This window comes from Chiroxiphia lanceolata, chromosome 8, assembly GCF_009829145.1.
Source record: "Chiroxiphia lanceolata isolate bChiLan1 chromosome 8, bChiLan1.pri, whole genome shotgun sequence".
NCBI lineage: Eukaryota > Metazoa > Chordata > Aves > Passeriformes > Pipridae > Chiroxiphia > Chiroxiphia lanceolata.
In genome coordinates this window covers 15,574,849-15,719,027 of record NC_045644.1, presented here as the reverse complement: position 1 = coordinate 15,719,027, position 144,179 = coordinate 15,574,849, and the positions used below count along the sequence as shown (strand labels likewise).

Genomic DNA, 144,179 nt, shown 5'->3' with positions numbered 1-144,179 from the left:
GCATTTAGTGCTGTTTACTCATCAGAATACCATCAATATTCATTTTGGAAGCCACAGGATACTGCTCCCATTTAGTAATCAATGGTCATTACCTCAGAAAAAAACCTATTTTCACAAAATCTTAGGTGCTTATACTGAACTGTCATTATTTAAATGAAAATATTTTCTTTGAAGAACTATTACTGTCATGGTTGTTAATATCTTAAGCAAGACAACAATTTCAGGTCCTAAATGTTATTGGCTGATCTCATCTGATGATACACATAGATGTTTTATTAGTTATAAAGACAGGCAAAAAGATGTGTTATAATTTCCACATCATGTGAAAGCAATCAGACAAAATCATTTTATTTCACCACAAAGGGTTCAATTCCCTACTCCCTTCAATTTCATCACAATAATTTACATCTCCTTAGAGGGTATGCAGTTTGTTACCAAACTGGACTGGTTTCATTTAACACCTAATTTTGCTCTGCATATGTGCAAATTAATACATGAGGTGCAAACCAATGGAGAATTAGGATTCAAGACAGAAAGTTATTGTCTGGTGACTAGAATTCCATAGTACACTTATAGAATGGAAGGTGATCTGGGGCAACTCTGTAGTACAACTAAAGATATTTGAAACTCTTAGTTCTGTAACCTGGCAAGAGGACAGAGGTTTGGGTTAACCCCAAGATGTAAACTAGATAGGAGTTATTCACAGGTGAGTGTTTAGAAATAGCTGTTCCTAGCTGTCTCCAGCTCTGTACTTCTGGGATGTCCTAGGCAAACTAGGCAGAAAAGCCAAAGTATAGCAGAACTTATGAGCACATGTTTCCTTGTGGACTTTGACTCAAGGTCTGAAGGAATTAAATACTATCAGAGGAAAACCAGTCTTAACAATGAGGGAATTTATTTTAACTTAATTTAATTTAGTGCCAGTTAACACAAACTTATAACAACTGACTCAGGTATGTGGAAAAAGAAAGCATAAATAATTAAAGAAACACTTACGGAAGTGTTTGTTTGCTCAGTCTCAGCTCAGGCCAAACTCACACCCTCTCCCACTTGCAAGTCTCAACTTCCTTTATTTTCACCATGACTTATGTCCTGTCCATCCTAATTTCCCCAGTGAGGTGATGGACAGTGCAGGAGGTTGGCATCAAGTGTGTAGTGGTTTCTTTCTGCAACCTGCACCAGGGAAATGAGCTACACAAACAATGAAAGAAGATAACAGGAAAAAGAAATCTGAGTTACAGGAACATCCAATCATAAGCATTTGGAGGAAATAAGAAAACTTTCTTCTGGGAAAACTAAATTGGACCAAGGCATCTCAATATTTTTAGCCTTCCTTAAAGTACCAAGAGAAATCATGAAGTCCTTAGGGAAAAAAGTTGTCATGCAAATTTGCTGCAAGCACAGTATGAGCCCTAGCAGGCAGATTCCAAGGTAACAGGGTGATAAAGGACTTGACAGCAAACTTAAAAGCTGGAAGGAAGAGCCTGTAGGATGCTGAACCAGAGCTGAAAGGCTAACCTTCAGCTGGATTGATTTAAAGACATTTTAGCCTCCTTCAGCTAGATTGATTTAAAGACATTTCAGCCTCAGAAAAAGTGAAGGTCTTTCTATAAAGGGAAAGAACATTTTACATAGTCTAGAAGGCAGCATAAAGAAACAGAATAGATAATGAATAGCTGCTATGTGTAATCATCAGGTCAGGAAAAAGCTAAACAGACATAAAATTAATTTTCGGTGTCCACACTAACAGGAGTTATTATATGCTTTGGTATTCAACATTTAATTTGGGTGCCTAAACTCAGAAGTTTCTATGCAGAGATACAGAGGTTTTGCATTAATACACAAGCATTAATTTCGTCTGTGCTCCTCTGCTAAGAAAACTCAAAGCTGTGCCTTTGACCCCACCTCTACTTTAAAAGGCATTCACCTGACATCATTTTGTTTTTTCTCACTAACATAATGCAACTGGCATCTAGTGGCAACACCCCGACAGAAACGACCTCCAGGATTTTTGGTATTGATTTCTTTGTTGCCAGAATTTCACTCATTCATGGCACAATAACATGCAAAATGTCAGTTGTTGTTTCCACATCAGGAGAGTCAGCTTACACACAGGAATGCAAGATTGTGCTGATACTCACGCTAAATCAGGTTCCAAATGTGATAGTGATGAATTACTGCATTGTTCTGCTTTGAACAACTTACTCTGCTTTATCAGCAAAGCCAGTAGCCTAAGAACATTGATATTCTAAGTTATACTGCTTCTGAGATCTAAGCAAGTACATGGTATTTCATTGTGCCATGTCAACACTTGCCAACAGCTGAATTTATGTGAAAATGTGGAGGTCAGTCTTCTAGGTTGACTTCTCTGATTTGGACAAAAATATAAGGGAGAAGTGACTGGTTGAACAGATACCAGAAATGACTAAGGAGAAAAAGGAATTGAAATGGGAAGATTACAATAATTAATATCTTATTTATGTTTGTACATATGCCTATGAATAGTTGCAGTGAGTAGCAATGGATGGGGAGATTTTACACTTTGCTATTTCTTCATCCTTTATCACAAACTGCATGCTGCACAGGACCAAGTGAGGCGAAAGCCTGTACAATCCAATTTTACTGCAAATGGAACTTACACTTTGAATGGCCATTTTTGTTTGTTTTTTGGTTTAGTTTGTCTTTATTATGACTGCAAAACATATGACTGTATCCAGAAAACTCCCCTGGAGGAAAGAATGAGTTTTGTACTCTGAAATTCAGCACCCAGACAAATAGTCCATGTCTTTTGAACCCTGAAGTTCATTGCTTTGATATTTTGGGCCTTTGAGCAATGCAAAAAACCCATCTCCTGTTATCAGTAGATGTAAAGAGTAAAGTCTCAACATTTTATTTTGACTGTATGCTAGATACCAGTTTTGTCTAATACTTCAAAAAGCCAGTGCTTAGAGGAAAATAATATGTTTCAATTTCTCTAATTAATACAGTATATAAGTAACCTCTATTACATAGATAACAAAAGATATTACAAAAGATAATTCTTCCTCTCTGGACAATATACACTGACAGTGCATACACTGTCCATTTCAGGTGGGTACAAATAATTCATGAGAATAGGTCAGCGACTAGAACCAATCACACAGTGTTGATGGTGAAAATATTCACCAAAATATTCACAAAAATAATCTCTTCAACAGCTTCTCTGGAACTAATGCACATCTAGATTGATATTTTCTACATAAGAGGTAATGTACACTGGCTTTATTTTAATAATTACAGTTTGCAGTATGAGACCCATGCCAGTGAGGAATTCAACAATTGAATAAATAGTACAAAACTCTTCATATCACTGTTATGAGAAAGCAAAAGATAGTGCAACCTATAACTCAAATCAGGGTAGACATGAAACAAAAAGTTCACCTTTAAGTAAGAATCTTTAAATTTACTACAAAGGTCATGGTAAAAAGCAAAAGAAGTTAAGACCCCATGGTGATAGATGCATGGCAAGTTTATAGTATTTTAAGTCTGCAATATTTAAATATGAACAAAAATTATCACTTCCTCAAAGTAAATTGCAGTGTCATAATTATAAAACATAATTACAGTTCAGTTTCTGGGCCTTAGACATCCAGCTTCTTGGGTAACAAGGATTTTGTTTATATATTTTAAATATCCAAAGCAAATTATCCTCTCCCTCTAGTCTGTTTTTTATTCTCACTTATCTCTTGCTGTTTTAATTCATAGAGACCTCAAGATATCCTAAATTTGTTCTCTTTTTTCATTGTTTTAATTCAGTTCACCTTAATGACAGCAAAAGGAATAGCAAAACCCCTTTTTAAAGCAAACTAACCTAGGAGTTTGCTGAGATGGCAGATCTTCCTGAGCTCTCACAGCTTTAATTTTAACATTGAAAGCCTAATTAAGTTGCATTTTGAAACTGAAATGTTTTTTCCTGCTGCTAGATTCAGTGCTGGTAATGACATACTGTTTTTATAGGGGGAGGGAAAAATTATCTGCCTAGAGCCTTCTTACTTAAACTTGGCAGAATGCCTTTCTGCTACTAAAAGTCCACTCAACAGCTGCACTTTCCGTTTTGTTAGATCACTATGGAAGCAGGTTCATCGGCTGAGTTCAGCTCTTCTCAAGAAGCTGAGCTTAGATCTGGGAAGGTACATAAAGCAGACATCTAACAATAGATCTATTAAAAAAAATATTAGTTTAATGTTCCAAAGATCCTACCAAAAACTTTGCACACTATTTAACATTAATGTAAAACATGGGGTTTTTTTTACCCTAATCTTCGTTCGCGAAGCCCAGCCATGATGAAAACATGTTTTAGAGCAAAATCCAATTAAACTGTCACAAGTATTGCAAGATTTGAATAAGACAGCTACTCAGATGGTCTAAATCAATTGATTCCTCTATATGCCAGGAAAGCTTTGTTCTTTGACTTTAATGTCCATAATGATTTTTAAATATGGACATCAAATACAAAAGACCTATCTGGTTTGACTACAAAATTCTCAAACAAGAACAACTGAAGTGATGAATGTGATTATGAACAGTACTTGCATTCTCCCACTAAATTTATTCAAATTAAGAGAAACAGAACAATCTCAAATTTGTGTATGCATATATGACACTTTCCAGCAGAACTGGTTAGTGTATATCTGACTTCTTTTGAATTGGTGTGGAGAGGAAGGAAAAAAAAAATCAATAACTCCCTCAGCTCTCTATGTTGTAAAGAGAAAACACAGAGGAAAGCCCAGAATTTGTCTTTGTTGAATCTAGATTTACTTGGAACTGAATCTCAGCCCTGTCCTGCTTGGCTATTATAACAGCTCTTACTTATCTGCTCCTGGTGCAGTCACTGGAGGCAGCGAAACAGTCATTGTCTTAAATTCAAGGGCTGATTTTACTACCTATACTCAGGCTGGTTGATTCCTTTCAAATTGTTGCTTGTGGAAGAGAGCCCTATTCAAATACAAGAAAGAAAGGCCAAAGCTAAGTCTTATCTAATCTTAACTGCTCCTAAAGTACATAAGAAAAGAATAGTGGTAATATTATTTCAGCCTTCACACACACAGAGATACTGTGTATAGGACCTAAGGTCTAGGAAGAAAGGGTGTGATGTCAGTGTTAATTCATTGTGAATAATACAAAACCAGATGTTTAGCATGACTGAACACATAGAGAATTTATTCTATAGGAGATTGGAAATGAAGCATTTGCTTTACAAATTGTCCAGCCTGTAGGCTATCCAATTAAAAATTCCTTATATATCAGGATGTTGATTTAGATTCAGTGTCTTCTTGGGTTTGAAATCTTTCAAACCACCACATTGCCTCAGAACAGCTAAAATAATTTTGAAATTTTTTTTCTTTTCCAAATAAAGACATGTAGCTATTCCGTTTTCTGATACAGGTGATAGGGTTTCTATTCATTGGAAGAAAAATTAGTTTAGTGGACAAAGTAGGGAAGATGAGGGAAGCTTTGAGGGGCGGGCAGGTGTGAGAACAAAAGCAAAGCAGAAGAGACCAAAGAACATTAGAAAAGAGCTCCAGAATGTGTATGGGATAGCATTTTACACAGAGAAAATTAGACACAAATAAACAAGTAAGTATGGCAAATTTTTAACAATATTAAGTTCCAATAGCTTTTGAACTATTTTAGATATCCTACTTTAGGATATCAACTGCTATTCAGTTTATTGCCATAGTGTGGTAGTGTGCCTTCTCTCACCTTGTTTCATTCCCTGTTCATAAACCTGCACCTGGCTGGTTAATATCAGATTTTAGGGTAATTTATGTTGGAAAGCTTCTCAGGAGGTCTCTAGGTAAATCTCTGGTTTAAAGCAAGGCAAGCTTTGAACAGCTGAGGCTGTCAGACCAGGTTAGTCAGGGCTTTATCCCATTCGGCTCTTAAAACCTTCAAGGATGAAGCTGTAAAATCTCACAACATTTGTCAGTTCTCACGGTCAAAAGTTTTTCCTTGTATCAAGTCAGAATCTCTCTTCTTTCAGCTCATATCCATTGTCTCTCTTCCACCTACCATGGACCACTGTGAAGGGCGTGGGACCAGCTTGGAAACCTTGTATTGGGAAGCTGTTATTAGGTCCCCACGAATCTTTCTCTTCCCCAAAGCCAAGAAGTTCCCTCAGTATGTCCTCAAAGGGAATGAACTTCAACCCTCTTCTGACTGTCTGATGTCTTAGTGACCATCCACTGAACTTGCTCCAGTTTATCAATGCATTTCTTGTACTGGGGCTCCAAAAACTGGACACTCACAAAGGAGCTATATTTGTGATGGATTATTTTCCTTTTCCAGTGGCTATATGGCATATCTGTACTGTGTCACAGTAGTGACATAGCACAGTCATTGATTAATAAATACACAGAAAACCAGACTTGCTGTTAAATCAGTTACTTAAGTTACTATCTTGATTTCATAATTACTGTACTTGTTTCCTCCATGCCATCAAATTTTTTTCTAAAATTTTCTTGCTTTAAGCTAGTTTGAATCCTACAAATGGACACTATTTTAGATGCTTTGGTTTGTGTATCTTCCAATAAGATTCTGGAATTGCACCAGCCCCCTGCTTATAACAGTTTATATTCACTAGTTCATTACCTGTCTTCTAGGCTCTGAGTCTTAATATGTAAGAAACATCCACTTTGGACATTGGGCACCTGACTTCCCAGCTGTTTTGTTGCTGTTGTTGTTGGTTTGGCTTGTTTTTAAACATCAAACAAATAGAACAAATTGAAGATTCTATTAGGACCCCTAAAGTCCTAGAAAGCATTGCAAATGGCCTTTTGTAGTACCTTATATCCTGTTAACAGACCTACAGATTATCATAATAATTATATGACCTGGGTTTGGACATAGCAGTATGTCATGCCAAACATTTATATCTAGATTTGATATTTGATATTAAGAGTTCAATTCAAAATAAAACCCTGAGATGATTTACATGGTTGTTTCATTTCACTTGGTTATTACTGCCATCTAGCGATACAATTTAAAATACTCAAAACTTTCTATTTAGAAATCATATTGCATTTGGAAATGTGCAGGACATATTCTATACTCTGTGTTTCATTCACTTGCTAATGTAATGCCCCATGCTGGCATGCAATTACATATATATTTAGTTTTGAAAGGCAGTATTTTTAATGTCTTCCCTGTAAGCATGCACTTGAAGACCCAGATAAGAAGAAAACATTTCAGAGCCAAAGGAGTAGCTTATAATGTATTCAACTTCTCTTCTGACAAATTTCCCTTGAAATAGCCATATTATTTGTTACTGTAGAGGTTGTTAATAAATTATTTATAATTATTTATATGAATATAAATTATGAAAATAATTAGGTCAGTAAAGGGAGCTAATCTCTTCCTCTTTTCAAAAAACAGAAAATGTCCCATCTCTATTAACCTTTTCTTCACAAGTTGAGGGATTTGTTTCCCCAAGTACTTCTACAGTCCTCTAGGACATGTTTTTATACTCCTTTAGATGTCTTTCCTTGGTATGTCCCCCAGCTTTGGCATTCTAAAGAATGTTGACATAGTTTCAATTAAGTAATGCTTGGGTCCTTTATTCTAGTTGAAACTTGTATAATAAGCACTTTGACTAACATTATCATTGTGAGCTGATGAATATTCTGTTTTAATATTTCCAATTACCAAATCTCTTCTTGTATTTTCCAGTTCTCAATGTTAAACAAGTGTGTTTAATTCTGATTTTGGACTTAACTCTCTATACAAAATAAAACCTCACAATTTAGCACAAAAGTGTGCTATTGTCACATATAGCAGCAACCTCAGTTCTAGATCACTTAATTAAAATCATCTCCAAAATCCCAAACAGCTTCATTCTCACATTTTCTAGTTTTTGATCCTAGACAAATCTCATTGTAACAATACAACCAGGCAAAAGTGATAATATTAATATGCAAATTGGAAAGAAGAAAATGCAATTCAGACAGTGTATTCCGTACAGTGGATTTTCATTCTTCCTGGAATCTCTTCAGATTTAGATACTATTAATAAATATACACTCTACTATGTTACAGTCAGATATTCAAAACATGTATTTCTAACCACTCAAGTAAACTGAAAGAAAATGCTGCTTCTGAAAACAGAGATGTCTCAGCACTGTTAATTAAATACACAGATCATGTGGCTTAGAAAATGTATGACTTCTTACATTCACTGGATCATTGTCAAATTAACTAAGTTGATGAACTACTAGCCATCCTAATTTACACTATTTTATGAACCACCAAGTTAAACAACATACCTAATGCAAGAGGTGACTTCAAGTGATGGAAAAGCATGCATTACAAAATATCTTTTAAAGAAGCCATTTGCTAGTGTCAAAAATCAAAGTTAGGAAAAAGCAGAAACCCTGCTCATACTGAGAATTCTGTAACTTGCCAGAGATAGCAAAGTGGATCAGAGAGGTGCTTTCAAATCACTGTGTTACCCAGAACTAGTCCAGGAAATATGGACACTGAGTATTTAATTTTGAAATTAAATAGAGGTAATAAATAACAATTTTTTTTTTCTCTGAAAACTGTTGGGTTGTTGCACAAACTAGCAGCATGGGATTAATTTTAAGGTTAGATCTTGAAAGAGAAGGTCACTCTATACAAACCTACGTCCTGAGGACCTCTGCCACCGTCCAAGCTTGCTCGGCCCCGGCAGATGAACCTCAGGATTAAAGGGTGGGCTCAGCTCAGCGCACACTGTGTCTCACCTAAAAAATCCACTGCGCAGGCTCGAAGGGTAAAGACCCTTCCCAAATCTTCGTTCGCGAAGACTGGCCATACATACAGATCTTGAATTGATCTACTAGCTCACCATGACCAAAAGGGGGGGATCTTGTTTCTCCTCCTTCAGACTATAGACACTGTTCTTTCTCCTACTTTCACATTCTGGCTCTCCCATACATCATGCCCTGAACTGAGTCAATTAAACTTCCTGAACTAGAAGAAAACAAACCTAAGAAAGAAAGGAAAATTAATAGTTTGTTTGTGGTTTAAATACTTGAATCAATTTATCACACAATCAGTGAATTGCTAGAGCTGGTGTGAAGGAAAAGGTGGAGTCATGCAGCTGGGTACATCTGAAGAATAATTTACCTGTTCTCACAAAAACAAGTCATTAGACTGCATCAGTCATGAAGTGCAACTTTGTCCTCAAGCTGCGCTTCCAAATTGTTCATATCAGGGTCATCTGTACAGTGTTGCTTCCTCCTATGCCCCGGTTCTGGTGCTTGTTCAACCAGTGTACTGTCAGGAATAAAAGACAACAAATTTGTTCATTGTCACTGACATACATTAGAGACTTTGAGTGCTTAAAAAAAAAAAAAAAGGTCAAACAAGCCGTGCTGAAACTGATCTAGTAAAGTGGCAGAGATGTTTAATCAAGGCACAGGAAGAAGTCAGGCTAGTTGACAGAAATCACAGTGGTTTAGTTTGCCACTGAATTGCAGTCTCCCTCAGAATTAGAAATAGCTTTTTCCACCTCATAAGTAACAAAAAATAAATCCACACAGTATTGTCACTTTTCATTTAATTTCTTTCTTCATTTATGAACAAAAAAGCAGAAAACAGCCACTGGAAGGTAGAACTGGGCCATCATTTGGTAGAAGGACAACTATAAGGTAAGTGGGAAATATTAGCCCACCCTACTCCTAATCTTTATTGCAACTGGGAAATTATCTGAGACTCACAGCTTGAATTTTTCAATAGTAGATTTCAGCAGCATATAAAATTGTTTCATTCTAATGATAATTGAAGAAACTTAGCTGAAAAAGATTATCATATTTTGATTAATTGAAAAACCAAGACTGAGCTAAATGTCAAGTTTAAAAATAGTATAATCTCATTAAACTGATTCATTATATGCTGTAATAAAGGCAAATCTATTATAACTAAGCCCCTATAAAGACAATATGCCAGAAATTATAAAATAACAACATATGAAATTATAAAATTCAGCAATAGCATACCCACTATAATCATAGTCTCTATAATATCTCATAAAAATTAATTAAAAACACAACAACAACTTTATTTTATCACAGTCAGCTATGTATCTTCATATATTGAAAAAGTAACACAAGGTATATGGAAATTTTTTTTCTGTGATAAATGTGATTTTTTAAAGCAAATATCTACATAACAATTGCAAAATGAGAAAGGGTTAAATGTTGTGAGTTTTGTTCCAGTTTGGGAGTAAAATGTTCAAAGATAAAACACAGGGAAAGTCATGTTTGCTTTCTTCAGTTTATTCAGTATAACACTTAGGAAAACTTTCGAGCTTGCAACCTTAGAGCTGCAGTTTCACTGTTCAGCTGCTAAGTTCAGGCCATGCAGCAATCAGTTATTGAACTAAGCCACAGACACATCAGCTCTGCACTGATCATCTCTAAGTCAATTCACAGTTCACACTTCTTCAAACATTTACCAGTTCTCGCTGTTATGTCAAAAAAGATTTGTCTGACTCAAATCATTGAGATCATTGTGGTAGAACAATCTCAAGACTGTTCCCTTTTACTCCTCCAGACACAGTTCAGTGTTACAGCCCTATCACATAAAACATATCAACTAACACCACTCCCACAAAGATCAACTTCCAGATGGAACAGATGTAACGAGGTCTGTAGGTGCAGCTTTCTTCTCAAAGCAGCTTTCTTCTCAGCTTTGAGATCAGATGAAATTACTTGGACTTTTATCCATTTAGTTATTGAGACTGCCCAAGTTCTCTATGCAGCCTGCTCCAACGTTAAAGCAAATCTGTCCTGAAACAGGATGACTAAACTATTTCCTTTGATATGGTCAGACACTATTGGGCAGCAAAAACACTAAAGGACTATGGTGAATTTGGCTGTACAAAAGATCCTGAAGTCTGATTTCTGGCAAAACCAAAAATGAAATAAATTGAACAGTTGATACATGTTCAGCAGAGCAGCCTCTTCCTCTCTTATAGTGGCCATGAGGGATATAACAAGAGAAGTATTCCCTTATAATGCTCTTTGAAATACTGATCAATTCTTTACCTATATTCCTAAGAGCCAGATCATCCAAAAAAGCGGGGGCTTTTCTTGTTTACTTTTTTTTTTCTCTGATCTACTCCTTCTTGATGAGAGGTGAACTAAGAAACTGAGAAATTGTGGACAGCTGCTAGTTCAGCTAACATCCATAAAGGCAGTTTTCTCTTAAAATTCAGATGGTTGTACATCTAAATGAAACAGCAGGTCGTAATTATTTCACTGAGCAAAGTCGTCTGACAGACTGTCTGAAAAAAAATATGTGGAAAAAATATAAAATGAAATGGCAGGATCAAAAGCTTAGAACACTGAACTGAATGATGAAATCACTACCTTTGTATTTAACTATACACAAATGCTCCTGGTCAACACTGGAAAACAGATTAAAGCCCAAACAAAAATCAAGACCAAAGCACTCAGAGAATAATCTATCTATATTCAAATAAGTTCTTATCTAAATAACTGTTTAAAAAGAGCTATACATTATCACCTTCCAGAAGTGTCCATTTTATCCTCTTGGGCAGTAATTACAAGAAATGAATATTCAGAATTAATTCCTTAATCTTTTCTGAAGTCATAATTTTGCTTTTACCAGGAGAAAAAATTACATAAGACAATTGCCAGAAATAGACAATCAAACTTTTGATCACTTAAATAGGATTAAATACTGAAATCTTTGTGCTTTCAGTGAAAAGAAATCTACTGTGAAATGAGAAAAACAAGTTTTATACCGAAAAGTTTGGAACTAAATATTGATACTGGTTTGTATTTCTACCTTTGCAGCTACCAGAGATCAACAGGGATGCACGTGTTTTCTCTCTTAACTCAGCTGCAGAGGAGCTGTTTGGGCTTCAGTCTCAGAGAGCGATACAAAGTATCTTTATTTGGAGGAAATACTAGATAATAGAGAATTACCTCATGCCTCAGGAATAGCCTAACAAGAACCAATAATGAGAAGCTGAAAAAAGGGAAATGCGAGGTGATTAATCACGGTGGAGGGTAAGGGGGGAGGGATTACCAAGAAAAATAAGGGTCCCATCTTTTGATATTTCAGTAAAAATGAGGTAATCTTTTGAAAGACAAAGATTCTTGGATTGACAAGAAGCTGAACATGAGCCAGCAGTGTGCCCAGGTGGCCAAGAAGGCCAATGGCATCCTGGCCTGGATCAGGAGCAGTGTGGCCAGCAGGACCAGGGAAGTGATTCTTCCCCTGCACTCAGCGCTGGTGAGGCCACACCTCGAGTTCTGTGTCCAGTTCTGGGCCCCTCAGTTCAGGAAGGATATTGAGGTGCTGGAGCAGGTCCAGGGAAGAGCAACACGGCTGGTGAAGGGACTCAAGCACAAGTCCTATGAGGAGAGGCTGAGGGAGCTGGGGCTGTTCAGCCTGGAGAAGAGGAGGCTCAGGGGAGACCTCATCACTATCTACAACTACCTGAAAGGAGGTTGTAGCCAGGTGGGCATTGGTCTCTTCTCCCAGGCAACTATCAGCAAGACAAGAGGGCATGGTCTCAAGTTGTGCTAGGGGAGGTTTAGGTTAGATATCAGAAAGAATTTCTTTACAGAGAGGGTAATTAGACACTGGAATGGGCTGCCCAGGGAAGTGGTGGATTCTCCGTCCCTGGAGGTTTTTTAAGATGAGACTGGATGTGGCACTTAGTGCCATGGCCTAGCAACTGCAGCGTTAGTGCATCAAGGGTTGGACTTGATGATCTCAGAGGTCCCTTCCAACCCAGCTGATTCTATGATTCTATGATTCTGTGAATATTGGTAGGCTTAACAGAAGAGGTAACAAGGTAAAACTTAAGAGCTTGTTAAGTGATCACCTCATATTAAACGTTCTAAAGTTTCTTGTTGCCTCAAGTTTCATGAATTCCAGCTCATTTGCAACGTTTTGCTTCAAAACAAAAATATTACTTTATAAGTTTCAGGACAGTTTCTAACGTAATCATAATAGGGGAGAGGGGATCAAATTAGTATTAGGCCAGATCTTAACTGAGGGTGAAAAGCAGATTAATTTCAAGAGGTTTTTTTCCTAAGGCTTAACATCTGCACAGAAAGTTCATTCTAATAAGAAGATACAGACCTATTCACTACATTATCTAGCAAGATGCATTTTCTGGCTATAAATTGGAAAATGAAAATATTGTTATTCCAATTTAAATGAGAAATTTTTAAACAGTGATTCTGGTCATTTTTATGTAGTCCTGCATTTCACCTGATTTCAGATCTGATTTTATAAGTGTTTTGCAATCACCTGGGAGGAAGGGCATAAAATAAATGGCTTTTGAGATTCTTTATGAGAATGTTTTCCATGTAAGAAGTCCTACCTGGAAAAAAAAAAGGAAAATTTTTCACCATTAAAAAAAAAAATCAGTGTTATCAAAGTTCTGGTTTATATATGCTTTAACAAGCTTCAAATTTTTGTTTTTATTGGAGTATTTTTAAAGAAACAAATACATATATATACTAAACAAAGAATTTCATTTTCTATTAATAAACCTTTTTCAAAATAAATTTGGTGAAAAGTTAGGCAGAAATAAAAAAAAGTAAGGAAGATATGAAATAATAAAAGGTCTTTAAATGCTGCACAGACTGACCAAAGTCTTATATTCAGGAAACCATTTTTAATAGTTACTCTGTCTTAATTTTACTAGGCAAAATAGTGTTCAATGTTTTTCTGATATGTTTATGACACACTCATATCACCCAACATACCTCAGAACTTGGCAAAAAGAGTTAAGATTTGAAGCCACTTTTAAAGAGTGAATGCTTACTGCATAAAAGAAAATATTTTTTTCTCTTTTTGCTGTTTATCAGTCTCTCAAAACAAAGTTGTTGCAGATGGTACAGAGGCTGCTTAGAGATATTCTCAGCTAAAGATACTGCTAGACATGGATTACATTTGTTCACAAACTGAAATAATTTTCTTGTTTTCTTCCTTTGTTTTAGGAGCTCACGATTCCACTGCAAAGGGGTAGAAGTCTGTTACAGTTCAACTAATGATAGAAAAATAGACCACTGTGTAAACCTGCACTGGATGAATCTTTTGGGACAGATGAGCCATTACCCAGTACTACTAATGGGAATCCCTCAAAGCAAAACTAAAAATTGTCTGTCTGTATAGCTACAGAAGTATCAGGAGAACCTTAGGTTCAGATGTGTGAAAGACAGTAAAAGAAGTGCTGAACAAACCTATTTGGACATCTGTAGAAAAACCTTGGCCTCCACAGATCTACTAGAGATATATAACTTTTACTTCGATTGAGCTATAACCTTTTCCTGTTGTCTCTCCATTTCCATCTATCTTTAATACATAACTACTTTCTTTCACATACACTGTACATATAAAAAAGTGATCAATTTTTCATATGTATAAAGCCAGTTTTTGTCTTGTCAAAAGGGCAAGTTACCACATTACTCTCTCATTAAGTGAGGAAATATTTAAATGGGATTATTATTTTCTGTAATTCCTCAGCAAGCCAAGACTAAATCTTGAAAACCTAAATAAGGTAAATTTTATACTTCATGCCACTGTAGTAGTCATGCTGATACAATATAAAGTAACTTTTAGTTAATCTAATATTTACCTGATTAAATATAAGAACCAGTCATTTTCACTTTTCTTTATGTTGTCCTTTTCTCTCTTTCTACTTGCACACTCTTGACTATGATTTTTTCATAGTAAAGGCTATTTAAGTCATAGAATTATAGAACAGTTTGAGCTGGAAGGGGCCTTTGAAAGGCCATCTAGTCCAGAACCCCTGCAATGAGCAGTGACATCTTCATTCAGATCAGTTTGCTCAGAGCCCTTTCCAATTTGACTTTGAATATTTCCAGGAGTGGGGCATCTAACACCTCTCTGGGCAACATGTGCCAGTGTTTTAACACCTTCATTGTAAAATACTTATTTCTTATACCTAGTCTAAAATGACCCTCCTTCAGTTTAAAACCATCATCCCTTGTCCTATCACAACAGACCCTGCTACAAAGTTTGTCCCCTTCTTTCTTGTAGGCCTCCCTTCAACTACTGAATCACAGAATCAACTGGGTTGGAAAAGATCCTTGAGATCATCGAGTCCAGCCTTTGATCTAACACTGCCTTGTCTACTAGACCATGGTACTAATTGCCACAACCACTCTCTTCTTAAAAACCTCCAGGGACGGTGACTCCACCACCTCTCTGGGCACCCCATTCCAATGCCCAATCACTCTTTCTGTAAAGAACTTCTTCCTAGTGGCTAAACTAAACCTACCCTGGTGCAGCTTCAGACTGTGCCCTCTAGTCCTACTGCTTGTTGCCTGGGAGAAGAGACCTGGCTACAACCTCCTTTCAGGTAGTTGTAGAGAGTGATGAGGTCTCCCCTGAGCCTCCTCTTCTCCAGGCTGAACAGCCCCAGCTCCCTCAGCTGCTCTGCATAGGACCTGCGCTCCAGTCCCTTCACCAGCCTTGTTGGCCTTCTTCTGACATGGCCCAGCATCTCCATATCCTTCCTGAACTGAGGGGCCCAGAACTGGACACAGAACTTGAGGTGTGGCCTCACCAGCGCTGAGTGCAGGGGAAGAATCACTTCCCTGGTCCTGCTGGCCACACTGTTCCTGATACAGGCCAGGATTCCATTGGCCTTCTTGGCCACCTGGGCACACTGCTGGCTCATGTTCAGCTTCTTGTCAATCAGAACCTCCAGGTCTCTTTCTGCCTGGCTGCTCTGTCCCCAGCCTTTAGTGCTCTATGGGGTTGTTGTGGTCGAAGTGCAGGATCTGGTGCTTGGCCTTCTTGGACACATCCACAGCCTTCCTCTCATCCACCAGGTGGGTCACCTGATCATAAAAGGAGATCAGGTTGGTCAGGCAGGACCTGGCCCTTCTAAATCCATGCTGTCTGAGTCTGATCCCTCGTCTGGCATGTAGGTGCCGTGTGACTACACCCAAGATGATCTGCTCCATAACCTTGCCAGGCACTGAGATTAGGCTGACAGGCCTGTAGTTTCCTGGATCTTCCTTCTGGTTCTTCTTGTGGATGGGCCTCACACTGGCCAACTTTCTGTCACCTGGTACCTCCCCGGTGAGCCAGGACTGTTGATAAATAATGGAGAGCTGCTTGGTGAGCTCTTCCACCAGCTCCTTCATCACCCTAGGATGGATCCCATCTGATCCTGTAGATTTATGAGTATCTAAGTGGCTCAGCAGGTTGCTAACTGCTTCCTCCTGAATTACGTGGGGGCTATTCAGCTCCTCGTTCCTGTCTACCACCTTGGGAGGCCAATTGTCCTGAGGCAAAGAAGGTGTAAAGTACCTCAGCTTTTCCACCTCTTTGATAACTATGTTCCAACTCCCCATCTACCCCCCTACACACATACACCTTCATGTCAAACAAAGAATGGAGCTTTTTCTTGCCCCTCCTTTTCCTGTTGATGTATTGAAAGAATGCAAAATTTCTCCAGTGCCTTCGCTTCTCCAGGCTGAACAATTCCAGCTCTCTCAGTCGTTCCTGATAGGAATGTTCCAGCCCTCTAATACTCTTTGTGGCCTCCTCTGGACTTGCTCCAGCAGATCCACATCTTTCCTGTGTTGGAGGACTCAGAGTTGAAAGCAGCACTCCGGGTAGGGTCTTACCAGAGCAGAGCAGAGGGACAGGACCCTCTCCCTTGACCTGCTGGTCACACTGCTTTGGATGCAGCTCAGGATACAATTGGCTTTCTGAGCTGCAAGCGCACATTGCGGGGTCATCAACAGCCTGTGTTGATACTGGGGGTTGCCCTGACCCAGGTGCAGCACCTTGCATCTGGTCTTTTTAAACCTCATAAGATTCCCACTTTTCAAGCTTGTCCGGGTCAGTGGTTCCCAGGGTCCTCCTTTCTACCCTTTTTGAAGATGGGTACAATATTTCCCTTTTCCCAGTCACCTGGGACTTCACTTGCCTGTCATGACTTTTCAAGTATCATAGAGAATGTCTTGGCAGCTACATCAGCCACATCCCTCAGGACTCTGGGATGCATCTCATTGCATCCCATAGACTTATGTACATTGAGGTTCCTCAGGTGGCCATAAACTTCAACTTTATTTACAGTGGGAAACACTTTGCTCCCCCAGTCCCCATCCTGCTGTCCATCCACTAGAGAGGTGTGGGAAGAGAGGCTGTCACTGAAGGCTGAGGCAATTCTGAGATTTAGATAGTACTTGTAAAAATTCACAATTTTGAAAGCTGAAATGCAGTCCTTCATGGTTTATTTTAGTTTTGGTTTTAGTATAACAATTATCTCATGACATTATATATATGAATTATTGCATAACCTTATTTAAACTAAGATCTGAAAACATAGTGAAAGCACTAAAAGGCCACAGAGCACACTATTTTTGAAAGAACAGACATTAAAAAATAAAGTGTTCTTTAAAAGCAGGCTAGTAGACTGTTTATCACAACAATCAAATATCAGCAAGCAGTCTACCACAAATATGTCCAAGTTAGCATGCCCCAATGACCTAAACATCATATTAGCAAAATCTCATGTCCTGAAATATAATTCTAATCATCACAAATGGAATCCAGCAGGTTTCAGCTACAAGTAGAAAAAAGATCTTCAAATATATGGAACAAGTCTGAATTTTATTCTTACTCCACTTTATTGTTTAATTTGGCTGACAATGAGAAACTGAGCCTAAAGGATTTTAAGTCTGACTAAGAGTGGAATGCTGTGGTTTTGACGTGTTCAAATGAGATACCTGAATGAAGCTTGGCTTTTAAGAACAGGGGTGAACAATACAATAATTGAAAAAAATCCTTCTATCAGAGTACAGAAAATTTGAGTAAATGGTATTTTTACTCAGAAATTTTAGAACAAATAGGTCTGCTGTAGCATTACTTTAAAAACACAGTAAACAAAATGTAACTGCCCATAATCAGTTAAGAATTGTTGACCTCTTCATATCCGTAACTTCAACATTGTGTCATACTGTTTTCACAAGAATGCTCTCCAAACAGTTTTCAAGGTTAATTTTGCTGTTACTCCCTCTGGCAGAGTAAGAAGATAATTCTGTCTCCTCGCTAATTTCTTTCCCAGCTTCTTTGATATCTGTAACTTGTACTAATGCTAAATTAAGTTTTCATATTTTGTCAAGGTTGCTGTTTGAATTTGTCTGTCTGTTATATTTCTAAAGGTAATATTGATACTTCAAAGGACGTAGAAAAAACATTGTCTGCTCCTTGTTAGTGAGATTGGTGAGAATGTTTATCCCTTCAGTGACAGCACTGTGGGGCAAGCTGTTTTAGTCTTCATTTCTACTTCAGAGTAATTAAAATTGAAGAGGTTTTGCTTGAATCTGATCAAATGTATTTGCCCCTGTGACTCTATAACAGGTGGGGGAAAAATATGAATCTCTTGGTCACAATGTCAAACATTATGATATAAATTAACTGAAGTTTTACTTTTCAGATCATATCCATCAAAAAGTGTTCCATTCCTTGTATTACTCACATTAATAATTCTACTGAAATAAGACTATTCTTCTTATTCTTCTAAGTATAAATATGTAAATTTGTTTAATTTGGGGGATGTGATGCTTTGGGATACAGTCAGCTTGGTTGTTAACAAAATTAATAGATTCAGACTTAAACTAAGGACCAGACATAGCAGCAGTATTATATACTCAGAAATCCCTTGAGTAATGCACATTTTTGAAGTTTGAACAAGTTCATAAATACAAAAATACGAACTGTTCAATGAACAGCACAAAACCTTTAGGGCCTGCTGCTGTGAATCAACATAATTTCACCCCACAAATCTTTACTCATTCACATCAGCTGAGGATCTGATCTACACGAGGTGCATTACTTTGCATTTGAGGCTAACAGATTGTCCAGATGTGCTACTGTCATTTGCCCATCATTCAGGAAAATGCTTGAAGTACTTGAAATCTTGTGAGCCAATACACATATTTATGGGAGAAATAAATCCTCATATTTTATTAACATGTAGGTGTTTTTTCACACTCATCTGAAATGCATTCTTTTTACTAAATTTTATCCAATGATAATAATAATATGAAATCCATTTGAAACTATTATGCTATCTGTATTAAGAGCTCAGGCAGACAAATGAAACTGATCCACACTTGATAACATTTTGTATTAACACATGGCCTTTCAGCTTATAGTCTGGCAGAGAACTCCAACAACAATAGAGAAATAAAATAATAACGAAGGTTTTCATTTCACTATGCTGCTTAGAAGACATGCCCTACACCATTTTCAATTGGAACACAGACAAAACTGGGGTCTGTGGGGATGGCACACAGCAGTGACATGGTTCTGAGACAACACACAGAAAAATTACTTATTCTGGCTATTTGCACTTTGAAAGTGTGGTTTTGCAGTCAGGCCAGCAAATGTTGCTTTTATGAAAACGGAGAGTCTGTAATTCCCCTTCTTTTTATTTCTTTAAATAATCCGTTACTGAAAACTAACTAGTGAATTGAAAAGGGTTATGAAGGGGTACACGAAAAGCCAGAGTCAGCACAGAATAAGCAGCAGAGACATGTGGCTGGGACTAAGAGAAAAAGCAGAGGTAGCAGTGCTCTGTTAAGATTGTCTTAGCTGATCTTGAGAAAGATTCAGAACTGACTCAATTAAGGATTAACCCTAATTACCTTACCTTCCACCAGTATCTTCCAGTAGATTTCTGCAAAGATGAACAGTGAGGTTTATCTTTGAACATACTGGATTTCCCAATATTATACTGCATACATTAGTACTTCAATTAGTGTACTAATGAAGCACAATGAATGAAAACAGCAAAGTCACCTGCAAACAAAGTTAGTTTGAGAAGAATTTTAGAAACTGTTCACACATGCTCCTTCCTAACGAAATACAAGGTTAGAAATACATCGTATTTCTAACGAATACAATGGTTCAAATACTTCCACCAGTGTTAAACTTTAAATATGACTTTTTTTTTCCCTTGAAGTCAGTCAGTCTGCAGGGACTTAAAATGAAAATTATGTAAGAGTATACTACATTGCTGAATTAATTAGGGTGATCCACTCTGGTCATACAGGAAGACATAGCTCAGAGATGAGAAGGTAGAAATGCAAAGCCATTTTGTGGAGCGTTCATTATATTGTACATATTTGGTAGAGATAAAAGGCAGGAGGTAGCTTATCTCCCCAGTCATAATTACAATAAGCTCAACAATCTTTCCCAGGGAACTGTGAAACAAGTTGTTTGTCCTACTGAGGACAGGAGGGGATTGTCAGCTGCTCGGCTGTTTAGTCTGTTTCCTCACTGATAGTCTGGGAAAGGCACCTGCATGCAAAAACATCTTGCAACCTTTATCCTATGCTCAAGATGGATCACTTAGTAGATGCATAACAGAACATCACATTTTAGTTAAGAAATACCACTTTCAAGGGAGAGAGTGGACAGCATCAGCACATGAGTAACAGTTCAAATTTAGCTTGTCCCAATGTGCAAAATCGAAATAAATTATTTTTATTTTCCCTTTAAGGAATCTGACCTGATACCCTGGTAGCCCAGAGCAATCTGCAGTTTAAGACAACTCTGTACCACATCAGTGAAAAGTATAATTGTGTATGTTCAAGTTCTACCAATAGATCAGCCATACAAACACATAGCTAGCATGAGTTAACAGCATTTTGAATGAAAAAAAAAAAGAGTAAAAGCCACACTTGCAGGGAAGAAAAAAAATTGACCCCAAATAAAATATTTGAAATAATAGGAGCCTTTCTTACTTTAAAAATGCAGCAGGAGGGAATTGAGGGGTAGGAAAATTTTCTAGGGTAGTTTCAAAAGATGCTTGTATTGGTTAATATATATCAAGTGAAACTTAAAAATAATCAGATCTAATATCTTCATTTTAAAAAAATTCTATCAGTTGTGCTGAAATTCTAATGCATATTAAGTGGGGTTTCAGCTTTGATTTGTAAAATACTGGCACTTCATATATTCCTCAGAAAAACAGAGAAAAAAACTCCTCTGGAGTCCGGTGTTTTCACTGAGAATCTTTCACTGACTTCAGTGCACACTGAATTACATCTCTGAATATGAGTTTATTCCAGATGATTTTCATAAGCTGCTTTCTGCAGTTTGCATACAAACAACTTTGTTCACATAACTTGGCCCAGAAAAAAACACTTTTGAAGGCCAACAACTGTATCTTGCATTCCTTTAGCAGTCAAGATGCTTGCCAGCTTCGTTCTTTCAGACACAAAATATGCAAGCTTTCTTTCCAAGAGCTTTGACCATCACCACTCTTGTCAGTAGCATATTTTTTGTATTTATGCTTCAGTTATCTGGTCATATTTCATGGATCTTCACTTTAAGGCAATTTAATCAAAAAAAACGCAAAACCAAACAAAACCAACAGAAAATACAATGATGCATCTTGTTACAAAATAAGAACTTGTCATTGGCAAACAAGAATGCTCATTCTCTTTGCTTATATAACGCTTATATAAATTAATTTTATGCAAATGGACATTTTTTACAAGGGTCACTCACTAATGCTTTTATGCATTCACTACATTTTCCTGAAATGAACTTGCACTGGTCCTCCTTTTAAGCTAAGCCTCTAAAGACCTTAGGCACCAAACAGTGAAGTAATTTACATCCACAAAACAAACTGAACCTGGGCAGAACACTATTATATAAAACTTCAAAGCATTACATATAAATATTATGTCCATCTTCACTATTTTTTAATTATGCATGTTTACCACAAATGCTACATATAATAGCAATTTGATTATATGTTTGTCCAAGTAGTTATGCCATGTTACAGAATAAATTAAAAACTTAAAACCTGACTGATATAAATTCAACAGTTTTGTCTGCAAAGCCCTTGGCAGCTCTCCCAGGCATCTGTTAAGAGGCTGTGTGTTGATTTTTGTTTGGTGAATCACACAGGGCAATGCAGGGCTGTAGTTTCATTAAGAGGAATTCATCATTAAAGAGAGAGACCCTGAATGGATTCTATTAAACACATCACAGAAAAAAAAAAAAAATTAATTCTTGCTCCATGCAGTGAAGTACAAAACAGAAGATAGAGAGTAGCTTAAGACAATGAGACAATTAAGCTCATTAATTAGTGCTGACAACTTACTCAGTATGATGAGCAATATGATCAGTCCCACAGCAACTTATCTATCAAGATAGTTCTTGTAGGTACTGCGGCAAAAGGTGAATTTTAACAAAAGATTTCTAGAAAGCAAATCAAAAACCTTTGCAGATGTATGAGCAAATCCATGCTGTAGAGTGGAAAGACAAAGATTCTTGTTTGAAAAAGTAACAATGAATATTGTCACCCTTGATTAATCAGAGGCACAAATCAGCTTCTCAATAGTGAATGAAAGGAGACTGATACAGGTTACTGATTGTACACGGAAGGCGTGGAAAGCAAAAAAACATGTCTGCATCACAAAGTGCTTATGCCTTAGTCCTAAGAAAAAGCCCAACTCAAGCCACTGCAACCACTTTTAGAATATAGCAACATCACTTCTTCAGAATTATTTTATAGCTGTCTTCAGAATGTACATTTAACTGTGCTAAGCACTATAAAGTACAATAAAAAGACAAAAACCTACTGAACTCGCACATATAAACATGAAAACATACATGCACCAACCATACACTCATCAAAAATGTAAAATTCATTGTGGATACTAAACATCCTTACAAGTCAACTGTCTGAAATTGCACCTGTGATTGTCATCATGTTGCTACTTAGAGAAAGTTCACTGGTCCAAGAAAATAAACTTTAAAAAAAGTGTGGAACTTAAGATAGAGGTAAGAAACCATATATATGAGAGTGTGCATGTGTGTATGCACAGTTTTGAAAGCCAGCACTGTAAGCTGGTAGATCCCTTTTCAGTTAACATTTATCTTCAGTCTGTATTTATTATATATAGGATAAGTCATATAAAAACAGGTTTCCATTTCTGATCTTCCTCCTTTTGGTCATCATACAGAATGTGCAATTATGAATGAGCATTCTAGCTTTAATTCAGATGCTATGGGAGAAAGCCTAACAAATACCATTTCTACATTTAAGATGTGTGAGAAATTCAATAGAAAAGTCTTGACTCTTTCATATACAAAGCTTTTTGACAAAAGCTCTTCTAAAAATTTGAGCTTATTTTGATCATAAATAGTATCTTGAGCAAACCTCTCAAACTGCTACTACATCTTCAGTTTCTGAAAACTGTGCCTTCAGCCTAATCATACTTTTCCAAGCTGCTAGACAGACCAAATGAATTGCATTCCAATCTATTCTGTTTCAAAGCTACAATTCAAACATTATAAATCATGCAGCTGATGGTAGATAAATCTGGAGCTTTCACTCACCTCTCTGTGATACAGCCCAGTCAGCTTTTCCTTCTGGCTGCATCAAGTCTGCAACAATCATTCATGTAATAGGTTACAAGTGTTTTAGATGAGCAATTTGGAATAGCTTTTAACAGTAGAAAAGGACTGTTTAAACAAAGTGCTCAAAGATTGGCAGGTACATACAATTAAGTGTGTTTTTTACTTAGGCCATTAGATTTTAAATATCAATTTAAAAATGTCAAACTCTCTCTCTTCAAAAGTCAATGATCAGTAAACTAATAATACCAAAAGCACTAAGATAGTGGGAGGGTTATGAGTCTGTGTTGATATTCTCTTTTTTTTAAGAAACTTTGTTTAATCCTTCCTGGTCACTGTTTAAATATTTGAGCCGAATATTGACAGGACAGAAATCACATACACAGAACACATGAGCCAGGAATCTGTATTCCACTGTCCTGGAATATAGAACTCTTCCTATCCTATTAGTTGCTCAGTGAAAAAGCATGTATCCCACCATTTTACTAAAAAATCAGCATGAAGGAAAATTACATCATTTTCTTCAACCTTCACTTGCACGCTTCACTGATAGTTTATGTGGCAATTAGTGCCAGCCCTCAGCTTTAACAAAGCATGTACCTCCAAATATTCACATTAGAAGTTATGATCTGTCATAATAATACAGTGCTTCCTTATTTTAGGCAGCTCTATCAGCAACTTAAAGCTTAAAATCAGTCATGATCAACAAAAAACTTTTGATTGAAAAAGAAATACATCCATCAGTATGCAATTAAAGGTTGTAGCCAAACCCCCCCCCGCCAAATCTGGACTTTCTTTATTCTTGTGGGAAACATTCATGTGGTGTTTTAAGTGAGGCTTTTTCCAATACACTTCAACCACTGTCACAAGTTACATGGTTTAACTTGGTCACACATGAATTGACCAGGCAATAGGACTAGATGATCACTTTAGATCCCATCCACCTGAAATATAATATTCTATTCTAAATTTCTCACAAAGCCAGAAATACTGAAAAACGAAAAATCTACACAAGGCCATTGGTGTCGTAATAAAAAAAAATAAAAAATCACAAAGCAAAAACCAGCTCAAGGCCTTAAACAAACCCTTGCAAAAACATACATACACACACAGAGCTGCCCGTAAATAAAACTGCTTAAGACTTTCACTGGGTTTAACACACAAGCTAAGAGAGAGATCTGGTGTAATCTGATGAAAAACATGTTCCAGAGCTTCACAAGCACTACAATCTGTCCTTTTGAAAATGCATTACAAGATAATTGGGATTTCTAGTCTCACTGACTCTAACTGCTCAGAGGGTGCTGAAACAGTAAATAAGCTCTAAGATACATCGGTGCTCCATAATTCATTCAAATGTTTCTTTTTCTTTTCTTTTTTTTTTTTTTTCTTTTAGCAGTAGTTAACAGCCACAGTCCACAGGTCTACATGTATGCATGAAATGAAGTTTGCATGGATCTTTATATAGGAAGTGGTTGTTAAATATTTGTTATACCAAATTACACGTATAGCACATCAAATATTGGAGACATCAATCTTTGTATGCATTAAAATTTTAGGCTATTTCTTTTACAGTAGCTACCAAATTAATGTGGCTTTCAGAGGAATGCCTGAATAGAGTACATTTCAGAAAACATACCTCAAGGTTAGGGTTTAGATCACCACTTTGTATTCAACATCAAAGGCAAAAGACTGACAAGTGTGTTCATTTAGAATTTTTTTTTCATTTCAAAGTCGCCTGTTCTATTTATACTTCTGAATAAAACAGAGTTTATTAAAGTTTTAATTCTGCAATCCAAATCAAAACCAGCTTTAGCTGTGCTCTTAAGAGAGACTGATACATTACAAATCAGGTGTACCAGGTATTTTCCCCATCCACAAATACGTAATACCAAATATAAACAACAAAAATCGAGGGACTACTACTAAGCAGTCTTATTAGTCTCAGTGAGAACCCTTATCAGAAGCCTCAGACCCCACACTAGATTTCATTATGGTCTTTTGTGGATATAACCCTTAACCAAAGCTTCACACACCATCTGATGGCATCAGATGGCCTATCTAGAACTCAGGATTAGAGCATTAATGGTATCTGTGTTCCAGCTGCTAATCCAGCAATTTACTGTTCAATTTCCAAAGAAAAAAAACCCAAAACCCAAACCTTTTCCTCTCTCTCTCTTTATCAGAACACCACATAGCAAAACTGACAATTCCTCCAGCACACCTGTTGTATGAAAAGCTGTTGAAAAGCGTTCACAGAAAGTGTTCAGAGCCCTGAACACTTTCTGGGATGTGTGGTATAGTTTTCTTCTTTCCAGGTGATATAACTGTCTGACCGAAGGCAGAAAGCCTGGCAGAGTTGAAGTAAGTATTGCATATATTAAATCACAAAACATAAGGTATTTGCTTCAGGCCACAACTAGGATGGCTTCAGGCCAGAAGCACAGAACCTCTCTGAAGAAAAACTGAGAGAATCAATTGCATATTTTGTAAAAATCTAAGGAAAGATTCACACTAAACTGAAAAACAAAAATATTTTTTGTATTCAAGGCAGTGTGTACAAATCAGAACGCAATGACAGTTTCTTATGACAGAAAGGAACAAACTAAACCTGAGGTTACAAAATGAAAATTAGGGAATTAAGGAAACCCACAAATCTTCTGATACTGAAAGAGCACATAACGAATTTCAGGAGTGTCCAAACTTATGAATAAACAGACAACGGCATGTAACAATTGGTATTGTGACTGCTTGTGACACTGTAATTCCAAACAATTTTGGCTGATCACTTCAGACTTCTAATATATAAAACAGAACATCTTTACATAGGAAATGCAGTTTAATAGTGTAGTACAGGTCCTAAAAAAAAAGACAGCAAATTGAAAGCAAATGGTTAAAGAATTTGTTAGCAAATAGGATTAAATATGGTGAAAGATGTTTCCCAGCCTTGGCATCCAGCAGGGAGCCTCACTGGGGCCTGGATAAGCAATGGAAAGCCTTGTACACAGACCTTGCTATCTCCCTAGTAAAGTCATATTTGCAAGTGAAGGACATTGATAGAGATTCTCAAAATAGTGTGCTAGGGAAAAAGGGGGGTGGGTTAGACTGAAAACACAGCACATGCTTTGAGAACAAAAAGTCCTCTCACAGATTTACATTTTCCAAACTCCATTGACGCACGTGAAAGAAAACACAGACGATAAATTCTCGTTCTCAGCGCACATTTCAAGACATCACTTTAATTATTCCTATCAGTTCCGTTGTCTGTTGCACTCCCATTTCTACCTCCCCCAACATATGAATGATACTTTCTATGTTTTCAGCAGCACTTTTTGTGTACCCAGTCTGCAGGTGCACCAAATACCTTGGCAAGGGGCAAACTGATTATCACTTAAGAAAACAGTAACACTGTATAGTTCATATTTCTTCAAGGTCCTGAGTGAGCATAAATTCTCTTGAAAACGAAGTTATTGCACTTCAAGCATCAAGACAGCGAACCAGGTAAGTCTTGTTGCTTCTTGTAGAGGTGATTTTACCATATTTTGTAATTTATACACTTTTTTTCTCAGGTAAGTCTTGTTGCTGCTTGTAGAGGTGATTTTACCATATTTTGTAATTTATACACTTTTTTTCTCTCTCTCATGCATTTGTTCAGTAAATCAAATAATTATTTTCTCAGGTCTTAAATATAAAAGCTTCAAATACTGTGCAATAGTGCAATATACTGAAAAGAGGATATTGTTACTAACTTATAATAATTTTCAGGTCAATTCTACAGAGCTGCTCTTCATTTTTTCTAAGAACTCTACACTTTCTTGTATGCATTTCAAAATATGCACTGACGAATTTTTAACATACTAAGTATTGTTACGTCTCTGCTGAATCCTAGGTAATAAAGTTGGCTATCTCATATTTTAACCTCTGTTCTAACCTGCACAGGTTTTTAACAGACTTACAGTTCAAAAGGAATTGTACTGTGTAAAGAATATAACTAATTTTTATTTTCCCTAATATCTACATTTATATTCCAGGTTTACTCTTGCCACAAGTGGAGTTCATCTTGATCTGGCTCGTTGTTCCTTTTTCCTATGCATATACTTCTTTGAGAATTGCTTCTAAAGAGGTATAGGGCATGGGAAAATGGGGCAATTGAGGTACTTCACCATTCATTTCAAACAGCTGTAGAAATGTATAGCGAAAACAGATGTATGAAGAAATTACAGGTAAATTTGTTAAACTCCCAATTCACCATCAAAACCTGCATAAAAAGATACTGGTATTATTTACTCTGTTGGTTTCATCTTAAAACATGATTTATTACAAGAGTAATATTTAAGCATTTATCCAACTACATTATATATATATATAATCTCACTTGGTTTAATGTTCTGTCTAAAACATACGCATTGCTAAGAAGTTACTCCTGTAGTCCTTACTCCCATAAACCTCCAACTGAAAATAATGGAAATGCAGTCTCACAAACTGCAAAAAATGCAGCTCTGTCTCCCTGTCTCACAGGTACTGGGAATCATTCTTCACTGAATCCAGTTAGTGCTGACTCAGGTATGTAAAGCCCAGTCATGCAAACACTACCTACCTAAGGGGGCTGTCTGCAATGTACCCTTTATTCTTAGGACTTGAACCTCTAAGATCATAAGTACCTTTTACATGCATGTTTGAAATTACAAATTCTTCTAAAAAACAGACAGTTAATAGTAAATCAAATAATAAATGTCCTATTTTTTTTCTTTCACCCACAGGTACTTCGGAAGTGGAAGTATAGAAGCTCTCTTGGCTTTTTTCATTCAGTAGAAAAACAGTCATTAAACACAATTTTTATGTTTCTGTCCAATTACTTTTATTTACTCTGAATAACAATGTATCATGTCAATTGGAGGGGGAATGCTGCTATTATGAAATAATGTAACAGTACATAACATATGTCAAATAAAAATCTTATGTTTCAGTCACAGGTCAAAAGTTTGTGTTACACTACATCACAGTTTCTAACAAGTCTTGTAAAGCTGTGGGCTTAGAAAAAAGCAAAACAAGGTGCATTACAAATCACTTTACCCAGTGGTTATCATTATGCTACATTATTCAATATTAAATAAACATTTTTAAAGTTACTTTTCATTTATCTCTAACATCTCTAACAGTGTTAGAGGACTATCTTACTTACATATCACTTTTTTCTTAAATTAAAAGGCAATTAAAATTACATCCACAACCATATCTTTACTCACTGATGTCACATCAAAGCTTGTGGTAAAGGGAAGCTTCTGAGAGAAGGGATTTTTATATATATATATATAGAAAAAGATATTAAATCTAATAACAGTCATTAAAATCAATAAGAACCTCCAGAATTATTGCACATAAAGGTGGAAAAAACCACATACAAAACAAACAAAAATATAAATAAACAAGAGACAACACCCCCATATAACTTATAGTTTCTCATATTTCACAAAATCTTACATTAATGTAAAACTACAAAAAAAGCAATTGTATCAAAAAAATGTGTTTTACCTCAAATACATCCCTTGTGTAACTTAGCCTAACACAAATCCCAGATCCCAATGCAACAGCACTACAACTGATGTGGTTTTTTTCCTTAAAACACAAAGTACGCAATTTAAATTAAAAGCTAATAGGAATAATAATGTCATATTGGTTATTACCAAAAAGAGGAAAAAAAAAAAAGCTGTTTTGAGCTTGCAGTGGTATCAATAAAAATATCAGGCCAAAGATCAATCATATCAAACACAGCAGTATCAAAGCAAGAATCCAGAATAATTTTTTCATTCCAAGCTTCTTAGAATAATTTTGCAAATTGAAAAATCCATATTTCATGATGCAGAACAGCCTTGAAATATTCCCCAAACAGAATACTATTTCATCAGTACTTAATCTGTATTATTTATATAATATTATGTTGCAGTTCCTACAGTTATTAAATGTAGCATTTTATCTCTAGGAACATCTCTTAAACACACATGAAAAAAATATTTCAGGTAATTCCTTAATATTTCTGGTGGGATTTTGGTTGGTTTTTGTAATGCTCTAAGGCATTCCAAGAATGAATACATATGCTTAAAGAAACCTATACTGAAAAAAAATACGTATTGCATATTAATGCAGTGAATATTATGAAACTAATCCACTGCCTCCCAAAAAAAGGCACATCACCAGAAGAAGCAGGAAAGTATTTATGTTAATCTAAATTATAAGGCCTACACTTTCAAAGATTTCTGGTCAACTAAAATGTCCTTTTTGTTATGGTGTTACACTGCGTTATCACTTACAACTTAAAAGCAGCTCTTCCTACCCTGATAGTCTCTTCCTGAATTTGCACTGCCAGTGGCAGTTTTCAAACCCTTCCGTAAATGCCTTTAACTTAGTCATGCAGCAGTTAAAAACAGATACGTATATATAAAACAAACCCACACTTTTCTGTTATGATGGTGGGTTACAGGTAAGTAAGACCTCCCCTGCTAAAGGAATCCAAAAAGTGTCAGTCCTAGCTAAAGCGAAGGAACGTGAGTGCACACCCAGAAGCTGAAAAAGTTAAGTGCATCAGCACTGTAAGCTATTATGTAAACTCACTTATAGCTGAGGAATATTTCTCTAAGGAGCACAAATAGTTCAGACAAATCAATGAGAGGCAGAAACTGTTTTTTGAAGAATTGCTGCAAGAAAAATTCAGTAGTGCTGATAACACCACCTCAAAACAAGTCTCTGGGATGTCACAGAGTTAGAACTCCCAACTAATCCTGTCAAGTTTTGAGCTGGTAGAGAAAAGCTAGCATTCAGCTGTTAGTATAGTTTGCCATTTAGAAAAAATATTTTCTTAATTGTCTCTTCTGTAGTTTGCATTTTGTGAGATACAGATAAACACTACAAGTTTCAACCAGATATGAAGCATTTTAATATATAAAAAACAACGCAGCAAAAGTCCTTTCAGAAGTCAGACTAAATTAACTTCATTGCAAATATTTTCATTATCACTGCAAGTCTTACAAGACACAGGGTATAATGTCTTTTTTCAGAAATCATGCCTTCATATTTGGTAACATTGTGCATTAAGTGAACAGTATCCTGCAGTTCCCATGACTCCCTATTCCTACTTTTGCTTCACTGTGTTTGAGCTCTAAACAAGATCAGAGAATCCACATGCCCAGGAAAAAAAAAGTATCAGACACAAAGTTCTGCTTCCCCCCTCCCAGTGGAACTATTTCTCTGATCTGATTCCTTTTGTACCTGCAAAACCAGCTGCATCAGAAAAAAGAGACGCAGAAGTTGCTTAAGCTGGAAGGACAATTACGTACATCTTTGAAACTGCAGTTTGAAGAAAGAGTTTTTACACTTCCTCTGTACTCACTTTCTCTAACATACAAAATACCCATGACAGATTTGACCTAGAGAAAAATCTTCATCTCCACCTATTTCAAAGACTCACAGACACTTGTAAATTTATTTCATTTCTAAACACCACCTGTCAGCACTGGCATAAGTGACAGTGGAAAAACAATAAGTAATCATGATCTGTACATCCAAATACAGTTTTTTGCTACAAAAACCACACAGCAGCAACATACTATACTATAAAACTTACATTCATTATTGAAACTAATGCTAAATCTTCAAATACTATTCCAGCATCTACTTTACACTTTTTTTTTTTAAGATGCCAATAGATAGGTTTCATTATTCTCTGTGAACAGGAGAGGCGCAGTTCTATATGAAAAACTGAGCAGATTAAATAGCTCACTGACACTGAAAAGGAACAGTCCTTCATACCTTTCTCCTTTTGATTAGCTTGGACCAATTCAGGCTAATTTTCTGACCCTCAGCTAATTCTCACCAAAGACATCCAGAAACAGGAAAATTCTTGGGTTTGGGTTACAAAAAAAACAAACAAGCAGCAACCAACGGGAAAAAAATAAACCAACACATCAAAACAACTTCATATATTTCTCTTGGTAACTTTGTGGGGGTCTTTTTCACTGCAGAACTGCAGTTTAATGATAATTTACACACCATGGACGTGTGCATAGAGAAGGGAAGGAAAATATAAAGAAAAGCCTGACTCAATACCTGACCTCAAATAGCTCAGCCTGGGATTAACATAGGGTTTTCTTACTATAGCAAACAAATTATAAAGTAAGTTCCAACTTTTAACAAGTCCTAGATTTACTGCCCCTCTGACCCTCAGCAAGCCAACTGAACCCCATTAGATTTCAGACAGCGCCCAGAGAGGACCCTTTGGGATTCAGCATTCTCCGAGGCTTTGCCCTCAGCTCGCTTCAGCCGGGCTGGGCAGAGCCGCTCCCGGGGCCGCTCCCGAGCCCTCGGCGCTCCCCCTGCTGACACGGCCCGGCACAGGGACGAGAGATGGAGAGACAGACAGCAGATACGGCGTGGCAAATGCAAGCAGGCTGGGTTTACGAAAGCAGAGATGAAGGAAAGAAAGGACTGGATGTTTATGGAGCATATGGGCAGACAAGAGCTATTGCTATGATGGAAGAATTTTGAGCCTTTAGGGTCTTATTTCTGTGGTCTTCTGTTTCTGCAAGGTGTCTTTCAACAATACAACACCCTTCAGAACTTGGGGTTACAATGCTTATTTCTGCATCTTTTACTATTTTTGATAGTCAGCTTTGATACACATGCGCACTGTGGATTTATTTATTTTGAAAAGTTATCTTTGTAACTATTAGGCAAGCTACTAGGAGCTTAAAAGTAAAATATTGGCATTATTCATAAAATCTCAAATCTAATTAGGCAAGCTACTAGGAGCTTAAAAGTAAAATATTGGCATTATTCATAAAATCTCAAATCTAATTCATAAAACGTGCATTACAATGTGGTCTGAATTTAATCTTCTCAGACCAATAAATTACTGCTTCTTTTTCCCCCATAGTCCTTCTCCCTTCTACAAGATCAAAGCTTCACAGCTATAGACATAAGAAGCTGTAGATCAAGTGAAAAAGGGAAAGCACAAATTAAAAAGAAGAAATATTACAAAGAAGAAAGGTTAAACAACTTATTTCTTCTGTGAGGGACAGATTTCCCACGAGATGGGTCAAATTTTTAAAACAAAATATCTTTGCCTTGTTTTTAAATTGTGTGTTATAATGTGTCAAGAGGGTTAAACTAAATTAAACTAAACTAAACTAAACTAAATTAAGTAGCATTTGAATTTTAATTCAAACAGAGCCTCCCCCGGTACAGTCCCGCGCCACCAGGTGGAGTCACCGGCACAGAAAGAGCGACGTGAGGGGATAGAAATGCAGGGGCAGAGGGCAGGGTCAGACACCCAGAGAAGAGGGCAAAAAGGAAGTCCTGAAAGTAAAAGCCATGTTCAAAAATCATTATTTATTTGCTGGTGTGTTACTTATGCATCTGTACATCAATCCAGTTCTTACCTTGTTCTTCTTCTCTGTGGTGACCAGTAACAGGACCCAAGGGAACGGCCTGAAGTTGTGTCAGGGGAGATTTATGTTGGATATTAGAGAAAGAATCTTTACCCAGAGGGTGATTGGCCACTAGAACAGGCTCCCCCGGGAAGTGGTCACAGTACCAAGCCTGGCAGGGTTCGAGACATGTTTGGACAATGCTCTTGGGCACATGTTGTGACTCTCAAGGATGGTCCTGTGCAGGGCCAGGAGTTGGACTCCATGATCCTTGAGGGTCCCTTCCAACTCTGCATATTCTGTGATACCTTAGTCTCTCTATCTGGAAAGAGTGAGCAATTACACTGACCATAAAGACACTTATATAAATTAATCTAAAGGATTCCTTCATACTACTAAAAGGAATCATCCCGTTTCTTCCTCTTTCCTTCCATGCTTCAAACGTTGCCCTGTGGAAGTTAGAGAGCTCATCTAACTTTTCAGTGAGTGGGTTTATCGCTTAGTTGTTAAAAAAGCCATTTGCTTTTCTTTTCCTTTTCTTTTTTTTTTCCCTGTTTCCTGCTAGCTTGGAAACCTAAATGGACTCCCTGATACATCAGGGGGTTACCTAAACTGTGAACAAGGGAAAAGCATTGCCCAGAAAGAGGGAGGGAAGAGGAGTGAATCAGTTCCTTCCACCAGCTGAGCTGACAGCTCTACTCAACATGTTTCATTTATATCTAAATGTGTCTCCTTTGTATAAGTAGAAATTAGTGTAGTACATAACATTTTTATCTGATGAATGTCCTTAATATTTGTTAAAATTACTGAATTAACCTGTCTCTAGTGTTTTTTGATTACTAGCATACTGACAAATCCTAGTACAGTTTCCACACACTAATATCTTCCATAATTAAACCAACACCAGAAGAATAATTGCTGCTTTGCAGGAAATTATCTTCACAACTGATGGAATGACTAAAAATATTAACAACTATGAGACGCTTCATAGAGTTATTTCAACAAGAGACTTTTTTTCTTCATGGCTGGGCTTCACAAAGGAAGATATGGGAAAGGCTCCATCCACATTTGTTACAAGCACGCTGGTGGCTAATGAGGCCAATACGAGATAGACATGTCCGATTGCAAAAGGCACAGCAGAAAGACTCCTTAGCTGGTATTAAAGAGACAACAAAGCACAACTGTAAGTGATACCAAACATTTTCACTGAGGGTTCTGTCAAGAAAGGCTGTAATTAAATAGCAGCAGTAAAATGTGAGTCAGTTACACCTCCACTACACTTATCTAGCTTACTATTGACATTCAAAATTTTGGTCATTATGAGGTTTGTAGTTCATGTGTTCATAAAAACTGACAATAATCAATGGAAAATGGGATATATGTTTCATCACAGGACGCTCGGAATGTTAATTGCTAACTAGAAACACTGGGCAATTACCTTTTAAACTGTAATTGCTCTCATGTGATGGTCGCTTATGATGTTACAATCACTCGATCAAAGTCTTTTGAATGGGAGCTTTGCCTCAGGCCATGTTCTGTGTGTTTAGTCATCGTAATAACACTTAAGGGCATGAACATTAGCATTTTAAAAATAATTCACTTCAAGTATACTTTTTCTAGTGTTTATCACCTTCATAGCCACTGATATTACCTCTTCTATTTTTGTTGAGTTCTCTGTTAAGTTTTGCTCTAACTTTGCAGGTTTCACAAAATGGTTCGGCAAATGGACAAAATTTGTCGACTGGTTTGACAAAAATAAAGTTTGTTATTAATTAGGATGATGCTTCCCCAGAATACATTAAATAAATAAATCATACCCCACAAAAACCTAAGTCGCTAAAGTTTAAATATCAACAGAAAGGAACATAGAAAGATCTTGCAGGGAAAAAAAATCACATTAAATAATACCAACGTCCTTTAATAAAAATAAAACACATATTGAGTTTCTTACGTAGGAGAACAGTATACACCTTTTTAGTGTAGTCACATGCCAACACAGGAAAGTTTAGTCACTATGTCATCTGCTCCTGTTTACAATAAACTCGAGTGTCTAAAACATAAGCATCCATCAGTCACGTTCATTTTGTCTGCATATGGTTTTCTGCTAACAGTTATGCCAAGACAAAAATGTCATTTCCAATACATTTTATTTCACCCAAAAAGCAGCAGAAGTTCTTAATGGTATGTCTGTGTTGTTTACTATTATAAATTAAAGCTACTAGCATTGTTTTCAAAGTGATTGTATTAAATGTAAAAACATCCTCAGCACAAGAATTCTCAATGCAATTCTGACACAAATCTATGAAAGTTTTCATCACCAGCACGTAAAGCCGAAGAGATTTACCAACACCACCCCCTTCAAAAAAAACACTTGATTTTCAAAAAGAGCTGAGCAATGTGGAAATCCTTACTCTTGGTCTCTTAAGTACAATTACAAAACCAAGCTACTTCAGAGGATGTAAAGAGAAATTCTAGAAAAGTTCTCTTTAATGAAATCAGGTGATTCAGTTCCATGAGTCTGAAAGATTGCTTTCAAAAAAAACAAAAAAAAATTGTGTTACCATCCTGTGTCTTTTGAAATTAAGGCTTTTCTCTTGAAACTTGGTAAATCGATTATTGCAATCTAGTCAGATAACAATGTGATCAATGATCACAGAACTAAAAGGAAAAAACCAAAATACCCACAAACCCACTGGTTTCATTATCACTAAAATACAAATTTAAAAAATGCCATAGTGGCAATAATCTTGTTGTTTAAAGATATTTGTTCCTCTATTAAAATAAGCACAATGCTGATTAATAACTAGAAACATTACTATAACAAAGCAATGATTTCTTGCTAATCCTTCTGATTAGATGTTACTTGTAACATCAAATAAATTACAATAATTCACTTCAGAAATTATCTATGATTTTATCATTTTTTCAGACCAAACTTTACTTTCTCCAGAATTAACTTGCAGGTTTTTAGGATTAGGAAACAAGCTAACTAAAAAATAATTGTCTGGTTTTCGTAACGGTCCATTTCAGACAAATTGTCCTGAACACTGAATTATTTCCCAGTAATTTTTGCCATAACGTAATGGGAACTAAGGGTTCGACACCATATTCCTTGATTAACGTCAAAACAGACCATTTAGAAACAGTGTCCTTCCTGGATTTTTTGTGATTTGCTGGTTTGCTTTGTTTTGTTTCATTTATTTATTCTGCAGATTTCTCTGTAGTCTTTTCTTTTTTTTTTTTTCTTTTTCTTTTTTTTTTTTTTTTAGGGATACTGGGCTTGGTTTGGTTTCTACTAAAAAGAAAGGTAGTAACTTCTAGCTTGCATTTAAATTATCTTTAAGAGCTGCAAATTGCTGTGGGTTGCATCAGAAGTGCAAGAAGGCAATACAACTGCCGTCCCTCTTAGCTTAGTCAGAAAAGGTTTTCTGTAAAACATAAGTGTCATCTCTGCGAGGTCATTACCTCAAAGCATATGTAGTGACTTACTAGAAGTGTCATGCTTATTAAAAGCAAAACAAAACAAAAAACTCCAAGCAAACAAAAAACCCCTAACAAAAAAAATCAGACTGCTCAGGTGGATATTCAAGAGAATTTTTTTCTTCTTTATTACAAGGAGAACAAAAGTCTTTGCAACACCAAATGTATGTATTAAGAATATTCAAAATCAGTCTAGAAAATTCTTACATATGTCATGCTTCAGCATAGTTAACAAAAGAGCATGTAAATTCCATTGCATTTTATAGGAGAAAATAATATTCCTACCTGAGAAAATATAGAAAATCTAAGAAGAAAGAGATCTGGAAGTGTAGCATTATCTTACTTCTGCCATCTCAATTCAAATATGTCACTCTTCATAAAAGATGACACGAATCTCTTTGAAGTTTAAGAATTAGCATGTTGTCTCAAGCATGTTCCGCTCTGCATGGAAGCTGGTTCATTATCTCTCACTGTATAAACTCAAGCAGTAGTGACTGTTTACTGAAACAACCTGTAAATGTGTTAGCCCATGTTTGCAGAGGATAAGGACTGTGCCATTCCAGGCCCACTTCAGACTGTAAAAGTGGTTCTTTTCTCACCCTTATCTGAATCATCCTTGAACAGACTGCCTCGGAACAGAGTTTACACTCCTCTTCTTTGATCTACTTCATAAGAACATCAGAACTGTTTACTTTGAAATGCACACATTTCTTTCTTGGTGCAGGGAAAGGAGATCACGTTTAAAGACATGAACAGATAAATTCAAGAGAACCAGTCATTTTCTCAGTGTTTCTTGTCCTGTCCAATATCCTGACACATAACTGCTCATTGCTTGATCTTATTCTTAAATAAATTCATAAGAATGAACTCAAATTATTCAAAACTCTACCTTACTTTCTGCAAATGGCCTAACAAATTGCCATGCTGCTGTGCTCTAGTTTCAACCTTTCTCTCCCTGAAGACTTCTTAAAAGTCTGATACTAAAGTCAACTGAAAACAAGTGTACCTCACACTTCAGAGGAAGATGAGAGTCCTAACTGAAGCACTCTGCCTCATGGGCAGCACCAAAATATTTAACCCTACATTTACAACTAACTCTGAGCTCAAACATCATCTACCCACTCCGACTTAATAAAGAGCAGTGTGTTCCTCACAGGCATATTGGCAAGATACTAGTATCAGTGTTTCTCCATCCATGATTTCTACCTGTCGAGGAGTGCTTACTTGTTCCTACCTCGAGCCCCTACCTCCTTTTGTTGATAGAAAAGCAAGGGGATTCTTTCAAACCTTGCATCAAACAAGCAAGAGGGGTTCAAAATTTGAGTGTAAGGCTCATAAAGAAGGCTTTTCCCCGTTCTTCTTTGTTATCAGTCCCTTCTGAATCCCTGTCCTTCATACCAGCAGATAAAGATTAAAAATCACGGGGCGGTTCGAGGGCCGAGGGCAGGTTGGGCAGCACGACGAGCACAAGCCGTGATGCAATTCCCAGCACCTACGTGGTCAGGAGACAACTCCGCGGTGAACTTGGCGCCAGGTCAGGCAGCCTTGGGTTCTGCTGACTACTGCGCTCGGAGATTAGGCGGATGTAACAATCACCTGAAAGGGGAGATTAAAGCGCCTCTCAATGAGGTCCTTTGTCCTCGGACTCATTTGATGCTTTGGGCCTTTTCAAACCACGCCGGGGGTTTAAATGTTTGCCCTGACAGTCGGGGCGGCTCCAGTGAGGGCCGGCAGCACTGGGGGGACATGGAGAAGGGGCCCTTCTCGGTGGACTGGTTGGCCCGGAGCAGCCGCAGCTGCACCGGGGAGAGCCCCGGGGTGCTCGATGGGTCCCGCTGTGCCCCTCGGTCACCGGGGCCGTCGGGTCGTGGCACCGCCCGCGGGGCCCGGGGCCCGCGGAGGGAAGGGTCGCCCCCCCAGACCTCCCGATCTGTCCCCGAAGAGGCGCCCCGGGACCGGGAGGCCGCGGAGCGCAGCAGCCCCGGGCACGAAGCGGAGGCGGCCGGCGGGGCCGTGCCCGGGCGGGCCCGCACCAAGTTCTCGGCCGCGCAGCTGCAGGAGCTGGAGCGCAGTTTCCGCGAGCAGCGCTACATCGGCGCCGGCGAGAAACGGCGTCTGGCGGCCGCGCTGAACCTCTCCCAGAGCCAGGTGAGCGCGGCCAGGGCCCACGGGACCGCCTCGCCCCCCGCCCGACGGGGGGAAACGGGTAGAGTTTGTTGGCATCTCACGGTCACCGCGGGGACGGGGGCAGTGACAGTGACAGTGACAACTCCTGCAGGTGCGGCAGGACGGGCCGTCCGTCAGTCTCGCCCCGCTGGCAGAAAACGGGGCTGACCCCCCTGTCTAGGCTGGCACTGCTGTGTCCGCCAGAGACAAGGTGCAAATGGAAACCCGTGAAACTTTCGTGGGGGGAAGGGGGTAAAAATACTTGCACAATCTCCAGAATTTCAGTTTGGAGGCTAATTCTTTCTCACTCAGAGTCGTGTATCTACTTGTTAGATACATTGCAGGATTTTCGAACAGAACTACCCCTGCCCAGCCCTTTTAGTCCAACTGCACTAGTCGAGTTACGGCCCCAGTCCAAACCTAGGTAGTTGGCTTGCCATGCATAATGGAGTGCTCACAGCTTGGTTTCTCCTCATGTCAAAACAATTACTCTGCACTGAATATAGACCAATGTTATTAGCCCTTAACTGTTAATATATTCTGCTACTCCGATACTAAATCTGCATTCAGGATGTATTGCTATATGGAAAAGGGGCAAGTGGATTGACTCTTTTTTCTTCTCCTCAGATAAAAACCTGGTTTCAGAATCGTCGCATGAAGTTTAAACGTCAGACCCAAGATGCCAGGATCGAAGCTCTTTTCTCAGGCTTATTTTTGCCCCATCGTTATTACCCAGATATGGCTACATCCAGCTATTCTCACGGGATGTGTGTCAACGTCTCCACCTCTGCTGTTACACTTCATCCAACTGTGCTGAATCCTGTTTTGTTACCTTCTGTTCTGGCTCAGTCTCATCAGCCATTTTTGCCAAATCCATCTTTACAGTTGCCTCCAAGCCCAGGATTGTCTTGTTACTCTTCTGTAATTCCAGCAGTGACTCTAACCACTGAACATAAAAGACTGACTTCCCAGTCATATCTTCCTTCCTGTTAAAAATGTCAAACATCATGTGTGATTTAAAAAAGAACTGCCAAGTATCTCTTAAGAGTAACTATTTAACTTATTTTGTTATATTAAATAGATTGATGGTTCTATTGTTTTCTTTAATATAAAACCCAAAGTTTGATTGGAGGAGAATATAATTCATCTCTATTAGAGAAGTAATACTGAAAGTGGAAGTGGAGGACATGAAATTTTCTTTTATTCCTACAGTTTTCGCTATGCTGTATGGCAATTTCTATATAAATTTTCCTATCCAAAAGTTTTCAGAAAACAACCTATAATCATGTAGGGATCTCCACTGAAAGAGTGGAGTACTGTTCACACTGAAATTTACATAGTAACTATATCATGTGATGGACAATGGGCTTAAAAACTTTGTCCATTCAACTTGAGTGTGGGTGTTTAACAGAAGAAACAGAAAATGCATTTAAATTAAAATGGTGCCAAATGTGGCAACTCTATGAACAAAACTGAACAAATTGCCAGGTATTGTCTTTTACATGTATATTCTGCACCATTCCTAAAGGGGTTTCACCTGTTTTTTGATGGACATATTCTATTTATGCATTTAAAAACAGGTGAGGCTAAGGAATTCATGGCAAGTATGTATGTTGATACCAATGTCAAGCATATTTGTAATTAAAAGCTGCTTATGAGAACATTAGAATTGTTCACAAGTTCAGATTTCCTGGGACACTCAAAAAGAAAGTATTTCGGTTTTAACTTCTAAAGTTTCAGCCTTACCTTGACAGCCTCTCTGATTTTAAACTGCAGGATTAATTTAGGCTTGCTATTAGGAACAGCCAGGGCTGTTCCTAAAAGTCCCAAAGCAATCTTTACGAAAAATGGCAAAGCCAAGCCTTTAGAGAATAATGAGGAACAAGAGACTCCACATCAGCACAAAGCAAGTGCAGCAGATGTGACTACATCTCCTTCCCTGATCCAGACCATTATACCTTGCTCACCAGGTGATGGATGGTCAGACCACTCTGTAATTGTAAAGAGAGAAAAAGTAATACACTCCTTCGCCTGCCAAAAAACCCACCAACAAAACAAACAAGTAAACCCCAAACCCCACCAAACGCTCCCTTCCTTTGCTCGTTGGGAAAAAAAAAGAAAAGCCTGCGACAGCCCTGTGCTATGCGTTACCTTTTCTCCTCTCTTCCTTCCTCCACTCTCATACCCGTCCCCACCCCCAACCCCGGCCGCGTTGTGCTGTGGGGCTTAAGGAGTGCAAAGTTGAAATCAGTCTTTGGTAGACAATACGGAGGAGAGGAGGCTGGGAGACACTTGAAGGAATTTCCCCCACCACACCCCTTCTCAGTGCGTCACTGATCCGAGACGCAGCTAGGCAGCTGAAGGGACAACCTGTGCATTTTCTGTCACTGTGAACGATTCCCTTTACCCCTTCCAAGTAACTTTTTCACAAATGAGGAGTCCCTGGGCTATTAAATCAAAACTCTTGATTACTCAGTGCATTACGGGGGGGGGGGGGGAATTTAGACTACAATGCAGCAATCAACTAATGTATTTAAAAGATTTTTCAGGTGAATTAGTGACACTTCATATAAAATCTAGAAGATCAAGAAATAAGAAATGTTAACTGAGCACTTTCAGGACAGTAGTGAAAACTGATCCCAGGAAGAACAAATTTCAAGATTGCTAAAATAAAAATTCGAACCCTTTACACATCCAAAGGGAGTAGCTCAATTTACTAAAAAATGTTTAAAATATGCAATTAGAATTGATATTTAGTGGTGAGACAAAAGGCCAAATTTGCAGGTTAAAATCCCGTTCAGATGATAAGGCTTTGAACTGAACATAATTACACTCTTAGATTTTTTGCCAAGTATTTGTTTTGGCAATTGTAAAACTTTAAAATTCCATAGGGAAGAACTGATCTCTTTAATTCCTGTTCAAAGACACACTGACTTAATACTGGTGATTAACACAGCTGTTGGCTTCACATGGAAGATGGAATTGGAATTGTAAAGCAATAATTGATTTATATTCAAAGAGAAACTCACCAACAGCTTATCCTTCCTCCTGGAGGATGCACTTAGCCAAAAGCACAGTGTAATGCAACTGGGCACAGTTGCCTCTGTCCAGGCTACCAAACATGCTTAACAACAGACTGTATCTCAGTGGGAGTGTAGGAAAGTCAGATAAGATTATTAAAACATCTAAAACAGTATTAAAACATCTAAATCCATTCCCCAAAAGAGGAGGACAAGTGACCATTGCTGTTTACATTGCCCAAGTGAAACCATTATGTAGTTGACGTGTAACTATTCAGATTTTACTCATAAATATATATTTATGGAAAACTGGGGATGTGCAATAAAAACCAGTTACTTAACACACTTCAGACTAAACTTAATAACTTTGCTCTACACCATGGGAAATTCAGCAAAAGCAAGTTTCTACTACTGCATCTCTCTCTCCAGTTTCATTTCAGCAGGTTCCTTTCAGTATACTGTTTATTGACTGGAGGGTAGACTACCAGGTTTTTAAAAATTAATAAACTATGAAACAAAAAAGTAGAAGTGGTAATACATCAAATAAATTTTAATATTAATTATAAAATATAAAATTATTCATTTTCACATTTAACTTAAAATAATAAAGACATATTCTTCCAAATCAGACTAGGGATTCTGAGCACAAAATACATTACAGCATATAACGCTTTTCCCCTCTGCTGCCCGCCCCTTTTCTTTTTCACTATAATGCGTATACAAGGTGGCACTGACTGTCCATTTTGTTCTGAATAACTGGATGGAAAGAGGGATGAGGAAGAAAGTGTTGATGATAGTACGGCAGCTCATTTCCTATGAAGTGGTAGGTGCTTTGCGATGCATCATATCTGGGAAAGGAGAAGCTGAACCGCACAGCAGGCACCGGGGTAAAAGGCAGGAGTCCCTGGTGCTGGGGAGCAAAGGGGTAGTGGAGACCATCCTGAAACAGAGCTGGTGAGGTCCCCGTGGGGTAGCTGTAGAGTGGAACAGGAGACACGAGGCTGTGCTGGTGGTCCTGTATCTGCCTCTTCAGTTTCATCCTCCGGTTCTGAAACCAGGTCTTGATCTGAGAAACAAAAAGAACGGGGTGAGGGGATGGAGAAAACAAATCAGGGTCTTTGCTTAATAAATAACATGCAAACTATGAACAACTGTATCTCAGCTGCTTTTGCCATTTTGCTTCAGTTGGAATTGACAAGAATAGGACTAATTCTCTTACCCTACTTAACCGACGACTGAGGACCTAAGGGATGTAGAGGGGAAGTGTGTCTGTGTTCAGCGATATTAGATTAATCACTTAGAGTCTTAAAGACCATATTATGACCTCTGCAAGGTCTAGGCGGATCGCTTACAGTTTACCTTACTAAGAAATTAAGAAACCTTAATGCCTTCCCGGTAGAAAGTGCCTCAAATTTCCTGGAGTGTAACTTGTTAATCCCCGAGGAATCCCACAGCCCCTGCTAAATTCAGCTGAAGACCGCTCTTCATCGTCTTTTCATCGCAGAGAGCACGGAAGCGAAACGGCCGACCCGGCCTGCTCCTGCCCGACGGGGCCGGGAAGGATCCTCTTCCTGCGGGACTCACCTGGATCTCCGAGAGCTGCAAGGCAGCCGCCAGCTTCCTCCGCTCCGTGGCCCCCAGGTACTTCTGACGCTGGAAGGTCTTCTCCAGCCGGCAGACCTGCTCTGAGGTGAAGGCGGTCCGCGCCCGCCGCTGCCGCCCGCGGGTCCCGCCCGCCGCCGCAGAGCGCTCCGCGCTCTCGCTCTCGTAGCCGGAGGACTCGTCGGCGCTCAACCAGCCGCTGTCGGGGGCTGCACAGGAGGAGGGAAGGCGCAGTAGTGAGGCCTCTTTCCCGGCCTGGGAAGTGTCTCCGCCTTCCCTCGGCCCTGACAGGCCGTTGCACCGACGGGGGTCGAGGTCCCGTGTGTGTCCCCGGCACGCCTCCCCCCCCCTATTTCTGTTCCCTCCTTACTCACCTGAGTCCGACGGGTCCGAGTCGGTGGTCTCTGCAGGATCGTCTGGGATGCGCTCCGCCGGGCAAGGCTCGCTGTCCGCGGGCTGGCTCGGCTGCGGGCCGCCTCGTCGGGGCTTGGCTCTGACCAGGAGGGGCGTGCTGCTCAGCGAGGTGGGGGCGCGGGGAGGGGGCACACAGCAGATGTGGGGCCTGACCCCGTGGGGCTTGGTCTCTGCCGAAGGAATTTGGGCCTGGTTCATGGCTGAGATGGGTTGGAGCACCGTAAGACTCGGCCCGCTCTTATATGGGCGCTCCGGTCCCGGGCGGGGTAGTTCTAAGTGTGAACACACATCAAAGTGGGAATCGAGCACAGATAACAGCTACCAGCGAGAAGGAAAGTTCACACGTCTGGCAAATGTCTACAGCCCCTGGCTCCAGCGTGTCTGCGGGGCCCTGGAGACCCCCTTGAAGTGCAAACCTGTCCCTCTCCCCTGGAGGGCAGGGCACGGGCAGGCTCAGCCCCGCAAACAGGCGTTTAAAGACGTCGTCCGGGTCGGTAACGGCGCGGTTTTGCCATTCCTTTTTCGATTACTGGGTCTCACATTGCACAGATGCCCGAAACCAGCCCCGAGACGGCCCGGTCCAACACCAACGGGGCCGGGATGAGGGATAACGAAACCCAGGCAGGGCCTGGCAGCCCCGCCGTCGGGCACTGCTCATCAAGGGAGCTGCAGAGACCGGCCTCCCTGGGAAAAGCCATTGGGGGGCGATATCAAGAAGTCCCTATCCTCGAGGCTAAGCCCTCACTCCCGGAGACCCCAGCCAGGCTACGGCTTAGCCGGGCTGCGGGCCTTCTCAGCTTGAACTTGGCGCCATCTGTCTAGCCAGAAAGAGCAACCCATCTCCCCAATCGTTTAGAGATCAAAGGACTAAGTGAGCAGCGGAGCTCGCACCTCATCAGCTTCGTACTATCCCAATCCACATGTCGCTTCCCGAGAAGGACGATGCCCTTGTAATGCAGGGAGAACACCAGGACACCGCCAGCAAAGCTTGGCTGGGGAAAGAGGCATAGCGACAACTTACATCCTCTTCGAGTTCTTCTTATGTTCAATTTTAATAGGGTTTTTAGCTACGCTGATGAAAAAACTGCACCGACCATGACCGTACTGGCCATAGCGATACTTAAATAACACATATTCTAACCCCTGATACTTCCTGAAGACAAGTGGAAGCGATCGCCATGCCTGTAACTGGGTAAATGCACTGACAGAATCCCAGTTTCAATGGGGATTCCAAAATCCTCGGAGTTCCTGCTGGGATGCACAACCAAAAGGAGTGGGCACCATAAACCTGGGTCTAACAGGGCAGGAGCTTGTTTCTTTCTAAAACATAGCAATAATCTAAGTCCCCACATCAAACCCCAACCAAACCAACTCCCTAGTTTATTATGAAAAATCATTTGGGAAAAAAAGTCATATTCGTGCCACACATTTTCATTGTCTCAAGTGTTGCAGTAAGTCCATGGCCGCAGGAATGGACAATGCAGTTATCGACCCCTCCCAACCTCACAAAGGTGGCTTATCCCCACACTGGCCCCGGGGGAGGGATACAACACAAGCACCAGAGCAATGCAAACACCTAACCAAGCCCACAGCCCAGGGGCTGGATTCCTCTTGGAGCTTTCCTTGCAACATCAGCCCCTAAGAGCAGGGATGGGGGAGGCTGTTCTTGCCCAGCACAGCCCCAACAGAGAGTTTGACTGGCTCCTTAAGGGTGTTGGGCATAGTCACTAAAGGAGGTTCACGTAATGCTGGCACAAGATTGTCGTTTTGGCTGATATGCACAAGCCAGTGCAAACGTCCAAGTAGTTGAATATAGCCGGAGACCAAACTCCCACACTGGGTCAGAACCGTGTACCTGTGAGTGCCACTGACCCAAACAAAACCACCGTAACAGGGGAACATATAAACCCTAGACACATTTCAGTCAAGCAGGGATAGTCACTCACTGTTCCCTAGAAGAACGAAGTGCCTGCACATTAATTTTAATAACTTCAGGATCGAATAACTGTTCCTGGACTATTCCACCTGTGTATGGTCCCTCTTTTTCTGAAGCAAATGCTCTATTATACTTACTCTCCATCTTATTTCAGAACAGCCATTTCTAAATAACCCCATGTGTGGACAATTCCAAGCAGCAGAACTGCCACATATAAACACATTCACAGCAAGTTGTCCTTTGTAAAGCATCGTGACTGCCTCATCAGAAGCAAGCTTAGAGGTAATACCTGAAAACCACTGAGACTCAGGAGCTCCTAAACTGAGCACACAGCTACCAGCAAGCAGCATGGCCCCCAGCGCTTCCACCAGGGCAGTCTTCCCCACCATTTCTCCAGCAGAAGAAAGCTATGACAAGCCAAGCAGTCTTGGGTCACCCATGCACTGCAGTCCCCTCACCTGGGCACACAGAGACATCCAGGTACTACCATCTAGGGAGAGACACTTCATCAACTGCCAAAATTAAACCAGACACGAGATGACCATTCAGTTCTGTGCCCAAAGAGACCAACGTTGGCATTCATATATTATATATTATGCATCTTATAGAAGGAAACTATTTTTAACCCTGCAGACCTGCTGCCATTTCCTCTTCTCACTTGGCTGAAAATGCAGGAAAGCAGCTGACCTGTCCCACCTTTTGCTGAAAGTCAATGAAAACTGATTTTTCGTTTTTATTAGGCTCCATTCCGAATTGCTTATTTAGCAAGACATTTATACCCAACTCTGGAATCCCCCCCACTCCAGATGAAAGCAGCTGCATCTGTGGACCACAAAACCCTGGAACAGATGGAAAGAGTATGGAAGGTGTTATGTGGCTATTGTAACTCCCATCACCAAGAGGTGGCAGCTTGAGAAACTTGAAAACTTTAATGACCCTGGACCCTGGGTGGATAGAGGCCCTGCAGCTGCAGTTAAATCTTCCCCTTACCTTGCAGAAGTTTGGTGCTCATAGGAGACACAAATTTATCTCAATTATTTTGTATTACTTGAAGTTTTTACAGCATTCAATTGATGTGATATATAACCATGATCAAAAATAAATCTAAGTTTTATGGGAAATTATGTCTTTTCACATGGAATTCTGTATACTCAGAACTTTGGAATACTGTATTATATTGCAAAATACACATATTTTTCTTACTCGTTTTATATCTAGGACATAGTGCGCACATTTCACCAAATCACATTTCAAAATATTTATTGTTCTGCATTTGTACGTAAGCCTTACAACCATAAGAAACGTGTTTGCTGCTTCAAGAAATTGACTGATATCTTCTGCACTCTTGTAACTCAGTATGACACCCTGAAATGTAGGTGCAGTGACTAATGCCATGTTGTGATAATTACAGCTGAGGCCATCAGGACAGAGTGCTCTTTTCATGCGAGCTCTACAAGTCTTGTAAGGACAAATGGTAGATTTATCTCACTGGTATGCATGGGAATATTTCATCTGGGGCTTTGTGCACACACAGAATATAAACCCATGAGAACAGGCAAAGCTGCAGCAGCTCTACAGCACAAAGGTCTTATGGTAGGGAAGGTCTAGCTTGTTGTCTAGGCTGCAGTGTCTCCCACACCAGGTACTAGAAGTTTGCCCTTTGCTAGAGGCTGAAGTACTTGTATTGCCCAGGAATGCCTCTGGAGTGCCCAGGCCTTCAACAAACCATCACAGTGATATTGCATGAAAACTTAAGAAAAAAGTGGTCACATTTTGGCAAACAGAAGAGTAGTCCTTCTCAAGAAAAATAATTGCTAGCATAATTGGGTGAATCTTCATGTTTCAAACTTTCCTTCTACCATAGCATTTATAATAGACTAAGAGCTGATGTACTAGGCCACCAGACCTGGGACCTTCTGGGCTGGAAACTTACTGGCTTCATCGTAGGCAAATCTCATTTGTCTTTCTGAAAAGCCTAGATTTTTACCATATCTTCTTGACAAAACTGGAGAAGTGGGAGTGATAGACGATGCAGTAAGAACTGCAATGGCACACGCCCCACCCAGGGGAGAGAAAGCTCCCAGCCAAACAAACTCAATCCTCCCCCCAAAATACGTTTAGCTGCACGAATGGGCAGGAGGAGAGAGCTTGGGGAAGTGTGGCAGCCCTTCAGAAGTAAGTTTAATTACTGTAGGGAGCGAGTTTTTAACATGGCTAAAAGTGCAGACAAGATATTTTGCCCTGCTCCAGACGGGACCATAGGAAACCTATGCCCATAGCCAACCGCAGGGCCCAGGCTGGGCTCCCGACCGATGGGATAGCTGATGGCTGTTTGTACCCTCCGCTGTTCTCCTTTGGAAATGCTAACTCGGTTATTCAGCTTCTCCTTTGATGTCCTGATAGGTGCTATTAGATAGTCAATTAGGCATCAACGAGATCGATTGTTTCGGAATAGATGCTTTTCTGTTTGAAGTACCTGTGAACACTAACAGTGCCATCACCCCGCCGCTCCTTTGCCCACGGGAACAATGCGGGCTAACACACAATAAATGACAAATGCTTCTGACTCACCCGGCAGCCTCTTCCCTCCCGGCTCACACGCTGCAAGCCCAGATACTCCTATTCAGCGACTGTGGGAGCAAACACTCACTTTGCATTAAAATAAAAAAAAATTATCGGGGAAATATTTCTGTGTTCTTTGCAGAACTAGTGGACAAAGAACCCAGATAAGTTAAGTTAGCTCGAAACAAACTAGTACTTGAATTTCTATGCACGCCATTGCTACCTTGCCTGAGGACTTGTGACACTTCCACAGTTGTTCAGAATTGTACAGGCAGAATAACTAAGAGCTGAAATAAGAACTAAAGCACTTAACCTGCCTGAATACCAAAGAGACGGTAGGATTAGCTCCCTACTAAGTACTGTTACAGGGTAACACCAGGTCGAAGCCTAGGAGTTTAAGAGACAGCTATAAAGGAAAAGTAGCAAAGTCTTCACAAGGAACACGCCGAGACCAAGAGGTCTCTCCTCTTTATTTCTCCCTCCGCTTCGGTGGGATTTATCAAGTTAATTGTCATCTAATTACGTATCAAAGAAAAAGATAATGGGCAGCAATTAGATGTAATGGCCTGACAGTGTGAGATCTCTCTCGATTAGCACACAACACCGAATAACTTCACCTGGTTTTTGAAGAGGTCCCTGGAGCGGCTCCACGGTGTCTGGGAGCTGCGGGGGGGGTGATATACCCCGATCCTATTCCCAGTCCCCTGATGGCTTCTCTAGCCAAATTGGGACGGGCGGTACCGTGCGCGGCTGCCGGCGGCTCCCCCACCCCGCGGTGCTAATTCAATCAGGTTGCTCCCCCTCCGCTCACGCACTGCAGGGGACAAAGGCTTTGAAGTTAGCGTGCTGGTGATTTCCCCCCCTCCCATTCTCTTTTCCTCCCGGGGGAGCCCAGTTTCCAGGTTATACAGCCTCTTCCTCGAGAACCGTCGGGCCGGGAGTTCCGGCAGTTTCACCCCCAGAAGCATTAAGCTGCTCCTTAAACTGCTCCTCCCCAGCTAATCGACTCGGCCTTTTTGGTTTTTGTTGTTGTGAGTTCCACCCCCATCCCCATTTGTAGCTGGCTTGCCCCCACCGCTTGGTCCTGCCAGAGAGCATTCCGATGCTGGGGTTTATTGTGGTGTGACACAAACTGGGGGGCTGCTCCCCACTGTGCTGGGGGGGCGGCCCGGAGGTTGCTGCGGGGGCGTTCGGTGTGTGCGGTGCGGGAGCAGGAGCCAGACTGTTCCGATCTCTTGCGAGGGGCTGCGCTGACATCAGTGCCCCTTTATTGCTGCCAGGAATAAAACAGAGTGGATGAGAAATTCAAACAAGCAGGAATAAAGCATGAAGTTTGAGTTTCTTTCTCCTAGATAAAAGGAAAATCTTGCATTCATGTTTTAGTGGGAGAACTGGACCACTTTAGCAAAAAATAAGTAATTTCACATATAGTTTTCTAGACCACTGGAATGTAGTAGTTACCTTCTAGAGAAAGCTGACTTTTGCAGGTGGAAGAGGAATTATCATGCGGATATTCGGAGGAATCCGCTAGTACTAGGCACTCAGCCAAGTGAGCATCATCTCTTGAATTCATTTGAGCAATTGCCGGGAAACGCAGCAATATTTGCAAGCTAGCGCTGCCAAAGCACTGGCAAGGCATTTCAAGTGCTTGCTAAGTATACATGTGGCCAAGGAGTCATTATGTTAAGTGACCATTAGCACTCTTTCAGAGACCGGCTTCTGCCTCTCCAGCCGTTCTGCAGCTCGTACGCCCAGAGATATAGGTCACCCCGTTAGTGCCACTAAGCAGCCCTCGCCCCTGGCACGAAACGCATCAGCCTCAGCCAGGACACGGGAAGCCGCATACACCCATCCCGCACGCAGAACCACCACCTCCGAGACTGCCCCGTGGTCCGTGCAGTTTGGCCGCACAGCCCCGCCTGTCCCGGCGTGGACCCCACCATCCCCGTGGCAAGGATCGCAGCACTACGTGTTGCTCCGAGCAGCTCCCGTTGTCTCTTGTCTTGCTCTAAACTTTCGCACGGAGGGGAAACTGTTCCCCCGCTCGGTCGAGCCGAGCTCGGGGGCGAGCGGGTGCAGCCCGGGGCCGGCTCCGCACCTCTGCCCCTTCGGACGGGCCAGACTGACCTGGGACTGCAGCGGCGCCGGGGGCCGGGAGGGCAGATCCGGAGGATGAGGGCCCAGACAGAGCTGCCCCAGAAGACGTCTTACTGGGAACACTTGGGGACTCGATAAAGTGTGCTCCTGCCTCTCCCTCATTACCCTTAGGTTGGGGAGACGGCGACACCCTCCTCCCCCGCACAAATCCTGTCCCCACGGAAACAGTTCCCCTCTGCAGGTGGGAGCACTTTGTTCTCCCCCTCTCCTCCTGAGTCCTTTCATCTGTCTCTCACTTTCCCCAGGCCCAGCTGAGGTGCTGCCCGTTCCCACTTCCCTTTCACCCTCTCTCCATTTGGTCCGGGGTTGCGGTGCTCCCACAACGCTGCGGGTAGTCCCGGTACTCGTCGGTCCCTTCAGAGCTTCCTCCCTTCGCCCCCCAGACAGCCGCTCTCGCCTCTGAGAGCACGAGGGACTATTACTGTTCCTCTTGTACGGGGTTAGCGGAGCATTTGGAGTAGAAGCGGGGTTCTCCACTGTGGCCATACAAGATTATAAAGGGAACACCTAACCCTTCATTTATCCTCTTGAAAACGGAATATCCACATCGAGTCTCACGCTTAACACTTTTTAAAAAGTAAATTATATATTTATTGGCCTTGACTATTTTGGTATTTTAAACGTCATTGCTTTAGAGCAAGAGGAAAATATTCACCATTTCAGAGCTTTCTGGAGACATTCCAGTTTCCTAATGACATTTGAAGGAGTCCGAGAGATTTCTTCGAATAAATAAGAGTTTAGTAATACCTGACTTCGAGAAATAAGCCTCCATTGAATGGGAATTTTAATCAATTGCAAACAAATAGTAGTATCTCAAAAGGCTAGAAAAATACAGCACGGATTACAAAATAATTAATGAGACTTCCAAATGTGTCTACAAAACCCGCTGCCCGAAGCGGCACATAATGTTGCTTTTTACTAGACGAATGTACTCAAGTGGCAGATTGGCCCCTGTACACAAAAGAAGAGAGGCGTTTTCAAGGATACTGACAGAGAACCTTCAGACCATTCATTACAGAAACCCAGATTACAAATGTGCCGGAAATCTTTCAATAATCCCTGAGATCACCTCTAAAGTGGAAATATTTATTGCTCTTTTCATGTTAGTTGACAATTGACTTTGAAAGATTTATGTCAACTTGCATGAGTCAAGGATCACTTACTTCTCAGAGCCCTTTCTCTGGCCTGAAATCAGGCCATTTTGACCATAAATTTACTAGAACATTATTCAAATTTTGAAAGTGCACAGCACAGTGGGAAGGAATTTTACTGCCACTTACAGAAAAACAGCACTGGAATGTTAAATTTCTTTTGATCATCACCCTCATACCCCATTTACCTGCATGTGAGATGATGAGATGCTATTTTGTAGATTAGAAATTTCAAGATCCTTTCCCTGATCTGTTTAGGCAAGATGTTCTTACTAATCTACTGAGGCTGCACGTGAAAGAATGAAGATATCATACTTATTTAGAAAGCAACTTTTTACATCTCAACATACTACAAATATGTTTTTGAAGGGTCTCCAACAAAAAACATCTGTTCCACTACTATAGCAAGCCCAATATTAAGTAACAGGTGTATCCACATATTTGGTTAAAGGCAGAGTCCCATGACAGAAAATCCCATCTAGGAAGTAGCTGAAGGGGTTGGATACTTATTTTAGAAGGCAGGGGGAAATTCACACTTTTTGCACTCGTGCTCAGTAAATTGCAGAGGGGCGGAACAGATCTAGATAATGAGGAGTCTATGCTTCCTTTAATGAAGAGGAGCTTTCTTTTGGGGCAGAGTGAACAGCTCTACAGTCCCTGTGGAAGGAATTCACATGAAAGCTGGAAAAAAAAATAGGTTTATTAAAGGATTCCATTTATACTAGTTTGTCCCACTCTGTTTCTATTTTATAGTTGCCTATAAATGCAGAGGCCTGAAGTCCGTAGTCCAGGTTGTCCAGCATGTCTTTGCAAAATGTTTTGTTCAGTGCTGCATCATAACTCCGCCAGGCAGTTACAGACAAGGGCAGCCCAAACATCTATCAGTAGTGCAAATCCTCTTTAGTCATAGTCCATATCAGAGGGTCAGACACCCAGCAAGAAAGCTCTGGGATCCCTGTACCCCACAAAGCAGGGTGCCGCCCAAAAGCCTACTGGCTGTGTTCTGCAGGCGCTGCTGAGGTCCAGGGCGGGTGCCGGCAGAGCCGCCAAGGTGAAGCCCTCAGAGGCGGCCCCTTGCCGGGGCAGAGGTGGTGGTCGGGCCACGTATGCGAGAGGCAAGGGCACCACACCGCCCTGAGGTCCGTAAGGGAGAGGGGGGCTGCAGAAAGGCTCCGTCCTCAATTCCTGCAGCTGCCGCTTGAGCTTCATCCGGCGGTTCTGAAACCAAGTCTTGATCTGGGGGAAAAGCAAGGGGGGGGGGAGGAAAAAAGGTGAGGTTACAACGGCACGCAGCTTGTTCTTTATCTTGTTATTTATCAGAACTACGCTGTCGTTGTTCACTAAGCCCACGGCACAGCCAGTGCCCCCCGCGCTCACCTGCACCTCGGAGAGGCGCATCCTGCCCGCCAGCTGCCGGCGCTCGGCGGCTCCCAGATACTGCTGCCGCTGGAAGGAGCTCTCCAGGGTGCTGATCTGCTCGGCACTGAACGCCGTGCGCAGCCGCCGCCCGCCGCGGCCGCCGGGCTCCTCGGGACCCTCCTCAGGCACGGGTTGCCCAGCTCCCGACGGCCGCCCGTCTGCTCCTGAGGACAGGGAAGAAGGAGGAAAGGGTCAGCCACGCCCGGGAACCGCGTAGGGAATCGCCCGACTCCTTTGCCACAGCGAAGTGGTGCCTTCCCGGGGCCCTGAGGGGCCCCAGGCCCGCCCGCCCACCCTCCTCTCCCGGCGCGGGAGCTCCAGGACGCCCCGACGGCCGCGGACACGCGGTTACCTGCAGCGGGAGTGGCCGCCACGCGCTCCCTGCTCCTGCCGCTTCTCCCGGCCCGCGGCCCGGCGGACTGCTCCCGGCTCCGCTCGCCGGAGCCGGGGCTGGAGCCAGAGCCAGGACTGGAGCCAGAGCCGGGCCGGTGGCCCGCGGAGGACGCTCGGTGCGGAGAGCCCTCGGTGGGGCTCTTGAGAGCCTGGCTGCTCTGGGACAACCATTCGACGGAGAAAGGGGCCTTGGTCATCCTGCCTTGTTTCAGAGATGCCGGGAAGGAGGGTGGCGGAGACCGCGAGCCCCTACTTTATACCTGAACTCCCGGAGGAAAACGTTGTTTGTGTAAATACACATCAAAGGGCCAGATAAGTATCATCTAATTGCGATCAGTCCTCTCCCCCAACAAAAGATATCGTTCACACATTGCCTCAGCTCGCGGAGGCTCGGCTCCGCCGTGTCTGCCCCTGAGGAGTTCACTCCGCCATCAGTGATTTACAGCTCTTGTTACATCCTATCCCCATGCAAATGGCATTTATGGGGCTGAGCGGCCTCAAATGGCACTGGGGAATGTACCCCCGGGGGAGCGCAAGGGGACCAGCATCCCCGGCCGCTGGCCGGAGAGTGGACGCTGCTGCTGCTTCCGATCTACCTTCCCCTGGGGTTCGCTTTTTCGTTCCTTTTCAAGCACCAGATCCACGGTTTAAAGGGTTCTTCTCAAGCCTGCTCCTCTCCAGGCCGAACACTGGGTTACCGAGACAGCCTGAGGCAGGCAACTGGAGAAACTCACTGCATCCTCCGGGACTGCAGCATCAGGTTATAAGAACAGGCACAGGCTGAGGGGATTGGAGGAGAAGGTTGTGAAACAGAAAAAGATAAAAGTCAAGGTCATTGGGTTCTATGAATAGACAAGCTTCCGGTGGATTATATAAAAGTATGGCTTCTGGACTAAAGATCAGAAAATGACAATTATTGCCTTAGAATTAACATTCTGCTGAGGTTACAGAATTCCTGTCTTTCCTCCAAGATCTCTTTCAGCTATGCAGATCACACAGGTATCTCTGCTCTCTTACTCTCCCTGTCTTTTCTCTTATTACCTACACATGTCTTTCAGAAGTGTCCCCGTTCATCTCTGTTTTTTGTGTGCAAGAGAAACACTTGGCTGCTGCGGTAATGCCTCTATAGTATATTGACAAAAGGTTCCTGGTGCTTTTGGGGCAGTTTTTTACTGCAGGGTAACCACAAATTCTCTCTCCTTTTCACCCTCTGCTCCCGTACAAGAATAGAATGGAACTTCCACACCATTGATAATTCCTATCATACCCCTACTTGATATCACTCTGCCTCCAGAAACCATGACTGATTTGTCTGTCCTTGTTCTTGCCTTTTGCTGTACACTCAGCTCTACCACCTGCACACAAACCCAGCGCTCTATTGTCCCTTTACCCTGGGACTGGCCCTGTTATTCTGCCACTCCTGCTGCATTTCTCATCGGTAACAGTTACTGTAACCATGCTTCTAGATATTTCTTAGACTGACAGACAGAGGTTTGGAGACTGAAACCATCATACCTGATATATGTCTAAATCTTCCAATTTATTCAGTTTTAATCTTATAAGAGATATATTTTTCCTTATATTAATCCAGTTTTATTCAAACCTCTTTGTCTATCTTTTCCTAAAACAAACATTTAAACCTCTTGTCCACTCCAGATGTAGTAGCTACATCCATTCATTGTGAAATCCTACAGGTTTTTGTTTACCAGAAAATTGTTTCATTGAATCATATTCAAGTTTGACTTCTGAACACGTTTTAAGCTCTGTCTTTCCTTGACTGTTCATCCTCATGGCATACTCTGAGTCCTGCTCTGCTCTACCAGTGATGACACTGTTCAAGAGTTTGTCTCTAACCAAATAAAAATATAAACATGATTGTCACCTTTATTTAAAGGTGCCTAATAACTGATTTAGAACCACAACCATGCATGACCAGAGCCCTCCCAGAGCCCTTCGTTTCTGGCCTGTGTAGGTAGGGATCGACATTGCACCATGCACTGCAGCAGCAGCCTGAGCCCACTAAACAAGCTTCCTGGAGGAAACTGAGGCAACTGGTATAAACATGTCTAAATAAACATTCAAACCTTAATATCTCCCATACATGTTATCTACTTAAAGAAGTCCACAAACATCTCTAGCATGGACAAAGCCCTGCAGGATATATATATATATTTGTGAGTTTTTTCACCATATGAAGGTGTTTGATATCTAATTACTTGAAATCTCATCCATATATCCTTCCCAAGCATTTTTGTATTAACAATCAAAACTTTAGAATGTTTACTTGACCAAATTGTTCAAGATTACTTTTAAATTTCCTCTATTTTATAACACATCCCCCCATACCCGTCTTCCCCCTCCACACCTCAAATATTCCAAGCACGGGTTATTTCTTAACTATTATTTTCATTAGGTAAATGTGAAGACTATCCCCACCACAAACCTGAGCAAATGTTTTAAAATACCAGAACTTCTGAGCATTAGACAATTCTGTTGGCAACACATTTCATAAAGCAGGCCAAGCAGGCATGCGATGGAGAGGAGACATACAGGAATCTGCTCTGTTCACTCAATTACTAAATGACAAGTCCCTTGAGTCAGCTGTACTTAACACGTGGCCTGGCAGCAACCTCTCCAGCCAGTACTGGGAATACCAGTGCCACTACCTGCTTGCAGAATCCTGGCAAGCCTTCCCAGCAGTCAGGCAAAATGCCATTATCAAGGACTAAACTCTCATGAACGTCAGAAAAAGGAAGTGTAACTTTTCTGCAAGCTTCCCGCTCAATATAAATCTTCCTGATTACTTTAACAGCATTCTGCATCACAGATGGGGCAAAATCCTGTCCTAATGAGATCAATACGTCCCATGTGCCTAGAATTATTTCCATTCTTAGTACCTACAGAATATTATACATAACTATAAATAATATACTTACATGCTACTTACATTCTTATGTATGTCATATATCTCTATACAAATATTTTTTTAAAGTATGAAAGAGTCTATCTCCATTTTGTCAACAAAGAAGGACACTTGGAAAGCTGTTGTATAGGACAAAAAGAATACATGACCTATGATGGAGCTCTAAAAAAGAGAAAATCTTGAGTTTTAGCATCCACTGATACATCTGCCTTTGCAGATTTTAAAACATTTTTATCATCTGAGCTGCAAATTACATCTTTATACACTGCTGGTTTATTAATTGCATTGTATTGAAGCAAATGGCACTGCAGAAAGATGGTGTCATATGTTGAGCTCCCAGAGCCACAAACTGATCACATTGTGACAAGGTTAAACCAATCTCATTTCCATTACAACATAAAATGTACAAATATCCTGGATAGATGGCAGATGACTTCTGAATGAAATGACTGCTACAACATTTAACAGATGCTAGTTTAATTTTATCTGAAATTCTTAAGCTGCCTTCTTTCTGTTTCTATTATTCATTAGATGCTTGTTTGAAAACCTTCTGCTAAACTGTGATTCAGAAATACCACGTTTAAAATCAAGTGACATTACCAAGGAGATGAAAACCTGCTCACACTAATGAAATTTGACAGAGTAGAGAGCAGGAACAGATAGCGTCTTTTACTCTGCAGCTATAGGGAGGCAGAGACAAAGAGCTCAGACATACCAACATGATTGCCACTAGCAGGAGTCTGAAGATCCATTTACCGTAGTAGATAATGGCAATACTTTATGCAGATGTTTGCAGAATCCACAGATGCCCTCTTTGTGGAGTCAGCACCTTCCCGTTCAGCTTTGAAGAAATGCGTACGCACAAGGCTTGTTTCGTGCTGAGGAGGTTCTGCAGAACTACCTAGTACTGCTTGGATGCCGACTAGGTAGTTGATAATAGAAATATTTTGGGATAACAGCTTGGCCTTTGAGAATTAATTGCTGCTCCACATCTTCCAGCCCAAAGCTCAGCTCTGCCCTAGTAAGCCAGTTCAGAGCCCTGCAGAGGGGCAGGATTGTGCTGAGATATTCCTTCTCTACTGAAGCTATGAGGGAACTGAAGAGAGAGTAGTCAAAGGTTGCCAAGTACCTTAAGTTCCCCACAGATACTGGAGAAAACTGCTACCACTTGGCTTTGCTGCAGTGGGGGTACATAAGATCAAAGGAAGGGACTGTCATTTTGTACCAGCAGATGACCCTTTACCGTAACAGTGGAGGGTCCTGGGAGACCAGAGTAGAGTGAATCTGTGGTCCTTTGGAGTAGCTAGATAGTGAAGCAACTCAAAGATTAAAAAAAAAAGGCAGTTTATGTCACACAGGAAGATGTGTGTTCACCTGTGGACATGCAGATTTCCTGGGAAGGCCTGCCAGGAGAAGCAAGGGCTGCTGGCATCTACTGTACAATAGAGTCTTTGCCTTAATGTGTTTATCCAACCATTCCATTGCTGAGTAATCACTATTTAGGACTTAAAAGCATTAAAAACAATGGTTAGAGGCCATTTGTATTATCAATTATTATAATCTTTCCTCTTTGACAAGAATAAGAACTATTTTTCCATGAGGAATTTAAAGACCATATGCACAGAAACACCACGAGGGCCTGAAATAAACATAGTGCCAATGCATAGATGAAAATTAAATGTTTCATCATGTTCAGAATTGATCTAAATCAACACAGCACTCAAAATGCCAAGAGCTCCCATGGCTCCTTAACACAAAGCTGCCACCAGCAGCTAAGCAGAATCAGTGAAATGTTTTAAAAAGATATGCATTCTGTAGAGATGCTGCAAATATTAATAAAACACTTGAGCATATGATGCTTTTAATGGTTCCTTACCCATATTTAAACTTATCAAAAAATTAAAATTCAATATGAATCAGGACTACATTTAAAACATGTACGGCTGTTGGTACAGAAGCAAGCTTCAGCACCAGATTTATTTATTTATTTATTATTAATTTATTATTAGACAAACTATTATAGTTTCAGGAATGTAAATCCTTCTTCAGCACTCATTGCTATCATATTGCCATTGAGAGAGATCTCTATGGACACTGCTCAAACAAAACTACTCAGAAGTCTGTAGTTGGTTTAATTCTGTCTAGAGTAGTAATTAGACTTTAAAAACTGTTATTTGAAAGGAAGCAGCATATAAATGGGCTTTAAAAGTGGTTTTATTTTCCAAAGTAGATAGGTATTAATTGTTAGATGCATAAATATGCTTTAGGATCTGGGTTGTTTTAAAAATATGAATTATCTAGAGATTTGAGATGCATTTACAAGGAATAATGTGCATATGCAAATTCACATAAATCCCACTGGTTTCAGTAACTGTTCAGAACATTCAAACTAACAATCTGATTAAGATCACAAAATGTCACACTTAGACACCTTGAAATCTTTTCGAAACCTAACAGGCTAATTTCACATTTTACATCAAGGCCTTTTTCTTTGTCAGTCTGCTGAAGGATATTTTTTTCATGATGGTTACTTCTAAAGTTACATTTAACAACATAGAAAAGTAAGAATGCATTAAATCAGAAGTTTTCCATTACATTCATGTTTCCCACAAATACTTTCTAAAGAAATTTAGCAATATTGACAAAAGCATTTATCATTCTTGAAAGTAATTTTTCACTTCCAGCTATTAAAGAATGAATCATTTTCCCCCTTGATTTCAGAGTTAGCATTTAAGCATGATGAGTCAGTCAGCAGGAGAATGAGCTATCACAGCGGGCAGCCTTGGATCATCTATCACCCTTTGTGCCCACCCTGGTTTATGCCATACAATGCAGCTTTGAAATGCACTGGTCCCAGCAGTGAAAATGTTTTACTGACTCTTCCTTCCCTTAACTTACACCTAATATAAATCAGGTCTTTGTACTGCTCCAAAACCAGTCTGTTCAAATTAAAGGGAAATAAATGTTACCTTTTTTTTTTTTCTCACTTCAAGGCTCTTCTCCATTTCTCATTTCTAGCTATTTTCCCCCTTCTGTATTCCTCACTATACACCATTTCTTCCTATTTTCTTTATTCCAGTCACTTTCATCAAGCACCCTGCAAATGTTGCTACTGGCTGAAGAAGAGAATAACTCTGGCAGGATATATAACTGTAGCAACAGAGCATAAACGACAGTAAGTCTGCCTTCACTGTATGCCAAACAGGGAGCACAGACATGTCCTGACATCCCCTCTCAGTTTACTGATAAGGGAAAACCTGGGCTTAGTGGGTGAGGACATGTAATTAGGTAAGATGCTTAACACTACCCCTGTAACCTGCGATTTGACGTCTAAGTTTCCTCCGAGCAATGCAGTGTACATCTTTTGCCAGGTTTTACAGTAATGAGTGCATTACACATGGATAGAGGGTAATTGAGATATAAAATTATGAAGCTGTGTTTGCGTGTTCTCTGAAAGATTAAAGGGAGCAGCTGAATGCCGAATGCAAATACATGCTCGTTTTAAAACACATTTAAAAAAATAACCAAACCCTGCCATTTTGTGTTTGGATGTTTCTAATGGGCAGATTTTAGGCAGACGCCCGGAAGACCGTTTTTCACGTTACCTTTGCTCACAGTGCGACAAGTACATCTAAAAGTCTGCAAAGGGTCTCTTGTGCCACCTCCTGGTTATATTGAGACTTCACATCCAGGAAATAACTACATAAAGGAAGGGAAAAGTTGTAGAAATTTAGCTGAGGCAGTGACAGCATTCGAGAACAATTTAGGTTGGAAAAAAACCTTTAAGATCATCGAGTTCAGCCATTAACCCAGCACTGCCAAGTCCACCACTAAACCACGTCCCTAAGTGCCACATATACACATGAACACTCCAGGGATGGTGACTCTGTTCTCAGCAGCTGACTCCCCCAACACATGGATGTGCACAGCAGGCTTGAGCTCTAACCCCTCTGCTGCTTTTAGCATGAATCATTTATGCAAATAAAATCTTGAAGATTAAAGTGACTGGAATACAATTAAATTAATAAGCAAATTAATAGCATTCCCTGATTGCAGCTAATTATTTGAATGTGTATCCAATTTACTTTACTGAGATACACAGAAGGACTGAAGATCTCTACTGAGTCCCTCTCCCTTCACAAGGACAGGAACAAGTGGGCCTGTGCACTTATGACAGTTTTATCTCATCTGTTCTTACAAACTTACAGGAAAAGGGATCCTACAAGTGCGTTACAGAAGGGTAACCTATTCCAGTGCTTCATGTGAAGCTTTCCAATGTAAAACCTGACATAGAATCACCTTTGCTTCAAATCTAATAGTGCTTAACTTAAACTTCACAGAACATGAAAAAAACCCTCACTCTGCAACTACTACAGCTTTTTACAGCAACATTTCATATTCACAGTTCTGCTCAATCTAATCTTGTCTATTTAAGTCCAATTCTTTCAGTCTTTCTCATTTTATGTTTCTAAACATATATTTTTTTTGTGGTCCTCTTTTCTTCCATTTTGCCTGTATGTATCTTAGGTGCAGTGCGTAAATGGTAAAGCATTCCTGCTGACGCTTCACTAGCGCCAAACAGAGCAAAATCTTCTGTCATCTATACCTCAGGTCTTCCACTGCTCCCCCGCATCCTTCATCTTTTTTTTCCTTTTTGAAAACTGTACACATGGGTTCATATTCAGCTTGTGAACTATTATGGTTCCCAGAGATTTCTTCTGAAGCTCTGTAGTTATTTTTCATTTAATATTTATCATTCAAAAATGTAAGACAAAGCTTAAATTGAAACCATTATAATGATTACTGTGAGTTCTAATCTTGTATATTGTGTAAGTGTGCTTTCCATCCCACCTTGTGTTTCAACAGTAAAATTCACAGACACAACTGATCCAGGTCCTACACATAATAATGCAGAGTAAAGTGTGAGAAGACTTTAGGGTAACCTCAGACAGGCTGCCTCCCTCATCAGAGTACGTACAGTCCCAAGCAGGTTTCATCTTGTTACTGTAACCTATGATAACTTGTTTCTGAGTGTGTTGAGAACCAAGTATGTTTTACCTCGTTACAGTAAGCCAGGATAGTTTACTTCCCCCATATCTGCATGGCTGCCAAGCTGTAGAACACCTGTGGGTCTCGGAATTCAGACAGCAGCACCTGCATTACACCAGTTAGCTAATGAGCAAAACAGGACATCGCATCTGTACGAAATGTCAATCAGTGCGGGTTTCATTACTCACTTCTGCAGGGCTTTCCCTTGAGCTTCACTCCTTAGCAGGACTGCAGTGCATTGGGCCCCCACTTGATTAGTGCTGGAGCCTCAGGATTCCCACTGTGGGAATGCTACACTTTTGATAAAGCCAAAGCTTTCACTTATTAGTATTGTGTCTTGTCCCTGAGGGATCTGCACCTGCTTTTCACTTGTAACATATGGGTAGTCCTACTCCCACTCAATTTACTTTCACAATTTAACAAACACTGGTAATTACCCCTTGAAATGATGTATTAAGTAGTTTGTGTATTTACCTTAGAATCTTAGCAACCTAATATATAATCAGCTCAGAAGGATCTGTTGTCAAGGCATTTATTGATTTTGACATACAATATACTGGTTTTATCTACTGGGACAGTTACCCTGACAAAGGGGACCATTAGGTTATTTAAAAATTACTTCGTGGACAAATGCATGTCAGCCTTTTAAATTAGTCTCTATGCTTGCAGATTTTTAGACAGCTTTTTCAGTAACTCTTCTAGTATTAAAGTTTGGCTGATTCTCTGTCATTCTCTTTATCTTGCCTTTCCACTCATTCTTGGGCTCTTGCCCACTTTTGAAAAACAGTATTATTTTCTGGTTCCCTGGAACTCACTCATTCTTCCTCAATCAAAAACACAATAATTCCAAGATTATTTCAATTTTCCTCCTTACTATTATAGAATAGATTTAACCAGAAGTTAATGTTCTAATACATCTAATTAGCTTGATAATCTCCCATTCTGACCTGTAGTCCTGGTTAACTTTGATCTTGATAGGCATTGTTCAGAGGGTAGGGCAGTGAAACAGCAGGCACTTCAGCCTTTTGCACTATCTGATACTTATTCACCTCCCCCGGTAAGCAGAGAGTTCTTATTGAATAACAGAAAAATATTTAAAAATTCATTTTAATTGTTTTGCTTTTCCCTTGCTGACAAAAGCTTTGTCTGTCCAGTTTTCTTCCTAACCTGCTGTGCTCTTCTTTTATATGTTCTTGACAATGCAGCCTTCTTGTTCCTACTTTTTTTCAGTATATTTTTTTAAGTGATTGATGAGTCCCTAATGCAGCCACAGTTTTCTTTCCTTTGCATGAGGATAGACAGTTGTTATACATAAATTATGGCCTGTTTTAGAGATATCTTTTTAGAAACTCTCATCTCTCTTTAATTTTTCTTTGCCATTCAGTTCCTTCCCCAGGACCTCATGTACCAATTCCTTGAGTTTGTTAAAGTTTGCTCTTTTGAAGCTCAGTGTTATTATTCTGCTTCTTTCATCCCTTTCTTTCCCTTTGAATCATGAACTCTTGTTGTCTCATGGTAACTTTCATCTTGGTTGCTTTCCACATTCAGATTTTCAACTAGTTTAACTATTAAACACTGTAAAATCTTAAATAGTAAGACTATTCCCCATGGTTCCAGCACTAGCTTATGTACACAGTTATATCTAAACTGTGCTCACACCAGGCTCAGAGTAAATCACATCCTGGTTGCCATCAGAGGGATAAGCAGGTGGTAGGGGTAGGGATGTGAGCACAGTGTATTCAGTATGTCCACTGGTCTGGAGAAACAAAGAATCAGGGACTATTTGTACACTTCAAAATACATCATCCTTGCAATTTTAAATGCAGCCTAAGATATTCAGTATTTCATCAGCTATCTCACCTTATGTGTTTGGCAATCTATTGAGTTCCCCACATCCTTCTCTAGATTTCAGTCTTTTGGTCAATTATCTTTTATTTAAATAAACTAATTCAGGGGATTTTGTATCCCAACGGATCATCTTTAACAGAATCATTCAACCTTTGACCTGCAGTTTACCTCTGTGGAGAAAAGTTACTTTGCTAATGTGTGTGGATCTATATACTCATCTCAGGAGTCATCTGTCCTTTTTCAGCCTTTTATTTTCAAGTCCTTTGCCCTTTCCCTTCCTTGCATCAGGAAACAGAGAATTAGGAGATACCTGAAGAGGATATCAAGACACTGCTTCTCCAGTATAAGTGACTTTATTCTTTACCCTCCCTTTTCCACAAAAAAACCGAGTAATCCTAGTCTATGTTTGTGCAGCTGATTATCCCAGAATTTTGTAGATATCTGTGTAACATGCCTTATTTTATTGTGTGTCATTATTCCAAGTTGTCGAGATAATTTGAAATTTTAATCACATTCTTAAGCTTGCCTGCAGAGGTCCACACAAACCAGAGCATGTTAATAAAGGCATGAAGTAATTCCAAATGCAGGCAGACCTCTTCAGGCCTTTACTGGACACAACCCTGCATTTTTGTAACAAGCCACTGTCAGCTATTCTGTTGTTATCCAAAAAAAGGTGGATGTCATTTAAGCACCTTCTTTTTTTTTCCTAGACCTGTTCTACTACCTTGTTTGCAGAAAAAAAAAAAAAAGTATTGAGTATCTGCTACTTAGGTGAATAATTTACTCCTGTTACTGTTTATGAGTTTTATCAGATATGACAACAAATAAACATCTATTTGCAGAGATTTTAATTATGACTGTGATGCTTAGGCTCACCCATGCCCAGTCAAGCTTTCCAAATTATGTCTCTCTGGTAACAGCAGCTCAAATTGTCCAGTACTCTGAACTGAATTCTACCAGTTTAAAACACAGTATCTATTTTAGTGTCTAAATCCACTATGTATGAAACCTACATAATGTCAACATCAGAATGAGACCAACCTTAGCACAGGAATAAGAATTAAATTAAATAATCTTACAGCTAAGACACAGGACAGGTTTACAAGACAATAATTAAACTCCTGCCTTTTAGGCAAGTTACAAAAGCATCATTTACATCAGACTAAAAAAGAATAAATAGAATGATGCAAAGACCAGATCCTAGACTAGATTACTGCAATGGCCTGATGTAACGTGGCAAGTGCCAATTCCACTTGCATGTGAGACACTGAACTATCACTATTATTTTAAGCTGCACACTAAAATAATGCCAGGCTGAAGCTGTCCTGCAATACTTTCAGATCGTTTACAAAGAACCTTCACATAATAGCTAAAAGCCGCCTTCAAACACAGAAGGAACTAAAGAGCTTCTCTCTCTGCAAAGGGAGAGGAGACAATTCTGCAAATTAAAGTTTCTAATCTTACAGGGGTTGTTGTCACTCACTGACAGATTAAAACCAGTCACATTAAAATGTTCTTCAAACTTTTTGCTGCAGGAATTTTTAAGTAGAAACTTGAAAGGTGAAATTGTTCATTCTCACATGTACTTTAGAGGGTTATCAGGATATGAAATCACATAAACCCCCCCAATGGAATATTCCACCACAAATTAGTAATTTATTGGTACTTAAAATTATTACAAGATCTCTTGGGGGAAAAAAAAACCAAACCACTTTTATAACGCAAATTGTAGTGGGAGGCAGTGTTAAAATGACTATCTGAAAATTTCTTGCATTTATAGTAAATTAATGAAGGCAAAAACATTTATAGGTGAAGAATATCTGTTAATAAGGCAAATCCCAAAGATGACCACTCAATTAAGCTTGATTTACAGGACTTTAGTTTTCAAATATTGTTCAAGTCTGAATTTCCAATGCTTTGAGGGTCCTTCAAAGCTCAACATCATTTAAAAGTAATTATTTATAAAGCAAGTTCTGAGAAAAAAAGACTTTCAGGAAAAAGAAAAAAGGAAAAGCTAGCTCTAAACAGAACACAACGTGGAATTTAAACAAGGTTATGCTTTGGATTGTATTTATGAGGGAGAAAAAACAGTCTATCTGCACTCTTTCCCTCATCAGAATATCAAGGATTGAAACAGTCAACCATATGTTTAACACTGAAAAATTGTTGGCTTCTCCTGCTTTCAAACTGTAGCTTATTTATTTATTTTTTTAATTAACAAAGAGATTTCCTTAAGTATTAAATCTTTGAAAATCACATACAGTACTCACAGAAGTGATGAGTCTCAGCAATGCTTATGAAACCAATCCAATACATAAAGCAAAGTCTAGAAGTGGTTGGAAGTTTTCCACAGAAAGAAATTTGTCAGAATCATGAACCCGAGTTGATTTCCCAGCTTCTTTGTTTGGGATTCAACAGAATAATTCATAGGATCCAAATTAATTCATCCCTGTTTCCTGGCAGGCTTCTGGAGGTGTTAGAGCTGGAAACCTGATTTCAAATGGAGCTAGTATAACTAGGACACACTTTCCAGCTCTCTGGCAGAAAACCCAAGGGATCCTGGGGACAGACACCTGCAAAGGGACACACAAAGAGCACCAATACACAGAACAACTGGGAAGATTCCCAAGGAGCAGACTTCATTTCAGAACTCCATGTGTCACTGTTCAAAAAATAAGCACAAAAACAGGATCAGGGAAATGTGGAAAAAATGAAGAAGAGCTAAGATAGGTGGTGGCAATTCTGGCTTAAAGAACAAATTCCATTTTTTTCCCCCAAAATTCTAGTTTTGTATTGGAATGGAAGCATGGGGCCAGACTGCATACAATTTATGCAATACAATTACTTGATGCCAATAATATTTTGCCAATTAGGTAGAACTGAACTTATTCTTTGACATGTTTTGTTGTGTTTTTTCTTTTAAAAGGACATTACCCACAAAGAGAGAAAACTTTAGTCCAACCCTTACTACTTGTTAGTCATAAATAAGCAGTACAGTTATATGCTAGATGTAACTTTATAACTTTAATCTGAAATCTGTGTCATACAAGATGTGCATACACCAGTGTTCATGGACAAAAATAAATGAGTTTCCTTGTAAAGGAGTGATTTTTTTTTTCCCCAATAGCTATTTATATTTGTTGCTGTTGTTGTTGTGGGGTGGTGCCTAAATACAAAATCTAAAACGTCTGATGGATGGGAATACCCCAAAGTAGTACCATAACTCAATACTATGCATTAATAGCAATATAAGGTCTGATACACCAAAGCGTTACATGGAAGATATGAGATGATTTTCAAATTCTTGTACAGCACCAGTTATTGTCATGGAACAAACATAATATTTTGTAGATATACAAATAGTATGCTTTATATCCTGATAAAAACTGTAAGAAATATATGAATTAATTCTCATGAGTGCAAAATGTAAATGGTAAGAAAATCCACAAAAGCAATTTCAACAGGCTGACTGGTAACTATATAAAATGCATTTATTAAGATCATGTGATGCAAGTTTTGTGGAGTTCTTTACATTAGTAAAGCTTACGCTACTTAAAATTTCACTGTCTTTCAAAGGCAAGGCGTGGCTTTAAGTGAGTAGTAATGTTTAATTCAGAGAAAACCAAGTAATTACTAATAAAAACAATTATTTAAAATAAATGCACATAGATAAAATATATGAAATATGTCTGGAAATAAGGTTATCATTGACATTCTTAAATCACTGTATTATATAAAGATAGGAGATAAAGATTAAATGATTGCACATTTGGCAATTTTTAGAGAAATAGTAACACAATTTACTTCCTTAAGGGTAAGTTAGAACACTGTTATTAATGACATGCTAAACCTACGTATGATAAATAACAAAATAAATCATATTAAAAGTAGAACAAACACAAGAAAACCCCGTTGAGGACTGAGATCTCCGGTATTTAAACAAATAAGAGACAAAAGTCAGTATTATTGTATTAGTATGGCAAAGTAACTGAGGTATCTAATGGAAAGTATTGGCATACTCAGAAAGATGAGAGAGGCCTGTGATGTATATATTGCTGTTATTGACAAGAGAAAAGGAGATGCTTTCCTCTTACACACTGAGAAAGCTACAATTTAACATGTGCACATGCACTTCTGTCAAATACAACAGTACAATTTGCAAAATACTAGACATGTGCACATTCCCATTTCTAATATTGTTATGCTTCTCCATCACTAACACATGACAAGACACTTAGTTCATATCTGCCCATCTCTGAAAACATTTTCTTTTTCAGTTTTTAAACACAGTTCTATGCAAATCACTCTCAGGACAGTGCTTATTTTGGAGGGTTTTTTGTTGTTTTTTGCCCTTCCCTACCTCTCTTTCAACATTACCATTGTTCCCTCTGGTAGAAATACTTGTATTTGCAACCAATTTGTAGCCTTAACATTTTGGCTCTGCAGAAACCTGGGTAGCTCAACAAATTTTTTTGCAATAGCAACCCATTTCATTGCCATTTAGAAGGTCTTACAAGCTCTATGACTAGGTTAGCACCAAAGTTTTACAAGTTGCAGATCCAAATTTCACACAGTTATCTTCTATTAAATGCTGCTGGAGTGCTGCAACTACAAAAGCAACCTCAGAAGCAAAAGCCATAGTCAAATGTGCACACATACAGACGTACACAAATTGGCAAAGTGACTCTTACGCCAAATACAGATTAAAAAAACAATTTCACATTTACTGTCTTCACAATGCCATGAGTGCAGAAGCAGAGCAACAAACTGGTATTACTTGGATTCAGATCTTACTTTCATTTGGAAATAGGTTAGTCTAATGACATTAAAGTCAAACAAACAAACGAAAAAAGTTGAAGGATAGCATTCTTCTCCTTCCTTAGTATGCTTCAAGAAATAGACAGTCAATTATTTAAGTCAGTAGTTTTCATAATACTCAACATAAAAGCAAGACACACCAACAGTCAATGAATAACAGAGGATCTGTGTCCATGAATTAAATGCACGCGGTGGCAGGATATAATTGTACTATGTCTATATAAAAATATATTCAACATTTAATGAACTATACTCTGAACTCTCCTGGTCCAACTTTGCAACAGAAGTGTAATTTTAACTTATTTTCACAGTATTTTTTAGATACTTGTTTTCAGGCTAATTATTTATTTATGCTAAAGAACAGTGACAAAAGTAATACTCCTTTTCACCTATACTCTCTCTTTACTTTTATGTCTATTTTTATTCTTCTGATCTGCCATCGTGGTGCCAGTGATTCAAATCTGATTAGTCAGCATTTCATAATTCCATGTTAAGAAATATAATAATTTCAACTTGAGACGGTATTTTAAGTCACTTCTCTTAAGCATTTTCTTGGGAATTGGTCCAGTAGATGAAGTCAACTTAATCCAGTTTTACAGTCAAGACTTGGAATAGAACAGACGAAACATAAATAATTACTGAAATGTTGCTTTCATCCTGCGCAGTGTGTCCTGAATTTTTCGAGAATGTTTTTCTGCTGGTATCTGGTGGAAGTTGGCACAGTTGTCAGCTGCCAAGGCAGAAATGTCTGCATCTTTAAAACGAGTTATTCTTTGTCTGAGGTAAGACTGCAGCTTGAAATCTGGTGTATATGTATAAGGATTCTCTTGAAACGCATGAACTTGGCTCACAACTTTTGCAATATTTCTTATAAGAGAATATGGTAAAAAAGATTAGTTTGTTTTGGTGATGATAAAAACAAAAGCATAAACCAAAAAAGCAAACTTTCAAAAGCTCTGAGCATTTTCTTCTATATTATAGGTACTTTTAGTTAGATGTTCAAATGACTGAACTTGTGAAACGCTGCATTAGCTCTCATTATCCCATTAGACAACACTCTAATAAAAAAAGTTAGGTGACCTACACATAATTAAAATAATTACCTAAGTTTAGTCCACTTGTGAGCTCCATTTGTCATTGTAAATCCTCCAGTTTCAAGCTGTTGGACGTGCATAGCCAAAACATGGGCTGATGGAATTGTTGGAAGAGTTTTGAATCTGTCTCCTTCCATCAAGCATAAGCTGTCACTTTTTAAAAACACCTAGTTTCAAAATGCACACAGATAAATCTCACATTAAGTATCAGTGAAAGCTTTACAGGTTCTCCATGTATTTAACACCTATTTATTTGTCTTGAACATTAACTTTTGGCATTGAAGACAACACCATAAATTAATCTGGTGGTAAACTTTTTGAAGTACACAAATAAAGAAAGCAACTTTAATCAAAAGATACTTCATACATTATTTTAATTGCTCTAAATTTCAGCCAAAATTGCATTTTAAAACTTCACTCCATGATTCAAAATTCTATAGGTCAATAAGAGAATGCCTGTGATAAAATAAACGTTTAAGACTTTTCAGAACAGATCACAGCCACAAAGCTCCTGCAGAAATCTTCTAATGCATATCTAGTGTATCTAATGTTTCAGTTTCCTTTGAAATGTCTTTGATTTTTAGTCCCACAGGACAAAGGTTACAGAAATCCTGAGATTAAAATTTATGTAAACCCTTGAATGAAGACTAAAAAAGACTTAAAGCAAGTTAAAATCTTCTTCATAATACAAAGTAATAATTGTGGTATTCATTCTGCAAAGGCACCCATTTAAGCAGATCTTGCATCTTCTCCAACCCCAAAGAAGTATTTTTACATTAAAGACTTTATACTATACCTCAACAGCTTTGAGTTCCTCCATTATCTCAGCTACTTTTGCAGGTAAAATTTTCCAGGCCTTACAATAAAAAAAAAATAAAATTTGTTTTTCACATTAATGTCCATATTGGAGTAAGATTATATTAAGCAAAGTAGTTACAGAACAGAGTCCCAGACTTACTGGTAACTGTCGTACAATAAGATTTTCCAAGCCTGCTAGGATTTGCATTGCAGTGGCAAAATTTCTTTGTTCGTAGCAGCATTTTGCTATAAGAAGAAATTTTGACAGCAAGTTCACCTGCCGCTGAAAAAAAAAATTAAAGTACACTATATACACATAAATATATACTAAATATACATAGTAAATCTACATAATAAAATTAAATGAGAAGGAAGAAGAGATGCATTTTCTTTTACAATTTATCAAAATTGTTGACTGTAGTAACAATTCCCTGCAACACAAAGTTTTTCCTTTTTTGTAACCCAGATGTCCTTGATAAAGTATGACATGTATTCTCCTAAGAAAACCCATTTCTTACATTCTATTAGTTTTTGACATCTGCTACTAGAAAACATCCAAGACCTTCTTTGTGACAACAATACAAATTGTTAAGTGCCCACTCACAGGTGTATTTCAGAGTATTTCTTGTAGCTTTGCTGCACAACAACACATATATAATAAAAAATAAATAACCATTTAAAAGTTAATAATAAACAATGACAAACCTTAGTTGTGTGACATGTTACAATTTCAGCAGCAACCCAGGTGCTGATATTGTCTGCATTTCTTAATAATTGCAGAAGATACTGGTCTTGTATGCACTTCGACAGAAACAGATTACAGACTTTAAGTGAAACTGCCTCAGTAGAAACTGCCCTATGGAGAATATGGGAAAAAAAAGCAAAAAGAATTCATGTTGATATTGGATTTTTAAAGAAAATCTTGATTGTGAAGAGGCCAACTTCTAACAATTTAAAATAAATTTGCATTGCTTGGAGTCTTTTTGTATTTTGTAATGTACATAGTAAGCCATGTTACTTTTTCTTCCTTATAATTACAAGATAATTAGATCTGATAAAAAAATAAGCACATGCAGTATACATTTTTATACATAAATACACCTTCGCCATTCCTTAGTGAATAAAAAAACCCATCCAATCTGACACAAAGTAACAGCCAGGAATCCAAACTCACTAAAAACTGCAGCCACATAAGAAATCAAGCCTGATCCCTAGTGGCATCACATTGTTTCCCATGGCTGAACCCCAAAATCTGTATAAACCAGTTGATTGAGCCTGGGCATCGAATAATCTGTAAAAGATGAGTTGCTTTAGAAGTTCATTCCCTCTCTTTAGACACAAAAGGCTACTACAGGTAGTCCAATTAACAAGTAATAATTAGAAGCTAGCTGAATCCACTGTGTATGAAAGAAGTAGATCATAATAAAAAATAATGAAGTCCATGTGGCTGGATGAAAACAATAATTACTGATGAGCAAGCAATTTAAATACGTTGGTAATCATTCTAGCAACTACAGGAAAATTCTTACTTATGTTTGAATACTGATAACTCATTTATGTAACAGTACATAATGAACACTGCACAGAGAAGCTGCAGTCTCCATTCACATTCCAGCTGCACACAATCCTGGGCAACTTGGTCTAGCTGACCTTGCAGGGTGGTTGAAATACATGATCTTGAGAGGTGTCTTTCAACCTCAGCTGTTCTATGAGACCATAACTGTCTTTTGAGATTTTATATACATACACACATGCATGATCAAGGATCCTATTTCAGAATCCATTACATTTTTCCCTGACAAAAAATGAAATCTTTGAAGCAACACCCCAACACAAGTCTTTAGAAGTATTTTGGGCTGAGCTGATTTAGATTTCAAAGAAATCACCTTGCAAATGTGACCTTCCACATACAAGTATTCTAAATACTAAGTATTTAAAATGGTTCTCTCTTTCTGGCTGAATTAAAAGTGTAGCATGGTAAGTTATTGTACAGCAACAGAATAGAAGGGCAGTTAAGCAACTTACTTTTGCACAGCAACACATTTGTCTTTAACACCAAGTGCTCTTGAATTTAGAAAGTGTACTGGATGACACTTAAGAAATACTTCCTAAAGAAAAAGTGCAAGATATATATGCTGTTAGGTCTTTCTTTTAAAATGCTCGGGGATAAACATGACAGACTGTGTCCCCCTCCCACCCCACCTTCATAAATTTTTGAGAGGGATCACAGCCTAAGAATAGCATTAGTCACTCTAAATTTTACTGTAGAGATTTCATGGGGAAAATGGATTATTTTAATTCAAAGTCTTATAAAATAGTATGAAATAAGCCTGAAACACAGTTGGGAAATGACAGAGAAAGAAAGCCGAGTGCAAAGTAAGAAGACAGGTATTATTTCCAAATAAACCTAGACCTCTGTACCTGCTGCAGTAATGTCAGCTGCCAACAAAGCTGTTGTGCACTGTACTCTGTTAAGAGATATGGTTCCACTGCATCCCCTTTAGCTTCTGTTAAATTGCAGGGCTTTGGCGAAACGGGTGAACTAGTGTGCAGTCGCTCTCTCTGATATTGTGCAATTGGTCCCACACCTTTGGATAGTTTCCAGTAAAAGTTCTGTAGAAAAAAAAAAAAATAAATGCAAGGATGCAACTTCTCTAAAACAAACACTATGTCTCCCCTTGATGTAACTTTCAGGAATGTTTTGTTAAGTGAAGCACCTCTGCAGATGCAGAACTCTTCAGCTAATCTTCAAGGTTAGATCAGCACTAAGTGGTTTACTCAACATTGCTATTTTAAGCTAATATAATATGCACAGTTGATGAGTCTGAGCAGGAGGTTGCCAGATCTCAATCAACAATCAGCATTTAAAACAAACCACTGTGTATTCAAGCTTGTTGTCATAAAATGTTTTATATTCTAAAGTTCTCTATATTTTACTTTTTATTATTTCTTGTATCCATTTTGCTTAGAATCAAACATTCCTTTGCAGGAAATACTTGGTTTTCCATTCTTTTCCCTTCTTCTGTCTTCCAGTATCATTATGATGTAGTGACAATAAGAAATGTCTATGTTTCTCTTGTTGCTTGCCCTTTTTTGGCTGAATCCACAGTATACCCAATGGAATTCTGCACTTTTATCAGGAGGCTGATTCTAAATTCAACTGGCACATTGTTGATACATTTGACTTCCACATGTTATTTTGGTCAGTCCATGAAGAGATCTGTTTTCAGGAAAAGCCTACAGTATATTCTGGCTTCTAGGACTCTAGCACACTGTATAAAATAGTAAATACAGACAGAAGTTCAGACAAGTTCTTGCTACAAGCTTTGAAATTCTAGCAGGAAACCTCTCAGCTCCTGATGCTTTCCTGCATTTATAATCTTACAAAGACCTATGTCTAATAAAAAACATTAATGTTTGACAAGGGGGTAAAGGTTTCCTAGTAACTATGTCACATGCTAGTGTCAAGAATGAAGAGTTCAATTCTCAAAATCTTGATTATCTGATTTACTATTGCTGAAATAGCTGTCAGTAATTAAGTCTTAAGATTATTTTCACAGTTACAAAACTGTTTGGGCCTTAGATATCTTCAAAAGAAAATTTAAAATACACATACATAATTTTTAGCGAATGCGTGGTCTGGACTCTAAGTTGGATACTTCTGGTTTTGTCACAACATAATATATGGAAATGTGCTCCATACACTGCAATCTGAAGAAAAGACATACCTTTCTGGAAACGTCTTCTGAGAGCTTTTTACATAGGGAATGTAATGTTTTTCTGCCCTCCTCACCTTCCTCTTCACATTTGTCCATGCTGGAGCACTGATCAGCACTGCCACTTTTCCTGGCAGAAGCATCCTCAAGCAATGACAACAATCTCTCACCATAGCCATTTAATGAAGCGACCTGGAAATGCCAAATAGGTTAACAGAATACTGAACTCGATTTCCCATAAATCATAAGCAAGCCACAACACTGAAGACACACTGAACATGACTGTCAAAGATAGCATTATTTTCTTTTATTTACTTTAATCGTACTTAGGACAGTTTGTTACTTACACATACCAAAACTGATATTAATTTTTTTTTTCTGAAAGCAACTACTGAAATTCTGACTTACCTTGGAAGAAATAAATTCTTTTAGGGTACACAGAAGACCAGTATTTGTTGCAAAGTCTACACTATAGCAGTCTTCAATCCAAGCCTGCAGGATGTAGAAACTGCGGTTACATATTTTGGTAAGTGATGTGGAAGGATCCAGGCTTGCACTGGTGAGAAGAAAAAAGCACTCAGTACACCAAAATTGATATCCAATTGCAATTTAAAAATAAGTGTTGAAAAACCCCACAAGTATTATTTGGTATTGACTGTACTATCTTAAATTCCTAGATTACATGTTTCTAGAATCCCTGGCTCTATAGAAACAAAGCTGTGGTTCCACTTACTACCCATTACTAAGTAACTGATAAAAGTAAGACTCAGAATTCAGAAGAAAATAGAAGTAAGCACATTGTCAAATGCAGCTCTTGCTCTAATTTCACTCTCACTTGTCAAGAGAGTCTTAAAAAAACAAACATAAAAATTCATTTTAAATAAGTAGGACTTTTGAGAAACAGCTATTTGTTATTGGTGGAAACTCAACTGTGCTTTGATAATATTTTTCATGGGAATTTACTGTACCTGGATAAAGTGCTGCTGATTCTATCAAGAAGAAACTGCAAAAACTCTTCTTGTGTGCAGAAATAGCGAAATGTGTAGAGAAACTGCTGTACATAACCTTCTAAAAAGGCATTTCTGTAAAGCACAAGAAAAACCTCAGACAAGCCAGAACACATTGTCTTTTTGCATTAGAGGACAGCAACAGCAAAAAATACTCAAAATATCAATAGGCATTTTAAATTTTCAAGTTTTTCATAAAACTTTGATCTTTCATTATTAATTTTTACACATCAAAGACTGTGATTGCCAACACTGAAAGCATAATTTGTTTTATAAAGAGTTTCTCTACTTTCAATTTTGTGAATAACCACTTTGACATTTCCATTATTAACAACAGTTACAATCTAAATATTATAAAAGAACATATTTAATTTTCTTTTTTCTATCATCTCACATGATGTTGCTTTAACATTTTTTATTATAATAACATCATAAAAAGTAGGTACATTAAGCAAGAAAATATTCCCAGTAGCTCTAATTAGAGGACTATTTACTTTAACAACAGAATATATTTATTAACATTAAAAATGAGGATATTTTTTTTAAATACACACACTCTCAAGGTCTTAACACAGGTTAATTGTCCTGTTTCTCTGCTGGCTTACAGCTCATCATGAAAGATGGGTTTGATGAATGTGAAAGCTCTGATTCCAAAGTATTTTCTTCACTTTGTGCAAAATATATGGAAATATACCAGGAAAAACTGCACTCAGGGTAAGTAACTGGATCTCAGAGTCAGGATGAGCTGGGATAAGTAGCTGAGAGGAATTTGGTCCCTCTACAGCAGCGCAAGTTTGATGGAGCCTCTGGCAATTTCCATCCTTCATACCATTACAGCTCAGGTACCTTAATACAACACTGCCCTTAGCCTGGTTGAAAGACAGCTTTGTCCCCATTTAAGCCCTGAGATAAGCCTCTGTCTTGATCAATGCCAAGGACTGATTATTGGCACAATCACCTGTGGAACAGAACCTAAACATTTTCACATTCAGACCCTATTAATAATAATTACCAAATTATATGATCTGAAGAATTGTACTGCTGGCAGTAGCATAAAGCCTTGATTCCATGGCAACTATCAGAGCAAAACCTCAAATAAGTAAAAGATAAAGTCTGAAGTTATTAGGTTTTTATTTATTATCAATATTTAGGGTTTTAATCAAACCCAGCCAATCTTTTGCCATTTTCTTGCCCATTCTTGTAAATAAGTGTTCAAAGAAATAACAGAAACTTGATACGAGAGGAGAATTTATTCAATGCTGAGTAAGTAGGATTTATCACAGAGACAAGTTTTTCCTGATTTAACAACTATGCTTCAACCCATCCCCAATTCAGGTGCAAAATATACTATACCTAGAATATAAATAAGCCATTAAACCAAGTGGTGTACCAGCCTGCAGAACTCTCACTCCATTTTGATTATTACATTGGTGTTTCTCTGTGTTATAGTAAAGAAGCAATGATGATTCATCCACAGGTGCCATGTCCATGGTGTCAGTTTTCCCGTTGCGAATGACTGTAGGCAGCACACAGGATTCCACACCCCACTGCTCTGCATACATCATCTGCTCAAAGAAACAATGCCATGATAAAATGTAAGAAAATAAAGAGGAAAATCCACACATTAATTTGGCACTGTTATACAAAACATTTCACATAGTGATTTGAGCTGCCAACTATACTGATGCAGTAATGAAACGGCAAATGAAGCACAAGCAAAATAAAAGTCTGACTTGCCTGAACATATTTCTTTACCAGTTCAAGAAACTGCACTTTTGATTTCATTTCCTGCAGCTGTCCTCTCAATTTGGGCAACATAGATTTAGTTTCAGGACCTTTAGATTTAAAACACACAATATAAGAACATCAATGATTCTGATTTACAGAACAAGTCCTTAAAAGTACTACATACCCGTTTTATTACTGGTAAGTTGCTATAATCTTACCTTTGCTTCTTCTTTCTTTCTGCAATAGTTTCTGGTAAAACTTTATAGTCTTTCTGTAATTTTTTGTTTCCATCATTAGCAATTGTTCTAGTTCCTATTTAAAAAGACCAGGATGGTAAATGCAAGGCAGTTTCAGTAAGAAACAGAAGTTTTAGAAGAGAATTATTTTGTATGAAAAAAAAGAACATCCAAACAGACAAGAATATGGTATTAACCATGAAAAATTACCTTTCACACCTGTGCTTACAGCCAAGTTCTAGCAGGCACTACCTGTCCCCAGAAAAGTATTAGTTATGTCACAGTTTTACAACTGGAGCTGGTTTGTGTATGATGAGACTGCATGGAAGTTTGTCTGAATCCATTTACACAAATATGCCTTTAGTTATAATTGCACTTATCTGGTTGTTTCCAAGAGCATTTTTAAAACTTACAATCAGAAGTCATCCAGAATTAAAAGTTATGGGTTGTGAATTTAGTGTGGGCCCCAGAAATGCTGCTAAACAGTTGACCTATATTTCCAGCAAGAACTGAATATCTGACTGAAATCCATGGTTTCCAAACAAGTATAATTACAAGTATATTATACAGCCAGGTCAGAAGGTAGACAGGAAAGCTGCTCTAGAACTAAAGGACATATCAATTTCAAAATTCAGCTTTCATATTCTACATTTATGCATTTCCCATAATTGAAAAAATTAAATTTCTATAGAATTATATAACTTAAACAATGGTTAGAAATGAAAGTATATTGGGCTTCTCACAATATATCCGATTTAATGTAAACATTTTTAATTGTTTGCATATCAAAGGTTTCATTATTTTACTAACTGATGAAAATGGGCCACCCATTTTGGGTTCAGTTTCTGATTCGTTATGAAACAATAAACATAATGTATGTTGTGCTTTATAAAAGTAGTGGCTTTTGCACTTGGGTCCTAAGCTGACTACCAGTGACCCAGTTACATGAAACAGCATTTTAAATGGAGAAAGTTCACAGAACGCAGCAGACAACTCCCACAAGCAGAGTGATCAGAAAACACGCAGCTCAGGGCTAACATATCAAACAACAGATTGGTAAATAGGTTAGCTTTAATGGGATGGACTTGCTAGAAATTAATTTGAGTTTAAGAAAAACCTGTCACTGTTTTTCAGAAAAGCTCAAAAGGTTTAACAACGTAGTTCATTAGCATCAAGAGTCACAAAAGCCCAGTGGATTTTTAAAAGATCTACTGCTGCACAGGAGTCACACAGAGAATAGGGAAAGCACAGAAAAGCTATTATCCACATTCTAATTGGAAGCTACTTGCTTTTACTTCAAGATCTGGTTTTGCTTTGTCAATTAAAGCAAAACCAAATTGATTAAGAGACTATGAAAACAAAGGGAATCAGAAAGAGTGGCCATGTGGAAACTGATGGACAAAAGTGGTTTGTACCCTAAAAAACTTGAGGTAAGTAGCAATGAAGTCAGAAGCAAATTTCCTTTCTATTCCACAACATTTTCCAATTCAGGTTGGTCTAGAATATAAAAACTTTTGATGAAGCTATACACTCAATTGTTCTGTTCCCTCTGAAGTACACTTAATTTGTCAGGACACATTTGTATAGAACGTCCCTTAGTCTAGGAAACAAAGTAATGATAGAATGACTTTGCTAACTTGGAAAAATTGCAAATTCCAATCGGTAAAAATTCTTCTAAAGCAGAATAATTATCTCAACTTTATAGCCAACCTTTTAAAAATCTGCCAGAGACTTGGAGCAAAAAAGTAGCTGATCTAATCCTAGACAGACAATGAAAACTAGACTTCTGTTAATCAAGGAACCAGTTTCTGAAATAAAACTCATTAACAGAGGATTTAAACAAGGAAAGACAGAGCGAAGACAAACTGTTGCTCTGAACTTCAAATATTAACAAAAAATTTTACAAACTGAAGCTTGTTATAGGTAGATGCCAAAATGTAAAAATTAAGTAAATGTGATCAATATGATCTTTAAGGAAATGAAAGACCTTGCTAATCTAAAACGACTCACCGCCCTACCCACGCTCCTCCAGCTACTTTAGAGGCTGCACTAATTATCATGATTATGATGTTTAGCCATCTCCAAGTGAAGATGGGAGCAAATAACCATCATTCTGTTGGCAAAGGGTGAGAAGCTGTGACAAAGGAAAAGGGCTCAGAGCCCATGACAGTGAGGACCTACTGTGGGCCTGAGATGTGCTCCAGTCATAGTCATTCTTAGGTCTTTTCTATAACATCACCACTATGGGGTTGGTGCATATAGCAGATGGTTCTTTCCCAGTCAACTTTAAGAACAGAAGATGGGTTGTAGGCTGGTGATTACACTTTTGTGTCAGTGCTCTTTATTTTGGAATACTACATCTACTGTGGCTTATTGCAAAGATGTGACAAATCTTGAGGATTTTAAACCAGTTAAGAGTCAGTATTTAAAAGAAGAAAGGGTGTTTTGACTCACTATAACACAACAAATATTATCATACTTTTAACCAGCAAGTAAAGAGGTATCTTGATTTAAAATCAATATACTCACCACTTTTTTAGCATCTATATTTTGTGACTCACTTGATTTCTGCTTTCCAAGGTTTTTCAAGTAACTATGAACTTCTGAATCAAAACATTCAGCTCCATAAAAGGCACTGCTCCAACCAGGACTACAGCCATTAAAGTCAGGTAGACTGGGAGATGCCAGGTAGCTGTTTCCAGCTATCTTTATCGTGGCCTCTTCCTCTGGCCTTGTATTTTCTTCTGCAAAGTCTGGACCAATATAACAGCTGTTGCTCTGTAGATGTTGTCCCTCTTTCTCTATGGGGATAGTACTCTGCAGTCTCAATTCTTTTTTGATATTGTCTGAAGGTGACTCATCGAAATCCATTTCAACTAAAGATGTATTTATCAGAGGCTCAGCCTTCACACCAAGATTTGCTTCCCCTTTTTCTAAAGAAGGTGTATGGGGGAAAAAGAAATAATGGTCACGTGCTGTGGTTCATGCTTTGCTGAACTTAAACACTACCCATACAAGATACTTATGACTATCTATGCACTTTAACAGGGGTGTCCAATGCTTATCTTGGCTCTGTACTTTCTTTTTCTCAACTACACATTGTAAAATGATAAAGGCTAAAGGCATTTCAGAACTATTAAGCAATAGTTAAACAATGTATTTTTGAAAATTACAAAATATTTTCCATGCAACAAGCATTTAAACAAAGCACAGCAGAGAAGCTTTAAAACAGAGGTAAAATATGTCAGACCTATGCACACATTTGTAAAATGCTTAGCTCTTAAGGTTTTTTTCCATCCATAAGTCTTGAAGCTTTTATTCCATACACAGAGGGCAAGAACATTTGATACAGCCAATGGGGACATAGATGTTAAACTTTCTACTCCTACAGGACTCAATCCCTTGAGCTATGACGGGACTTTTTTGCAGTTCTAACAGTTACTACCAACCTTCAGGGACTGATGTGACAGTCAAAAGTCAGTACAGTGCTGACAGGAGTTTTTATACCTGCCAAAAGTCTCTCTTTTTTACTTCAGCACCCTCCAGGGCTTAGATCTCTCATCTTGGAGTCAAATGAACCTAAATTACTGGTGCAAAGAAATCACATACTCCATGGTAAAGTCTGGCTCTACATTTGCAATCATTCTGAGCCAAAATAGAAAATTGTAGCATAGAACAATGGCAGCCAAACACAAAAATCACAAATTTATGTTTCACTATAAAAATTAACAATGTAAGTATGTAAGCCCTTCCATAAAGAACACATAGTTTATCTTTTCTCAAAACAGAGAAGTAACCAAATTTAAATGCTGCAACTGGGATGAACTTTCTTGAAAAAACACCTCACACTGGTACAACAACAACCAAATACAAGCTGTTCATCAATACATCAAGCCTAGAAAGAGTAAGGGTTTTGTTATAGTATTGAGATTCACCAGTCCCGGCTCAGTTTTTTTTTTCTATACAATTTTTTGTTTTTCTATACAATTCCCTTCACCAGAATTTGTAAATAAGATTGACAATACTTTTTAAAATTTTAGTGCATTTTATTTTTGTTGTTTTTGTTATACTCTCTAGTTTTGTTTTAATCCTGATAAGTGAACATTGAAGGACCAGATCTACTGCACAGCCATCCTTCAGTCAACTTCTTCAGTAAACTCTAATGAGTCATAAGCATTTTCTAAAGCTCTCCTCTCTGCCTAGCTAAGCTTGCTATGCTGTGTGGAGCTTATCCAACATGACTATCCCCCCTTCTTCTCCCTACTTTAAAGCATGCCACTAGAACATCTGCTAGAACACAGGAAAAATCACATACAGCAGTTATCATTTTGGGAGTTTTCAACAGACACATCCATGTAAACAGAAGTAACTAAATGACATCCCACTCAATGACACTGAGTCATATGTAAGCTTCATATAAAACACATTTATGTCCTCAAGACATTGATAATGTTCAGATGCAGTGATACTCTAAGTGTTAAGGCAAGTGTTTTCCTGAAGACACACCCAAAATGTCAATCTCTCAGAGCTTGTGTCATTGATAGATTCCTAGCACCCATAAAGATCTAGAAACATGAAGTCCTTTCTCACCCTCTGTCTGGTCACTGCTTGCCAAAAAGCTTTCGGATTTGTTCCTGCCACATTTTGCATCACTTGCCTCAGTTATGCTGAAAAACAAGAAGATTAAGAAAAATTAATGTTTCATATACTTTTGTATTTACATCACAGTACAACAAGATTTTACAAGTGACTCTACGGTGTACGTGAAGGCCTTCATAGCATTTATCTACTTCCTAAAGTCTGCATGTTCAGCTTTGGTTATTATTTTACAAGAAAAAAATCAAATGGATATTAAAGCCCATTGAGTAAGATACAGAGATTAACAGCATTTGACAGAATTCCAACAGACGTATCAGAGCACACACACACACAGAACGTGTAACTCCAGGCATAACTTTAGACTGCAAATTACTGTAGTGGGCTTTTCATTCAACATTCAACCTCTAGATAGCAGTCTGAATCTAAGTCATCCCTGGTGAGAATAATCATAATTTTAAGTCAAGGAAGCTAACAATTAAAAACTGCTATAGTCTTTGTCAAAGTAACGTTAAGTAAGCAGTGTCTCAGATACTTTAAGACAAGTCTTGCATGTGATCTAAAAGCCAGACCTGTATTTTTCACTGGGTAATAACTGACGACCTTTTCACTCTCACTTTCAAAATCTTCACTTTGTTACGAAAGTTCATACAGATGATGACCTCTTCGTACATTTCAGCAATTCAGCTGCAATAGCTCAAGTTTCTCCTACCATAACAGTCAACTCTGGGGAACTAACGCCCTAACCTCCAACCAATTTTCAATATCTTCTTAAAAATCCCAACCCAAATGGAAAATAGGCCAGCATGCCAAGGTCTGGTGCTTGGAGGTCATGATCTATTATATCTGAAACTTGCTGTAAGGGTTATCTTTCAACACTGAAATTTTTCTAAACCATATCACTGAGCTTCCTTCTCAAAACTTGAAATTTGTAGTTCCAAAAGCCCCCAAATTAACTATGACATAATGTGATTACAACAGTCTTCAGCAAGAAGCTTTTATAGAAGTGTTCTACATTTGGAGGCTGCAATGAAACAAGAATGTTTTTTATTATTTTTCAGGTAGATAGGTATGTCACTGCAGATAAAATAGGTAAAATGAGAAATTCCTTAAGCTGGTGTTTTCTCACTTAACAGGCTACTTACAAAAGACTGCCAGGAGGAACGCTGAGTAAAATTACACCAGTTAAGTAGAACATTTCTAGAAAAGCCAAATTAATTTCCTTTTTCTTGGATGTGAATAGAAAACAAGGATGTATAAACAACTAATATCAGACTAAGCAAACTGAACAGTAAGAATAATAAATTTAACTTCTAATTAAACAGCCTCCTTTTAACAAGACTACGAAGCTCTCCATCAATGGTTGTAACCAGTATCGATCAGAATTAGGTTTCCATTATTAAGCTATCCTAAGATGAAGTACAGATAAGTGTAGTGGAAAATATTTTTGACTGAACCATTAAGCACTATTTGCCATGAAGAAAGGCATGAAATATCTAATAAAATGTGAAATTAAGAGTTCACAGAAAACAAGTAAGGATACCTGAAGAGAAGCAGCGTATCCTTTCCTGCTTCTAGAAAGTAGGGATGAAAGTATTAAATTCAACTGCAACAACAAAAAAGTTAAAAACCACCTACCATAAGTGTGAAGATCTTTCTCCATTTACTACCTGATAGAGATTCTCCAGTAATTTTTCATCCCAATATAGGTCACAAAACTTCTCACAAATTCTATCAGAGAACACACCAAACTTAATTTCCTTTAAGTTTAAAATGAAGTTACCTTGTTTAAAATAAGAACAGAAACAAACAAAAGAGGGAGAAAAAAGACATTAATACCAATATTCTCACAAATCAATTATAATAATATACAGAAGAAAATGTACATACCCATATCAAAAACTTCAACTCCATTCTCTAGATAGCCATCAAAGGCAAACTCCTCTTGTATAAGATGAATCACTTTCTGAAGTAAAGCATCACTTGTGCTGTTCTGATGGGGTAGGACTTTATCATCAAAGAAATTATAATAGTCTTTATTCACTGAGGTACATGGTGTGTGTTCTTGTTCAGTGAAAATACTGTCTACACTGGTAGCACACTCAGTTTCTTGGCAGTTGGTTTGAATAATTGGGCTTCTTTTATCAAACTTGTTCTGTGTGTCAGTAATCTCACGACTTTGCACGTTACCAAGGGAAGCATCTTCTGTTTGCATGCTCATTTTATAACTTGCAATAGTACTTGAAAGTAACACTGGCAAACTATGATAACAATCATAAGCAATTCTTGAACGAAGAGGCTTATTTTGTATTTGCTCTGATACAGCTAAATGTACTGGTACAAATGTCAACACTCTTTTCTCTGAGTCCTGTTTGAGAATGATGTTATTTATATGAAGAAAATTAGGAGACGTAGGACAAGCTAAGGAGCTGGAAGGATCTTCAGATAAAATGCTTTTTCCTTGTAGAATATGTGAGGAATCTGACGGTGATGGTAATGTAACTGAAGAAGTAAATGTATTGACTGATTTTTGCTCTTCTGAGGATAACTGGAATGAGTGGCCTGGAACTTGTAAATCACACTCAGGTGTTTCAGGTGCAGTTTCAACAACATCTGTGTACTCAGTACCATAGTGTTTAGAGTCTTCTACATATCCTGAGTTGTTGTGGTCCATATGGTTTTCTTTTCTTTTCTCTTTCTTGAATTGCTCAGAAACTGGTGCGTGAACCTCTCTGAAAAAGAACAAAGGAATTTTTTTAAGGACAATTCCAGTAGATTTAACAATGAAGTCTAAATTTTAACTTATTCTTCTTTAGGATATACTAACTTTGTTATATTTGCATCTTGTTGCAGAATAATAGGCTTAAAGTGAGTTGCAGGAGAGGTGAATGCAACAGGTAATCTAGCATTCTCACAATTTAGTGAAATCTGGCATGGTACTGGTCCTTTAACTGCTACAAGTTTACTTTCACTGGTAAAAGGCACAAATCCTAAAAACAAAAACATAGAAAGATGAACAATATGAAAACTATAAATGCAAGGTAAATAACAATCAATTTAGATAGAAAAACAATTGTATATCAGACTGAGAAAAATCTTACATGGAGTACTGATCTAGAAAATACTAAAACAAAGTAAACATGTCAGAGCCTGACTGCTTACCTTGACTTGACTCTGAAGAGTCCATTTCCATTTCATGTTTTTCATTTTTAAATTCAAAAGCAACCTGATCTTGGGACAAGACTCCTTCCTTAACAACCTAACAAAAATTGAAGCCCAAATTGAATTTATTAGCATTTTCTTTGTTTAAATTCTGCTCAGCATGTTACTTCAAAAAAAAACCCCAAGCCTCATATAGATCTAGAATGTTGCAAAGCAACAACCTGGTCATGCCATGGTGGAATTTTAAAATAAATTACATACAGAATTCTAAGGACTGGTAGAACTATTTAGAAATCTTGAAAATGCTCTGTTTCAAATCAGAACTTTAAGGTAATCAAAGTTTTGAACAGAGTCAGTTCCATGGATTGACTGAATGCTGCATGCATTACATACACACATTCAAATACACACATTTGAAACATAAACAGAACACAACAATTACATATTACTGTCTTCTGATAAGAGGGGTGCTAAATAAAAAGACAGATTATGAAATAAAGTCACTGTTCTTCACCCATACAGATTGTGGAGTCAGAGCATCATGATCTGTGGAGTGATCATTCTGATAGCAAGACCTAGGAAAAGGCAATACCTATAGACTACTTAGAAATAAATAAAAAAAAAACCAAACCCAACAAACCCCCAACAACAACAAAACCAAATCTAACGACACTTGCAGGGCACAAAATCTTACTGGAAAATATTTACTGAATTAACTGAAAAAACATACAGAATTAAAGAAAGGTGGTACTCTTACCTCAAAGACAGATTTACTCAATAAGGTCAAAATATTTTTGCTGTCTATACCTTGTTCAAGTAAATAATGACTGCATGTCTAAAAGAAAGACAAAATGTAATCTTCAGTCAGTAAATAAGTTTTCATTCAAGTGAGGTATTCTTGGACAAGGACAAAGTCAAGATTAATAGTCAATTAGAAGTAATCTAAGTTTAGGAAGTCTTATGAACCTACTCAGAGTACCTTACTGACAATTTCAATATAAATTAAAAACACACCCCTCTGTGTCCCTAAGGGGGTAACTTTAAAAATAAAATCCCAAAGCGAATGGTTATGATTTAATTAGATACCAGTCTACTAAAAATACTAAATCTTTATTTTGATTTTCAAATCACTAAAATGAGACTTAGACACAACTAGACTTCACATAAAATTGCTTAAATCTAGCAACCTTAATTGCAGCAGCTAGAGAAGGTCTTTCATCAGGGTTTTTTCTTGCCATATCCAGAAGTAGTTTTTTTAATTTTCTTGGCAATACTAGTTTATGACTTGGTGGAACACTGTATTTTGCAGCCATCCATAGAACTGCAGCAACACCATAAATGCAGACCTATTGGTATAACGTAAGAGACAGGAAAGATATAAGCAGACCAAAAAAAGTAGCCTCCACTTCAAAAACAATTCCAGCAAATTATCCAAAAATTCCTCCCCCCCCCCAAAAAAAATTAAAAAAATTACTAAAGCTTTCAAAGTACAGATTACATTCATGGCTTTTCAAGGTGCTGAAGAAAATCCCAGCCCATTTTGAAAACTACTTGATGTAGGGCCAATGATTTTCTACTGTTGGAACAACAGACTTTGTCTTAGTCTTTGTCTAGGGAAATCATTTAGGAAAAAAGTATTTTAGAACCACTTTGAAGAATTCCTTTCTCATGTATAAAGACTGCTGCAAGCCTCAGAGTTCTACCATAAAACCAGGCCAGTAACAATTTATTTAAAAAAGTTCATGATAATTCAGCCAGTAAGTGGCACACAGTAATTACAAGCTAGCCAGTAGAACTCATATTTTATAGAGAAGATTACACCTGTCAGAACAATGAGGTACTGCATATTTATTTTAGCAATTATTGTGCTACCTGCAGCTAAACCAACTGAAGTTCGCCTCAATAAGGGACCTTCAAAAGTACTTGTTCTTCACAAGCTTTCTTGTTTCATTTGAAGAATTACAGTTTTAAGACAGAGTCAGATTTAGTCCACTTAATGCTTAGTTTACATATGTTAACATACTATAAATGCAACTTTAACAAATTTAAAGCACAACACTTCATGTTGCCTCTGAAAGATATTAAAAAGGTTTAGTGGACAGAAATCTAAGCACAGCATTAAATAATGTGGTCCCACAGAACAATGTGTCCTAGTACTCTTTCAAGCAAAGTGAACAGCAATCAACAAAATTGACAAGGCAGTTCACTATAAAGGAAATAATCTGTGAACTATTTGAACTATTGAACAAAAGCTACTAATAGCTACAAAAACATTTGAAGTAGGAGAAAGCAACTCCATTAAAACAAAAAAAAAATTCTTCCCCTTAGGCTCAGGATTGCAAGATTACCCAAAATTTACTAATTTAGGAAAATCTTGCTATCCAGTCTATCATATTCTTCAAAGAAAGTTTTTTTTACTTGTACCGTGACTGGCACTACAGAGTCTTCATTCCCCTACCATAATTTGAACTAAATGTTCATAACCTGAAAGTTATACCATTATCAGGAAAAAAGCAAGAAAACAGGTCAGCTTATTCTATATATAATGTTGTAGAAAAATAAGGAAACAGACTAGTTCAGATATTCTAAAGAAAATGAACAAAGCACAAAGACTTTAGGATTATTAATTTCTACTGTCTGGTGAAATTGCTGTATTGTATTTCAGGGTTAGTTTAAGCTTCTGAAGCCTTTGAAAAACCTGCATGTTGGATCAAAGCACTTTAAGAAAAAGAAATGTTAAGGAAGATATACAAACATTTTCTAGTTACAGAAATTTGAATATCTTTAGTATATTTTTTATGAAAACCTTTTTTCTGAATCATGATTATTATGTCTAATTTCAAAGCACTCATGGGACACAAGGTGCATATTAGCTAATCTCTTTTCTTGTTACATAATTCTGTTTCCCTAACTTCAAAGATCACTGTTTGCAATTCAGATGCAGTTGCAGTGGAGACACATTCACCTGCTATTTGACATTTTTATTATCTTCAGTCTAAGAGCACCTTATGGCTTTTATCTATAGCAAGAAGCTCTAGGAAAACTGTATTGGTAAGAGACATAATTCATAACGTTCCCATAGTAAAAACATACCGATAATGATATTTTTATCCAATCTTCTAAATGTGATTAATGTCTGGGCTTTAGCCTAGACTGTTTAAAATACTGATCTTAGTGTGACCTTCAGAATGTGAAAACATGAGTTCAAAGTCTGTCTTACTGCTAACAAGCTGAAAATAATTAAGTCTTATGGAAAACTATTGAATAACAGATTTTTGGCACTTATTCCAAGAACTCTGAAAGGCAAAATTATAAAATCAACTAATTCATGGGAGATCAATATGTTAAAAAAATCCCCACAGATAACCAAGAAATATTGGGAGAAATGAGAAATATTAACACAATCTTAGAAGAGTTTAGCTTTCTTCCTCGAGTAGCAGAGGGATAAAACTGTCTTTTGATAAAATAAAAAGCAACCTATGTAACCTACCACATTACCTTCTCAGTATCTACATCCTCTTCTTCAATTTCAGGAGCTAAATAAAATACATCACAAGATTCTAAATGAGAAAAGAAATCAGAAATAAAAGGTAAGACATTTGCTTTCTTCTCCACTTCCCCTCTAAAGAAATAAAAGTCAAGCAGGCAATGTATTAGTTTACCTTCACCTTTTGGAGCCGAAAAGAGGATATTTCCATGGTAGTCAATCAGCACGGAGTCCAAACATAAGACCACTGCAAAAGAAATCACAAAAGAGCAAGGCATAATAAGTATCTGTTCCTGTAACTATTTGAAACTAATAAAAATAAATAATTTTAAAAAGAATTTGCAGTGTCAGCAATTACCCTACGATAAATGATGTTTTAAATAACACTCATGCTAGAACAGATACCGGCCAACAAAGAGACAGTAGATATGTAATTACCCAAAGCAACTCCTGCAGAACAAAGACAAAACCTGGAAGTTTATTTTCTTTTACCCAGCACTGAAAAGGTAAAGAAAGAAACAAAACATAAAAAAAGAAATATAACAGGTGGATGTACTCTAGTCTTCTCACAAGGTATCAAAAAAACATAGATAATTTATTTTAAGCATTTAAGTCTCTCCTTTCTTTCCTCCTCTAACCTCACAAAAACAGAGGGTCATTATCTGGAGAAAGCTGAGACATACGTGGCCAGATCCAAAACTCCTCTAGGTGTGACAGGATATGAACTGTTTTGCATAGTTATAATCACACACACTCTCTCACTGAAGAAACATTACAGAGATCAGTATGTGCAAGGCCATGAAATTTTCCGTAGATAAAAAAAGAAATAATGGCATTCTAAAACTATTTTAAATTATGTCATGTCTTCAGGAGCTTAATATTTAAGGTCACGAGATCACGTTATATAAATCTGATGATGAAAAACTTGTGATAACAGTGTCGTTCTATTTAATAACTTCAAAGCAAACTGTAATTTAACATTTCAATATAATAAGCCAACAGGCCAGCAGTATAGTCCTTTCTTTGTGGACTACCATCAAATACACTGTCTTCTTATTAAAAACAGAGTACTAGAAGAATAGATTCTTGCATTAAATAAGAGATTAAAGCATTAAATTGATTAATTACTTAAAATATTAAATAGGTCTAAGAGCAAAACAAATATTAATTTATTATTAAATAAGTAATTGAAGAGGTCTCAGAGAAAAAAAATAAACTAAGAAAAAAAGGAAATACTACTTTTGCTTTTCTAGTTACTCATACAAAACACATAAATAAAGGCTTGTCTACTACATTCAATAATATTTAAGCTGGACCTGAAGCACGTGTCTTGAAAAGCAAAGCGTTCCTGAATGGGAACCTTTACTAGTTATTTCTGCAGAGGTAGCTTCATGCTCACTGTCCTTGCTTCTCAGTAGTTAATGCCTCTGGGCCTGAAACTGCCCCAAAGTTCACACAAACCAGACCTCAAGGTGTTCAGTGCAATGTATGAATTCTCACTTGGGCTCCCTAAAGCATCCATGAGCAACATGTAAGCAACATCCTCTGATAAGAGGAGAGGAAATAAGTAAAGTCTCAATGGAGGTTACAAACAACTTCTGTAGCAGAATTGAATTAGAAAAACACATGAAAAGGCTAGCTTTGGGTTATGTTTTCTTAGCCAGACAATTTCTGCTTAGGATAATGAAAAAAGTGTAATCAAGGAGGAAAGGTGGAAGAAAAGCATAAAAGTGGAGGAAAAGGCTAAGTTAATAAATAAATAAACCAGCTTGTTCCACCTTTCATATATTTAACTATGACTCATCAGCTAACAGTCTTATTCTACCATTGTCAAGACAAAGGATATTTTAACAATATATATTCAAAATATATATCAGGTTCGCCTTTAATTATTTATTCCAAAGGAATGGCGAGAGAACTTCACGTGTGTATGTAGGCACTGAAGTAGTAATACCACTGTAAGTCTTGCCACAACTTCTACACAACTACTCTCAGAACAGGCAGAGAACCCTCTCACAGAAATATTCTAAATCTGAAAACAATATTGAACTTCAAGGCAGCTTTATTTGTCAAATATAGCATTTTAAGTAAGGTGTCTTCCATTTGGTGGTTTGTATCATTATGTTCACTTCTGTAAGGTTCAGATGACAATTCAGTATTTTTAAGACATGCATTCTGGGTGGATGTAAGTGCAGTAACAGAGGCTATCTATGCATATTAAATTAAAATCTGAGCCATTATGTGCAGTCATCTGAAATCTTCACAAACATTAGGAACATGTTATGAGGCTGAAATAATCCTTCTGTTGCAAGGTATATTAAATACTTAGTTTTATGGGTAACTTTTCTCAAAGTGCTCAGAAATCTTCATTTATGGCTAATTTCCTTTCAAACAGTCTTATATCATAAAAGATAAAATAACTGAAGCTGAAATCCAAAGAGATGCAATAAGTTTTCTGTACCTTACTATCCAATTGTTTATATTCAGTTACAGACTTCAAACTCATCCCTGTTCAAACTCTCAAAAGGAGGTTTTTTAAATCAAGGAAAAGAAGGGGGGGGGGCTGGGAACCTCTGCTCTGTTTATCAGAACCGCTACAGGTTTATCATCAGTGTAAGCTAAACCAACATTCAGGATGTCTATGGAAATTTAGAATGGTCTTCTTCTGAGTTACATACAACATATTCCAATTTTGTCAAAGGACAGTTCCCTGTTCCTCTCTCAGAAGTTTATTTCTGATAATTCTTCTGTAAAATGAAGCATGGGAGATGTGGAAGGACCAACGCTTTAAAATGGATGCTTTAAAATGACAAAGCCCTGTATTGTCCAAAATATGTCAGGAATCATTTGTCAGAAAGAAATTCAGGCAAAAGAGGAGATTTTAGGTTTACGTACATAGATACATATATATATATACACACACACATACACAAAACTTATTTCCTCCTGCTTTCAAGTCATAAGTACTTTTCTTAAAATTCACAGTAGTTTCTCCATCCCCAAAACATCTAAACCCCCAATTTTTTTCCCTGCTTGAAGTCATAAAGATTAATTTCTGCTGCAAAAGCCATCAAATTCAGAATAAAGAAAAAGAAGGTATTCTATATATATGGAAGAAAACTTCAATTGGGTAAAATTTCTAAGTCATGATTTAAGAGAGTGAAATCAGAAATATTGTCTATTTTGTTCTGTATGAAAAATGAAAGTCGAGATACTTTCAAACAGAATAAAGAAAACATTAATGTGGTGAACATAAATAACAAGGCAAAATATTTATTTTTAAGACTATACCTGGATAATCTACGCAAGTCTGTAGAGCACATAAACACTCATGACATAATGCCCAGAGTTCATAATCTTTCAGAGGTCTTCCATGTGAGGACAACAGAAGTTTTAGAGAGATCCACTGAAAGAAAAGAGTGAGGATGCAGAAAGTTATTAAAAATAATCACAAATTAAAACCGTTTACTGGTGCAATGAAAAAGTAAATTCTAATATAAAACACACTCAACTAAAAAGATACAAGAAAATATATTTATTGCACTTACCAGTAATGAATTAATACTACTTATTAAAAAGCATGGCACAGCTAGCTAGCTGTATAAATGAACCAGTAGTTTCTTAATTGCATAATGGAAGAGTAACTCAAGTGAGATCTGAGTAAAAATAGAAGGGCTTCAGGAAAAGTGAGCTATCTGGAAGGTCTTTCTTACATATTAAGGAAAGACTCTTTTAGAATGTCTACTGTGTAATAGACATCTTTTATGATGAAACAATTACATAATTATAGGGACAACACCTAGACTGAAAAACAAAATTCAAATGATTGCTATCAACAAAAAAGTCCCACATTCAAATTCTGATTTACCCTGATAGTTGCATTACATGTCTTACCTTAAAGATTTCATCAACATCTCTTGTTCTTCTGTGAAAGATGTTAACAATATTGACAGAATTAATGACAGATTTAATTGAAGTCCAAGCATGTAGTTCGTTTTTAATCACTGGCTGCTCAATTTTTCGTAATAGAATTTCTTTTTCTGGCTATCAATTTAGCTTTTGATACCTGGCATAATACCTTATTGTGACAGAGGTACTGCTCCATGGAAACTTACTGTTCTTCCGAGACATGCTTTACATTTAGTGATTTTTTTTTTGGGGTGGTGGTGGTGGTTGGTGCGTATTTGTGTGAATCTAATAACTTGACACTGACAGCAGTGCACAGACATCTCCCTGAGCAAACCATGCTAATGGAAAAGCTTATCTCTAGTAGCAGCCCTTGACATCAGCTGGACTTCACAATCTCCGTTTGCCTACAAAGGTACACTAAAAATTCACTGCAGGCAGAAATGTCCAAGTTAGAGCAGACCAATCCACCTATTTTAAAAAAGGGCACAGCACATTTCCTGTTGTATATGCAGTTCTGAACTAGTCAAATTTAGGCCATTTGAATTGGTCTAAGAAAGGAATTACCAGAAGCAATTCAGGACTAACTCAGGAAAAAACAAACTTCCCCTACCCTCCAAAACCACCCCCCCCAAAAAAAATGAAACAAAAAACCCCCAATCAACCAAGCAAAAAAAAAAAATTACTCAAAACCAAAAAAACACCCCAAAACCCCTCCAACCAAACCAAAAACACCCCAACACAAAACTGAAGCACAGGAGACAAACAAAACCCCCTCTGAACAGTTCTGTTGTTTTTACAGACACCTTTATAACCCAATCAGTATTTGTAAAATCTAAATAGACTAAGGGTCCCTCTCACACACAGTGGCAGTACATTGTTTGACAAATCGGCCTCTGCACTGTCATTTACTAAAGTCAATTCTTCATGATCCTGTCTATGAAATACCCTTCAGTGAGGTGCTCTTTGGGTTTTATCATAAAATATGTGATACACAGACTACTGTACTGAATTCATAAAGATCAACAAACAGCTTCAGTGCAATCTATTGAGAAAAGAACCACATTAATTTCTGTAGCTGAAACTTTGTTGATAATTTAATATTAACCAGAATACCTTCTCAAAGAACACAATACTTTGGTTTGTACTGTTTAAATATCTTTGAAGGTGAACCAGGCAAACCGTAATTTTTTAACAAGATGTGCCACAAAACACAACTTTTGATTTACTGAAAACGTTTTATATTCTGTCTACCTCCAACAGCTAAAATGAACTTGGTGCTTTTATTCTTCTATTCTCCATTGTGGCACATTGCAAAAATTAGTAACTTCAGCACAGACAGATTTGAAGCCAGGTGATAAGACCCAGTTTCATTCTCAAGTTTTGCTATCACCAGTACCCTGGAGTGCAAAATTCTTTCATCCATGTGTTCTTTTACTGTAAGCTCTTGAACTGTCTGATAAAAAGGCATCAATCACACAGCAGGAAGGAAAAGGCCAGACAGTCAAAAGAATGAATTAGTCTAGAGAACATACAAGATACTGCTTCATACTGTTGACAGATTACTGTCCTTGATCAGCGCTGTGTTTCCCCCATTACAGCACCCTGGTTCTCAAATATCTTTGCTCACGGACACTTGACAAAGAAAGGAGCAGTCAAATCTTCAAATCAACCCTGGACAGCTGACATGAGTGGAGAGAAATTTCACAGACTGACTAAAAGATTAAGAAGGTTTTGGGATTTGGGAATATTTTTGTAATAAGTACACACTAGTGCCACATGTGTCTCTGTAAGAAATCCCTCCTCTTGAAGTTTGTCTCTAGAGGCTCCAAAAGCTGCAGCGAAGAAAGATGGGACTTCTCCTACAAATCCCACTCACTTCAGGAGAAGATGATGAACGGCTAGCAAGGGTAAGGAGAATCTCTCACTAAACTAGAGACTAAAGTTAGCTGTACAGTAGAAAGCTGAAAAGTATTTCTCATCAATTCTGGGATATCCAAGCTCTTTGGAATAAGAAAGAAATAGCAGACAGAAATTTAAGCACAGCAGCAAAGCAGGAATAAACTCTAAGAGCAGCAGCAAAAGTTTATAAGAAAGAGGTGTCAATGACTGATAATAAAATAAGAGGATGAAGAGGCACCAGAAAAATTCTGTTTTAGAAGAAAAAAAGTACATAGTAAAAGAAAATCTTAGCAGAAGTGAGATTCACTGTCATCCACAAAATAGCCAGATCAGTCTGAATCAGGAAAAAAAAAGGATGTGGTTACAGGTTGGTGAACTTTGTTTAAATGTATATCCTCATTGTTTCTCTGGCAAGCATTCTAAAGAAATAAGAAACTTCAACTATTAATATTGCTACCTAGTATTTGTATGCTAGTTGTTCTTCTTTGATGCTAATAACTACCTGCACTGCTATTGTCTCTTACTCAAATTCTAGTCTCTCCCCACCCTGATGATATAAAGAGATTAATTTTTTTCCTGGAAGAAATATCTGAGAAGGTCATTCTTCTAGTGTCCTGATTATTTCAGATTCTCACCTTCCTACATCAGAAGGAGAACTGTGGAAGACTTCAAGATGTAAACTGAAGGTGTAGACCTGCTGATGACCTATGCTTCTTGTAGCAGTTATCCCATGTAGTCAAGGTACATGATAAGTCATATTTCATCACACATTTGCATCTGTGACGAAAACCATGTGCAGTCTGGTTAAAACAGTTTTCAAAGGAAAAATAATACACTTCTCAACCTAAAGTTAGGAGGCAGTTTTTATGGAAGCCTCAGTCCTTAAATAAAGGTATTTAACATAACGCACCTCATACCTCACCTTTTAGGTATTTAACACAATGCACATTTTAATTCCACTGAATCTGTTAACTGTAAAACTCCTTATTTTGGTATATGTCTCAGGTTTGGTCATTTCGGTTTTTAACATGCAAGTCTCTGATTCATGGCTATTGCTATTTCGTAAAACAAAAAAATCCCCACTCAACCACCAAGAAAAAAAAAATCTGAAGTGCTGGAAAACACAATTAAAACTTTTTAGTCAAACCACCTGTAGCACATATTGTTTCTTAACTATCTATTCATATATTTTAGCAAAGCAAGCTCAAGACAACTGTTAAGCATTCATAAGGCCTCAAGTCCACTTCATTTAAGCCATTAACATTATTTTAATATTGATGTTCAACATTCATTAATATATTATCACTAGTGAAATTGCACCAAAGAGGAAACAAATTTATAATCCAATGCTTCTTCCTGATTTTTTACATCTTCTAAACCACTTTTTCATAACAGAAATTATATATCTCAGTTTTTAAAATATGAAAAAGTTTTTCACTGCACAGAAATTTTGTTAAAAAATATAAAAAAGCCAAATGACCGATTCTTGCTTATAGTTGCACACTGGGGCCATTTTGTTTTATGCCCAAAGATGGCATTTTAAACCTCACTTGTTGGAAAAGTGGCTTTTTTTTTTTGCAGTTCTGCAAAAATCATTTATGAGATCTGTTACTGGTACCAGAATTGTAAAACCCAACTTTTAGTAAAGCATTCAGACTATGCAAACATACTCTATTTCATTAACATAATGCTGGCGTGTTTTAAACAGCCAAAAATATATTTTCAGCATTCTTTTCTTAGTAAGTACTATTCTGGGAATTGACAACTTCTCTTTCCTTCAACTGTTATTTCCCCAGTGTTAAAGTGTCAGCCTCTAGCTACATGGCTTTTCACTTTTCTCATGTTTGACACGGTCTGAATGACCAACAGGAAACAAACTTGCATATGCCAGGCTCCCATTAACCCTTCCCAAGTAAAGCCCATAGCATTTATACCACAGAGAAACATTTAAAAGGATTAGAGATGAGACACACCTGATTGGAATGAAACTGGTTAGAGAAATAAAAGATCCCCACTCAAACTTGAAGTGAAAAATATTTATTTATGGCATGCAAAACTCTAAAAGTTACTATGAAAACCCTCACAAGATACATTGCAGTAGCCAGACAAAAGCAAGCAAGTATTTTTAGTAATGCTTACTAGCAGTAAAGCACACAACATTAAGAAGCAGTGTTGGAGTATCAGAAAAATACTGTCCACTGGAGAAGTACTGACAGGCAAGAAAAACTGTCTGTTCTCCAGAGTAGACAAGGTTGATCTTCAACCGGATGGGACCGGTATTGCACCTTTTCTAAAGAACATGAAATATTGAAAGAGATGCTAGACATATTATTCTAAAAGCTCTGTATGCTGCAATCATGACAATCTGTCATAGAAAACTAGTGAAAGAGCAGCACTGCAAAGCTTCTGAGGTATTTTCTATTTACCCCAGAAGATAGAAATCACATTAGCTGGGCCTTCACACTTGTGCTTTTGCAGTAAATGAAAAAACTCTAAGACTTAGGTATTTGGTAAAATTCTGGCACTAAGAAATGAAAGGGAACTTGAGAGAGAGACATCAGTTGTACTTTCATCACATAAGGCATAGCACAGTATGGTTTTTCTTTTTTGCAATTGTCAGGTAACACAGAGGGAAAACCTGCTATGTTTCAGAAGCCTGAGGAATAAAATCTGTTTTCTAAAAGGAAAAAAAGAAGCTGAAAACATTAACCCCTTCCACTGTTCTAAGAAGACTTGTAATAGAGTCTGCAATACAGTTCAGTGACTACTAAAAATGAATTACCTTCCTTCAAAAAACAAAGAAAAATTACCAGGCTAGAAACTCGAGCATTTCAGGAAGCTATTTCAGAAGTCGAGGTGTTGCTCACAGATATTAAGACATTTAAAGGGGTTTTTTTCCTCCCTACAGCAGGTAAATAGTCAAAGAAGATTTTATTACATTTGCTTTTTTTGTTCGTTTTTTGTTTTAAGACCAACAAGATTTTACTAAAGAGCATAATATTTTTATGTGCCAGAACTTGAAAAATTGCTGGAATCAATTACTAAAAAAGAGAATATAGAGCATGAGTCTATCAAACACTTCTTCTACTGAAAAGACAGCTGTAAAAGTCTGATACCATAGAGAATCACCACCCTGCCGTCTTCCTTTCAGATCGTATATATCACAACACTGGTTATTAGGGTACCTGGAACAAGAGGTACCTTTTCTAATTCACTGTGATTGTCCCATGAATTCAGTAGGAGCAGGATAACCTTTGGGAGAATGTTTGGAAGAATGAAATTCTGTTCGGGCTGAAAGAACACTTAATTTAAATTGATGATTAAATATTTGAAGAAAAAGAGGATTTCAGAAGTATGGCAGAATAACCTGAAGACGTATTTTGGTTTATTTTCTGTGTGCCAATCTCAAGTGCTGCTGCAGGAAAACCAAATAGCTTTTAAATCATGCAAGAATTCTGGGGAAAATTATTTTCCTGATACTATCTTCATGTACCGAGAACTAAACTGTTGCCCTGGAAATCCAGTAAGGACAGAATACAATCTTATTTCAACATTTTTTTTGCTCCTTGGAAAAGAACCCCTATCTCTACACTTAATTTATGTTCATAAGTGATGGCAGAAAAAGATAAAAAAAAAGGATGCGTCTACAATAAAGGGATCGTTTCTCAGAGCCTGAAAAGAAGAATGCATTTGAAGGATTTAAAAACTAAATAAAGGATTTGATATGCATACAACGAATAACCCCCTCGGAGAGCAAAACCATGCCATGTGGTGCTTATCCATAGCTACTATCCTCCTCAACTATGAATTTAATAAGTGCACGTGCTATTGAGGGGAGAAGAGACAAGAAAGGGATAAAAGAAGGTAGGACAGAATCTTCAGTTTGCACTAATTTTTTTAGCTATGATGAACCAAAGGCTCTTTACACACTTGGCAATCATAGGTTACTGCTCCAGTGGAGGTGTTCAGGCAAGGTAAAAAGAAGGATGGATAGAGATTGAATATAACCCTGGGTGCCAGTGCATGGGATAGCTGGAAAATGGGCTATTGGGCAAAGAGAACAAGGCTGAATTGCCCGTAGACAAGCAAAGAAAAAACCCAAGATCTTCACTTAAGCATAATTTCTGGAAACACAACGTGAAGTTTGTGCTGCTCATTTTTATCAAGTCACAGCAAGGTTGGAGAAGCACAAATCATCCTGCAGTTTCAGCCAGCAGCTCCCCTATCACGGGGAGTGTTTACAACTCTGAGTGTGGCACAAGAGAAAACCATCTAGTCAGAGACCAAACTTGTCCACCCTGAGATATGTAATTTGAGCAGAGGAGACCATACTTCAAAGATCTATCAACAAATTCTGGTAGATTCTCCCTCTCTCATTTGGTTATTTATAAAGACTAAATGCATGAGACAGCATATTCATCATATTGTGCACATATTTGAATTCTATAACGAAATATACATAACAAACATAGAGACGGCAATTTAAGAACACAGAACAAATACAGCATAGGTACAATTTTCAAAAACTCAAATGTACACGTCAGATTTAAAAGAAAGTGGACTCTTTCACCTCCTGAAGCAGATGGGATACTACCATTGATTCCAATGAGGTCAGGTTTACAGTCAGGAATTTTGCAATTTTCATAAACACCTGGGAGGTTCACTTCAAGGCAGTGAACTTTATGCACTGACAGCAACATGAAGAGTTAAAAATATACATATGTTTTGATCATGGTTCTCTTACAAATGTAATCAACTACTAAATAATGCTGCACTAACATGCTAGTGAGTATACTCCATTTGTAAAAAAAAAAAAAAAATAGAAAAATTTAAATGGAAGTTGATTTTGCAGTAGTATTAATTTCACTGCAGCACTTTTTTTTTAAGTAAAGAGGGAAAAAGGATCACCATATTTCCAATATTAACTCTTAAAGTGTGCAGATCAGCAAAATTCAATTTTCCAGGACGCTAAAGGGGACGAGGGGGGAAGAAATCACACAGTATTTAAGTCATCTCATCTCCACATAAGTGACTACAGCAACTATATAATGAAGACTTTATTTTTACTACCTGCTCATTACTTTTGATTTCTGAACCTCTGCCTCCACAAAGATTATCTTCATTATTGTTTGTACTCATTGCACCGTTGCTTAATTCTGGCGACCTAATTAGGTTTGATCCATGTCTGTTCCCACAGGGTTTTGTTGTTAACACTGAATCCATCTTGTTAAAATGTGGTACGTAATTTTCATTTGACCCTTGAAAAGTTTCAGAAGAGTCTTCCAAGGCCAGGTAATTGTCTAGCATTTTTGCTCCAGCAATTGACTGATTTGGGTCTTTTAGCATACCAGCCGGTTTTAGCATTTGACAGGTAGCACCAGAACAGTCTTCTTTGTGATCAGATGAAGCAAAACCTATCTTTTTACCATTAATAAGTGACACATGTTCTTCTAGATTCAAGCCAGACACCTGTGTGCATACACATGGAGCTTCTAAATGACGATCATCAACCTGGTGATTCTTTGGTTCTGTTTCTGGTGGACTACTAATAGCAAATGAATTAAGATTTCCCTTCGAAAAAGCAACCTCATTATTATTGTCTAGAGGTAGTAACTCTTGTGTTAGGGAGTTATTTTTCCTAGCTAGTGGTCCACTGTTGGTTACAGAAGTAAAAAAGTTATTTGCATCTGCAGGTTCAAGTGGTAGCTTTGGAAAGGTTTTAATTTTTCTCAAAGAACCTTTCTTAAAAATGCCATCTCTCTCCAGGTCAATAACACATGATTTTATATCCAAAGCAACACTAGCAAAGCTGTCAGTATACACTGCATGTTTATCCTCTTCTTTGCTCTTTTTAGTTTGAGTTGCAAGGTGAGAATGTTGAGTTTTGCCACTATCCAGATCAATTTGTGTTTCCTTTAAACCACTTTCTCTGCCAGTCACCATGGTAACTACAGAAGAGCTGCTATGACAGGTAGTTGTCACATCTTCCACTGCAGACGAATCACCTGCTATGTTGCTTTTCTCATTTGAATAAAATTTAGATCCCAAGCTTCTCTGACACATTCTTCCCTTCCACATGTTATCACAGACATCTAGATGAAAAAAAGCAGATGTTTATATTAGATGTATATTTAAACCTTCTAATCCTTCCTAGTAAATCTTTATATTGCTTTTTCTGCCACTGCTGTTATGTATCTTCAGTATGTTAAACAAATTAACTATTTCTAACAAGTCACTTTGAATCATAAGGGACAATCTAAATATATTAACTATGTTAATTAAGAGTCCCCTGCTCCCCACCCCCAACCTACAGATATTTAATAATGACTTTCTGAAATCTAGAAAGAAACATATAACAGGAAAGCACGCAAACACAGTCTTTTAAAAATCATTATATATGTCAGGCAATCTAAAGTTCTAAACTAAATACATTTTAAGGTTACCTTGAGAAGCACCAAATGATTCAATTGAAAGAACTCTTCTTCCAACAGCAGACAGACTTCGACAAATATTACTTGATGAAGCAATCTTCATTTTTTCTTCACATAATGACAAAATGCTCTAGAGAAAATTAATGTTAAATACTTATTTAATAATGAATAGATTTGTGAATTTTGACTAAAGCGAGTAATGTTAACTCCCACACTACATTTGAATTTATACTACACTACACTGGAGGTCTTTCTTGCACTAATTCATTATACTGTGTGTTTCTATTATGTAGTTGAATTAATTTCTCGTTTTTACCATGGGCTATTATGAAATCATTTAATACAGTTCAAGTTTTAGCCCACAGTTAGAACACCAAGAACAACTGATAAAAATTATCTTGAATGCTATTCTTTATGAATAACATACTGAAAATGTAAAAAGCTAGCATTTAGTACTTTTCTAAACACTCAGTGATTCACTTGAATTGAGTGACATGGGCAGGATGATGAATGTTACTGAAATTACATTAAAAGCAAACCCCAGATCTTTTAAAAACTGCAAAATACAAATATCTAGAAAGCATTAGAGAAAGCCATCTTTATCAGATCATAAGAGGTACTTCATATCTAATCTCTAGCCTGAGCACCATTTGATGGTATTAGCACTGGTCTCACACACAATTAACTACAGATATTCACACATTTAAAAACCTGTCCCTTTGGGCAGGAAGCAGAAGAGAGCTGCCTTTCCAAATGCATCCCACCATCTCCTCACACAGCTCTGAGGAGACGCTCTTCCCCATTAACTTACTCAACTGCTCTTCTGGTATTGTGAGTGGAAGGTGCTGTAGGTTCGAACACTGGAGAAAGGAAGGACAGGAAAAAGGGAGCCAGGACTGTGCTGGAGTCCAGCAAAATGCCTAGGAATGCCTATGTGTTTTCCCTCCATATAGCTCCCCCAACTCCATTCCACCCAAGAAAGTGCCCAGTGGAAAAGAACAGAAAAGAACCTACTCACAAAGTGATCTTTATATATTACCCTAGACCAGCCCTGACACACACTGTTTTTGGGTCAGTGCAAGTAGTCAGCAATAGCTTTCAGGGAGGTGATAGAGAATGCTATACAATCTGACTATGCTACAAAGTAAACTAATAAAAATACAGCAGCTGATCAAGCAGGCCCCATGTCAGGTACAGTCTCCTGTCTGGGCAGTCCTCAATTGGGGAGGCAATACTTTTTGCTTTATAAAAATGAATCTATTACTTCTTCTGTTGCAGCACTCTTTCTGCAAAGTATTGATTACAAGTGCCATACCATTTAGAATATACACTATCAGCTCAGGAAAAAGAAAAATCTACAAAAAAAACCCTACAGACAAGCAGATAGCACCGTTCTGAAGTAGAAGAACTGAGCCCAAGAAAAGTCACATTGGACAACTGTTATTCTATGGCTACATTCTCAAAGTCTGCAAAAACATTAAAGCAAAACTTTCACATATTAATGTGAAATAATGCTCTATTAGGTAACCAACAGAATATAAATTCTTCAAAAACATCAGCTTGAAGAATCCTATACAGTTTCAAATTCTTTCTAACAACTAAAGGTAAACTAAGAGGCTAAGTGGAATAAAATACAAAATCGAATAAAGATATATAATGAAATATTACTAGGTTTTTACATATTTACAATAAAACAACTTAGTAGTAATGCTTTGAACAACACTGTTTTGAACATGCTAAGGAACAGAGGATTCCTGTGGCATGTCTCCCTCCATCCTCTTCTTAAATGCAATCCAATCGTCTTTCAAATTTCACAGTATAATGCCTGTGCTCTTATTTCTAACGATTCTCTCTTTGTAAACTAAATATTAAATGGGAAGAAACAGTTAATGAAATATTTAGGTTCACCAGCATATTCACCCAACCCTCTTAAAAAAAATCAAAGCACTGTCAAGCATCTACATCATCTTTTCAGTTTGTCTCCATTAGAGTAGGAAAAAAAGATTAATTTCTGCTGAGTCTGGAAAAACCTCAGCTTTCTTGCAAAACCCGAGCATATCAAGACCATCTCTCTGTTAACGAGAACACATACAGAAGTATTTGCCTAACTTTTTTTAAACAGAAAATTATGTAGGGCTGTTTTACCTCAATATCTGGCCTATTTTCAGGATTCTCTTCTTGCATTTGTTCCAGTAGAGTGTGCAGATCTTGGCCAAATTCTGATTCTGTCTCAGGTTCTACTATATATTCTATTGCTGCTTTCAGTGTTGCACCCAAAGAGTAGATGTGTGCCTGCATGAAGTTTAAAAAAAACACAATAAATATGCTACCAATTCTCTCTCTTCTGCCACCAAAGCTTCAAGATCACACAGGACACAGTTTACACTGTTTTCAAATTTAATTTACAATGTAACAGTTTGCTGAAAAGGCAGTCTAATTCAAGCAGGAGGAATGAAACCAGTTTGAGCCCTGCTTTGGGGGATACACTTGTTGCGAATAAAAAGAAACAATCTTGTGGGGTCCAGCTAGAACGTTTTTTTCTTCCTCATCAATAATCAGTATTACACGTATTACATCAGGCTACAATTAAACATAAAACTCAGACTTCCGTGTTTGTGCAAGTATTAACCTAGAAGCATGCTGGGAGAATGAAGTGACATTCCTCTTAGCAGAGAAGCAATATATTAATTTGACAAAAAGCTTTATATATAGCAGTATTTTATAAGTGCTATCAAGCATAAAGAAAGCGAGCAGAAAAATTACAGCTTAATACCACTTGTTTCTGAAGACATTTACTAAAGAATTTTAAAAAATACTCCATATTTGCCACCTCTGCTTCTTTTAAAGTCCACATCCTTGTGATGAGCTTCAACAAAAATGGCGGTGAACCAGTAATTTTTTAAAATCCAGTGCTAATGCAACAGGTTTGCCATAAAACACACCTATCTCTTAATTTTACAAGTATTTTTCTACTTGGGAAAAAAAAAAAAAAAGATAAAAAAAAAAAAAAAAAAAAAAAAAGACTTTCTTAGATCTTGCTTCAGTGGTAATGATAATTTATCCATGATGGCCTGTATTTTATGCTCCACTCGGAGAACACAATTCAGTAAAATTTATAAGCAAGCTTATAAGTCCAAGTTTGTGTAAACATTTCAATGGTGATGCAGTATCACCAGGAATTCAAGTGTACTGAACACTGCCCTCTTAGATTTACAGATACATACATAAATAAAATGACTATGCTTGTACACTAAATCTGGTTGTATAAATGCATTTGCTATATGCTTTACTATTTCTTATCCTAGAAAGAAGACTGACTTGAAGGTTAAAAGTAATTTCCTCCCTCCGCTCACCCCCTAATTTTATCATTAAGGTGTGCTTTTGTCTCTAAAATGTATGAAGGGGAGGTGATTTGTTCCACAAGCATGCATATATATTTACTTTCTAGGGAGGCAAGGCACCACCATGAAGGGTGCAACACCACCTCATCAGGAAGTGCCATGTGTACGAGGTTGTAGCTTGGACAATTCCACTTCTCCGCCCTCCTCCATGTCACCTCCAAATCGAGAAACCATAAACTAGTGCTGACTGCTGGCTCTGAAGCCTTGATTTACATTTGGGACACATCAAGATTAGGACAAAGGTCAGAAAAACAAACTATATGCCATCTAATCTAAAAAGAAAACAAATGTTTTCCAAAGCAGTAATTTCAATCTCAAGTTCTTCACTGTTATACAACTCCATCATTAAACAGAAGAGGTAAATGAAGATTTTTGGTTTTCTTTTGAAAATCTCAGAGAAACTAAACCAGGAACTGTTATGATTTTTATTTTAGTTTAGCAGAAGAATGAATGTTTTTCACCTATTTCAAAAGCAAGGCACCTCCCTGGTGCCTCTCCCTTTACCACATGAAGCTACTATAACCCACTCAGTGGGAGCAGCCCTACTGAACTACACCCTTGACAGACCAGAATGTTGGGTTTTTTTCTGGTACGATAAAACAGATTATATTAGCGAAAGGGTACAAAACTATGAAGCCTGAGCAAATAGCCCACTAAAAAGGTGATGGAAAAATTTATTTCTTCATAATTACCACTACCTTTACCCATACTTCATCTGCAGGAACTGAACTCCACCCTAGATTAAGAGAACCACTTCACAAATGAAGTACAACTCCTATTAATAAATGTTTAGAGCTTGATGGTTTACGGTCCACACAAGTTAACTTGCTATATAAAACTAGCTAGGTAAAAATTAGCACTACTATAAGCCTCCTCAAGACTGAAGGTCTGAAGAGATAACCGGCTGTGAAATAAAAGACTAAACAAAAATCTAGATTTACATACTTTATTTCACTTGGTGGAAGAAATTTAACCAAAATTCCTTCCCCAATAGGAATTTATGATTGTTTTAAGGTTTTTTTCTGCAGACTATTTCATAAGCTTTTGAACAGTGAAGAAGTGTACAGTGTAGAACTTATTCCTTGATTTTGACATTAAATACTCTGTTTCAGTAAGCTATGCCATTTTGCATTTCTCACTGGACAACATAACAGAAAACTGAACATAAAGTTAAAAAAGAATAAGGAAACAAGGACAAACTTAAAAATATAATACACCTCTATTTAAAGTGCCTTTTGTATAAATGTACTATTGTACTGAGCAGTTTAATATTCTTGATATTAGTAAGTTATTCCACGTATATTTGATATGATCTGCAACAAATGACTTCACCTATGTTCCACAAAATGACTATTAAAGAAACAAAACAATCACTCCTCTAAGAACTGGAGGGAAAAAAACATACTGCACAAGTTATGAACATCTGCTACACAGACCAAGAAAAGTTAGATGAAATTATGTCATAATAGTGTGGGGACACTTTTGAATTCTGAACAGAATAACCTCTCTTCTCAAGTGAAAAACTTCTGAACAGAATAATCTCTCTCAGTAAGAAATTTTTAAGAATTCAAGTATTTACTATAATACAGAAAAATTGAATACAATTTCATGATGTTCTCCAAAAGTGGGACAGAAAAATAAGGAGCTCAAAGGGAACAAAAGGCTTTTATGAATTTTCTTCATCCACACAAGGATGGATGCAAACATTATAGGACATAGGAACAAGAAGGGCAGAGCAACATATTACCTCATCCCACTTTTTCCAGTTAATAATTTCTGTTCACAGTGGGGTATAACTCATATCCCCTAGTCTGCCTTTAAAAGCACAAGTGTCTGACATGCAAATGGACAGGTTTTAACTCCATTTTCCCGTCCTGTTTTAATGAAGTTCACTGCATCTTTTCTTGTACAAGAGAAAGGCCAGTCTCACATTGAATAAAGAAAGACTTTTACCTCCCCACACAGAAAGTTGTTTTGTTGAGATACCTCCTTTCCTCTGACATGCAGGAAAGTTAGTTTTGAAGGTGGTCATTTTAAGTGTAGCTTGTAATTAATTTCTGTGTTAAAATACTTATTGGGAACTTCAAATGCAGCTCTTTAATCAGTTCCCTGAGCTGGCAGTATTCATGGTTAATGTTACCTGAAGTCTGTCAGAACCGGAGGAATGAGAAAATGAGTTTGTGATCATCCACTAGGTGGGGCATTCCCCAAGTTAATGCATCAAATCTCCTTCTACTTATCACACTGTTTAGGCTCAGGAAGAAAATTTCACTTTCTGGAAAAGGAGAGCAAGCTGCACATATGCAATAAATAAGGCAAATTCTTAAGTATAAAATACATAATGCTCACTAGAAGTGACTGCTCTCAATGAAAACAATCTCACGAGCAAGCTAAGGATTTTTCATTATGCTCTACGGATGGTAACAATTAGGAAAGGACAGCAAACTACCTTTCTTTTTTTTTTGGAAGACCAGCCAGAACTGGTACTGAATGTTATTAAAGAATTAAGAGAGCTTTTTTTCTCTAATTTCTGAAAACAACCCCAAACAAACCCACTACCACAAAAACTCAGCAAAACAAATCAACAAAACCCACCATAGAAACAAACCAACCCCCATCACCACCACATGCCTCAGTTTAAAAAATCTAGATAAGGAGAATAGCTTTTGAATTATAGGTATTTTGCATTACAGGATAATAATATTAATAGCTGATAAACAGGATGCATTTCCAGAAATATCCAAAAGAAAAAAACCAAATAACTCCAAGGCAATCTCTTCACAATTCCTAAAAAGGTTTTTAAGTTAAAGATTAAACGTCACTTGTTACTGAAATACATAAACCATGTCAGCAAGGCTGCCCTACTGTATCAGCTTCAAAAAGGATAGGGGGAAAGGAAGTCACATTAGGAAACCAGCTCTTCAGATTTGGTCTTAGAGAGTACATATATTAAGTGAGCAAACATAACAAGAATTGTAGGTAAATCATTATTGTAGGCCATCACAGAAATAAAGTGCTCTTTAAAAATTGCAATGGCAACACAAAAAAAAGAAATTTGAAAAGAGTCACAAGTTGATTTGAGGTCCTTAAAGTCTTTCTTTCAGCAACATGCTAAGGGAGTTTATGTATTTCAGAGAAAAATCTGAAGGTCATAATCATACAAGTAGCTTCAAATCAAAATAATTTTTAATACTAGATTGATTTTCAGTACACAAAAAGACACAAGACACACACACACACACAAAAGATAAAAATTCAAAAGGTGAAGATACTACATTTTTTTAAAATGCTCAGGCTGTACTGGAAGCACTCACCAAAGGAGAGGGCAGCTTGTGCCATCAGAAATTTTAAATTTTACATCATGATTGAAATACATTCAAAAAAGCTTCTATCAGATCTAATCAAAAGTTATTTGCTTTGCTGCATGCCATTTTATGACCATTTAACACCAAAGCAAGTGAAATCAGAGAACAGTAATGATCCACTCTAGTTTTAAAATCTACAAATCAAAAGATTGGGAGAGGAAGTAGAAGCTCCAAGTCTACACACAGACCATGACAGAGGCATTGCTGTTTTACTGCTTGACAGGGCTAAAGAACTAAACTTCTCTAGGAACTCATACTTGCAGACAAACACTACAGAAAAAAGTCGACAAAAGAGCTTTTGAATAGTGACTGCATATTGCAATTACGGATAATGACCATTTATACTTTGTATTGAGATTTCTTTGAGTTCAGAAACATAGGTCTTCTGAAGAACTGAAAAAGAAAGACCATAATACAACTAGTATTTTCTGAAAAGTATTTCTGACTAAATGACAACCTACAGGAATTGTGTACAACAACTCTTAGTTTTGACATTCATATCTGACCTTTATTTTACCTTGCAGATTTTTTTTTTTTTAATTGAGATTGAACAGATATAGATGCTTTCACCTTTTCACAATTCAAAGCATTTAAAGGTTCCGCAAATGAAAGCTTCAGTCTGGTTATAAATCGTAAAGTTTTATAAAGAAATCCAAGGTAATGCTTGCGAAAATTACTACTGGGAGAAAACATTTAATATTTACCCATGTCATTTTTCTATGTAGTCACTCTAATATGTACTATTTTTACACAAAAGACAGTAATATTCTTCAGCAGGAAAATGAAAGAGAAATAGGCCTATTACTTTTAATACTTTCCTTCATTACAAAGGGACTTAATGCCTTTCTGTGTAACTGTAATTACTGGACGGTGCTGTATTAAATATTAGCTTTATATTCATTTGGCACACTGGATGCGTAAATAATTAGTCTGCAGAATGTGCTAAAAGTGCTAAACCAGCGCAGACTATTCACAAAACACATACTCTAGCTTGAATTGGTAGCAAATGCTGGAAGAACATTTTCCACCAAAGCTGTAAGTGCCATTTGTCCCTTCTACCTACAGTTCACTTCATCTGAAAAAACTCTTCCCCAAAAAGTTCTAAAAAAAATTGGGACCAAAGGCAGCTACAGATCAGATTTTCTCACAGCCAAAGTTTGCAGGTATTTCAACTCTCAAATTATCTTTTAATTTACCTAATAAGTAAGTGAAAGCTTTCAAGTTTTAGTATGTTTTTAGGCAAACATCAGTTTATATCACAAAACACAAGCAAGGCTTCACACACACAATCATCTAAAAAGCAATACAACAACATAAGAAGGGGGACATCAGACAAAGCATCGCCAGCTGGTTGAGGGAGGGGGATTGTCCTGCTCTGCTCTGCACTGGTGCAGCCTCACCTTGAATATTGTGTGCAGTTTTGGGCACCACAATGTAAGAAAGATATTAAGCTCTTAGAGAGTGTCCAAAGGAAGGCAACAAAGGGGGAAGGGCCTTGATGGGAACCCATATAAGGAGCGGCTGAGGGCACTTGGTCTGTTCAGCTTGGAGGAGACTGCAGAGAGACCTCATCGCAGTTACAACTTCCTCATGAGGGGAAGCAGAGGGGCAGGCACTGATCCCTTCTCTGTGGTGACCAGTGACAGGATCCAAGGGAATGGCCTGAAGTTGTGTCAGGGGAGATTTAGGTTGGATATTAGGAAAAGTTTCTTCACCCAGAGGGTGCCTGGGTGCTGGAACAGGCTCCCCAGACAAGTGGTCACAGCACCAAGCCTGACAGAGTTCAAGAAATGTTTGGACAACACTCTCAGGCACATGGTGTGACTCTTGGGGATGGTCCTGTGCAGGGTCAGGAGTTGGACTCGATGATTCTTTTGGGTCCCTTCCAACTCAGCATATTCTGTGATTCTGTGAAAATCTAAACACACTTGGAAAGAGCATGTATCAGACACAATATAGCTGAATGTTATCTAGTCCCTGCATTTTACTATGTTATGGTTTCTTGTGACCTCTGTTTATATCATTCAGTTTGAACTGAGGAAGACTACCTAGTACATCAACCTAATCTCAGTTTTATAGTTGTGGGCTTCTTGTCTCTAATGATTCATGACAACTGTTTTATCTCCATGAATTTGTCTAAGATTATCCACACTCAACCTTTTTGCATCTATGCTCTGCAGCAAGGATTTCCACATCTTACTGCATAAAAAAGTAGTATTTCCTCTTTTTTAAGTCCACCCATGTGCATCTTATTGTTGCCACTTACTTCATTTATGAGAGCTGACAAATAATCACTCCATGGCTGCTGTCACAGCACACTCCACAGATTTCTAGCAGAGATTCTCCCTCAGGGCATTCTCTTCCAGGCTAAAGAGTATTACTTGAATTAAAAGCCTTCATAAAAGAAGCAATTTCACCATCTAGTCCTGGAAATTTGTTTTACTGCTGATTTTGTCAGGTTGGTCACTAGTCTGTTCTGACACTCTTACTTGAGCCAAATTTTTGATAATTCCCCATAAAGAAGATTTGCAATGTATGAACCTACTGAAGATCCTACAAGATTAAAATCTGTTCAAAAAAATTAAACAGTTTTTCAACCATGGCTTTCTTGAAAAACTCTTCTGTATCTTGTTCATTTGCAAACATTGCAGACTTTGGGCAGCAATTATGTGGTTTGATAGAATTGAAAAAAATCAGGTTTTCAGTCTTTTGTAAGCTTTTTTGCATACTTTTTGATAAACCTCTTATTGGTTTGGTTTTTTGGGTTTTTTTAGGTCTTTTTTGACAAGAGATATTGTTTAAAAAAAAAAAAATCTTACAATACATTTACAGCAGTCTCTGTGCTACCTGCAAACACTATTGTAGCAATAATAGATTTTGGCTTTTCATATGACTATGTTGACTGCTGTCCATAGACTCATTTGACAGCATCAATAATTGTAATCAGTTTAAAAAGCAATATTGTCAATTCAGAGCTACACCCAGCAAAGACAAAAAAAAGAATACAATTTTTTCAGCTGGACCTCAATATAGTTTCAAGAAGCTGTTACCTTAACTACTGTAGTGAAGACTGAAATATATCTTAAGCCACTGACAGTGGAAGTCATGTGAAGATGAACACACACAGAAGCTTGACCAAATTTAAACCATGCTATTTTTATGAAATTACTCATGTGTTTGAAGGGTGAAGACACAAATTAAGAACAGGTTTCTTACACTTCCATCCCACTTTCACTTCCATCCCCTTAAGCACTAAGATCAGCACCCCGACACAGATGAATAGCACACTAATTGACTCCTCTCCTGCGTGATTGCAGAAGTATAATTATGACAGGTAAGGAAGAACATTGCAATAAAACTGCTGAAGACCTCAGAGGTTAGATAGAAGTTACTCACATTCGTCTTTAAAGCTTCTTGAACAATGCTATTTTTTTTAAACTCCCTTTGAAACGGAGTTTCATGTGTCACAGCTCTCATTATGATTTATCAGCCATTAACCTCCTTACTTTTAAGTTACCTGCCATAGGTAATTCATTTATCACTTAATTAAGCTAACACAATTTATTCCCTGTAGGCATAGAAACTAGGAAGCCTGAGAAACAGTTGGATGCATGCTGAGCAGACTGGTGCTGTCTTCTCTCAGCTGTGTAAGATGTTTTTCATTTTATGGCAAATATGATGTTATTCATAGTTACTGAAGTTTTTTATTTAAAAAACCTATATTCTTTTAATCTTAAGCCTAAGAGACGGTGCCTACTGGTAACGTCTGTCACTCTGAGTAATGCATTCACACCCTTCTGTATTGAGGAATACACATTTTGAAGCTAAAAAACTGAATTGCTACACTTTCACTTAAGAACACTATGGGCCAATACACCAGAATAGCATCCCAGTTCTTTTACCATGACATGAATCAATGACATCCAGACTCTTCTTTGAAGTATTAATCTATGTAGATTTTGTTTCTTTTTTTTTCCCCCCATAAGGAACATATAAGATGAAATGCAAATGTAAAAAGCTGCCCAAACTATTCTGAACTTACCCCACTTTATAATATCTTCTTAAGATAACATTCAAAACACTACTTTTCACAGAACAGCTGTAGGTGACAGAAGCATCCAATGAATATGTGGCTCTCATTGTATATATCAAGAATGTAAACAAAAGGATTTTTTTTTTTTTTAGGAGGTAGAGGTTGTGGGCTGGTTTCAGTTTGGTGGGTTTCTGTTCAGTTTGATTGTTTCATAGGGAAGTGTTTTCTGCAGGGGTAAACCTTGCTCCTTCTCTACTCAAGCACAGAAGTCATATTCCAGCTAAGAGAAAGGAGGAGAGGTTTGGTTGGGTTTTTGGTTGTTCTGTGTTTGGGGGGTTTTTTTGGTGTTTTTTTGTTTTTTAAACTTGGTGAAAGGGCTTCAATGTTCAAGAATCCTGTAGTATATATATACACTGAGAAATTTATACAATATCTTGAACAAGGCTATATAAGAATACTTAAGTCACAATCAATGAATGTCCCAGAAGATATTATTCTCAGCTTCAAAAGCATGTTCTCTATTATTCCTCTAAGGTTTTTGGAAATGCTGTAACTAAGGAGAGTGATGTGTGAGTGACAACCATTTTGTCACAATCCTGAAGGCTCTGTTGACTAAATCTCCACAGCCCAAGATGATAACTCTACGACCATCCAATTCACAGTGAAAACTGAACTAGTCTTGAGATTTTATCTGGAGATTAGGAAATCATCCATTCTACCATACTTTTAAGTCAATTGACTTCAAAAATAGGGGCATTTACGGATGTTCTCATACACTGGTGAAATGGCTCTATTTCAGTTCATGGAAATGGTAAAAAATTATTTTCATTATTCCAGGGATTATAAGGTCTCCAGATTCAGTGTAGCAATGATCTTTTAGTGACCTGAATAACCATGTAAAACAGGTATTAAATTAACAAAAGAGAAATCTTCTGATATCAAGTAACGGTAAGGAATAATTCTGCTGCTGGTCTCCATGTTGCCTTTAAGAGTTCAGTTTCACATTTCAACAGCATTGTCAAACACTCTAATGAGTAAATGACAGAAATAAGTGCAGAGGGCCAGAGAAAATTAAGTAAGACCAGTATGATGGTGAGTCCACCAAAGAAATGAGTTTGAATGGGCAGCACTAGAAATAGATAATGATACCTGGACTAAAGAAGACAACTTCATCCACAGCTGAGGAGGTATCAGTACTAATCAGAAGAGTTTATGTGAAAGAAGCTGAAGACAAACAACTGATCCAAAACATTTGCGCATCTTTAGCATTAAGAAACCTAGAATTTTATGACACCACACAAGTCTAGCAGGAGAAAACCATCTGTTCTCTTTTCCACAGTTTTTTCTCATGATGGAGACCATCTGCAAATTTATCAAACACAGCCCCTCAGGCTTCTAAAAGAGTGAACTTCAACTACTACAAGAATCAACTGTTTTAAGACAGAACACAAAGTCCTCTGTTCACTCCCAACCTTTTCCTCACAAAACCAAAATTCTTAAATAAGATGCTTTTGTACATCAGGGAACAATCTTCATTAATCTTGGGGAAAATATGTATCTTAGCTTTAATAATGCCTTTTTATAGGAATCTTATGGCCAAGTAAGGAAGAAACCTAAAATTCTCTATATTTTCATTGACCAGACTACCTGTACAATCATTTCTCTTTTGAGGACATTTTTGTGCCTAGAGGACAGACTATTTCCAACAAAAACATAAGCCAGTCTGAAAAGCTGTTTCAGATTTAGAGGAAAATTGTAAAAATACTGGCAATATGCTCAAAAAAGCCTCCTAGAAAAGAACAATACTACAACTTCAGAACTAAGCAACCAGCTCTAAGTTTTTGAGGCAATCAAATCATAAACTTTAAGATATTCTAGGTATTAAAAGAAAACAAACAAACAAAAAAGACTGCTGAAAAGAAAACACCCATTGGCCCCATTCTTCCATTTGTTAACTTTGTATAAAGCAACTAAAGGCTATTACTTGCCCAGTACTAAATTCCTGAAAGAAATCTCAATTGGGACGATGATATAAAAGCAAGAGCAGGAGGATTCCATTCCTCTTCTATAGCACAGTAGAGGCAGGGGTAACCAAATGAAAGTAATTTATTTTTGTCACTGAGAGAAAAAGACAGCTTTAAATAATACTCAGAAGATAGAACGGTTTAGACTATAGGAGGAGATAAGTTACCATTTGCTGATGACAAGCCTTGCTGCTGTTAGACAGAATTAGTATCGAGGGGAGGCTACATTAAACTAAGGGAAACAGAACTCAAGAAAAAAGGCACTAGGTGTTTCAAAAGACTTGCTTCCCTCATGAGATAAACACAAACCCAAAAACCCCTCTAGGAGAACATACAAAAAGTTTTCTTTTTTCATCCTGCATCGAGAGCTAAAGAAAGAATAGAACAATAGAAATAATCTCACAGCATTCAAAGCTACTGCTTTAAAAGACCAGGAAAGTCACAAAGAGAAAACTTCCTTTATACCTTCTGCTGTTTTGATTTGAGAGAAAGATGAAGGCTTTTGCATTTAGTGAAGGACCAACAGCTGAGACATGAGCATAGATTAGTAATGATCAGCTATTGAGAAATACTGCAGCATCAAACTGTCAGCTCAGTTTTCTTCAGCAGGATCGACATACATACATATCTATATATACCTACTCTGTAGAAGAGTATGTTTCATTTGGCACTTCAACCCAAGCGTTTATATGCATTTGTATGTATATAGTATATATCAATCAAACTGCCTTCTCACGTTTCCTAGGAATAAGCAATATGAATCTTAATTTTTTAGTTTTCAAAAGCAATGTACCACATTTTAGCTTGCCTTTTCTATTTGTGTTAGTTATATCACTTTGTGTAGATTTGTTTCTTTTTAAGGTTGCTGAAACACTTGGACATTTTTTACATAATATAAATCAACTACAACCCACTGAGAACTGCAAGTTGACAGCCACGACATTTGAAATAAGACAGGCAGCATTCAGCCTTTTCTGAGTCTGATTCTCTCCCAGGTGAGAGATTAGTATACTCTATTCCTGCCCTGATAGGTAAGAGCAAGAACAAATTCTAGATGAGAAAACATTCTTCCCTTCTCTATGCACTATTTCCTCCTTCTCTTCAAGGTAGTATTTAACTCTGTTTCAGTTCTTTAATTTTTGAAAGCTTTTAATGCTGCTGCACACTGAGACTTCTCAACTACTGTATTTTGTCACCTCTAAATAATAAGTCATTAACAGAAGCATTAGCCAGTCTTCTTCAGATTAAAAAAAAAAAAATAAAATCAAAAACCCAACCAACACTAGGCAGACAAGACTGAAAATTCACTGATTTCTGTTACAGAGGTTCACTAGAAAAAGCCAAACTGAATAGCCACATTATTAAAAGATTATAAATGCAACTTCACACACAGCAGACACTGGTCCTTCATCTCACTGAAAGCTCATATCTTAGAAATGTGGGGTTCCACATCAATGAACCTCTGTGTCAGACTCAATGGTAGTTTTGTGATGCAGACAAATAGCTATTTGAAACTAGTTTGAGATAGCCAATGTTTTTAACCTGAGGCAATCTTGTATTGTAGTGATAGAAGTAAGGCTATTAATGAATTCACCAATATTTAACTATTCCTGTTGAGCCTCCTGTTGGTCAAATTTCACAAGTCTAGCACTGTATTGCCCAGGGCAACAAAATTAAATATGAACCATTTTCATCAGGAAAAACGCTAAAGCTCTTCCTATCTAGAGGAAACAATCAGGGCAAATTTTAAAAGGAGCCTCAAACATGTATTTCTGCACCTACAGAAATTTTTCTACAACAGAAAAATTCACATTCTTTGCTGCTCTTTACAGTAGTATATGAGTAAAACATTACAAAATTACAGGCTAGTCTTTATACTCCATCTGTTTGTAACTGACTTCTAGCTCAAGATTAAATGAGAACAAAAGCATGGTCAATACTTGCTATAGCAAATTCAGACACGACTTCCGATTTAGAGGAAAAGCAGAAAGTGAAATCTTTCCATCAGTGCAGGCAAGTGACAGCTTCAGTGATCTGAAAACTTTTACTGAGCCCAGTCACATCACATACCTGCATCTGCATGAAGAATAAATGTGTAAATGATAATAAGTGTACTGTACAGAAATTCACCCTTTCTTTGGAGTTACAGTATGGTTTACAACTCTAAAGTTTACATCCTGTTCCCTCTGTTTGAAGCACCGATTCTTAATAGTGCAGTTACTAGGACACAAGTAGTGTCCTGGTCTGTAAGGAGACAGCAAAGTTGGAGGAAAAAAATTAACATGAACAGATACCCAGGAGATTCTCTGTTTTATTTCAATGCTGTCCTAGAGACCAACAGTACCTGCTTGACTGCCTTTCCACACTCAAACTGCAACAATGCTTAAACCTGGAAGAGGAGGACATAACAGAACTGCCCTATTCAATGCCACTCCAACCACTCAGCAACACAGTGATTTCAAGGTCCCTTGAGACTCTCAGAAACTACAGTCCTTCCTCCAACCCCACAGGCTGGAACTGCAGCAGCACTAAAGTCACCAGCTGGAAAGTCAGCCACACTTCACTGTTGGCACCAAAAGCCCCTTTCACACCTAATTCCTTCTTAACCATGTTTCTCTCTAAAAAGTCTATTCTACATCTGACACTGAAGCTGACAGCTCCCTGAAGGGCTAGTTTTCACCTTTCTGCTCTCAACAGTAACTGAAGTTGCTGTTGTTATTTCCACTTTACAAATGGAGAGCAAGGTGCAAGTCTAAAACAAACCACATGAAATCAATTACTTTTCAGTTCTCTGCATTGTCATTTGGACAAAGCTTTAGACCTCTTGCTATCAGAAATTCCAACTAGAAACTGAAATTTTTAATAGTGTTGTTTCAGACAACAGGATAGTAATGCATTTCAATTTGTTTCCTGTGTCTGTTACCCTTGTGTGCTTGTGAGTGCCAGCTAAGTTTAGTAACTAATTAGGCTGGAGTCACAATTCCATTAGAGGTCTGGATCAGTAATTCACCAAGCAGGAAACAAAACATCTCTTGTTGAAATAACTGTAGCTTTAATTGACAGATTTTTTTAAAAAAAGAGTTTAAAGAGGAAGAAGTCATCCAGTAGCCATACAAACCTCATTATGCTTCCACATTAGAAGCCACAAAATAGGTCACACTCAAATTGAGCGAAACCTCTGGCTGACACAACTATTTTAAACCAGCTGAACTTTGACATTGGAATAACAGCTATCAAAGATCATCCTGAACATAATTAGTAATTCCAAAACTAAGTTCTTCTCTTTATATTGACATTGGACAGTTTCAATACAAACACTACTTTCCATTGTTCTAAACAAAGCACAATAAGCAGCTGCAAAAACACTCCTTCGACAAAGAACAACCGAGTCACGTCACTACCAAGGAAGGAGCAAGCAGTAGCACGTAAGACTTGATGCCCCCATAAAAAGGGCAGCTTACTGGAATAGTACAAAGAATCTTGTAATACTGAGAAAGCACAAGGGTCCAGGGTTTCCTCAGAGAGATGTATAGAAAGCAATGCTATTCTGCTATTGCACAGTAGGAGGTTACAGTGAGGTGAGGGTATAGACAAAAGTTATCAATACCTTTGGAAAAGAGAACTTGAAGTATTAACACCAAGAAGGAAACAGGCAGCTCGGAAAGATTACAGTATTATAAAACCCTTGTAACAAGTTTATAAGGATTAAACCACTGTAGGTCTTGGAAACTGCAAAACCAAAAACAAGCAGAGATCAGCTTGGAATCTTTGGCAGGATTTGGTCTGGTACTAAAGAAGTTAAAAATGCAACTAAACTCTACAAGTGGTAAGAGGTAAAACAAAAAGTTTCACAAATACTCTGAATCCCACTGCTGTCTGACAAAATGCACACAAATCCCAGAGCAAAACAACACATCTCTGCCTCAGTGCAGGGGAAAACCCTCACTTCTCAGTCTTGTACATTGCTTTAAGATGGTCAGTGAAAAACAGCTGAGGCAACAGGACACTCACAGCACAGCTCTCTCTGCATTCCAAGGCTTCCCACCTCACTAGATCAAGAAACAGTAGCAATGTACAGAAATCAGAGTACCTTACCCCACTTCACAACACACAAGGCAAAGCATGCTGCCTTCCTTCCACACAAATGTGGGACATTTATGTATCTTCACTGACCTTTGCAAAAAGAGTAAAAGGGTCAACGTTCAGAGCCACTCCTGACTCAAACAGCTTTCACTGACTGTCTAATTGTTTGTGCTGTGCTTGGTATTGGGATTCACTGGTGCTTAACAGGCTGGTAAGTACTACTGAAAGAGTCAAATAATAAATCTGTGCACAGATAAGTTTTATCCAAGAGGGATACAATGGCCTTGTATATCATACAGAACTAAAATTTCAGATCACTTAGTTTTCCCACAGCCTTCCCAAATTCCTATTTCTACCTGTGCCATCTCCTTGGTCTTCGAACCTCTTTCAGTGCATCTATTTGCTATAAGCATACCAGTTCAGCAACTCCTGAGGGAGGAAAAAGGATTGGGGGAAATAAAAGTTTGCCAAAGGAGCAAATAGTTCCACAAATCTTTTAAGTGCTTCTGTGTCAAGTCTTGGAAGCTTGATAAGGGATGGAAAACATATTTATGTAGAATCTTAATTCCAGTTTCAGAAGCACAACAAAAAGAAAAAAAACCCCAAAATAGTTATCTTTGGGTCTTGTTTTCCTTAACTGCATCTGAATATAAAGGCTACTACAGTTATCAAGTTTACAGGCAATGCAGGCCACCTCCAAAAGATCCCCAACTTGTACTGGCTCCCTGTCCCCAAAAACAGATTCCCCACAAACCAGCATGAGGGTGACAGGGAGACTAAGCACAAAATCACTGGAGCTCTGCTGACCTATATAGACACAGTAACAAAGCATAGCAAGGGAGAAATGTTGCATTTCTAGCCTTCAAAGACTGCAGTACTTCATATTCTATTATACTACCCTTCCTGTTTTATCATTCTCATTTTATATGCAGTACTTCACACTTCCAAGGTCCACTTATCCTCCTCCTCCCCTCTGTCCACTCCCAAGAAAATACAGAGAACTATAAATATGACTATGAAGGATATAACTATGAAAAGCAAAAGGTATTTGTATTGAACTATGAAGAACCAGATTTTTTTACATACCTTGAATTGAATGTGTTGCTAATTAAAGCATTTGAATTATCTAAGAATACATGCCAGAAAAAACAGCTTATTAAGAAAAAGGATATTAAGCAAGCAAGTGCTCCTGCAGCATGCAATGAGATGGTTGACTTGGGAGGCTAATGAATTAGTATAAACAATTTAAATCTAATTTAATTTAACAATGTAGAGCATTTGTGCATTGCAAAGCAACAGACAGTAATTTGTTTCTTCATTAAATCAAAGATAAAATTGCTGATTACCCTTCCCTGAACTATTTTATTGAAGAGGATGGCAAACAAATTTTATATTTAGTCATAAAAGTTCATGATTAGTCCCCAAACAAGCAAATGTAACCAGTGAAGGATACCAGTTAACATAATATAGACCAGCTGTGGTTTAGGGCAACACATTATTCAGTCCAAACAGACTCTCACATTTTAGCAGTTAGTGAGCAAATGTTCATACAGAAAATATAGCATTTTAAGTTTAATTTTTATTTCCATAAAACATATCTAAACAGCACTATTTACTATTCGCCAACTTTAAAAGTTTTAAAATTATATGTTAAGAATGCTAAGCATTTGGTACTGCCAGAAGTACTAAAATTATTAACTCCCTCTCTATTTTACAGATAAATTTATAAACTTGCCTCAAAAGTGTTACCGGTGATATCAAATTCTGGTGGAACAAAGGCACCCTCTGGATCATCTTTGGAAGCAAAAGAAAACATGTCAGATTACAAACTAGTAGTCTTACTTGTTTAAAAAAAACCAAACACAAACCAATTTGATGATACAAATTTAATTATACACTCACATCGGATACAAAAGAAACAGTGCATAGCAGTATTTTGGTTCACTCATATTTGATATACAAAGAACTTGTTATCTATGTTTCTACTACAGCAAGTAAAATAAATTGCTGTTTTCAAACTTTCTGCAAGAAGATACCATAATTTTCCTACTAAGAAACAAAACAGATTAAACACCCACAAAGAAATACACTTAACATGTCTAGCCACTTCTTGCCTTCAGACATTTATGTCTGGACCAAGTTATCACCTTAGCTGGTGTGGCTCAGAAGTCTGATTTGATTAATGGAACACTTCCATTCACTATTTTCCACTGCAGACCTGAGTGATAAGGGTTCAAGCAGCAAAACCAATCTGAACAGCTAATTGCCCCTTCATCTACGGGCCAGCTTAGAACTCTGACCTTTCTGCTTAGTTTGTTTTACTTACGATAAAAAAGTTGAGGCAGCAAATTCCATATGCACATGTAGCTTAGCAGAGAACTGAGCTAGTGCAGCAGACAACTCTGAGTGAAGATGTTCCTTTCTTCCTTCTACCTCTTAAGAGAGACTGATGTTGCTGCTGCATCCAAGCAGGTATGTTGTATCACACTGTACTGATGTCACCAGTACGTACCGATGAACCCGGTAAAGAACACCACGGAATTAAACAACCTACTCTTCACATACTTATTTGACTCACCTAATCCATCCTTTTGAGAAGCTCAGTGGGTGACTGACATCATTTGCAAGCAAAAATTATGTTTCCCTTCTCAGCAAGGAGAAAAAAATAGTATGCTCAGAGGCATAGCATACTCATCATAGCTTTAGGTTTAATAGAACTTTTGTGCCTGTATTTTAGAAGTGAAATGCAAAGCTCTTACTGTGAAGACACTAAACTCAGTTATATGGAAGAGACTATTAGAGAGGACTTTTTTTTTTTCCATATTCGTATATTGCAGCTACATGGCACAGCTGACTATCCAGATGCTACTGACTGATTTACAGCTCCTTATGATGTTCCCAATTCTATTTTCCCACTGAAAAGGAGGGGTGTCTAATTTTGTATTCCTTACCCACCCCCTACATTTTTTTCCTGATATTTCATGGGGAGGGGGTGGGCAAAAGGGGAAGGGAACTAACAGACAGATGTTTTGTCTCCTCCTCTTCCCCACCTGCAGACTTCTGCGCCTTTTCATCACCACGTTACCTTCTCCCTTTCTTTCCATAGAATACTTTAAAGGCTGTTACAAGCATACAATTGTTATTGCTGGTACAGCTCACTGTATTCTTCTAATATAATGTTTACAATGGAAATTTGTTTGATCTCAAGAGACAAGAAGATATCAGACCTCTTGGCAGAACATCCTATCGAATGTTAGTCACTTTAGCACCACAGAACCTGCAGGAAGCAGAACTTGCTGCTAAAGCAGAGATGACAGGCTGTTCACTTTCCCTTACTGGCAAGCAAATCCAGAGGTTATAATTTCCTTCTGGAAGAATAAATCCATAGGCAACAACTACAAGGAAGTAAAAAGGACAACCTCCCCAAGTGCCTATCTAACAAACTATATTTTAACCAAATAGTAACAAGACCTGAGGGAAACAGAAAGAGCCAAACACACAGTGGAATGTGTGAGAGAGAAACAGAATATAAACATAACTTTTTGCATTCCTAGAGAAAATACAACATTTTTAAAGAGAACTAATGAAAAGTCTCCTCCTTAGAGATGAACATGACTTCAGGGAACTAAATCTTTGTGCATTTGCTTTGCATAGGAATTTGTTATCCCATATTTTAAGCACTTGAATACAGCAAATTCCTGGATCAATTGTTTGCCAGCTATTCAACTAGACTAAAACATTTAAAAAGAAATTGATTTTTTTCTTTCCCAGCTGCAAGCAAAGATCTTAGATGAGGGGCATTTTTCATCCACTAGATTTATGCTCTTCAACAAGTCTTTCATTTACCCTTGGCTTGTACAAAGCCAGCTTCTTTTTCTTTTTTTTAATTTTGAAGTACGACAAGCTCCTTAAAATAAAGAAAATTGATTCCACATTACCCTATTAATATGAAACTAAAAGTTGACTCACATATATTTGAAAAATTCAACAAAAAAGAAACATCACAGCAATTATGAAGATACATTTTCATCTTTAACAATTACACTTTATTAAGTTACATGTTTATTTGAAATACCATCTTTAATTCTAAAGAAGGCAACAAATCTTCATTTGTTGCCATGTTACCTCATTTTTATCTAATATTTTTTAAAATACTGTGATGTAGATTTTGACTAAAATAATAAACACTTATTCTGACATGGATTTAAAAATAAATTGGGTTAAAGAAAACACAATAAAAACTTGAATAGTGTGTATATAGACAAAATGGTTCTCCTAGTTATGAGTTGACAATTTCAGAAGTACCATCAAATAAGAGCTGTTTGGGTTTTTTCTGTTGTTTTGTAAAATCATCAATAGGCTCAAGATCCATCATCTTGAGATGGATCATGTGAGAAAGGAACAGCAACAATAACATGCTCTTTTGTCTATGCTAAAACCAAAAGTTTTTTAAAGTTAAGCATCCCTCTGTTTACCTGCTACAATACCTGAAGATCTTACATGCTACTCCATCCTTCTTTCTAATATTAAAATTAATTTCTCAGTCAGTTCCTACATTTGCCGAGACTAAAAATCATGACTTAAAAAAAATAACCATTCTTTATTCAAGGGAAAGCTCTAAAAAATAAAATTAAATAAAATAAAGGCCCTTACTGAAGAGAGAGCTCTCCTTTTTAACAGCAAATGTGCACCAGAATTGCCCCATTCTTTATGCTCACAATCACCAAGATAAACTGAATATCAGATTTCTCTAGAAATAGAACATATCTATAAAATTAGAAGATCTGGAAGAGAGTAAGGATGTGTTTTACACAGGTAAAGACTTGAACACACAGATACACAAATACATAATTTACAGTGTTTGAAATGGACATAAATAAGATATCCGCTAGATAAGTCTTAAAATAACTAAGAAAAATTTTCTAAGCAAACTCATAACAGCCTTTGTTCATCAAAACTGAACAAAGTGTGGACCTAAACACACACACTCCAAATAAGTTTTTATCTTTAATTGTCTTCAAAATAGAATGCAATATGTTACTGCAGTTTCTCACTATAACTTTCCATAGTTCTAAAACAAATAGCCTGGAAACACAAATACTTACCACTGAGCTGTTCCATGAAGCATACATTGCCATTGGTGTTAAAAGCCAAAGTGTCAGGAGTGATGCAGAGTGTCTGGAAGATTGCAGAATGGGCAATGCTCTTCAGAGAATGGCAACACTCCAGGCAAATTGCCCAAATATCTTGCTCAGTAAGACAGCTATCCCGCAGTGACAAAATATCAGCAAGGGACACATTCTCCTGCCAAGACACGAATTAATAAATTACCCTGGATTTCATGACACTACTTTGTATATCATAGATTACATTTGACATGTAACGTTTCCAGCAAGTTCTCAGACTTTCTAGGACACTGATTAACACCCCAAGAAATACCAAGTGCATCTTTGCTCATAACACAGAGTGTTTTAAGAAGCACAGTTAACTTGAACAAAGACATCACAGTATGCTAATATGAAGTTATTTACCATGGGAGATCTGAAAGTTACATAAACATTGCATCACAGTTAGTGAAACAGACCACTTGGAGGTAAAAGTGGAGAGACTATGTTAAAACATTTTGTTTCATCTATGCCTCTCTCAAGCTCTCCCAGGTGCCTTTACATAAACTACTTAAAACTTCTCTTCACAGCGCTTCTCCCTATCACCTGTGATCTGGGAAAAAGTACCCTCTAATTACTCTGTCTTAAGAATGATGCAGTTATGAAGTTCAGTAGTGTAGACCATTTAATAAACATTCGAAAGCCAAACATGCCCTAGGAAAACTGTTCTTATACTCTGACTTAAAATCACTTTGGTTGTCCTAGGCCTCCATCCGCAAACACAACCATTTGTGAGGAGCTGCACTACAAACCATTGGGCTTGAAAACTGCCCAAGCTGACAGGTAGGGTGAGGAGAGGCTCGGAGAGAAAAGACAAACTGCTTCTTCAATGGCCAACAAAAAAAAAAGCAAAAAAAAAAAAAGTTTATCAAAGTAATGAGCCAGTAATTATTTTTACCTCTCCCAGAATCATATAGCTAGGTGACATAATGGTATTTGCCACAACAGCAAAATAAAGGGATGTTTCACTAATCAAGATGCAAAATTATGAGAATTTCATCTGTGCATATGGACCAAAGAGGCTCAATTTACAGTTTCTGTGAAAAAAATAAAAACTGCAATATTTTAAGACAGACTCAATATCAATTCCAGTTACAGTAAGGACATAATAGAATTTCTTTTGAGTCAAACTTCAAGGCTGAACTTCAGTGCAGATAACTACAGCAGTGATAACTACAGTATAAACCTCCAAAAACATATTTGTCTTGTGGTTATTTGGGAAGTATATGAAAGGTGATGATCTCATGTCAGAAGAAGCTTATCTTCATTACAAGAGATGAGAAAGTTATGCAGTACAGAAAAAGGAAAAAAAGAAGAAAAAAGGAAAAAGAATAAAAGGTATATGAATGTTCAGTGGCTCCCATCAGCAATGGATGGCTACATGAAGATAAAACAATAAAAAAAGATAAAACAAAAGACTACCATTAGCAAGTGCTCCAGGACAATAAGTTATTTACTTCACAGAAAGTTTGTATTTCCCAAACGATCACACTATCCTGACCTTAGTTATGAAAGCTGCTATCGCAGCAAAGCAAGGCCTTTGCAGAGAACAAAGCACTGAAAACATGAGACATGCAGTTGACTAGTTCACATCCCCAAAGCAACACAAAACCAAAGTTTTGCTGTAGGACAAAAACATCCTTTTAAGACTGTAACACAGGAGGTTCTGGTAATCTGAATCTTCTGGCAAGTTACTACTTCAATACTTTGGACCACTGAAAGTTGGTTCACTCGAATGTGGTACATATCAGAGATGCTGATGCCTCTTTTGCCTCTTTCAGCAAAAGACACTTGTATAAAATGAGTCTAGTTTTACTACTGCTTAAAAACTACGAAAAGTGAACAGGTCAGACAAACTTATTGCTTAATTATTCACTTTAGTTGTCATTTTTCCCTTATAGTTTCTTCAGTAAGTATAAAACAGTTCAGTAGCATATAACTAAGCAGAGATATTAAGAGAGAGCAGGTGGAGAAAACAAATTAATTGGCCACAGACAACTTCTCAAAAAAATTTAAATTAAATATTACGGAGTGTGAAACAAAGAAAAGTTCTAGTAGAGAAAGAAATTTGAAACAAATCTTCATCCTCAGCAACTCCTACTGTTCAGTTCAGGCAGATTCTGCTTCACATATTGGTAAAAAAACATATGCATCAGACACCAATCTCATTCCTTATACTAGGTATGATGATGAGAAATGCACTAAATGATTAAGCAGCTGGGAGTTCAGTACAACAGCATTGACAGCTTTCTGGCACCTAGGTCTTTTTGCCATGATAATTCACACAAACTTGGAATCCATCTATTCCAGAATCACAGAAAATGTGGCAAACACCATTCATTAAATTCATCGCATTTGAAGAAAAACACTGGGTTGCCTGAGTAAGCTCTCTGAGTACTCTTCAAAGCAGCCCTTTTTTATTAACTTCTCTAATCACCAGGTTGTCATTCTCTCTACAAAAATACTGAAGCTATTTATGTTTCTGGAATAACTAAATAGATGGGACTGGTGGAAATCCACAATGAAAGTATATATTGACCAGTTATGGAAAATGGGCCCAGGTCTTTCTCATACATAAGAGTTGACCCTGAGCTTTCTCTCCCATTCTGAAGAAATACTCTAAATACTTAAGCTAATGTGTAAAAATGAGGCCACTACCACCTTCCTTCTATGTCTTGCATGAGCCAGTCTGAGAGGGCCTACTGCACTGAACACTACAGATGACAGAAGAGCCAAACTGCTGAGCCATTCGGTGACTTAGGAAAACTGAAAAGGACTTTTCATTTTCAAACTCACTTTTAAATCCTGATTCAGCTTAGATTCTTGACATAGCAAAAAAGAAAGTTTGCAAGATCTGGTGTGGGAAATGAGCGGCTCACATATGGCTCACCAAACCTTTACTTAAAAAAAAAAAAAAAAAGGGAGAAAACTACAAACATTTTACCCAAATATTCCCAAGAGAGTAAGAAACACACATCATGTGGAAAGATACAAAGATGAGCAAGAGCAATAAAAAGCAAGTGCAAACCCAATAATAAATCCAGACAAACGTGATGACAAGCACTGGGTTTAGCTACAGGTTATTGGGCACAACAACTGAACAAACAGATTTAACAGTTTGGCGGGTTTGGGCTTCTTTTATTTCTCAGTGTCAAAGGCCTTTTTGCACAGGGCAGCAATATACGGCTGTACAAAACACTGGTTGGCAGCTTCTGGAAACAGCTGAGCCCATGTAAATTTCCCTTCACCGAGTGTGACAAGGACACGTACTCGCCAACTGCAGCATTAGCCCACGGCTATGACAGCAGTGACGAGACACCCCGCACTCGAGGACCGTGACTTTGCTGTTGTATGGGGAAGGTGCACGGGGATGGGCCAAGCCCAACTTACTCGCTGGGACCGGCGGGCAGGGGAGGCGAGGAGCCAGCGGGGCGCACACGGGATGCTCACGGCGCTGCCGCCGCAGCCCAGCCGCTCCCCCGGCCCGGTCCGGCCGCACCTTCAGGCCGCTTCACCACAGGTGAGCGCAAGGGTGGCGGCTCCGTCCCCGCACCTGCCTTACTCACCTCATCCTCCAGCAGCGTAGGCAGAGGCTCGAAATCGTAGCAGTTCACCTCCTCCTCCTCCTCCTCATAAAACACGTCCTCTGCGGCATCAAGAGCCTCCATCCCGCCGGGCGAGGGAGCAGAGGCTTCACCTCCGCAGCCTCCCTACGCGCCCGGAGCACGGCCCTCGGCCCCCGCCGCAGCTCATTCCCCTCACCCGCCCGCGGGCTGCCCCCGGCCGCGACCCCCGCGGCGCCGCCCGCCCGCTTTAACCCCTTCCCGGGCCGGGCCCGACCGCGGGGCGCCCCCGCCCCTCCCGCGCCGCCGCTCAAGCCGCGGGCCGGGGCAGCGCTGCCATGGCAACGGCCGCCGCCGCCTCGCCCGCGCGGCCTCACTGCGGCGCCGCCCGCCCTCCTGCGGCGCCGCCCGCTCGCGCCGCGCCCCGGGCGGCCCCGACAGTCACGGGGGAACGGCCCAGGAGCGCGGCGTGTCCCCCGGCCCGGGCGGCTCCGCTGGCGGGGAGCCGCTGACGGTGGGAAGGGGGCGGCGTGGGGTGCGCCTTGAGGAGCGTGACCGCCGCAGTGCCGGCTGCGGCCGCCGGGGCCCCGCGGCAGCCGGGCCCGGTGCCTGGTTCGGCCGCGCTCTGCGGGCGAACGGCGGCGGCGGGAGGGAGGGTTGGTGTCTGGGAGAGGCCGAGGCGGCAGCGGTGCCTGGCCCCCAGGCGCTGCCCGGCGCTGAGCGATCCCCGCCCCGCCTGCCCGAGCCCCCCGAGCCCGCGTTACCGCCGCCGGCTCTGCAGACCGCTGGGTTTACTGGATAAACCGGTGGTTAGAATTAGGTGAACAAGTATTTGCATGATCATGGCATAACTCCTGACGCAGTTCGAACCATAACAACCGCAAACAAAGCCAAGCCGGTATCACCAGCTTTCTGTTCATCAGTCGTGGCCCATTTTTGCACTCAACAGGGCTTAGGGTGCCTCAAGTAACTTCGTTAAGACTCCCCTTGAAATCAAAGGTTCAAGATCAAGCATTCCTTCAAAACTACCACCTGCATAAGCCAGTTTTTATTTCAAGTAAACCTCATTGGAGAGCTCAAGTTGTTTTGAGTAAACAGGCCTGAGAATAGGAATTGCGATTCGGTAATGGACCTGAGCAGGTGTCTCCTGATTTAACTTTAAGCCACATCAGAATCTTACATCAACATTGTAAACAATGGTGGATGGTGAGAATATACTCTTTTGTCCTGTAATTAAATTTTAGAACTACAGATACTTGGAAAATAATGGTGCCAATTTCATTATTCAGCTTTCCTGTATTTCTATAATTCTATGTCAAAATGAAGTATGCTAATTAATTAATCTCTGCACAGTACATCAAGCAAAGCAAGAGCTTTATATTTTCTTCTTGCATGTAGTACTCTGTGGAAAAGATTAATATTCTATTAAAATATATATTAACAAACACTGTGAAGCAAACCAAGATACTTTGAGTAACTGCCCCATAAAAGTCATCCTGCATTTGTAAGATTTCTCCCAATTAAACATTGTTTGGATACATTCCACAGTTATGGCATGCTACAATAAAAAACCAAACCTGGGCAGATTGGAGTCTTTCATATATATGCTGTCTTATTACTAACATTTTTTAATGGATATGAACTATACATATATATATGTATATATATACACTCATAATTTGGTAACTAGGGCTTTTAGTTGTGACCAAATACTAAAGCACGGGAAACAGTGAGTGCCTGGTGCTTCTGAAAAAAAAAAAAAAAACCCAATGTGACTCCAATAACAGTATTATTATAAAATGTTTCTTAAACTGTATTTCACCAACGTATTTGGCAAAATGTTTTCTTCAGGCAGCACAATCTACCCAAGAAGAATCCTGAATTCTGAACTCTTATGTATTGACCCATAACTACACTGTAAAGAAGAATAAAAGAGAAAAATTTTTCTGGTGCCTAAATCAGGCCTAATATCTACACTCATCCTTACATACATCTTAGACAGCTCTCCATTGCAATCACCACTTGAGCATTCACAAATATTTCTGAAAAAAAGTTTAAGTTAAACTATGGAACCTACACAGAAATTCACATGCTAGTTTTGAAAGGATCAATATTTTTTGTTGACTAAGAGAAATTCCCTTGCCAGTAAATGAGTGATAGGGCATTTCCCTTGAGGTTAGCAGACTCAGGTTCATACACATACCCTGCATTATTTGGACTTTGAATCTAGGCTTGGGTGGATTTTGTCAGAGTAAGTGACTAACTGACAAGTGATTTGAGATCTATCTCTCTGTAGCTGTGGTTAACTTACTTGTTCTACTGAAGAACTATTTAGACGAAGTGAAAATTGTACAAAATGGAAAACAAATTAAACACAGCATTGCTCTGTAAACAAAAATTTGTAGTAGACTTAGCCTTATCACAAATGCCTTGATGGACAGGAAAAAACAGTCAATGGAACTGATATGGTTTGGAAGATTTTTTCCAGAAAAATTGCTATTCTAAGCCTATGGTCACATCAATAATTGTGTTGTTTTGATTTCCTCTTTGGTCTCACAGCTGAGGCAACTGTCAGAAAAGGCACTGCAACTTGTTTGATACATTCATGTAGCAATTCTTATGCTAGAATATTCATTCTTATTAACATCTGCAATTAGTCGTGGCCCACGGGAACTGTTGGAGGACATACAACACTGCACAGTTCAGCATTAGAAAAAACACCACATGTAAATGAAGCTGTCAGTTTTTCTGCAGTCGTATTTTCCATTCTTTCCACAATGTTGCTTAAGGAAGTGTAAGTTTTTAGGAAGTCTTTATAGAGTATTGGTAGGCATTTTTTGAAACATGTTTTGATGGATATGTGAGTGTCTGTGGAGACACACTTCTGAGTCTGAGGCTGGTGAATTTGCAGGTGAATATCATATTAAACACAGAAATATATAGAAGAGAAATCAGGTTCTCAAAGATGGGGGTTGTCAAAAGGCAGAAATAAAAACGTTATTTTGCATTACATGTGTTCTATAGCCTGAAAAGAAATAAGAAATGTTAGCATAGATTAAAGGAATATTATTTTTGTAAAGGATATTTGAAATAGGTTGGAAATACCACTTTGAAACTGTGGAAGTACCAGAGAGAAGCTTCCTGTAGCAGTGATCAGGTTTTGAATATGAACTGAGATCTCTTTAGCAACAGTTACACCAGGAGTCACAATTATTAGAGATTTTGACTTCTTAATTGTAGATTAGAGAAGAAAAGCTACTAGGCAAAGGTAAACTCCAGATATAGTGTACATATTATATGTGAGAAAACTCTTGACCAAAAAGTCATTAAATCAATGTGGAGTTTTGTGGTTTAGACTGTATGATCACAGACAATGGAGAGAAATGGATCAAATACATTTGATTTCAGTCCTCTTACAGTTTGAGCATGCTCCCCTTAAGCTGGATCTAATTCATAGGAAATGCATTAGAGTTGGGGCAGTTTGTAATTTTCACATAAGCCATGTTTGCGGCAAAATAGCTGACTTGATTTCTGTTTCTCTGACAGCAGCTGATAGCAGATGTCTAGAGAAGAGTGTAGGAACAAGGTGGTAACATGCTATGTTCTCACAGCCTCCGAAGACTCAGTTCAGATTTTCCCTAAGGCAGTGGTAATGTCTACTGATTCAAGAGACACTGAAGTATTTTTCTTTAATGAATTTGCTCATTCACTTTTTGTGAGTCTGAATGGGTTTACTATCCACCATATCCTATTACAAAATTCCTCGGCTGACCCGCACATTGCATAAAGTAAATTCTTTGTTTCATTTGAGGCCCCTAACTTCTTGTATTTGCAAAGGTGGTGGATAGATTCCTTATTTGTCATCTTTCCATCATTTATGATATTATAGAGTTCTCATATCTCCCCTAGTTTTGTCCTCTTAGGTTAAAAGGCCCTGTTCTAGTTGTTCATTCACAGAATAGAAACTATTCCATAACTTTGATTGTGCTTTAGCATTTCTCAGTATATTTTCTAAATGTGTCATTATGTAATTAAAAATTGTTAAAAAAGAGGAAGGAAGGAAGGAAGAAAAGGAGGGAGGGAGGGAGGAAGGAAGGAAGGGAGGGAGGAAGGAAGGAAGGAAGAAAGAAGGAAGGGAGGAAGGAAGGAAGGAAGGAATTAAAGGAAGTACTTCTCTTAACCATGGTTTACTACTTTAGTTATGAGCCTCATGCCTTTTATTTCCAGATAGGAGTATTCATGGGATATTGTAAATAATAATTCAGTGGGCACTTGCCACAGAGAATACATTATTGAGAATTCAGGAAGTGACTGCCAAGCACCCTCTCTCTGCAACATTATCTAAATAAAAGCTACAGGAGAAAGGAAATTGTATATGGTACTACAGTTATGCCACTCTGTGCCACTAGAGATGTCTTTCATGTTCTTTTGTAGGTTTATCCTTTTCATTATAGCACTTTGCTTATTCTTTTTAATAGATTATATAATCATAATTGACTGTTATAATTTGGAGTACCAGCCTTGTAGATGAAAGGTACACATTTGTAACAGTATAATTAGATTGTACATTCTTCTTTTAAGAGTTTTCATTTAATGGCAATTTGCCTGAAGGTTCTCATTTTAATTTAGTTTGGGTGAAACTGAGGGAACTGAAAGATTGCTGTATAAAAAATTGGATTTTGTGTGTGTATGACTTATATATTTTTCAATTGTTTGGGTTCTGTTAATCAGAGATCTCTTTAATGCCATGGGCTTTAATACTTTTACGATCTATGAAACTACTGTTCTTCCTTTAGCAGTTATATGTATTTAAAGACAGAGACAAGCTTTCTGCTAGTTGCCAGCTGCTGCTGCCTTTGTGGCAGCGGTGAGAAACCATTGTAATAAAAAGCTGATTGTGTTGCTGCTACTGAAAAACCTGAAAGAATTAAAATACTGCAATTTTTAAACCAGCCCCATCGCTGCTACCACTCATATAGAAGCATAAATCTGCTTGACTGAAGTGGTAGATTACTTTGTATTGCAGGTACTTAAGAATCTTACAAAGGCAATAGGGATGCATTATCAGAAAACTATATGCATATACTGCTTACAGTATGGGGAACCCCATATAGAGGCATTACCTTTTCATGGGGTTGAATGGTAGAAGTGCAAACTTCAGAATCATCAAGCACAGTCTTCACTTATTATAGGCACTTGTGTCTTCATTCTTTTCATAGAAATAATCAAACTCCACTTGCTCCTACATGTTAGGAACTTTCTAAATTCCAGCCTTTACTTACACTCATTCACTTTTGCCCCAATATTGTCTTTTATCTTTTAATCTCAGTTCTATTTCTTTACTGATTACCATTTTATGTATAAATCTGTTCTGTTGCCTTTGACTTTGTTTTCATCTTTTCCTAACACTGCATTTTCTTAAATCTCTGTTCTATTCATGATTGCTTTTCTGCTACACTATACCTCTATTGTATTTATAATACAGATAAACTTTAATTTTGTAATTTCCTCAGGTGCTTAGGAGAGCTGACCTTATTAATAGTTTTCTTCTATCTATCCCCTTGAGGTGTTTCTTTAGGCATTTGCCTTTTTTTTCATCTTCATAATTTCTCACATGTCCACTGTCTAAAGACTGATTTAATTGCATCTTTGAATAGTAGTTTCATTAGTTTTCATAGGAAAGACTATAAAAGGATTCTTCACCATTCTTCTCCTCAAGACATCTTTCAGCCATCTAATAAATTTCCCTCTGAACTGCAGCTGCATCTCTAGTTCCTGTATTCTTTCTACATGAACTCTATTAGATGGCACTTCAGGCATAGAGAGCTCCCATCAGGAGCTCCTTTAGGATAATGTGCTTTGCATTTAGGCATCTCCACTTTCTCTGTCATTCTTTAAATATCTTATGCTGTTGCAGTTGTATATAACCTTCCTCTACCAGCTGAAATGCGGAGATAGACAGCAGAAGTAAAGATTTGGCCCCAATTGAAGTCAGTAGCAAGATTGTCACGGCATAATTTCATTTGACGAGAACTCACTGAGATGCAAGATCAAAGACCAGATTTGTTTTTATTTGTATGCAAATGGAAAAATAACCTAGTAATGATCCAATATGCAAACACACATCTTTCTTTTCACTACTAGAAAATTAGGACTAGAAGAGGTATGAGTCCAAAGTGAATCCAGTGCTAAGTCTGGTATTTATGAATTTCTGAGTCATTGTCTCATTAATTCAATTAATTAGGTTTGTCATAGGCAGTATCTATCCAGAAATACCTGTATGTGTATTCACACATATGGGATTCTTGTTATTGTTATTACTCTGAAGTATTATGTGACTTCCTTATCTCACCATCTCACAATAAGCTTGTATTGCAAGTAGAGACCACTCTGCTTGTTTCACATGGTGAAGTGAGGCATCATGAAAATGAATCCCTTCCAACATTACTCAGGAGTCTCATATCAACTGGAAATTCAAGCCAAATTTATGCAATAATTGCAGAACATCCTGCATTTGATTCTGAATTGCTTTAGTTTTGACATTATAGCGTTCCCTTCATAACACAATATTTTCTTTATAACACCTATTGGTCTCCTTGCTCTTTTAATTCATTTTAGTGGTGTTCATTTGAAAACACAAGAAAAAGTTGCACAGAAGATAATTTTAAAAGATAATGTGCATAATAAAATCCAATATGATGCCTGTGGCACTTTAACACTGGAAAATAAGCTGTGGGGTAGTACTAACCATCCTTCAGAAAAACATCTCATAACAATTAACTAAAATTTATATTCATATTAAAGAAACATAAAAATTAACTATGTGCATGCAGAATTCTAACCCTGAGACTGCTTATATTTCTGATATTTGGCTATTTCCTTAAGCTTTCCTGTAGAGATTTATGAGACCATTATGAACTGCTCATAATGGAAAGGAAAACACTGACAGGACAAAGTATTCTCCCATCCATGGGGCAGCGAATCAAACTGAATTGTTTAAATTCTTCTTGAAGTTAATGAGCTAGCAGGAAAAGCCCATCCTGAAGACCCAAAGTCTCCAAAACTTTTTGTCCCCAGCATCTGATATAAAATCCACAAGTGTCTTCATTGTTCTGTTCCTTTCCCCATGGCTGTCCTGGGAATCTTTCTCAATAAAACATAACGACAAACTAGCCCATACATAGCACATTCTAGTAGTGACAGAGGCAATATACAATATTTACTATTTAATCTTTTGATTTACTATGACTACTATGGCTCCAGTGAGGATTTAGCTACTGTGTTTCACATTTGGGTCGCTGCAGTCCTTTCTTTCTGACACTGAAGTGGAAAGGCATTCAGAAATTCCACCTGTGCAAGACAAAACAACTCAAATCTCCTGGGAGCGTACCAGGTGCTGTTCTCCATACTCCTTACAGGCCCTCCAAAATAAAAGCATTGCTAATCCAGCAACCTGTTCTCCATTCTTACCCTAGGAAAACAACTACTCTCCATGGAAGCCCAAGGGCTGCAGTACTTCACTGTGAAGCACTCAGGAGCTGAGATCAGACTGTTCTTGGCAGAGAGCCCTGTGTTATGTTACTTTGTGCCAGAGCTGATTAGAATGAGTCTGATCCCAATCAATTTCAGATCACAGTGCTGAACTCGATCTTTCTGCCAAGCCCTTCGGTTGGTAACAAAGATAGTCAGAGGAACTTTCAAAGGTACAGATCATCCAATAAAGTCACTTGACCTCAGAAGAGCAGAGGTTTTTCACATACAGACTGAGGCAAATCTCATCCAGGGTATCAGAAAATGTTCGTTGAAAAACACAGCAGGAACCAGACTGAAGCTATTAAAAATGCAGATTTAATTTCTAAAATAGTTCCAGAGAGATTTTATTTTTCACGATAGCCACAACTGTAAAGTAGAAGGGCATTTGCTAAGGGTGACCTCTGCTAAGATAGCTTGCAAATGCTATGAGTAGGGTGCAATCCTGGCAGATGGAAGAAGTATTCCTTTGTGCAGGGAGGCTTTGAGTTTGAACTCTGATGCCACACACAGGTGAGTGCACTTTTTGCATTCTGAGAAAAAAACCCAACACTCCTGTTTCCAGTCATCCTAAATTAAGACTCTTTTCTAACTTCTCAATTCAGCTACTGTAGTGAAAAAAACTCAATTATTTGCACTACCTGAGTCTCAGTTTTGTAATTGCTGCCTAGACAATTTGCTGATGGATGCATTAGTAATATCTATGTATTGTGCCACTGGGGACTCCTTTATACTGGGAAATGCTCCTCTGAGGAGAAGCAATAAATACCCAGAGTCTTGCCATAAAACTTACAGATATAATCAGAAAACATAGTTGAGACTGAATTTTGTACATTGCACGTACAGATTAGCAGAAGGAAAGAAACTTTTACCAGAAGAGCTCCTCTTGTCAAGAAAGCTCATCAGGAGAAGGGAGAAAATATCCCCCCAACCTTCACGTGATATAGGCCCTGAGGAATTAAGATGCAGTCTGTTTTACAGAACTCTAGCTTTTTAGACTTTTTAAGAACTAATTCCAGGGCAGAGGTGACTTATTTGCAAATACTCTTAAAGCCATGATCATTAACTGTATGTTAGTGAAGCTCAAAATAGTGTTTAATGAGCCAGGAAGAAAGATAAATTTCCGAGTTCAGCTCCAAGTCTACAGTAGATACAGCAAGTATGTGTTTGAAACATTTGGCATTAATTAGGCATCATTGGTTACATCCTGGATGAAGACAAAGCCGTCTTGGGCATCATAAAATCCATGAACTGTAGTATATGTCTCCTGAATTTGATAATCCAAATGAATCAACTGGGCAAAACTCTCTTCCAAACCGTTAGAGCTATTGATTCATCTGAATCTATAACATTTTAGTAAATTTTCAGTCTTAATAAAGATAGTTTATTTATATTAAGAAAAAAACCAAGAAAAGATTGTGTATAGTAAACAGTTAGGTAGAATAACCATAAAGAAACTCTTATAGCACACAGGGAGAAGCAGGAGTACAAGGTATTGCCAGTGCTCCATCCAGTATTGCATAGGATTTCACTGATTTCATGTTTGGTTAAGTTTTGGTCTTTGCATTGGTGTCTGCATGAACACACCTTTCAAGAGGCAGCAAAGAGCCAGCTACTTGTTTCTCAGAGGCAATACATGCCAATTTTCATCTGCCTCACAAGGACAGGTAAATTATTTTGCTTCAACTTCTTGAAATAAACTCCTCTTATTTATAGAAGCATAGCCAAGAAAAATGGTTAAAACAAACAAAAAAAGCTCATCTGGATGCAGGCTTCCCTAGTTAGACTTCCTTAAGTCTGGTCACTCCTTACTACTTCATGGAATAAGGGGAAAACACATCATGACTTCTTCCCAAATACCCTTTCAAGACCTCTTCCACTTGGGACCTAAAAATAGAAAACCAGATTCACGTACATATTCAAGATAACAAATTCCACTTGTCCTAATGCACTTAATGTCTTCTTAGTCCCTAGACGTAAGTACTTGTCAGGTTGGCACATGACCAGTGGAATGGCTTTTTTCCTGTCTTGTGCAAAAGGCTGGATATGACCAGAGGACTTGGCCTCCAGGAATGTCCTCTTGAAGCCAGAGCCTCTGTGGGACTACTCTGACCAGTGTGAAGCCAAACTACTGGACATTTTGCTTGGTATGAAGGAGAGCCTTCAAGTGCTACAGAACCAACACAGAAACATCCAGGTATTCCTATGGTTTATTCTGTCCTAGGCTTGGAGCAGAACAAAGGAAAACTTAGCAGCAGTCTGGTGTGCCAGTTCCCCTTGGCTGTGCCAGACACACCTCAGCTGTAGCCGACAACCTGGCATGGAGGCTCAATTAATCAAAAGAGGTTATATAACAAGCAGAAAATTTCAGGCAGAAAAATTCAAACGTATCTGCACACAAAACCCTCATTGTCCAGTCTGGTCGCTTCTGCTCTGCACCAGCTGCTTCTGTGAACAATTTTTCAGCTTATTCTCAAACAGTATCTGTCCTTGATCATTTAATAAGTATTTAAAGCTGTGTCTGTGATGTTATTGATCCCACTTATGCCTCCAGCATGTGTTTCCAATGGAAAATCCAGCAGAGAGGGAAAATGCAGAATAATTTCTCAGCATCTTCAAGAAGAAAAAGATGCATTTTTTTCCTTTCCGATTTTATAGTTTGTTGTGTAATAGCAATAATCTCTTTTGCTTTCATATACTTGCAATAAATGGTTTTTCAGATCGATGAAATGTCTGAGCTTCACTTTGGCTATTAATCATTCTTAGTAGCCTTTTATTGCTTCGTATATTACAAATAACAGAAATTATTCCTTAAACCTACCCAGGTAGCTGAGGACTGCAAATTTCAGACCTAACTCTGACAGACAGATTCACTGATGGCAATTCCTGTGTTATCTTTCATAACAGTAAGTAATAATAACAGCACTATGTCTTCCACCTGCAGATTTCAAACTCCACCATACAATGCATTATGGAAAAATGAACCTTGCTTCTGTAGTTGAAGAAGGGGAGAAGATGAGGATATAGGTTAAGAAATATCTGTGAAGATCTCTCACCATTTTTTTCCTCATTATCTGAGAAAGCAATATTTGTAATCTGGCAGAATTTGTAATACCTGCCCTTGGTGCCATCCTGCTACCAAAGCTCCTTTGGAGCCAACCCTCTGGCTGCAGCTATGGGAGCATGCCCTTACTGCCCTGGCAGAGAAGTAGTGTTGCTGTTCCTGGTCAACATCAGCAAGACTGGAGTGAAACAAATATTCACTCAACAAACTTACTCCACGTTTCCTAATCTGACCAGTTTTCACTTCCTCTCTTTGCTCCCTACCCTCTTACTTTCTAGGGTCTAATCATGTTTTTTGGGTAATCATGAAATAAAAATGGACAGTGGCATCAAAGGAGAGAAATTCCCTATATATTCAGTTTGGGAAAGTAAGTTCTAACCCTGAGAATAATAGTATGTGTTTTTCACAATGAGTGAATTACCATGGACTTGAGCACAGTTTGCTATTCTCTTGTTTTAGAGTCTTCTGCATTGTTATATATCAGCTTCTTAGATGCCTCTGCTTTGATAATCCATTATCATTTATTCCAATAAAAATACAGAACCTATTTCTCAGTTCAGTGGGATTCCATATTTGTTTACTCAGGTGGTGATATCAGTATAATTTCTTTGCCTACACAAGGAATTTACTAAGTCTGGTGAGAAACCATTATCATGACTCCTGTGGCAATGACTTCTTTGAATGCAAGCAGTCACAAGCTAAGGAGCAACCAGGGTGTTCTCACGACATGGATTCAAAACATCTAACTATTGCCATGGGCTGTGTGAGGTCGAGCTGCGCGTGAATCCTGGCTGTCTGAGAAGAGATGTTGTTGGGAGCTCAGAGAAAGAACCCAAGGCATCTTTTTTCTCCTATACATTGCATCAGGGTAAGGGCAGATGGTCAGTAGGTCAGAATTCTGGGTCCACTGGCAACAGTGGCAGTAAGCACATACTGGGGTATGTACAATTGTATCAGTTTGATAGCACTGCTAATATATACCTTCCAATCCTAAAGATTTGCAATAAAATATAATAAAAATGGGATGTTCACTCACCTACTTTTCTGCAAGATACAGCAAGTCAAAGTGAAACTGGCTGGGGTATCACAAGTCTTTTTTCTGGGCCTCAGCATGAAAAAAATGAGGGAAAAAGCAGCTTTAATGGTTTTGACAGTATTTTTATAACAGTCTCACTGACTGGCTGGGTTTTTTGTTTGTTTGATAACTAAAGAACAGACTTCAATTTCTTCTGCCAAGTCTACTCTTGGTACTCTGCTTTCCAATGTTACATTATCTTCAACATTGCGTCACAGTTTTAAAGCTCTATCCAGATTAGCTACCTAAATACCCAGAGTTTATTTTAATGTTTTCTGCGATTTAATAATGATCCGTCCTGCTGAGCCTAATTCTGCAGGCAAAATAGGTCTATACTATTAATGACAGCAATTTTATGTTATTGTAACACACAATTGCAACAGGCACTGTGTGAAAAGAACAGCTGCATTAAAACTTCCCTGGGGTGCATCAGGCAAAGCATCACCAGCCAGTCAAGGGAGGTGATTGTCCTGCTCTGCTCTGCACTGGTGCGGCCTCACCTTGAATATTGTGTGCAGTTTTGGGCACCACAATGTAAGAAAGATATTAAGCTCTTAGAGAGTGTCCAAAGGAGGGCAACAAAGGGGGAAGGGCCTTGATGGGAACTCATGTATGGAGCGGCTGAGGGCACTTGGTCTGTTCAGCCTGGAGAAGAGGAGACTGCGGGGAGATCTCTTTGCATTACAACTTCCTCATGAGGGGAAGCAGAGGGGCAGGCACTGATCCCTTCTCTGTGGTGACCAGTGACAGGATCCAAGGGAATGGCCTGAAGTTGTGTCAGGGGAGATTTAAGTTGGATATTAGAGAAAGGTTCTTCACCCAGAAGGTGGTTGGACACTGGAACAGGCTCCTCAGATAAGTGGTCACAGCACCAAGCCTGACAGAGTTCAAGAAGTGTTTGGACAATACTCTCGGGCACATGCTGTGACTCTTGGGGATGGACTCAATGATCCTTGTGGGTCCCTTCCCACAAGGATCTGTGATTCTGTGAAAACCTTTGTCAAGTTGCATTTCCATTAGCCTTACATAAGACATTCTGCCACCTTCTAAATTACCTATGTCTTAACATTGCCTTTTTATTCTATGGATTACTTCCTTTGAATATTAGGAACCATATTTTAACAGGGGAAGTAGCGATCATTTGCTCTTTATTCTAAAGCTTAACAGAAGAGGATCAGAGAAGGGAGAACTGTTTTCTGTTCCTTATGCATCACTGGCCAAATTGTTTCCACATTTCCAGTCTAATCTAAATTACATTTGTGTAACTACAGAGGATGACAGAAGAGATGCAGGACTGAAACTGAGAGAGCTCTTGTAGCTTGCTCTTGGAACTTTCAAAAAGTAATACTGAGCTCCTCCCCCACCCTCCCGTACTCTCCTACCCTACTTTTAACAAAGACCTTTCTTAGGGATGTCTGAGGTGGTAGTTCATACAGCTCAACAAGTCTTGCCAGGTCTCCTCAGAACTGGGTTAAGTTCAGATCCTCCATATATCTGATGAATGCATATTAATCATATTACTGAAATAATATTTTACCTCCAGTTACCTGAGGAGAGATATAAGGTCTCCTGCCCAAATATAAAAATTGATGAACTATGTCAAATCAGAGATCCAGTTAGTTCAGTTCAGTTAGTTATTCTGTCTCTGCCACTGGTCAATAGCTTATGTTTAAGTAAGCCTATATGAACACAGCATATATTTCCTCACTTTTAGAAATCAACATTTTACTGTGATTACAAAAAGACCCTTGTTAACTAGTCAGCAGAGCACAGGAGTCTGGAAAGATGAGTTCTCTAAATGACTCTTCCCTTGAATTGCTTTGTGCCCTCAGGCAATTCACAAAGGTTGTTACTCATTTACCAAGTCAGTATGAAAATATTCATCAGGCTTTGCAAGTTGGTAGGGACTCCATGCCCTTAAAAATCTGTGTGTCACTGCAGCATAGCTTGTGAGACAGTAGCCGTAAAATCTGCTACTGCCAATAAGGGAAAAACGTATCATGAAAAGTGCCTTAGAAATACTCTCACATCTTGACAACCAAATAAACAAATGAGGTTGTTAACTTAGATCCAGGGAAATTTGCACAGAGTAGAAATAACAAAGATAGATTAGAATTATGGGGTCATATTGAAGTAACTTTTTTTGTTTATATTTTAATAAAAATATTAGAAGAGCTAATGAGCAGAGACGAATAGAATAAGCACCTTTCAAACAAATGTTCAACAAAAATTAGCAGTCGCAAAACAGACAAGGAAACTAGTTTTGTATTCATTTGAAACACAAAGGCTTTCCTCATACTTTTTATGTCCAAAATTCATTATAGCATCTACAGGGAGGATGCTATAAATTCTTTCTTACAAAATTGATAAGGTTTATGAGTTTTTCTTTATTTGCAATTTGATTTCAGAAACCTCTAAGGTATTCCACGGGTTTGTTTAAGAAGCATTATTTATCATATTTTTATTCTGAAGATGCTATTCTGAATCCATCTGTATGCCCCCTTGTTTCACAGTAGTTTCCCAGCATAAATTTTGAACAGTTTTACAAAATTCCTTCAGTGACCAATTTTCAAAATCTAGAAAAGAGAAATATAACTCTATAACAGAAAAAGACTATACCTCATGCTGTGTCTCTTAATTTCTACTTGTTCTTCCACCTAAAAGAAAAATAATAAACTCATTTACTAAGTGAATTGCATATATAAGTGGAAACATATGCATCAGTTTCCCTGCTGTATTTCAACAAATTGCATATTATCCATCAATAACATTATCCAGTCATGTGGAATATTAAATAATAGGTTGGCTGCTTTCCATGAATGTCATCAAATTTTCTTTTTATACTTAAAAGATTCTTACAACTTCAGTGAGAAAAAGGTCAATCAGAAAAGTCGAATGATTTTCTTCACTATGTCAGATATAGCAGAGATTTTAGATGCCTGACATAATGGAGTTCTGTCTTGCTTCATTTGATAGGCTCTCCTCTTTTGTTTTGTCTGCTATTTTATATGGTGATAAATTTTCCTCTAAAAACTTCCAAGCTTCTTTCAGATTATGAAAAATATATTTTGTTCACTACAAAACTACAATTAATATAGTAATAAATTGTCACACAGCCCTTAATGAGTGTGTAGACTAGTAGATCTCTCTTGTTCTTTAGATTGAAGCTTATATCCACTGCATTCACTTTTGCTCAGCAAATGTAAGAATTAACCATAAAAATTTTTTTAGAAAGGTTCCTCTTCAACATCACCTCCCATAGAAAGGTATATGCAAGCTTTTTTGTAAAATGTTGCTTGATCAGCAGCAAGGAAATTGCTTCCTATCAAAGCCAGAGTGTGACTATGTGGCAATAGCTTCATCAGATGCGTTTGCCTGTACAGAAAAGCTGACCAGAACAGTTCTTTTCCAAAATATGTTTTTCTAAAAAAGCTATTTTCCAAAGTAGTAGTTTACTTTTTGAGTACAGTGTCAGAGGGAATGCATTCCACTCAGTTTTGTTGCATCAAAATCTCTGAGAAGAACTGGAGATGAAATTTGCTCTTTGCCTTAGTCTTTTAAGAGCAGCATGAAACCTACTAAATAACATGGCTGGGATCACAAGCATTTGTGGCACATGATCTGCCTCCATCCACAGTAAATCATCAAGTCATTGTATTGCATAGTTATAACATATACTTCCCTGAATATTCTTTCTCAGGTCAATGGACTCATATGTCTTCTGTTATCTATTATGAACTAGGGAATTCTACCTGCAAATCGATTCCTCTAAGTATAATTTAATTATAATTTGTTTTGTGCAAGGGACATAGTAGCAGGCAAGTTAAGAAGGATATTCTATTCTTATGGTTGTCAGGAAGGTGGTCCAGACCACAAGTAACCAAACTCAGAAAAGAAATTCTGTTAGATCAGGCAAATTATTTTATTACTGGGACTCTAAAAGCCTGAAAGTAAAAAACAATATGGCAGAAGTATGCTATAACACAACATCAGCATAACTGGTGAAAATCTAGAAGAGCATGAAATATTATTGCTGTAAAATCTCAGAACAGTTGTCAGCTGTTTCATGCCAATGTCTGTACTAATAGTGGACTATCAATACCATTCCCTTCTTTAAAAAACAAAACAAAAGAAAAACCAGCAAACTCAATCTTAGATTAATTTCTTAAATTTATTTCACAAACTCAAACTGTGTTCCAAAAGCTATGAATTTACCCAGAGTAGGAACAGACCTAGGCAAATTGGCGAGAATTTGGCAGAGACACTTTTCTAACTCATGCTTATGCCAACAACTATCTCTCTTTCTTCCAGTTTGTGGAAAGGGATTAAAATTGCCTACTCATTATTCCTACAGCACTGTAAGAGTTACAAAAGCCAGATAAATATTACATTTCATTTTGATTAATGTTCAAAAAGTAACTTGAGTTTTATTGTGCATGTGACTGTTCACCTGCACAGGTCTGTGTATCTGGGAAGGAAACTGAACATTATGGGACAGGAGAAGTGGCCTTTGGTTGAGTTATGTCATAAAGTGCGGCATTATATATTAAATTTCTCCATACTATGGCAAATGGCCAACAGTATTGAAACATAACTTTCATTAACATCTAACTAAATTAATTTCAATGGGTTCTATACTCTAGTGTCACGAGTTATGTAACCATACCGTGGTCAGTGAAACTAAGTTGAGTTATTAATCAGAAAATCAGGGCTACCAGCCTCCTTAGACACCCAGTGGGTTACTTAGAGTTGAGCTTCTTGATATTGTTCAGGTGTTTTAAAGAGTGAATTGAATACAGAAATATTTCCTTCAAAGAACAGTGGATGCTGCATTTGAAGTGTTTCCTTCATCTTTGTGGAGCAACCATATCAATAACTATCACAGAACTCTGCAACGGACCTTGCTGACCCTCAAGGCACCAGGTTTTGTCAACCTTTCTACTTCTTAGGAAAAATCATATTCCTAGTAATGGGTAAAATATTACCTTTAGACCAGGTTTTGCTGTTATTGAAAACATCACAAGCGAGGAATTGAAGGACAATAGAAGAGAATTTGAAAGAAAAACCTTTCACAATATATCCCTTCCAAAAGGAAAGAATTTAACATTTCAGTCCTGATGAAGTAGAAGTCCTGGATAGCATCCAGCAACCAAACCCGAGCAGAAAGGCTGCAGCTTAATACATTCACTTAAAGGGAAGGAGTTTTCCCACCCCAGGCCGCCTTTCTGCCAGGGCAGCCCAGTGTCAGTGCATTATCTCGACTCGTGCAGTAGAGGACACTATTTCACACATCATCACCTCCCTGGCCACGGAGGGAAACAGCTCCACTTCATCAAGCCCTATCTGTTCCCCAAATACAGAAGAGGGGTTGCATTATTTTGTGGATGAAGTGCCATGCATGCCAAGGATGAAATATTATCAAGACATAATTAATATCAACCACATCAATAATAAAAGGATCAAATAGAATTTGTGCGTTAAAAGTGTGCAAATGTATTGTTTCACCTGACTTTTGTTGTGCACAAGCACCTTGAAACTCCCATCCTGCTTTTCCTGCTAGCATTTACCTGCCCACCACAGCTGAAACCTGAGATAATAAGCAAACTGCCACTTAATCCTCATCAAATCTCTAAGTTCAGCCATCTGTATGTTCTGAACCCAAAATGCACGGCTGTGCTCTGAATTTCCTGGAACTTAATTGGATGATTCTGAGTACAAGCAAGGCACAGACACATGAAAATGTAGGGGGAAAATGCATTTATAAAGGTTGTTAAATGATTTATGTTGCACTGGTTGTTTTAGTGCTTAACTTAGTGCATCTAGGGAACTATTTAATTAAGTTTCTTTGAAAGATCTCAACTATTAGCATGTTAGAACAGGATTGGGAAATGCAACTATATTCTCAGTTGAGGCTTTAATATAAATATGTAATATTGACCCTCCTGCTTCCAAGTAAGACACTGAGGAATGAATTTATAATTGTCTTTAAAAAATATAATCAGCATAAAAGTTCTGGAAAACTAGAAATTAAGAGCTTTTGAACAAATTTTCCTCATGACCCACTTTTGAACCAGTTAGTCTTTATATGGAGTCTTCATATAAATTTGATCAGGAAACATCAATCAAATTATACGTTTGTGCTGTCGTGTTTATTTATTAAGAAAGTCAAAAAGTCATGTTTCCTGGAACAGGATAATGATTAAGTTACATCCTATGAAATCCTCGCAGTTCTGACCTGGGCAGCACTTACCTAAGGCTTTGGTTGGCATGACAGCAGATTGTCTTCATTGCCTTAACATCCATGTTGTCTTACAGAAATCTTCACTATAAATAAATGCAACAATCTTCCCAGCCTGTCTGAAGAAGCTAAAGGAAGAGGCTTTTTCTATCCTGAAAGCTGAAAAAAAAAATCCCAGTGGTTAAAAAGAACAAAATGATTCCATCAGTATATATTGCTTATCACGTTTGACCTTGACTTCAGCGAATTTATATTATGCATGTAGCAGTTGTTCATCAATACAATTTCTGGGAATAAAAAGATATAAACAATTTATTAATATACATACATGAAGTTATAAATACATCTATTGGTAGTTTAAATGGACTAGGTTATACGTGCTGTCCCTCAGCTACAATTCTGTAAGAAGTCTGAACTTGATTTGTCTATTGACAGAGAACGTGTACCATCCATGGGGCTATTTCAGCCCTTGGGGACAATTCCAGTCAGATACTCACTTGGGAAAGGTGTGACTGACCACAGGCCTGTTTCTGCATTAGTTCAAAGGAATACACAGGAAAATTGCAGCTTTTGATGGACAATAAAATAGAGGACTATCAAAAGCTGTAATTCAAGGCACACAGCTCTGTGAAGACATGAAGTGTTCCCTTTCTAAGTACCATTAGCAGAATTAGAGTCATAAAATGACTTTATTTTAGAATCTTATCCATCTGGCCTATCTTTGTTAATTACTAAGAATGCTATTCAATAAACTCCCAATTTCCTTCAAGGAAGGCCCTGGTAAGATCTGAA

At 38.1% G+C, this 144,179-nt stretch overlaps 3 protein-coding genes and 1 long non-coding RNA gene across 11 annotated transcripts; 1 reads left to right on the top strand and 3 right to left on the bottom strand.

Moving 5' to 3' along the window:
- The first annotated feature begins 26,899 nt into the window (after positions 1 to 26,899).
- Positions 26,900 to 28,474, top strand: LOC116790295. The gene is made up of 4 exons (XR_004358304.1): positions 26,900 to 26,927; positions 27,458 to 27,649; positions 27,945 to 27,989; positions 28,187 to 28,474. It is a non-coding gene; the product is annotated as an uncharacterized LOC116790295 (long non-coding RNA).
- Positions 28,475 to 42,217: 13,743 nt separating this feature from the next.
- Positions 42,218 to 43,725, bottom strand: VENTX (VENT homeobox). Its single transcript, XM_032695201.1, has 3 exons — positions 43,488 to 43,725; positions 43,096 to 43,322; positions 42,218 to 42,577 (listed from the first exon to the last, which is right to left on the bottom strand). The coding sequence occupies exons 1-3, from the start codon at positions 43,723 to 43,725 to the stop codon at positions 42,218 to 42,220; spliced, it is 825 nt and encodes a 274-aa protein (XP_032551092.1).
- An 8,290-nt stretch (positions 43,726 to 52,015) lies between these two features.
- LOC116790230 (homeobox protein MSX-1-like) lies at positions 52,016 to 53,650 on the bottom strand. The gene is given in 4 exon segments (XM_032695004.1): positions 52,016 to 52,569; positions 52,711 to 52,929; positions 52,931 to 53,067; positions 53,127 to 53,650. Coding segments are annotated over 4 exon segments (858 nt in total). The 5' UTR covers positions 53,317 to 53,650; the 3' UTR covers positions 52,016 to 52,257.
- Positions 53,651 to 65,882: 12,232 nt separating this feature from the next.
- KNDC1 (kinase non-catalytic C-lobe domain containing 1) lies at positions 65,883 to 125,673 on the bottom strand. Of its 8 annotated transcripts, none has more exons than XM_032694863.1 (30): positions 125,484 to 125,673; positions 121,858 to 122,056; positions 118,488 to 118,546; positions 101,992 to 102,138; positions 99,859 to 99,976; positions 98,486 to 99,507; positions 90,899 to 91,013; positions 87,783 to 87,854; positions 87,619 to 87,680; positions 85,308 to 85,466; positions 84,878 to 84,955; positions 84,121 to 84,217; positions 83,786 to 83,948; positions 82,849 to 83,690; positions 82,597 to 82,741; positions 80,953 to 81,029; positions 78,892 to 79,295; positions 76,345 to 76,438; positions 76,136 to 76,233; positions 75,752 to 75,963; positions 74,360 to 74,473; positions 73,800 to 73,947; positions 73,404 to 73,583; positions 72,097 to 72,288; positions 71,701 to 71,783; positions 70,381 to 70,531; positions 69,836 to 69,958; positions 69,674 to 69,733; positions 68,887 to 69,044; positions 65,883 to 68,650 (listed from the first exon to the last, which is right to left on the bottom strand). In XM_032694863.1, exons 1-30 carry the CDS (start codon positions 125,583 to 125,585, stop codon positions 68,419 to 68,421), a joined length of 5,706 nt encoding a protein of 1,901 aa, XP_032550754.1. In that variant the 5' UTR covers positions 125,586 to 125,673; the 3' UTR covers positions 65,883 to 68,418. The 8 variants fall into 8 exon arrangements, 6 of the variants coding, with proteins under 6 accessions (XP_032550754.1, XP_032550755.1, XP_032550756.1 ...); XM_032694864.1 differs by having other exon boundaries at positions 87,789 to 87,854; XM_032694865.1 differs by lacking the exons at positions 121,858 to 122,056; positions 125,484 to 125,673 and adding an exon at positions 119,079 to 119,387.
- Positions 125,674 to 144,179: the final 18,506 nt, after the last annotated feature.

Bases quoted from the DNA above. Each gene is read 5' to 3' on its own strand.
- VENTX (XM_032695201.1), bottom strand. From the start codon at position 43,725: ATGAACCAGGCCCAAATTCCTTCGGCAGAGACCAAGCCCCACGGGGTC. The intron at 43,323-43,487 runs GTGAGTAAGGAG...CCTCCTGTGCAG, and splicing joins CTCGGACCCGTCGGACTCAG to CCCCCGACAGCGGCTGGTTG. The intron at 42,578-43,095 runs GTGAGTCCCGCA...TTTGTTTCTCAG, and splicing joins TGCAGCTCTCGGAGATCCAG to ATCAAGACCTGGTTTCAGAA.
- KNDC1 (XM_032694863.1), bottom strand. From the start codon at position 125,585: ATGGAGGCTCTTGATGCCGCAGAGGACGTGTTTTATGAGGAGGAGGAG. The intron at 69,959-70,380 runs GTTTGTCATTGT...TTTTTTTTTCAG, and splicing joins TAACATGTCACACAACTAAG to CGGCAGGTGAACTTGCTGTC. The intron at 68,651-68,886 runs GTAATTATTTTA...TTCTCTTATAAG, and splicing joins CACAAGTGGACTAAACTTAG to AAATATTGCAAAAGTTGTGA.